Source organism: Phoenix dactylifera, chromosome 17 (assembly GCF_051530095.1).
Source record: "Phoenix dactylifera cultivar Ajwa chromosome 17, Ajwa_hap1_PhDact_Kaust_v1.1, whole genome shotgun sequence".
NCBI classification, from domain to species: Eukaryota; Viridiplantae; Streptophyta; class Magnoliopsida; order Arecales; family Arecaceae; genus Phoenix; species Phoenix dactylifera.
Window position 1 is genome coordinate 19,528,897 of NC_143206.1, and position 133,738 is coordinate 19,662,634.

The 133,738-nt window shown below is 42.6% G+C and overlaps 8 protein-coding genes and 1 pseudogene across 21 annotated transcripts; 5 read left to right on the plus strand and 4 right to left on the minus strand.

The window, feature by feature from the left end:
- Positions 1-1,700: 1,700 nt before the first annotated feature.
- LOC103716752 (AT-hook motif nuclear-localized protein 15 pseudogene) lies at positions 1,701-4,009 on the minus strand (annotated as a pseudogene). 2 transcript variants are annotated; one of them, XR_015974424.2, is made up of 2 exons: positions 3,444-4,009; positions 1,701-3,298 (listed from the first exon to the last, which is right to left on the minus strand). The product of XR_015974424.2 is annotated as an AT-hook motif nuclear-localized protein 15 pseudogene, transcript variant X1 (transcript). The 2 variants fall into 2 exon arrangements; XR_015974425.2 differs by having other exon boundaries at positions 1,701-3,312.
- Positions 4,010-25,426: 21,417 nt separating this feature from the next.
- On the plus strand, positions 25,427-30,613 carry LOC103716753 (Tetratricopeptide repeat (TPR)-like superfamily protein). 3 transcript variants are annotated; one of them, XM_008804893.6, is made up of 8 exons: positions 25,432-25,697; positions 25,775-25,912; positions 26,045-26,140; positions 26,280-26,352; positions 26,924-26,985; positions 27,613-27,694; positions 30,178-30,238; positions 30,345-30,613. In XM_008804893.6, exons 1-8 carry the CDS (start codon positions 25,554-25,556, stop codon positions 30,394-30,396), a joined length of 708 nt encoding a protein of 235 aa, XP_008803115.3. In that variant the 5' UTR covers positions 25,432-25,553; the 3' UTR covers positions 30,397-30,613. The 3 variants fall into 3 exon arrangements, with proteins under 3 accessions (XP_026664128.3, XP_026664129.3, XP_008803115.3); XM_026808327.4 differs by lacking the exons at positions 30,178-30,238; positions 30,345-30,613 and adding an exon at positions 27,770-27,979 and having other exon boundaries at positions 25,427-25,697; XM_026808328.4 differs by lacking the exons at positions 30,178-30,238; positions 30,345-30,613 and adding an exon at positions 27,814-27,979 and having other exon boundaries at positions 25,428-25,697.
- A 1,557-nt stretch (positions 30,614-32,170) lies between these two features.
- On the minus strand, positions 32,171-35,711 carry LOC103716754 (uncharacterized). Of its 3 annotated transcripts, XM_008804895.5 has the most exons (5): positions 35,097-35,711; positions 34,894-34,965; positions 33,959-34,784; positions 32,889-33,446; positions 32,171-32,518 (listed from the first exon to the last, which is right to left on the minus strand). In XM_008804895.5, exons 3-5 carry the CDS (start codon positions 34,748-34,750, stop codon positions 32,414-32,416), a joined length of 1,455 nt encoding a protein of 484 aa, XP_008803117.3. In that variant the 5' UTR covers positions 34,751-34,784; positions 34,894-34,965; positions 35,097-35,711; the 3' UTR covers positions 32,171-32,413. The 3 variants fall into 3 exon arrangements, with proteins under 3 accessions (XP_008803117.3, XP_038989052.3, XP_089784301.1); XM_039133124.3 differs by having other exon boundaries at positions 33,959-34,965; XM_089928175.1 differs by having other exon boundaries at positions 34,894-35,711.
- Positions 35,712-67,560: 31,849 nt separating this feature from the next.
- On the plus strand, positions 67,561-69,401 carry LOC103716755 (putative protein phosphatase 2C 24). The gene is made up of 4 exons (XM_008804896.6): positions 67,561-68,124; positions 68,212-68,541; positions 68,633-68,738; positions 68,848-69,401. The coding sequence occupies exons 1-4, from the start codon at positions 67,690-67,692 to the stop codon at positions 69,138-69,140; spliced, it is 1,164 nt and encodes a 387-aa protein (XP_008803118.3). The 5' UTR covers positions 67,561-67,689; the 3' UTR covers positions 69,141-69,401.
- Positions 69,402-71,836: 2,435 nt separating this feature from the next.
- LOC103716756 (very-long-chain aldehyde decarbonylase GL1-8) lies at positions 71,837-82,186 on the minus strand. Of its 2 annotated transcripts, XM_088713168.2 has the most exons (8): positions 81,986-82,186; positions 80,490-80,695; positions 79,189-79,326; positions 74,274-74,419; positions 73,874-73,993; positions 73,594-73,806; positions 73,420-73,500; positions 71,837-72,170 (listed from the first exon to the last, which is right to left on the minus strand). In XM_088713168.2, exons 2-8 carry the CDS (start codon positions 80,520-80,522, stop codon positions 72,119-72,121), a joined length of 783 nt encoding a protein of 260 aa, XP_088569294.1. In that variant the 5' UTR covers positions 80,523-80,695; positions 81,986-82,186; the 3' UTR covers positions 71,837-72,118. The 2 variants fall into 2 exon arrangements, with proteins under 2 accessions (XP_088569294.1, XP_008803120.3); XM_008804898.6 differs by lacking the exon at positions 80,490-80,695.
- A 5,371-nt stretch (positions 82,187-87,557) lies between these two features.
- On the minus strand, positions 87,558-97,463 carry LOC103716757 (putative methyltransferase PMT11). Its single transcript, XM_008804900.5, has 9 exons — positions 96,342-97,463; positions 94,524-94,673; positions 94,163-94,433; positions 93,725-93,835; positions 92,320-92,479; positions 91,060-91,317; positions 89,247-89,369; positions 88,550-88,627; positions 87,558-88,223 (listed from the first exon to the last, which is right to left on the minus strand). Exons 1-9 carry the CDS (start codon positions 97,023-97,025, stop codon positions 88,016-88,018), a joined length of 2,043 nt encoding a protein of 680 aa, XP_008803122.2. The 5' UTR covers positions 97,026-97,463; the 3' UTR covers positions 87,558-88,015.
- Positions 97,464-99,417: 1,954 nt separating this feature from the next.
- Positions 99,418-108,310, plus strand: LOC148699690 (BTB/POZ and MATH domain-containing protein 3-like). Of its 2 annotated transcripts, none has more exons than XM_088713892.2 (4): positions 99,418-100,243; positions 103,262-103,610; positions 104,987-105,263; positions 107,972-108,310. In XM_088713892.2, exons 1-4 carry the CDS (start codon positions 99,816-99,818, stop codon positions 108,169-108,171), a joined length of 1,254 nt encoding a protein of 417 aa, XP_088570018.1. In that variant the 5' UTR covers positions 99,418-99,815; the 3' UTR covers positions 108,172-108,310. The 2 variants fall into 2 exon arrangements, with proteins under 2 accessions (XP_088570018.1, XP_088570019.1); XM_088713893.2 differs by having other exon boundaries at positions 99,441-100,243; positions 107,983-108,310.
- Positions 108,311-108,464: 154 nt separating this feature from the next.
- Positions 108,465-117,557, plus strand: LOC103716759 (uncharacterized). 6 transcript variants are annotated; one of them, XM_088713898.2, is made up of 6 exons: positions 108,465-109,649; positions 110,142-110,230; positions 110,357-116,411; positions 116,852-117,001; positions 117,077-117,119; positions 117,197-117,557. In XM_088713898.2, the coding sequence occupies exons 3-6, from the start codon at positions 116,363-116,365 to the stop codon at positions 117,300-117,302; spliced, it is 348 nt and encodes a 115-aa protein (XP_088570024.1). In that variant the 5' UTR covers positions 108,465-109,649; positions 110,142-110,230; positions 110,357-116,362; the 3' UTR covers positions 117,303-117,557. The 6 variants fall into 6 exon arrangements, with proteins under 6 accessions (XP_088570024.1, XP_088570020.1, XP_088570023.1 ...); XM_088713894.2 differs by having other exon boundaries at positions 115,607-115,670; positions 115,821-117,119; XM_088713897.2 differs by having other exon boundaries at positions 115,607-115,670; positions 115,826-117,119.
- An 8,336-nt stretch (positions 117,558-125,893) lies between these two features.
- On the plus strand, positions 125,894-129,368 carry LOC103716779 (wall-associated receptor kinase-like 20). Its single transcript, XM_008804935.6, has 3 exons — positions 125,894-126,790; positions 126,883-126,948; positions 128,074-129,368. The coding sequence occupies exons 1-3, from the start codon at positions 125,992-125,994 to the stop codon at positions 129,135-129,137; spliced, it is 1,929 nt and encodes a 642-aa protein (XP_008803157.4). The 5' UTR covers positions 125,894-125,991; the 3' UTR covers positions 129,138-129,368.
- Positions 129,369-133,738: the final 4,370 nt, after the last annotated feature.

Below are 133,738 nucleotides of genomic sequence, written 5' to 3' on the forward strand. Positions count from 1 at the left end.
AAAATCATATATATAACACTTTTTTTTTAGTACACTACGATTATTTCTCTTTAATCCTGTGCCTAATTGAAACTAACATTCTACTAATCATCACTCTCTTTTTAATAGGACTTGGGACTCCTCTTCTAACCCGCCTCCAATTTCTATATATTGGAAATTTTATGTTGATATAGATATAATGTTTGTGTTTATATACGCAATGTTCAAGTTTTTTAGTATAACGTTAGTGGTCCAAGAAAATTTTGAAATATATTCGTATCAGGGATTAGTGGTCAACAAACCTATAAAAATTATATAATATATATAAATAAATCTACCTCCTTCTATAAGCTTAAGTTTTTAGAAAAAGTGGTGATTTCAACGTGGTATCAGAACGGAGGTCCTGAGTTCGAATCCTGTCTCGGCATTCTTTAACCCTATTATTAAAAATTTCACATATTGGGCTCACCAATTAAAGAAAAGTCCGGCTCATATGTGGAAAAAAAGTGTAAGAAAATATAAAATATATAAATAAATATATCTCATCCAATAATCTTTAAGCTTTTAGGAAAAGTGGTGATTTCAACAAGACCCATAATCCATGGATCATGGACTCCTAGTTTGGTTATCCATAGATATCCCCAAACTCCTTGAGTCTTCCAACTGAGTTCTCTTTGATCATACATACTTATTTTTTAATTTCACCACATCACTCTATACTATATGATACACATCAAAGACAGTCACCATGTTCTTATTAGTGAATAACGAGTCTTCTAACTTCTCTCTTTTAGCAGAGTGGGTCTACTCTGCTCCTTTCTATCATAGAGTTGATCGGTGATCTCTTTCTTACTATCCAAAAATTGTTCTCTCCAATAAACGCAGGTTGATTGAAAAAAACCAAGTCACACGTTGAGTTCCCTACTAATACAAAAGAAACATCATATTTTGATTGGACTATAAGATCAATTTATAGCCTGCACCAATTTCCATACATTGGAATTATTTGCTTCCTAAATTGAAGGAGTATATTAATGCTTTTTGGTAATATATCAATAACATTTATGATAATAGAAATACATTTTATTTTACCATGGAATCATATATTGACGGCACTACAAGATTGTATTATCTACACTGATCATATAAGTTGCACGCAAAAAGGAATTGTAGAACTTTTTGTCCAAAAAAACATAATTCCAGTATTAGCATATATATATATATATATGTGTGTGTGTAGATCTTATCGTATTAGCATATGTGTGTGTGTGTGTGTGTGTGTGTGTGTGTGTGTGTATCCATAAGATAAGGATAATTTGACAGGATATAAGATTCTATTATTCACAGGATTTGATTATTATAAACTAAACTTATCTATTAGTACTATAAGATTGCATGATCTGCAATGACTCTCCTATATATATATATATATATATAAGCACAATTGGCCTCCCCATGGTATGCCTATAATAAGACCTATGAAAACAAAGAACATAACATAAATGGGTTTACTCAAAAAATATAAGGGGAATATCTTCCAAGAGATGGGGGAAACATATCATTTTCTTGAGAAGGGCGAGAAATTCTATTAAAACTGTCTTCTAGTTCTACAGCTGATATCACACAGCATAATACCTAAATATCAAATAAATAACATAATTATATGGTAACCAAACACGAGATAAACGAAGGTGAGCAGGGGAAAAGAGGGAAAAAAAACATTCTTTTAAACTGTCCTCCAATTTTACCAAAATAATACTGTCCTTTAATTCTACAACTAGGATCACAAAGCTAAGTTTTAAAAAACATGCAATGACATAAAAAGAACATGGACCAGAACAAGGAAAACATTTCTAATTAAAGCTAGAGAGGGAGCTAGGGAGCATAAATGCTTTTTTTTTAATTTTTCGTTTCTTTTGATGAGGAAAATGGTATGGGGAAGAGGAACTTAGTAGGATGACGGAGGACGAGAAGCCGAAGAAGCCCAAGCGCCGAATACGTCATGCGGCAGCTGACCGCTAGGCAGTAGATTTGGCGGCAAATTATAGAGCGGCGGCAACGAGCTTGGGTCCACTCCCATCCCCCCATGCGACTGCTGCAACGACGAACCACCGTTAGCCCTCGGGCTTTGCTGCAGCGACACCCCCTCCGACCCCGGGGGGGCCGCCGCCGCCTCGGGCTCCTCGTCCCCCAAGGGCAGCCGCTCGTAGATGGCATTGGCGAACGTCGCCGCGATCACCATTACCGGCCCCGACGCGACCAGCTCCCCGACCACACTCCCTCCGACCATCTGCCCCTGCCTGCCAGCGAGGTATACGGTCAGACCCGAGGCCCCCGGCAGGGAGGGCGCTGGGAGGAACGCCCCCGAGAGGGAGAGGATCTCGAAGCGGCCGTGGAGGGTGACGATGGCCCCCGGGGGGGCTGCGGGTTGGCGGAGGGTCACGTTGGTCACGACGCCGCTGCCGCTGAGGATGGACATCCCGCGCTGACGACGGCGCGCGAAGACGGCGATGGCGTCCATGATGTCGGTCCCGCTGGCGATCTCGAGGACGTGGGAGCGGAGCGCGTTGGGGCTCTCCCTAGTGATGATAACAGGGGGCTTGGGCTTGTTCTTGGACCCAGGGGGGCGTCCGCGGGGGCGGCGGCCGGAGCCGGCATCGACGACTTCAAGGCCGGTGGCGGACAAGTGGTCGTCGGCATTGGTGACGGCTCGGCTGTCGTCTCCGTCGTTGTTGCTGGCGCTGCTGTTGGGGGTGGCGGGGAGGTTGGGTAGTCGGTCTTGCTGCTGCTGCTCGCGGCGGTGAGGGCTGAGGTGTGAGCTGTTGGGGTTGCGGAGATGGAGGGAAGGGGGGCCGGCGGCCGAGGAGGTGACCACCGGGTCGACCTCTCCCATGCCCACGCTCCCGGACCACCACCGGTTTGCCAGCTCGTCGTCTCCCGAAATTTGCACACAAGACAAGATAGGGAATTCTTTCTCTGCTATTTCTTTCTTTTCTTCTAAAAAATCATCCTTGTGCAAAAAACTGTTGCATGGATTCCAGTTATAAGCATATTATTACTATTAATATTATTAATCGGATCCTCTTTTTGCTTTCTTTCTTTCTTCTTGCTCCTGCCGATTTTAAATCTACCGGCTAGACCTTCTTCCCGAATCTTCTACCCTCTTCCTTCATTTGCTGCTACTGTTCGGTTCAGTTCCCGTGAAGATATCCCGGCTAGAATAACCAAAGCCTAGCCCTACTCCAAGGCCTAGCTACCCGGCTTCCTCTTTCTTGCACGAATCCGGTTTTTCGTGAAATATCTTCCAACCAAATGCAAACTGTAGGAAGAGTCCTTCGATATAAAGAAGGGCAAAAGAAAAGAAAGAGAGAGAGAGAGAGAGAGAGAGAGAGAGAGAGAGAGAGGAGCAAGGTTAAGAAAGTCACCACCTTTAAAGTGGCAAGAATAGAATAGAATAAAAGCACCTGCAAGTAAGTCGTCGTCTGTTTCACATGGATGGAAGTCTTGAGAATTCCTTTGAGCAGCGAAGTAGGTGGGCTTTCGCTGGCAAATAAACCCACCGGGCTGCCTTCGTCTCGCCACTTTCTGACACCACGGAATACGGCCGATCTGAGTACTGGAATGTCCCTAGCGCCCAGGACGCCGTGCTTACCCAAGCAATCCTACCATCCGTCCATCAGGAGGAGAAATGAAATTAAATGACCTCTCTCTTCCCACTCTCGTTCCCTCCACCTTCCGACGCGCCCTTTAGATGATTGTTTGAAGACCATTTCTCAGGGAGATGGAGATAAGAGATAGAGATAGAGATAGAGAGGGCTGGGTCCGGGCCGTCGTGGAGGTGCTGCGGTGGCGTGGGGTAACGTGCGCATGAGAAAGTGGTGCGAAGTGGGAGGACGTCACCGTCTCGAGTCCCGACACAGTGGCGAAGGCCAGCATCCGGAACGGGAATCAATCAACGGGTCCGCCCGCCTTCGCCCAGTCTTACATGATCTTCCACCCACCACTCCACCCGCCGATGCATGCGTTTAACGACAGCCAAAGTTGTTGGGAATTTTGCATGCCATCTTTCCTTTGAACACAAGCTCCACGGTTAAGGACCAGGTTCCATATATATATATATATATATATATATATATATATATTTCAATTTTATTGGAGGCATCAAGCATAGTTAGAAGAATTATGAGCTGGTTACTTTCAGTTACACGACTTAATTAAATGTATCTTTAGCGAGAACTATAGACGAGAAAGCGCACGAGTACGTTATATATAGCTTGATAAAAGTTGGGTCCAACTGGGATTATAATAATATGTCGAGTGTGATGTTGCGCTGCTTCACACCAACAAAATTGTGGCACCATCTTAGACCAAGACAATTGTAGCCCATCATACCTAAATAACATATTCGTACGTGACATGTAATAAAATAATATAAGGGTCAGAGCGTACTGTAGCTTATTGGTACCATCGCTTTCCTATCGGGAGGAGGTTTCACATTTAGTTCTCCAGACAAGTTTCCAGTGTAATTTCTTTTCATTTCATAGAATGATTGGTGCCATTGTCGCTGCACTTTTCTTTAAATAAAAAGGAAAGAAATTCAATAGAAAAGTCAAAATGCGTGCACTTAATTAAACTTCTTTCATCTCCCCATCCTCCACTCTTGTCCTTGTATCTGTGTATTCTATAATCCCCCGCGGCAAAATGACATAATGATAAATAGTGTGCTTGTTACGGTTGACTTTATCTTTAATTTTCATCCTCTTTTATGAGTTCCGACCAAGTATTTGTCAATATAATGCTATATATATATATATATATATATATATATATATATATATATATATATATATATATATATATATATATATATATATATATATATATATATATATATACACACACACACACATCAAGTAAATTTAACTTGTTGCCACCAAATTCGGACTAAGATGGAAGTGCAGCCGAACGACCTTGAGATCAGTTAGAGACGAGCAAAGCAGGCTGATTGAGGAATCAGGCACTGGTCTCCACCACTGGATGGCCTGCAAGAAGTCTACTTGTCGAAGGACCCTTCAATACTTAAGTCAGAATAACGAGTCACAATGTGAAAGAGAGATCTCAGCAGAGGGCGATCTTTATGAGTGATAGTGAGTTCTTATTAGGCGCGTAACTCAAGTCTCATGGGTTGCCCCTTTATATAGAAGAGCCAGTCTTGTCATTGCTTGGGCCGATGTGATATGCAATGATGTCAGATAGCGGCCGGTGGTATGGCCGCGGTATCGGAGTCAGTCCGTGTGGGCAGAGTGTGACGTAGGTCTCACGCAGGACGTGAGGCAGCCATGACTGCGACTGCCAGGGCCGTCGGTTGTTAGGGATATCAGCCTTAGTCGACGTGTGCTAATAGTTTCCCTCAGCTGGCAACATCTTGGTTGGAGCTAAAGTCGTTAACCTCAGTCCATGTTTGAGGTCAGGAGGTCGGTTTGGCTAAGATCAAGGTGTCCCATATTTTTTTCATCACTTGCCCTCTACTTTTGAGGTCGAACTATATTCTGGTTTGGGCGATCGAAATCGAGTAGGTACCTCAATTGAGAGTGAGACCTTCATCAAGAAAGTTAAGCGCGTCGATCGGTTTTTTTCGAAGTGTCTCCGAATTCAGGCCATCTCGAAACATCATCATTACGGGGCGACTCCAATATGCCATTAATGCAGTGATTCGACGAATCCCCCCATCGCACCCTAGAGGACCCGTGGCTCAATTTGTTCGGGCAAGGAGATCGATGCTTCAATCGAGGTCGTCCGCTCCTTTATAAGGGCGTTTCTAACCTTCATGCTCTACCTTTTGCTCCATTTGCTCTTTTACCCGAGTGCCCAAATGTCTAAGCCCCTAAGTGGTGTTGTGGAGAAGTCCTCCATTTCTGGCTCCGATTTTCTTTGTGCTTCTCTGTTCCCAGCGGGTTTTCATTCCTTGGTTGTTGGGCCCTCCTCTTACTTTCTTTTTCTTTGCCTCTTCGTCCTTCTTTATCTTCTTCTTGTTCTTTTGCCTTTTCATCCTACTTTGTCTTTCTTATTATGAACAAGCACAAGGCTGATGCCTCGGAAGGGAAATGGTTATTGGGCTACTTTTTTCTGGCTCGACACTCGTTAACTCCGGCTGAGCCCGAGGTCCAATCGGGCTTTGATCGCGAGGTGTTCGTCCTCACAGAAGAGGAGATGGACCTTGCCCAAGCCTAGCACTTTGTTTCCCTTGAGTTTGTCTTCAAGCTCGCCAATCCAAATGACTGGGTTACCCAATCTCCTCCTAACCGGCTTGGCCTGTATGAGGAGACTCTAAAGACCAGGCTAAGATTACCTCTTCATCCTTTCTTTGTTCAGCTGATGAGGACCTACAACCTTGTCCAAACCCAATTGGGTTGGAACTCCTGGCGGGTTCTTGATAGTTTTCTATCGTTTTGTTTTCTTTGGGGCTTACAGGCCTTGATTTTCCTCTTCTGAAGGTGTTTTACTCTAAAGAAGCACCCTTAGGACAGTGGCTGGTGGTACTTTTCTCCTCGAAAAGATTGCCAGCTAAACCAATATGCTTCCTTTTCCACCCATGGATGGAAAGGGAGGTTCTTCTTTATCCACTCTGAGTAGCCGTGGGGGTTCGAGACAACATGTAGGGCACCCCGGACCGACTGGAGTCGGCCCCCAAAGTTATCTGGTGATGATCAAAGGGCCATGGATAGGCTTCTAAAATCTCGATCCAAGGCGCCTGCCTTGCCGGAGCTGCTATTTAAGGAAAGTTTAATTAACGTCTGTCTGCGCATGGCCAACCCTCTGGGTAAGCTCCTCTTGAACTCTCCCTTTATGACCTTGTTGTATTCCTTCTTGACTTCGCCTTTGGTTTCGCAGTTCTCACTGGCATGAAATTTGATCCTTCGTAGGTTCATGAGAGGAGGGTGAAGAAGAGGTCGGCAGTGATCAAAGGGGATGAGGCTCCTCGGAAGGAAAGGCAGAATGGGAAGTCTTCTTTGGTTGTTGCCGTCGAAACCGCTATGGAGGTTGGGGCCCCTTAGAAGAAAAGGCTGATGGAGGAATCTTCCTCAGCCGCCTCCGATGAAGCCACCATCGAGGTTCCCCCCGAGGCTCTAATTCCCAAGGTCTGTGGCCTGGCTCGATCTAGTCCGAGCTTGTCCACCTGCCAGGAGCACCCTCCTGCCTTGGGTCGCGCTCCTAGGTTTTACTCTTTGCGGTGGTCTGTCCGGGAGTCAGCTCAGCTCGGGCAAGCCTCGAGGTGGCGATGGAGTTGGTCGAGGCCATGCAGCTTCCAGCCAACACGAAGACCATATACTCTGCTGGCCTCAATGAGTTTATCAACGATGCCTACACTAAGGTCATTCAGGTAGGTTATTGACCCGCAAACTTTCATATGGTTTTTTACTTTGGTTACTGATTCTTATTTTCCTTTCCAACATACCCATGTGGTCAGCGAGACGCTGCGGTTGATTGAGAAGTTCACGAAGCATATTTTGACACTTGAGGGGCAATAGAAAGTTGTCGTAGAGAAGGCCCAGCTGGCCAAGGCAAAGACCATGGCGGCCAAGGCGAAGGCCAAGTCGGCCGAGGATGATCTAGGTTGGTGGAAGCCTACACCTCGGCCACGTGGACCGAGGAGGAGGTGAAGGAGGCCTTGCTGTCCGCAACTAGAAAATCCCTCAAAGCCGCCAATTTGAGAGTGGCAGATCTTTTTGCAAAACTGGCCTAGGCCGAGTAGAGGGCCCGAGAGGCTGAATAGCAAGCCAACAAGGCGAACCGATGAGTCGCCGAGGCCAATGAGCGGGCCCTTCGTGCCAACATGAGGGTCACGAAAGTAGTTGAAGAGTATCGCTCTTTAGAGGAGTTGCGAGAGGAGGCCTCGGTCATGGTGGAAGTGGCAGTACTTCTAGCAACTCTGAGTCATTAAGCCCTTCATCGGATGCAGAGGGCGCAGGTTGCCTCGACCCTCAATCTCCATGAGGATTTGGGCCCTCGGGGCGTTGAGAGGGATATATCTCTCAAACTTTCGAGGAGGGCTCTTGGGTCATTGCAGGCCCCTCTCGTGTTGAGGTGAGATACGCCTCGACTCTCTTCGCTTCCTGCATCCCCTCTTGCTTCCTTGGGGGGTCTCCTACTGGTTGACTCACGGCGGAAGGTCATGACTTCCTCAACGTGGGCATATTTGTTAGCCCACGCCATCATTTTGGCAAAGTCGTCGGGGAATCACTTTCCTAGGGAGAAAAGGAAGCTCGATGGCTGCAGGCCATACTTCATTGCAGACATTGCTACTGACTGGTCTAGGTAGCGGACCTCTAACATCACTGCGTTGAAGCGGGTGACATATTTCCTAAGAGATTCCTCTCCCCTTGCTCGATGTCGAGTTGTGCATCCGAGCTGCGACGACGTCTTCAGTTGGAGACGAAGCGTGCTACGAAGATGTAGGCGAGCTACCGGACAGAGTGGATGGATTTAGGCTGAAGCTTGGAGAACAAGAACCTAGCCGCGTTGCAAAAGGTCCCAGGAAATGCCTTGCAAAAAATGGCGTCGGTGGTTTCGTACGGCATTATGAGATCCTTGAAGCTCTTAAGGTGATCCAAGAGGTTCGAGGTGCCATCATATGGTTCTACTTGCGGCATCTTGAACTGATGTAGGATTGGTTCTTCCATGGTCTCTCAGAAAAAGGGAGCTTCGAGGAGAAGTTCAGATTGTTGCTCGCCTTTGGAGCATGTCCTTTGAGGGTTTGAATTTGTCCGCCCATTTTCTTGATTCTCCTATCGAGGTCAACTTCCTGCTGGGGAGGGAGCTCCATGAGGCGAATAGATGAGAGGCTCTGAACGAAATCCTCGCTATAATGAGGACTTGGAGTGTATTGTTTTCCATTTTGGCTAGGAGCAATCCACCGAATGTGTCGACTCTGACGAGATCGTTCCCGATCTTGGGAGTAGTGGCTGACCATGCGAATGCGGTGCATCAGTGAGTGAGAGTGGGGGCTGGGTTGGCCAAATTCCGGCCAAGCCTTCTTTGGTCGCGCCATTGCTTATTGCAGGTCCTACACCGCCGTGGTTAATGATTGCACCTGTTGAGTGAGTAGGTCGAACTACTCCTTGTTTCCAGGAGTTTGGGGCTCTGCAATGACCCTCGAGAAGTTGGAACGCGACGTTGCGAAGCAGGCGATGCACCGCGGGTTTCTCGCTATCTTATGCTGGTTGTCTCTTCCTCCAATTGAAGTTGATGTAGTTGAGGGTTTGGCCCTTCTTCTAGTGCCAATCAGTCGTAGTCGAATCTAGATCGAGGTGGGAGTGCAGCTCAGACGACCCTGAGATCAGTTGGAGGCCGGCTGAGCGGGCCGGTTTAGGCGTTAGACACTAGTCTCCTCCACTAGGTGGGCTGCAAGAAGTTTACTTACCGGAGAATTTCCGGCGGAGAACCCTCCGATGCCTAAGTCAGAATAACGAGGCAACAGTATGGAAGGGAGAGATCTTAGTAGAGGATAGTCTTCGTAGGTGATAGTGAGTGTTTATTATATGTATACCTCAAGTCCTCCGGGTTGCTTCCTTTATATAGGGGAGCCAGTCTTGTTGTTACCTAAGTCGACGTGACGTGCAATGATATCGGCAATGGCTGGTTGTACGGCCGCGACGCGGTGATTAGTCCGCATGGGCAGAGTGCGATGCATGTCTGATATGGGATGTGGGGCTATGACGACTGCAAATTGCTAGGGCTGACGATTGTTTGGATTGTCAGCTCTCGTCGATCCGTGCTGATGATTCTGATCGGTTGAAGATGCAACGGTTAGAGCTAAAGTCGTTTATCTTGATTTATGTTTAAGATCAAGAGGGTTGGTCTAGCTTGAAGTTGAGGTGTCATGTATTTTTTCCAATAGAATTTGGATCATGCGAATGTATTTTATTGGCTTATAAATATTGGCCGTCGGGCTGTATTGTGTTATAAATGGTATTCCATTGGGTTACGCACGTCTAGCAGTATTCTATGATATTTTGACTTGATTAAAATCTGATCCAAACCATACGCGATTTTGAAATGCTCATGAAATTGAAGGGATTGTACAGAAAACTATTTGGGCGATATCTCTAGTGTCATTAACTCAACATTGACAGGTCCCTATTGGAGGTTGTACCCCTTCACGAATCGAGCCGTGCCGGGGCAGCACCCAGTTCCGGAAGGAGGAAGCTGTACCGACCCCACCCTACGTGTCGGAAGCGCAGCTGGTACCTAACCTTGAATTGGCCCTCTCATGAGTTGACAGCTTGATTTGATGTGAAGGCACTTGGCTTTACGGTTGGTTGGCCCAGAGATCGTCCTGGCCATCGAACTGCCACAGGAACCTCAGGCCCTGGATCGCGTTTTAGGTGGCGCGTGGCATCCATGGGCGAGAGGACATGACTGTGCCCTGCACCGGTTCCAATCTCGGTACTTGTGGCTTTAGAGTGGTCCGGTGGCAAGTACTCAAAAAAAAAAAAAAAAGCCCATCGCTTCACATGGGTTTCGGAAGAAGCAGCGAGGCACAGTAAATGATATAAATTAATTAAAGCTGCACCACCAAAGCATTGAGCCAGATCTTAATTAGATGCCTGGGGTGGCATCCATCATCCCCCCACCCAGTCCAACCCAAAAAAAAAAAAAATCTAAAAAAATATTTTTATTATTTTTTAGTAGCTGACCATGCGTCGACTATAATACTTGTAATTAGATTTGATTAGACTTAAACTTATAGTCTGATAAAAACTTAAATGGAGAGAGAGTATGTGAGGGCTAGGCATATGAGAGGGCTAGGTGTATGTTTAATTTTATATCGATTATTTGCTAAAAAATTTTAAATATTTATATAGAATTAAAAAATTTTAAAAAATATTTTTTCAATAAATTTTTTACCGAGTTCTTAGATTATGATAATTATTGCACAGCCATCTATGGCCATTCTATAGATGCGGCGGCGTAGATTTTTTTAGAGCACGTGGCACCATGAAGCAATGTAGCGTATGCCAAGCACTCCAAAACCGTATCATGGATTTCTTTCCTTAACCCGGGTCAAGGGGCTTGCAGCTGCAGGAATACAGCCGGATTTGCAAGCTTGGACGTTTTAACTTGTACCAATCAGTACTGGTGAAAAAGAAAGAAAAAGAAAAGATCGTCTCCAGCCTTTCCCCCTATGATGACTATTTTCTGAGTCAATAGTCATTTATTTGTGCATCGTGTTGCACTCGCTAATGCATTAAATATATAAGCTTATAAACAAAGTATTAAGTTGTCAGATTTGCATTAAAATGGGAAGCAGGATATGATTCAGCAATAAATTGTCAGTTTATTTTAATTAAAACATAATGCTTTTCAGCAATAAATTTGTGATCTAAGTGATATAAATTTGAAATATGAAAATGATCTTACTGCATGAGAGGTTAAGATTGTGCATAGCCGATCCCCCCTCCTATGAAACATTCTTTTTATTTACTTTTATATGTGGCATATGAAAGGCTTCAAATCTGATATGCAAGTTGATACTGCCATTTTTTGCATGATAAATCTTCCATACTTTCTTGTATGTACATCACATGTGCCAAACAAATATAGTCGAATGTGGAACCACAATCATAGCTAGCTTAATTAGTTTTTTTTTTCTTTTTTCTTGCAGAGTAGTAGTTCTGAGCTCCTGCACTAGGCTTCTCCCATCACATTATGCTATGCTGCCTGGTGTGAGCTTAGAAAAGCTGTACAAGGCATTCATGGTTGCCTCATAAACCAATATATGCAGAAGAATCTCAGAACCAGCAGCAACCACACTAAATTTGGTAGGCACAAGATGGCGATCGCGTCCGGCTGCAATGTTCCCATGCAGACTGGGAACATTGCCTTATAAAGGGTATTGCCTGTCTGAAGGGACGGCAGGCCTTGGGTTTCGGTGTGGCTCCACATGCAGACTGGGAGAAATTCCCGAGGCGATGAATGGGGGACAGACGGATCGGATCAACAGCACGCCCACTCCACCGGCTTATAAAGACTAAATTCTATGCACCTCCCCTGTTTGCTTCTTTTTATTATTTGCTTCTCCGGAGTTTGATTGAAGACACACCTACCTCTAAAGTTGAGGCACCCATTGGCACAAATTATAGAACAAAAATCATATAGGGCGGCACCAGAGAAAGAAATATGGAACGGGTTTTCTATTTTGCTATATGTCCTTAGTGCCCATCTTAAAGAAGAAACTAAAAAATCAGAAACTTTTTCTACTAATAGAGTCGTCAATTCCATGTTTGGAATAAAAACCAAAGGAAAAAAAATAACGTGTGGCATCCTCTCTCTTCCTTATCAAACCTCTCCATCGGCCTTTTTCCTCATCAAGCCATCTCACCTATTCACAAAGTCTTCCTTCTTCTTTTTAAGTCACTTTTTCCTCCTCTAAATCTCTCTCACTTTTTCAAGATCTTTGCACTTAAAAGTTTAAAAAATCTAAGAAATGAGATGTATATATTTTCTTACATTGAATAAAGCTAAAATATTATGTACTATTTATTGGTACTGATAATACCATATTTTAAAAATTGTGTACCGATTTATCTATACATATGTATTGGCTTACTAGATGACTAACTTACTTGACGCATATCACTTGGTAATATAGTATGTACTAATAAAAAGTATATTTTGAAAACTGTATATCGATTTATTTGGAGGTGTATCTTGGATCACTGCAGGATGTATATCAAAAAAGCTTGCAATATGTATTAGAAAGTCGATGAGTGTGTATCACCTGTCCTAGGGGTGGCAAAATATGATCCGACCCGTGTTCGACCCGCCATAAACAGGTTTGGGTTTGGCCTAAACAGGTTCGGGTCGTAAACAGGTCGACTCGTTTAACCTGTTTATTAATTGGGTCGGATACGGGTTTTAGATGTCTGACCCGTTTAAACCGTTTAACCCGTTTAACTGTTGGGCAGGTTAAACAGGTCTAAACAGGTTAAACGGGTTAAACAGGTTAAATAGGTCTAAACAGGTTAAACGGGTCTAAACAGGTCTAAACAGGTCGGGTTGGGCAGGTTAAACAAGTTGGGTTGGACAGATTAAACAGGTTAAACTGGTCAGGTTGGGCAAACAGGTTAAACAGGTCGGGTCGGGTTGGGTAAACAGGTTACCTGTTTATTAAATAGGTTAAACGGGTCGGGTCGGGTTACCTGTTTAATAAACAGGTCAGGTTCAGGTTTGCAATTCCTGACCCGTTTAATAAACAGGTCGGGTTCAGATTTATAGTTTTCTGACCCGACCTGTATTTGATCCGACCTGTTTATGCCTGACCCGACCCGATTGCCATCCCTACCTGTCCATGTAGTGTGTATTGGTAAATATAATATTCTGAAAACTATGTATCAATTTTTTTGGAGGCATGTATTAGGTTGTTAAATGACTAATTTATTAAATGTGTATCATTTAGTCGTATACTATATACTGATGAACATCATGTTCTAGAAACCATATATTGATTCATCTAGAAGTATATATCGGCTTGCAAGATGACAATTTGCTTGATGTGTATCACTTGATATAGTGTGTACTGCTAAAAATATTTTCTAAAAATGAGGAAGAAAGGGAATAGTCCACATGAGTTTCTTCTTCTTTTTTGGCTTTTTTAATTATGAGACGAACGATTCCATTAATAGGAAAAGTTCTTGACTTTTGATTTTTTTTTTTTTATAAAACAGTCACTAGGAGAAAATGCGGCAAAATCATAAGCCTGCACTAAATCTTCCTCTGGTCCCCGCTCCATATGATTTTTGTTCCCATTTACAAAAGAGGTTAGGAACTTTTCAAAATGTGCTAATAGGTAGCTCGTTTGAAAAGCTTGCATAAAAAAAAAATGTGACAAAGCTTATAGAGCGGCAACGGAGTTGACAATTTCTAGGGGACATTAGTGGAACGATAAACTCGGTGGGTGCCATCCAAAGGGAGTTATGACCGATACAACAAGCTGCGTTACATGCATACATAGAACGCCTCTCACGAACCTAACCACACCAATGGCTATAAATGGCTATATAAAGCCCACTAGGACTCAGGCAAAGTTCTAATTTATCAATGATTTAATCGGAGAGAAGAAAAAATTCTCTTAATCTATTTAATTTGAATCTCTCATTTGAGCACAAAAATAAAATTTAGCAAAAAAAATCTCTCAAAAGAAATTTAGACAAAAATAAAACAATTGGCGAAAATACAATTTAGGTCGCTTTTTCTTTCATCGATGATCAAAAAACTAAGGTATATGCCTTTATTTATAATGACGAGATACGTCTTGGACAATTTAGATCGCATTCCTCTTATAATTTAAATAGGATCAGTTTTTCAAAAACAAATATAACTAGTAGAAATACATATAAAAAAATTAAAATCCTGTAAAAAGTAGATCTTGACTTTTGTATCTGTCACGCCCCGAATTTGGATCATGACACGGCCGTGCTATTGCGAACCCTTGCCCACAATAACACGCAGCCACTTTAAAACTTTAAATCAATTACGAACAATTTCTTTCTTGAATGTTATCAAATGTTTTATCAATAAAAGATTGATTACAAAGCATCTAAAAATAGCAACATTTAATGTGTCATTTTCTTTTCTCCATAACCCTGAAGCATATCACGCTCCTCGTTCCTAGTATCTCCTATTCATTTGTAAGAACATAAATAAATGGGTATGAGCTATAAAGCTCAGTAAGTAACCATGCATAATCTTATCTGATCAATCATAATATTTTCTCATACTAGTGCATTAATTTAAGTAACTAACAGTTGTAACAAAGTAAGCATTTCATATAACAAACCAGTCATATAAACTATGCATGTCCATTTATGCAACTTCATAAACATGGCTATGCATCATAAAACTTTTGTCATTATCCCATGCTTTGAAATCCGTGCTCATCATTATTCGTGCTTTGAAATCCGTGCTCATCATTATTCGTGCTTTGAAATCCGTGCTCATCATTATTCGTGCTTTGAAATCCGTACTCATCATAATTCATGCTTTGAAATCCGTACTCATCATTATTCATGCTTTGAAATCCATACTCATCATTATTCATCCTTTGAAATTCGTGCTCTCAGATGATAGTGCAGCTATGGTCACTATTATTACCCGTGATAGGGCCATAATCTTTACCAACTATTATTCCCCATTGGCAGGGTCTAAGCCAAGCTACTATAACCCGCTGGCGAGGGCCGTATGCCGAGCTACTGTAACCCGCTGGCGAGGGCCATAATCTTTGCCAACTATTGTTCCCCGTTGGCAGGGTCTAAACCAAGCTACTATAACCCGCTGGCGAGGGTCGTATGCCGAGCTACTGTAACCCGCTGGCGAGGGCCATAATCTTTGCCAACTATTGTTCCCCGTTGGCAGGGTCTAAACCAAGCTACTATAACTCGTTGGCGAGGGCCGTATGCCGAGCTACTGTAACCCGCTGGCGAGGGCCGTATGCCGAGCTACTGTAACCCGCTGGCGAGGGCCGTATGCCGAGCTACTGTAACCCGCTGGCGAGGGCCGTATTCTTTGCCAACTATTGTTCCCCGTTGGCAGGGTCTAAACCAAGCTACTATAACCCGCTGGCGAGGACCGTACATAGCGATCTGAGAGTTCTTAAAAACATATCATGCTTTTCATAAATCTTTTCTCATCGGTACATTGGAAAGTGAGTAATGGCATCATGCTGAATAAAATTCATGATCATGCTGAAAACTTTATTTTTCTTTCCATGTATCTTTCTACCTCATCATAATAATGTGTAAATAATATAATAATCATTATGGATGCTATTTATCCAAAATCATGCAATCATTTGCTAACACATGTTGGATCCTAATTTTGTGAAAATATAAATAATCATAAACAATTTCATAATCAAATAGTCACAAGTATTTGATAAAACATAAGATTATATCCGGGTTACTTATATTTTCCACAATTCATATACACAATTCCAATTCTATAAATAATACTTTTTCACCATATAAAACGTGATACATGATCCATAATAAGATTAAGACATGTTACTTACTTTAATTTGCCCACCAAATGCCAATTTTTCAATACCTATCAAGATCATTAAATTACATGTCACTGACATATTTAATTTCTATTTATTTATAATCTTAAAGTCATTTACAACCCATCCATAGGACTCAATTTCATTTTCGGGTCCATAGCCTAATTTAATTTTTGGTTCAGGCCCATGGCCCAATTTAATTTCTGGTTTTGGTCTAATCTACTTCCTGGTTCGGATTTGATTAAATTCTTGATTCAGGTCTGGTTCACCTTCTGGTTCGGGTTTGACCCAATTGCTCTCTGGTTCAGGTCAGGGCCCATTTGCATTCAGGCCCAAAGTTTAATTGGTTTTTGGATCAGGCCCGTGGCCTGATTCAATTACTGGGCCCATTTGTATTCAGGCCCAGAAACACAATTAGTTAATTTATAATTAATCCTTATCAGTTCTAATTAATTTAAAAGGGAGCCTAGTCTCAAACTATATTCAATTTAGTCCCTATATTAAAATTTGAGCTCTTCAAGCCTAGTTAGTTTTAGTTTTAAGAACACTAGGCTTGAATCAGAGCCCAGCCCGGCTTCAGGCTTCTAAAGCCAAGTTTATTTGAAGCCCACTCCGGAATCAGGCCCATTTCGGAATCAGGCCCATTTCGGCCCACAGCCATTTTTTTTCTTTTCTTTTTCTTTTTTTTTCTTTTTCTTTTCTTTCTTCTCCACTCTTCCCGAATCTTCCTTTCCGAAGCTTCTTCTTTTCTTCTTCCATTTCCACCGCGATCTCCTCCCCCTCTTCTTGTCCTCTCCTCCCACGAGGCAAGGAGGCTCGGGAGGGACGAGCAACGGCCGACGGTGTCCGGCGCCCGGCCTGCGGCGCCCACGGTCGCGCCCGCAGCTGTGCCTGCGGTCGTGCCCGTGGCCGCATTGGCGTCCCGCATCCCACGGCCGACGACCCGCGGCAGAGGTCGGCGCCCGCGGATCGACCACCGGTAAGTATTTCTATTTTATTTTATTTTTCTTCTTCTTCCTCTCTTCTTCTTTTTCTTCCTCCCCTTCTTTCTTCTTCCGTGGAGGGGAGATCGAACCCGAAGAGGCCCGACTCACAGCCGATGGCGCTCTCCGGCCGGTCAGTGGCACCGGCCGCCCTTGCGGCCGCGCCCGCAGCTGCAAGTGGTGCTCGCGGCCGACGGTCTGCGGCCACCGTGACCTGTGGCCGATGCTGTTCGCGGCCGCCCCGGCCGACGCCCGTTTTTTTTTCTTTTTTTTTATTTCTCTAATTTTCTTTTTGTTCTAATCATTTATCCGGACAGGTCGGAATATGAGATGGAAAGGATAGAGTGATCAGAAGATTCACCTAGCTCCGGGAAGGGCCTGTGAGCGACGATGTCGAGCTGGGGTGCCTCCTCCTCCGGCGCCGCCGCTCTCAATCCAATTCCTTGTAGCAGGAGAAAGAGGGTAAGAGGCAGTGAAGGATGGTCGATGGAATCTCACAGAGGAGCCATGGCATTTATAGCCTCATCGGAAGGTAGGGGGAGGGAGAACGGCCACTGTTGAGTGGTTATAACCGCCTCAACAGCCACCGACTACGATCCAAGTTGGCCCGTCTGGGCCCAATAATTACAGTATCAAAAGTAAATCCTGCCGCTCTGCCAAATTCTTTCTACATTGAGAGATACACTTTTAGTAGAAGATTTTTTGATGGGTGGGATAGATCATACACTTCTAGTATGAACACAACCAATAAAATTAGAAAATAAGAAATAGTTTGGGGGAAAGCTGAAGATCCAACCCAATCAAATGCTGCTCCGTTCGACTCCCCGTAGATATGAGCTATTCGGAATAATATATAATCCCTTATCAAATTGAAGATGTCCTGCAACAGCGTATTCCCATAACCCTCCTACTTATCATAAAAATCATCATCAGTAGAAAAATTATGAACTCTATTAATATTCCCATATGCTCTGATTTATTTATTTTTGGATCTATATATCCATTTGTTTTTTTTTTGGTACAAATACATCTAGTTGTGTATAACATTGCTAATTTATTTAAAATATTTCTTTCTAAATAGTGAGAAGATCCAGTGGGGTTGTTGTCGTCATTATATATCACTAATAAAAAAGCCACAACATTAATATGACAGTTACTGTTTGGTATATAATTATAACGGTCATTATGACAGTATATCTGTTTTCTCGAGCGATGGTTTAGATAAAGTTAGTGGTTATAAAAAAAAGGTTTCATCGTATTTGATATCGGGTTATATTGCTGATCATGTGCAACCTATTTTGTGGACGAATATTTATATATTTTATTTTTAAATACTCATAAATATATATATATATATATATATATATATATATATATATATATATATATATATATATATATATATATATATATATATATATATATATATATTTTGGTGAAAAATAGGAGGGGAGGGGGAGGGACCAGCCCACCTGCGTAGCAGCTCCATTACTGAGCCCCCCTTCCACTAGGGAATGTTCGATACAGGTCGCAGATTTCGCGTGCCTTCCCCGACCCGTGGGCTCACCCCACTGGGTTCACCGCCTCACGTGTGGGTACGTCACCCCAGTGCCACCTTGGTACAAGTGGAAGGAAAGCATAACCGCCAACAAGCCAGCCGAGCGTGGGGCATCCGGTCCCCTAATTTAATCGACGCCCGTGCGTTTCGAACCCGGACAACTTGGGCGGAATTATCGCCCCCTTACCACCAGGCTACTACCTTGGTGGCAGTACTCGTAAATATATTTACTTTAGATTAATTTAATGCATTCGGTTGATATAAAAAAAAATTAAACTAATAAGCATTAGCGATTGCGAGGAGAAGGAAGGGGACATTTGGGAGTTGATGTGATGCCATGCAATTCTATATTCCCTTTGGTATGCCGATGCACAGCGCCTGTAGCTTGATCTAGCTCTAGAGATTGGTGTGCAAGTGTTCAGACCTAGCTAGTTCTGGATCCAATAAAAAAAATCCAGAAAGAAGCAGCATGAGTTGGATCTTGTTTCACGGGGAATAAAGGAGCGAAGAGTGCAAACAGTGCACCTGCACAAGGCACATGTTACGTATATCGAGGAAGCAGTACTCGATGCTCCCATATAATAATAGATGATCAAATGGTGCAATGAGCATCATATGATCATATGGTGAGATGAGTAGCACACTTATTTCCCTTGATATATCCTCAGCAGGCTTCTGTTCTCATCTTACTAGACAAACAAATTTCTAGTTACATATATGCTTCTTCATTTAAACGAATAAATTTCGTGCTTACGTTATCACATCTAACTATGCATGCCTGCATGGTAATCAAGCAGCTAAGTCACCAGATGAACTAATATTGATGGGAGTGTCTGACCAATTAAGAGATCACAACCAAGATGCTGTTCCATAATCCATACATGACAGGCTTTGGATGCATGTGCTGCCTTGTGAGAAGAGCATGTTATAACACAACCATCTATTAAAAGAGGCGGATCACGCGTGCACTGCACGTAACCAGCAGAGGAAGAGAGTACTGCTAACGGCGATTTCAGCCGGAAAAAGGGATAGGGCTCCTCTATGAGAGTAAGCCCTCATCCTCCAAAGCCTCCATGGAGAGCAATATCTCTTCTTTCTCTTCTGTTGAGCTCGCGGTTCCGTCACTGTGTTCGCCGAAAATTGGGACCACCTAAGGAGATACCACACTGGCCTTCTTCCCTTTTTCTTGCTCTTCTTCCCACAATTCAGAATCACAGCCGTCGGCTAAGAAATCGGCTAAAAATCGACCAAAAAAAGAATCCCTATTTGCTCTGTTTCACCTTTTTTTTCCTTTGTCGGCCACCGACACCATCATTACTTGATGCCAAGGCCATGGATGAGTCGCCCGGCCTCCCTACTTTCCTCTATGGTGGAGCCATGGGCGCTAGCGAGCGCCCAATGGCCAAAAATGAGGAAATATCTTGATTCCCTTGTTTTTTCTGATTTTTTTTCTTTAATTTTTCATCAGCCAGCCACCGCTGCCGATCGTCCACCATCCCTGGACGCCATCGAAGTTGCCTCTCATGACCCCCGACGATCTCCACGTTCTCTCTCTAGATTTTCTCTCCAGTTTTTCTTTTTATTTCTCTCTCTTCTCCTTATTTCGCTCTTTAAACAAACCTATGATCTTAGTACAGTATTCCATCTATCTTCTCCTTGGATCCGAGATGACTTCGCAAGGAGGACCTGAATCACCCTAGTGCCCAGGCAGCCTGTTGGACCAGCCACCCCGACTCTGTAGAACGTTCCTAAACCCACTGATGATGAATGTTGTGGAATGATTTTGACTCTGATCGAGTTCATACCCTATGATTCATTATTCGGATCGCCTAGGCTAGACCTACCTAGAACCGTCGAACGCCATCATCCGGCTTATAGTCTATATTCTTTATTATTTTAATTCCATTCAAGTCATTATATAAAAATTAATTTTGTTTTTAATATTTTTAAATAGATTTAGCCGATTCGTCTAGTGAAATTTGACGATCTAAGGCAGAAGAAGTAGATCTTACGTTTCTTATTATTTTTCAAAATTATCATATTTTCCATGCATAATATTTGCCTGTGAAAATATCATATTTTACTTTAAATTATGAATCAATATATGTGTTATGAAAATTATATTTTATTATGAAATCAATTTCATGAGTATTTTTAAATGAAAATACCATGATTATGTAACACGAATCTTGTTATTAGTATTTTTCTAACAATTTATATGTATATTTTAAGAAAAAGATACAAGTTTTCTAAAGGCTCTCTGGATAACTATGAAATGCTTAATTTTTGTGATATCTATTATTTTTTTTAAATGATGCATTGACATGAAGAAATTTATGCTTGATCCAACAAGATAATGTAAAATTTACTTTCTAAGCTGTGTCACTCACATATTTTTATTTTTTTTTCTTTTTTTAGACGAATAAAGTCAGTAGGAATAAAGGATGGTCAAGCTTAGAGTTCACACTAGCAAACTTAGCGATCTTGTAGCGAAACTTTAGTTCTTCAGTTGATCATGAATTTGTAGCTTGGTAATTTTTTAAATTTTGAAAATTACGAGTTTGGTATTTATACTCGGAACCAATATTGGTTGCATTTAATGGATAATAAAATTAATTTTTTATTTATTATATTTTGTTTAAGATGAAGTTGGAAGCTAAATGTAATTATTGGTTTTATGTTATCATGGGTTGTACCTCGGTAGATGTATTATATCTTGAATTTTAGACGTGCCACATCCCCCTCATCCCTCAATGGAATGGCAACCATTTCTCAAGTTCTACTTTATGTTTCAGGCAATCTCAGGCACCATTAGAGCAGAATGGTTAAACCGTTCTATCCATATAATTGCAGAACCAGTCAAAAACTGCATCAAACAAATATTGTTCTTATTTCCTCGGCGTTCATTTAGGACCACCTCAGAAAAAAAATAGTTCTTAGATATTTCCTAGGTGTTCCATGATTGTCTAATCATTAACCACAACAGAAACGTAAAAAAACTCAGAATTAAATCAATCGTTATTTTCTTTCATACATGTTAGGCAATCAAGTTGGTTCACCTTCTATGCAAACATCATAGCTGTCATTTTATCTTCTTGAAAAAACTCTTTCCTGAAGCTCTTCTTTTCTTGCATCTGATGACTTTATTCTACTGCTTTTGAGGAGCAAAGTGCCATGGACAGTGGTTAAAAGAACCATAGGCTTTGTTTCCTTGAGCAACGGGGAGACTCGGTGTTTCACATCACGGTCACCCAACTTTTATTGATGAAATGGCGTGTTTGGTTGGAACGGAACGCACAGATTTTTCTTCAAAAGATTGGCTCAATCTGTTCGACACTTCACAAGGCTCTAAATTCCTTTATGCTTCAGGATAATCTCTACGGTGGAAAAGCCAAAGAGTTCTTCTTAGAGTCATTCGAATTCTCAGACCTCTACTGTGGATCCAGAAGCGATAAACTATCCCATTTTATTCCAGTATGGCAGAGGATATTGGAACTTTAGCACTCTACGTGGCAAATTCATAATCTGTTGTATATTCTTTAACTCTGTATCCTTGCAGATAATTTCTCAACAATAAATCTCCTTCCTCCCTGTCCAGTCAAAAAGAAAACCTTTTATTGATGAAAAAGAAAATTTTCATAAAAGGATTGAAGAAACAAGAACATTAGAATGTACAGGAAAGAACAGAACCATAGGCTTCGTAATTATGACCTTTCGACCGTTTCATACACATCAATACCGGTTCTCCACAGTTCAGATTAGTTGCTAATGCGATACTCTGTAGAAAAGAAAAAAAAAAATCGCAGCATGGCTGCACAGCAGTTCTTTAACGGGAACTCAGTTTTGGCTGGCTAAGCATTCAAAAGAAATCAGAATAGCCCCTCAAAGAATCGATATCCATATCATTCAAATGATTGTAGAGATATGAAAATGGCTTCATCATTGCTGATTGGATCTCCCAGATCTTAGCAAACTCTGGAACATTGACCAAGTTCCAGCAGCCTCACGAAGCTCATATATGTTAGCAATTAGTCGGACAGAAATCTGCACAAATCACCATAAAGGAAGCGAAACTCATGTGCATTGGATGATCCTCTGCAATTCACCTACCATCTCTTGCAATATAACTGGCTTACGCATTACGCCATGCATTCCATCCTGAAGGCACCGCTCCTTGGTATTCTTGTCAGTTTTAGGAGAGAGCGCAAAAATCAGTGGCCAGTTTTCTGTGCATATTTTTTTGATGCAAGACGGAAGTTCATGTCCGTCTTCTTCAAAAATTTGCATGTCATTAGTAACAGGTGGAATTGGTTACGTTGGAAGTACGTACAGCATCCCTAAGCAGTGGTAAGTAACATTAGAATCCTCATTCCTTTGAATGGGCACCTGGTAACCTCAGGATCCATATATCTTGGTCGAACAAATCCTTCTCCTGACTGCCGATGTTGCAACCTGATTAGCAATTTCATATTTTTTCTGAAGACTTTCTGATGTGTTGGAAACTGAAATCCTCCCATGCATGTCCTGCACATATGAATCGAGGTCAATATTTTATCATAAACCTTATGTTGAAAGGAGCAATTTATTGTTTTCTAAGCATTTGAAGTATTGACATAAAGGAATGCATGATTTTAATCGTTCCAGTAAGACATTCCCCTCTTATGTCTGAATGACATATCATTTATGCCGTATAGTTTGCATTTACATGTGAAAATGTAGGATGATTAAAAGCAAGAGGCATATTCTGAACTTTTTCCGAGATGGGACAAATAGATCCAAGGTCCCTATTTATCAATCATCGGAAAGCAGGGTGCCCTTTGTTTCATGCTAAAGCCAGGAGTACAAGAGTCTACGAGGCTGTGCATTTTTGTGATCAAGAAAACCGGAAAAGAGACTCCTGCATGGATCCCATGTTGTAACAACTGTTTTCCATGGATTAAGAGTTCCAAGGCTGGTGCACCTCAGACCATCTTTCATCCCAGTAGCATGATTCTCTACATGAATTGCTTTTAGGGTGCTCTCCGTTTTACCTCATGAAATGGCCTGGAGGCTGGAAAAATATGTACAAGCATTGTTAAGACTTAAAAGAGTCTTGATGCAAAGTCCAGTGTTGTTAATGAGCGCGTAGTATAAATGTCAAGATGCGCATGATGCATGTATCGAGGGCGACCACATGGTACAGTTGTTTGTATGCAGGAAATATAGGAACAGAAGTTTGCAAGATATGGCTTTTCGAGATTCCAAGGCAGGTGCACCTCAGACCATCTTTCATCCCAGTAGCATGATTCTCTACATAAATTGCTTTTAGGGTGCTCTCCTTTTTACCTCATGAAATGGCCTGGAGGCTGGAAAAATATGTACAAGCATTGTTAAGACTTAAAAGAGTCTTGATGCAAAGTCCAGTGTTGTTAATGAGCGCGTAGTATAAATGTCAAGATGCGCATGGTGCATGACCACATGGTACAGTTGTTTGTATGCAGGAAATATAGGAACAGAAGTTTGCAAGATATGGCTTTTCGAGAAGGGGGTTGAACAAAGTCTAGGTAGCATGAGGCTCAACACTCAGAGGCAGAAAAAGAGATATATTGTGGTTTCTTCTAGGCCCTAGAGTGTAATATAGGTGACTGAAATCCTGATAAGTGAAGGGTTAATGTTTTGAAAATGAATGATTTAATCTATCATCTACGATTAAGGGTGCAAAAGGATCTCTTTATCCCCGTCGGTAAGTAGTATCCTATCGGCAACACATCCTTAATTGGGCTGGACAACTTGTATGATCATATTGATTGTGTGGTAACTTGTTTTTCCTAGTGGTTTTACATTCTTCATGAGTTAATGGTAGTTCCAAGGTGATGATGGGTTTTCAAATTACCTGAAAGGACAAAAACATGAACGTTCTATATTCAGAATGTCATAAGATTCCAACATTGGAGAAATCATTATACAGTTCAGGTTTGAACCGATTTCAAACTTAAAATAAAGTAACATAATTATAAAAACAAAGCACTCATGCCCGATGTCCAGGGCATACTTAACCTAATTGCTTCTAGTCGACCCAAATGCCCTAATTCTGTTATAGTAGATAGGCTCCTCCACTGGACATAAAGAAACAAGAAGGGCAAAGAAGATAAGCAAGAAGAATGTTCTAGGAGATTGAAAGACAACCTTCCTCCTAGAAGCCTCTTTCTTGTCTTGCTTGGCTGAAGAGTTTGTAGCCATACAAGTATCGGAGAAGCGATATCTGTGTGGTGGTAGCTTCAGGGGTTTGGTGGCAGCAGCAAAGACAAATCTTAATGGCGGTGGTGGGCATGTCTTAGGATTTGGAGCTAGTGGTAGTGGATGTGCTGGTGGTGGTGGTGGTGGTGTATGAGGGGTTCAAGTGTTTTGGAGGAGGTGGTGGTGGAGGGAAATGGAAGGCAATAACACTAGCCGGAAGAGGAGGAAAAGAAGAGGAAAAAAAAGTTTAGAGCAATCTTTTCTTCGTCTGCCCGTTTCACGCCACATCATCATCCATTAGACGTTCCCTGGTAGCATGTGATCATTTCCTTCATGGCTGTCAAACCATAGTAATAGCTAAAAAAATAGTTATAATATTTTAAAAATTGAATGATCTGATTGTAACTAATTGAAATTCAGAATAATTATAAAATTAATTATCCATTGATGGTTTCAACGAAGATCATGCTTAGATTTCTTCGACTCCACGATGACGGGAATTGCACGAAGATTTCCGCATGCGACCGAGGACAACGTTAAGCATCCAATAATTCGCATGGACGCGGTCCTCTGGTTACCTCTTGGAGTTGTGGTGACGTCCCTGATGCGGCATGATCATCATACGCGATCGCGTTCACGGGTTCTCCCGATGGGACGCTTTTCCATTCCGGGATCCGGATAAGGCCGCGAAAGCGACGATCGTTCTAGCGAAAGAAATAGCGAGGTTGAAACGTGGGAGAGAGACGGCCGCATCCTCCACATGCCAATGGCCGCTCTCATCCCGCTTCCGCCCATCTTTACTCCCACCACCAAGCATTGCCGCCTCTCCGCTGCTCCCCGCCTTGGCTCAAAATCGCAGCTTCCTTCCGACCATTATGTGCTCTCGCCGCCTGGACGCCCCTCCGTAACTAAATTTCGTCATCTCTCCTCTCCTCTTCTCGTTATCTTCTCCCCTCTTTGATATTTTCGCAAACATGACAGGGGCATGAGAAGAACCCTCCGCTGCCCGTCCACCCCCTACCGCTACCGCCGGTGCTTGGAGAAGGCCTGGGCAAAGCGAGCGCCGTTGCTCTCCTGGCTGCCTCCCTCTTCTTGGCCGACCCTGCTGTCGCTTTTAAGGTTCTCCTCTCCTCTGCTCCGATTCTTTCATCACCTCCTAAGCTCCGCTGCCGTACACCCCCTGCCTCATTTAGAGAGTGATTTTCTGGAACAATTTCATCTTCTTTTGGGGTATATTTTTGGAATCGGAAGGGAGGAGGCCCGTACGGAGCTGAAGTGACAAGGGGGCAGGATCTCGCCGGCAAAGATTTCAGCGGCAAGAACCTCGTCAAGCAAGATTTTAAAACGGTGCTCGAAAAAGATACCTTTTTTATTTCATTTTAAAATCTCTTCTTGACTTTACAGTTCCAATTGTTCCTTGGCATTTTTAGAGGATTGATAGCTATAGAACTACTGATTTTCTAATTTTGTTATTTCTTCAATGTAGTCTGTCCTGCGGCAGGCTAATTTCAGAGGCGCTAAGCTTATTGGTGCAAGCTTCTTCGATGCCGATCTAACAGGTTGGTTCTTCCTCTTCTCATATAATTAAGAGAGTATCAGACGCAAGAACACATATGGTTGTGATGTATTTAGATAAAAACTATGTAGAATTTGAAGTTCTTTTGTAAGCTGCTGCTACCACAGGGTTTGGATTTGAAATAAGAGTCGGAATTTAATGAAACAGTTGTTTTATATCATAAATAGAATCTCAACTTGTTACCTGCAAATGTGTTTGTTCTTTCCATTATTTGTTGTCATTGATCATTGATTTTATAAATAGGATGTTTGTAGCATAAAGAACCAGCCAGACACTTGCAGAATGCACCATACTGTTGTATAGGGACAGGTTGAATTTAGGTGGGATTTGATATTTTTGGTGCGTATGAGAAATATGAACAAGAAGTCATCATTTGTGTTGACACCAGCTACAACCTACCGTTGGCTTTGCTAAAGTAGTACTCCTAGGGTAAGGACAGGTGGCATAGCGCGGCCTTCACTGATGTGAGTGACTGGGCGCGTGTTATATGCCCAAGTGTATGAAGTTTGTATTTTGCTGAGCATTCAGACATCACGTTGAAGCCACATTTTCAGGTGCTGATCTATCTGATGCCGATCTCAGAGGTGCGGACTTCTCCTTGGCGAATATAACAAAGGTACCTTTTCCTTTATTTGGTGATTGTAACAAGGATACTTTTTTGTACAAAACCTATATATCTCATCACAAGAAAATTGTAATTCATTCTTTCAAACCTCTTTCATTAGTATACAAGCACTATTATATTGAATTCTAAAAATGAATTTGCTTGGGAAGTCGTAAAAAGCCAAAGAATTTTATTGCACGTTGAGTCATACTATTTTTATAAAATCTAGATTTATAAAAAATATGTAAAAACTTTGAAACAGAAAAGTCCTGTCAATCATTATTTGTTCAAAGTTTTGATTGAAACAGAGCAATTATGCAACTAATGGGCTTTGAGTATGAGTCATACAATGCATGCCGTGATATGCTAACTGAGAGCCTGACTTTGCCGTCACTACAATTGTAAGATTGACAAAAATATATAATAACTTCCACTTCATATAATTGAAACTATTCAATATGTCCGTTCACAGAAATTTATTTATTGAGATCAGACTGAGTTGATACCTATTGCCGCTGAAGTAAACAATTTTAACATTATAAGATCTAGTGAAAGGCAACCTATGGCAAAAGTTTGACTGCAACAATAAAAGCATCCACATTTTTTGTGCTATTGACTTTCTTGCATGATACTTTTCAGGCAAATCTCAGCAATGCAAACCTTGAAGGTGCACTTGCTACAGGCAACACATCTTTCAAGGGATCTGTCATATATGGTGCAGGTATTTTGAACATTGAAAGAATTTTACCTTTTCGATCTTCATGACATCAACCATGTCTTTTATGTTGGTTTCCAGGCCTTTTGTTAAAGCATTTATGAAACGAAATTTTCCATCTGCAGATGATGTTTCCTGAATCACTCAATTATGGAATTACATTAAATACCTTATGTTGTTTGACTTTTTCTCTGGTGGCTGTTGCCATTTCTGACCATATCTTTTATGAAACTTCAGCAGCATGTGGAATATATTTAATCATATTTTTACATGTCATTATGTGTTTTAGTTTTTCTTGGTGTAATTTTCAACATCAATGATGTTTCAGAGTTGATCCATACAAAATAACCCAAGGGGTTTAAGTATTTTATTTTATTTCTGTATACTTTAAGAAATGAATGGCTTTATAATACTAATTATAAAGCCAAAGTGCAACAAAGAGGCGAATTTGTAGCATTACTTTTAACCCTAAAAATTGGAATGTACATTGTATAGACGAGACAAGGAAATTGTTTATTAGATGTACGAAGCCAAGAAAAAGCAAGGCTTGTAAAGAAAAAAAAAACTCCAAAAGTAACTCAGATTGAATATCAGACATCCCCAAGGCATGCTTATGCTCAGACTCATTACACAAATGGCAAAGTGCCCTATCAAAATTTATCGAGTAACAAATATTAGTAATTGTCTTATCCAAGCTTTTGTTCTCCTGTGGGTGGTTTTTTAATCACACAATTTGCATGCTTGAGTCCCTTTATATTTTAGTGGTTACTTTGTTCTTTGTTTCCCATTCCATGTTCATTTGTATATGAAAGATAAGTTGATACACTGCCATCTTCTGTGGATATAATGATATATATGTGCACATGTACCCCCATCCTCCTGTGCATGTGTATGTGCATCCATGTCTTTATGAAAATTTTATTTGTTATTTTATCGGTCTTTGGTGCCAACTCCTAGTTTCTGCAACCATTTCATGTAAAGGCTCTTTCTATTTCTCGTTAATCTGATTTCTAAAGCGCAGTTTTTTTAGCTTAAAAATACATATTCAAATAAGATGTATTCATTGCAAAAACCCTAAGCAGAATCAACTCCCTGGCACTTTGATTTTGTTAATCGTCGAGAAATTACTATGAGAGAATTTGAGAAGCTGATAAAACATACAAAAAGGCACAATATATCTGTCATTGTTAGGTGGAAGAACAGTTCCACTCCTCCTTTTAATTTTTAGTTGTTTATCAATGTCTTACTCAATGCAACAAAAGTCATGAAAAGCCATCCAACCACCTAGAGTACCTAAATCACTTAATTACTAGACCTCCTTGTACCGAAACTAAACCAGTCATGAAATATTCGTAGTATGAATATTAAGACAGTCCTTGTTTGGAGGAATTGTTGATAGATCCTGATGTTAACTAGACACGTTGTTATCTAGTCAATTTATAATCTGCAATGGGAGAAGACTTATCTACTTGAATTTCCATGCTGAAACATAGTTTCAACATCAGAGCCCCTTTTTGAGTATTCTATTCATAACGCGGATAGCTGTGATCTATATTGGCGAGACAGGATTGCTTGGTCACAGCTTACATGAATGGCAGAGGAAAGCAGGAAGCCACATGGACTATCACATGACAGTTGACATTGATTTTAAGAATATCAACTACATTCTATGTTGGAATCCCTTGCTCGCCTATAAGATAAAGTTTTTTTTTTTTTTTGCTTTTATTTTTTTTGCGGATATTGATTCTAACCAGCTGTTTATCATAGCAAGGGGGAAAAACAGTTCAGGTTGAGAAAAAGAAAATATGGAGGATGCTTCAATTTGATTCATGGACAAAAACCTGGAAACTGAGTGTTATCTCCTTCATGATCTACATTCACATTCTCAAATCAAATATTGTGGTTTTCTTTTTCCTCTTAGAACCTTGCTCCTGCTCCGATCAAAATTAGGAATTTGGTGATTACAGGCATTCCTTTCCTGTATGTCCGGTATAAGATTGTTGTATAGCCCTGGTGTCTTGAATTAGTTGACGTTATCTTACTGATATGCAACACTATTTGGTTCCTGATTTGACTTCTTCTGGATGTCCGTCCTCCCTTGAATTAAAATTCTCTACCTATGATCCTGTTCAGGCTTGTTTGCCACACCCTGAACCAGAATCCCTTTTTTGGCTAGAAGGCTGACAGCAGGTTGCAGCCCAACCTGGTCAGTTGGCTGCATATCATCCACCTTCATCTAGCTTGAAATTAGTAGAAGCAAAAGAACGTATAGCTGCTATTTTTCCTTGAACATTTGGTGGGAGACACTTGTCTTTTTTGGTTCGTGCTCCTATTTTTCATATTTAACTGAAACCCTTCTGTCCCAGCTAGTTGCTTGTGATCATAATGTATTTTAGATAACAAATTAGGAACATGTAACTGTGACATTCAATCTTAGACTGTAATCTAAAGTTAGTGAAGCTTACTTTCGATTATCCTTTTGTTTTCAGATTTTACTGATGTTCCACTGAGAGATGACCAACGGGAATACCTTTGCAAAGTTGCAGATGGGTAAAACTCTGTACTGCATTTTTGTAATCAGTGATTTGCATGCATCTTGGAAATAATTTCAATTCCATTCCTGAGAACTTAAAAAAATAATGTATTCTGTACTCAGGGTGAACCCAACGACTGGAAATGCGACAAGGGAGACATTACTTTGCAATTGATGCTTAGTGGAAATATATTGAGGCAAAGCCCCAAGGATCGGTGCATCATTAATTGTTTTAATTTCTTCACAAGCTTAAACAGTTTGATTACCATCAATGAGGATGTTCCTACTCAAACGGCTATATATGATGTATGACTGTATATGCAAAAAAAAAAAAAACTGGTGGTTGTAAAAGAACATTGCACATTTTTGAAAATCAGTAATCATTCTGCTAAGGACTTGTTGCGAGACTTCTTCATAGAAAAATAGTCGAAAACGGAGCAGTTGATCGGCAGGTCGGATTTGGCAAAATCCATAACCAAATTAAACTATAATATTACGAGTAATCGATAAATATATCTTGGCACATACAATAGTTATTAATGATATTATTACAATATAAGAATATTGCTATAATAATATTGTATCTACTGTGGTAAACATGTCCCGGCACAGAGAATGGGACATGTTTGCCGAAGAAAGGCAAAAAAGGAGAGGATGGAGCACGCGGAAAAAGTGGATGCGGAGGTATAAAAAAAAAAAAAAAAAAAAAAAAAGTGGGCGCGGTGCCATCTGCCACCCTATGTACCTTTGGAGGAAAAGTGTCTGCCACGTTGTTTAACATGGGTAATTAGTAGCTGATAGTACCTGCCAACTAGGTACATGGAAATCAGGCGTTATCGAAGATTTCGTGCCAGGTGTTATTCAATTACCACCGGATATTCCTCTTGTTTTAATTACCTGGTCATTTTGTTTGGAGTATCTCTTCCGATTACCTCTTAATTTATATTGATCAATCTAAACTGTGTGATTAGTGGATCTCAAACAAGTTGTGATTCGTGACATGTTATTAGCCTGTTTTGAGAAAATGACATGTTATTAGTTACACAGCAAGTAGTTGAACTAATTTATCTGCCGACTTGTAATTCTCCGGAATTTAGATCTTTCTCTGACTTTGTTGGAAATATTCACCCAGGGTATATGTGGGCTATATTTCCATCTGCTATACAGCAAAAGAAATATATATATTTATATATCTGAGCCCAACTGTTTTGGCAAGCGGAAATCAATGGCCTCGAGTTATTCTCTCTTATTAGAAGATGTAGAGGCTGCATAGCTAAATTGATGCCATGACTCAAGGTTTCCAAATTTGGGCTTATTGCTTTCAACTCCGCCATCATCGGAATGATTGAAGACGTTTTGTTCTATCTGCGCGGGAAAAGTTAGACTTCATTGCGTTATCTTTGACAGTTGAGTCGGGCAAAATGAATTCAAACCGTTTGTGTTTCAATCTCTCCTTCTCCCTAGCTAGGCTTTCCTTGTAACTTTATCCTTAGTACTTCCTCAGAGAAGGATGCATTACATGCCTATATTACTTGCGAAGATACAAACGAATTGCATGCCCATCCTTCGTCCATCACTACACGCATGCAATTAATTGTGGTTTAAGCGCTGTACGAGCAACTTTGGACGCAGGCTTGGGAATGGGGACCTATTTGCTTCAATTCTGCGACCACTTTTGCCCCCATGAGCTGCGGTCCTGGAAGAGGAGCAGATAAGGGTTGGTCGGACACAATTGCAGGGGACCCGAATAGATGCTTGGCAGTGTAAGGATGCATGCCGCCACCACCTGCACATGTTGCCACCTCGCGCCACCTGGTTGAGCAAAACAAAGTTATTTGTGGGATCTGGAACTTCCCCCCGCTATAATAAAAAGTGTTCGACGGAATCCCACCACCCTAGCAAACATTTTGGTAGTAAACGATATTCTTCACATTTTTTTGTTGATGGAATTACCTAACGCTGCTTAAATATGAAGATTATCATACATATAGTAAAGGATGAGAGTAGTGACAGATCAGATTGGTCAAAAATATATCCTCCACCCTTGTATTATACATTTGCCATCCTCTCCCACGCCCAGAGAGACGACAATGGAACAGCTCTCTGTCTCTCTTATTTCCACCTCACTAGCTAAAATTAGACGTAGCTCCTCTCGTTATAACAACTGGTCGCTGGGATCCCAAGAAAAAGATCTACGGCGGCGATGTGATCTCCCCTGGGTCGCAGTACCTTATGCGAACCTCCATCACCCTCCCCTTCCCGGTCCATCGCGTTCGGCAGCACTGCCTCCGTGGAGCCTGACGCAAAAAAGAAGGAAAAACATGGTCAGCCAGCGTCATTCGTCAATTACAAAACAGCAATCCGGCATGAGAATTTTTAAACATTCCGTTACTTCCACCCGTAAGCCAAATGGGGCCGGTATTAATCCATTGTGAAACGTCAACAAGGTACCGTGTCACCGGACCATATCTAATTGTGGATCCAGTGCTACCCTCCAACTTCCGTGTCGTCCTTCGGGTGGACCGACTGAGTCCCTTAGCCAACAAAAAGATCACGTCCTCCACGAGACGCATCCGGCATCTCTCGTCAGATCGCGAAGCATTCTATATCTTTCTGACGCTCTCTTTTCATCTTTACGAAACGGACAGATGCGAGAAGGACACGTACCCGTCTCCATGCGGCGGGGTCCATCCTGGGGGCGAGGACCCTAACAGCCTCCACCTGCAATGCGGCATCGAAGCCGGGTCGGTCGCACCGCCTACCCGACTCGGACTCGTTCCTGGAGTACTCGGTCATCGTAGCAGCGGTCGCCTCCGAGTCCTGAACCCGGTCCAGAAAAAACATGAGAGGCTGCTCGCAGGGGTCCGGTTTGAGGGGCCGGGTGTTAAAGGTGAAGGGCCCGTTGCTGAAGCTTCTCCAGGTGCGGAAAGTCTGGAGCGGGACTTCCAGGTCCTTTGGGGCCAGCACCCGGGGGTACAACTGGACCGCGTAGCCCCAGGACACGGACACCGACCAGTTGTAGGCCGGGCCCGACTCGTAGCAGAAGCACTGCTGAATAGTCCTGGCCGGGTCGAACCGGGACACGTCCACCAGGGACCGGAGCGCCTCGATCTGGGTGCGGCCGCGCGGGGATATGGGCTTCAGGTAATCGAGGTGGTGCAATGATACCAGCGGTGCCACTGGGTGCGCCGCGAGCAACCCGTACGCGTCGCCTCGGATGTCCACCTGCACATCAAAGCACACCACAAATATAAGTTACGTATATGTAACGTATGGTATTGGTTTTTTCTTGTGTTTTTTTCTGATACGTCGCAAGTAATTGTGCTGGGGAACGAGGCAAGGCCACCTGCACAGAAGGACATAAAACTAGGACGTGCCACGTGGCAGAAAAGTCAAAAAAGTGTAGACATGAGAACACGGAATTCGTGCAGGGTACACAGACAATGGTCATTGGACTTGGAATGTGGGACAAACCGCCCAAGCGACATGGAGATTGCCATGCGGCGATAGCTGGAAGTTTGCTGCCGACTTGTTAAACCGATCCTCTATATACGAAGAAAATGTTACGGCCTTTGAATTCTTGAAAGCACAGGCCCAGTTTACCTAAACCCAAGAAATAATAATTCGTACCGCGTAATGCTATCAATCCGCTTCATCTCCGCCGTGGGATACAACTAAGAATAACGGGATTTTTGTAAAAACAAAAGGAAAAAAGGGAAAAGAAAGGGAAACTTTACCTGGTGGAAACCGGGTTCACGGGTCAGGGGGACGCCGAGTTCGGAGAGGCAGGACTGGACGCGCTGGTCGCTGCCGTAGAAGTAGTTGTAGCGGTCGAGGCAACCGTCGATGACGCGGGCGAGCGCCGCCGCGGCCGGGCGGCTGAGGGCGAACCCGCCTCCGCCGAAAGCCATGCCGTATGAGTGCATCACGTCCTGCTCCACGCTCTCCGACGACGCCCCGACGTACCGCATCTCCTGGTGATCGTACTTCCCCAGCACCGCCACCAGGTTCTCCGGGAAGAACACCGTGTCGTCGTCCCCCATCACCAGCCACCGCACCCACTCCTCCTCCTCCTTCCCAAGCGCCCAATACGCCTCCGCCACGATCCGCGCCATCCGGGCCGGCGCCGCCCGTGCCCCGAACCGCGACGCGTTCGCCGACACCCGGTACGGCGGGCACGTGCCCGGCCACGCCTGTCCCTCCGGCGGCTCCTCGTCCAGCCACACGTGGCCCCGCATCTCCCCGGGCCGCCACCACAGCTCCGTGTACCTCCGCCGCCGCTGCCACGTCCGTGCCGAACCCCCGATGCCAAACACGATGTGGGAGAGATTCGTCGGGGCGTGACCGCCGGAGAAGCGGAGACTGGCCTGGGCGCAATCAGGGCCGCTCCACCAGAATTGCCGGGAGGATACGGCGTAGTAGGAGACCAAGACGAAGGAGAGGACGACGAGGGAGGTCTTAATCCGACGCCACCGGTACTCGCCGCCGTCGGCCGCCGGAAAGATGTAAGCTTTCCATCTCTGTAGCATCTCCTCCTCTCTTCTTGGAATCCGAACGCACCAACTGAATTAGGGGCGAAAAGAAATAAATAATAGGAGAATGGGGGAAGCCCCCGACAGTCTAATAATCTAATATTGGGAAGAAGAACGAAAAAGGGGAAATCTTTCCCGACCTCCGATCTCGCCAGAATCCTGCCTTTTCTACCGTAACTGGTTCCTCTTCACTCTTATTGGACCAAAAATACCTATAAAACAAATATAAATTCAGAGGTGATGTCTCATGTCCCTCTTCCGGGACTTCACGTTTCAGGCCAATTTTATGGGAAGATAGGTCTTTATTTATTTTTTTAATAAAAAAAAGGGGAAGAAGAAGAACCTCTTTTGGTCTGAAGGACTAATGCAACTAAAACTTTGAAGGATTAAATAACTGCTCGTATCGGTATCAAACGAGTCGATGCGAAAAGTCGTGACCACCTTCTTGTATCACAGAGAAGGGGAGGAGAAAATGGTATTTCATTCAAGACTTCCATGACATTTCCGTGAACCGGTTGAAACGGCTTGAAACAGTACGGGAATGCCCTCTTGATTTTGCTCCAAACTCAAATCTGCCCTCATAGCCCGATTACCGGCTATCCCGGAAAAAATGCTACAGTAGCTTTATGATCGACAACAGAGTCCAACCTGCTTGATGATATTCTGCAGCTTACATCTCATTTGCAGTACTTCAGAGTTGAACGTATCTTCGAAGAAGCCAATTCTCCTGCAGATTGGTTGGCTGGTTGCACATATGTTCTTGTTTTTCATGAACATTGATGTCTCCCGTCCGAGTTGGTGAGACTGGTTCACCTAGATTCTATGGATTATAGCTACCTCCAAAGTTCTTGGTTTCGTTAATTTTGACTTCTCTATATTTCCCCTTTTTGTGTCATGTTTGAAAAAAAACAAAACAACAAAGGCTAACTGACATTGGAACTCTGTTGATTGGGATGTCATTAATTCCTTATGCATCCTGTATAGGATGTGGCCTACGGAGCGCAATGTGAGTCGTTAATAACTTGTAGGCACCTATTGCTGCTAGATTCCAGGTTGGAGTCGATCTCCACCTAAGGTGTGCTGAGGTTTGTTGGAACCGAAGCACGCATAGGTTGGCAGGAATCGAGGTGTGTTGAGATTAATAAAAACCAAGGAGGAAGGCGGAATTTCACTTGCCGAAAGATTTCCGGCGGAAGATCCTCCGATGCTTAAATCAGAGATCTAGAGCAACAGTGGAAGAGAGAGAGTTTATGTAGAGAAGTATAGTCTTGATTATCTGAGGGTCTCCTTGTCATTTCTATATATAAGATAAGAACGGTGTTCATTATTTGATCTATCGAACAGTGCCATAATCGCACGACAATGACTAATCATCCATTGACCGCATGGCAATGGCTATCCACGATCGTCAAGTAGCAATAACCGCGTTGATGGTGTCTTTGCTCTTGTAATTGTTTTCAGGACCATAATCACAACCCATTTGATGCCCATTGGCGTTACTCCTAGGCAAGACCAATCAGAATGGCACATCGGCCAATGCTGAGGTCAATAACTTTGGTTAAGCCCGAGATCAAAGAGGTTGGGATTATTCGAGGTCGGAATGATCAATATTCTCTCCATCAACACCTACAAAAGCCACTTTAAAAAATATGGAGATAAAAATTTTTACTCTTACTTTTTTCTAAAAATAATAAAATTTATCTAAAAAAATAGAAATCAAATAACCAAATATATTTTCTGCATTGGATTCTATATTTCTGTTTAAAAGAAAAAATAGAAAAAAAAACAAAACTGGATCTTAGCATTTGTTTGGATAGCTTTGAGAATATTCTGCAGGAATTCTCTAGTAAAGGTCTGGAAGGTTCCAGCCCATGGGTCTCTTGGTCAGCAAAATAACAATACGGTGATCTATTTTTTATTCTTACCAGATTGTTACTGCTGATGTTAGGTTAATATGGTTCATGCTCAGAAGACTTTCCAATCTATAGAGACATCAGGCCCGCCCCCTTGACTCCTTTCTCTATGCTTCCGGCTTTTCCTTCTCTCCAGCTCCAGCACTCTCTTATCCCCCCAGATCTGGCAGATCGTTCCCAAATAAAGATTCTCCCTTTCTACTAAAAGATTAGTAAAAATATAATACTTTACCAAAAAAGCAAAAAACGAAAACAAAATATATATTAAAATATATCTTTTAATATTAAATATTATGCACTCATATATGTTGTCTCCTAGAATGGTCCGTCCTAGGCACTGCGATGAGAAGCGCGACGATGCTGGAGAACTCAGCTATGGGCTGCTCCAGTCGGGATCAGAGAGGGTGAGCAATCCCTACCGGGGTTCTTGTTAGGTGGATAGAATCCGATATGAAATAGTACAAATGAAGAAATCCTTTGTTCGAAGCGTATCAGACAGAGGACTCTCTGATGCCTAAGTCAAGATGGTGCTTCAGGAACAAAAGAAGGTTCTCTCGGAGTCTGTTAGGGCGTCTTGTGTGTATTCACCTTATAGGTTTCTCTTTTTTATTGATTGAGTGGAGAAGATTATGTGTCACCGAAGAATTAGGGCTCGTGGGTCGACCAAAAATGACTAATTTAGGTACAACCTAGATATCAAGCATGAATGTCTTACACATGGATGACGTCTCATCTATCACATCAGTAGAATTTTAGTGATCATTGAGGTTCCTAATTAGGATGCGGCTAACCGTAAGGAACTTACACTATACGAGTTCGGCCGTACAATATTGGCCCGCCAAGTGGCTGCTTCTTATCAGCTGCGTGTTAGTATCATTGCGAATTTTGATTGGTTGGTTCTTCCGGTTAATTTGACGATGCATCAATATATAAACAGAGACAAGAATGTAATTAGAATCTAATAATCATTGTGACAAGAGATCTGAAAATTTTATCTTCAACCGGACGGTTAGGACTTACTTCAGGACACACAAGGGACCGTACATGCGTGGGTGCAGGAAAAAAAAAAAAGGCCGCTGGTTCCGGCGAGGGTTGCCAAGTTACATGTGTGGTTAGGTGGGTGGGAACAAAGGCGCGGGAATCACTTTAACCACGTGAATGGAGTGTGACTTGGCCCTAGTGTTTTTTTTTTTTTTTTTTTTGATAGGAAATGACTTGGCGCTGGTTAGATAGATTCAGCCGAATTGATGTTGTCCGCAAACAGCTTATACAGTACACGGATGAGCTAATCTCTAATGTTTTGATCTAATGATTGAAATATAATTTAGCAGATTAATCAGTCTAAGATGTATTTTCCTTTGCATAAAATATGTTAATGTGTGACAAAAACTAAGATAATATGTAAATATTTATTATTTATGTTTTATGAGCTCAGATTTTTGATCAAAGTTTACTTATATATTAAGCTCACTTCTTTAACAGAGCCGAGCGCTGAGTTAGGCAATTTAGCAAGAGCCCCCTAACAATGGTAAAAATATTCAGATCAAACAATCTTCTTGGACTAAATTTTCAACATAATGAGTTTTTCGAAATCATCCATCCAATCATGCATAGCTTTCGACAGTGCAAAACATGCACTTGGGAGAATCGAGCTCTCTCGTCGTTGGTTAAAAGAGAGGAAACAATGACATTATGGCATTGTTTTTTGTGTGTAAATGGTGGGTAGCATCCACCTACATCAATGTGTTGGTTTGACGCATGGGCATTGCTAAGACATGCCGTATGCTTGCCTGTTACAGTAGCATTTAAGAGGATGTGATTCAACTACCCTTCTTCCACCGATCCATAAATCCTGCACCCACCGATCCCCCGGCAACAATGGTGGATAAGGTACGAGAGGTGGAGTTGGAATGAACCCAACCAATTCAGTGCAAGCTGGAAGAATGAAGCTTGACAAACGTATCCAGGGCATTAGACGTTTATGTGGCACTACTTTAGATGAAACTAATAACCACTAAAAAAAGCTAGCATGTTTGTAAACATCTTTGTGAAGTGAATTACATGTAGATAATGCTCCATACTCGCATCATTTCTAAACGTAATTGGATGGCCAACTCAGTTGTTCGCTAGGTCACTTCCATGTGAGCCAAAGTGGTTCAAGAATTCGGAGGGTTCACATTCCAAAGATCTTGTAGTCCCAAGATTTTTGGTATTATTAGAAATCATATATTCTAAATGAACTCTGGCGCCCTGAGAAACTCTTGTGGTCCATCTCTCTCTCTCTCTCTCTCTCTCTCTCTCTCTCTCTCTCTGCCTCCCTCCCTGCCCAAAACGTTAATGCCTATGAAATGGACCTATTCCATCTGAACCCGGCAGTGCATCATTATCTCCTACGACATCATTCTTGGAACTTTGAGCCTGTTCATTCTTGTTTTCCTTCACAAACCACTTCCATGGTATTATCAACGCCTCATAATATCATAAGCTTCTGAAATCTGAAGATAGTTGGGCTGCCCATTTATTTTAAGCGAGACTAATTTGGTGGGCCGGAACCATACAAGTATTCATTCATTTATGAGACCACTGGCCTAGCTAGCATTGGAGCCCATTATATAACCCATGATTTTTCTGAAGAACATTTTTGTTTTTCTTGTTTTTGGGTACATCGACAGCTTATATTAGTCTCACATAAGCATTGCCATTAGAGTCAAAAAAACAAAATACTCCAATAGGTGTTGTCGCAGTCTTAGTCACAATTAGAAATCATGGAAGATTTGTCTTTTTTTTTTTGAAGACGTAGGCAGCGACGAGGATGCGAGCCAGATAAGATAAGATAACCCACAGCATTCTCCCCAGGAAAACATGCCCGACCTCGGATTCTTGGAGCAGTTGGTAGCCAAAATCGGACCGGGTCAAGCCCGGACTACGCTGACCTACCTATATGACAGCCCTACCTATATGGTCAATGTTATCCTTGATCTCTCCATATAAAACAAGCCATCGGATAGACTTCCAAGAAGCAGATTAATTCAACTTTCCCGTTGAATGCCTGGATGGCCCTGCATGGGATTAAATGATTGGAGAATGTCTACCTCGTGTATCTCCTTCTCAATAGTTTTGACCCAAGAAAGAATTATTAAGACAGATGAGCTACATGATTACGCTAACACAGCACCTAGTTTATTCTTGTTTGCCGGCATATTGCTTGGGGGAGAAGGGAAACTACTTGTATGATCTGCAGGCACCTACTTGGAAAAGGACGACCATTTTATGGGGACGATGGTCATGGTAGTTGTAGGGACGGAGGTGGACGCAGGGCAGATTCTTGGTAGTGAGAAGACAATAATTGTTTTTAATTCCCTTTTCAAATTCTATAAAACCCTATCATAGTCGGCAAATGTAGAAACAGAAAATTTAGGAAATGTGTGCTTGTTGCAGCAATTTAGGAGTTTCAAATGTTCTAAAGGTGGCATGCATATGCTCATTAGATTGAACATGCACACGTACACTAGATGTCTCCCATACCATCCTTGCAGTGCTCTTATATGTTCTTCAACATACATGCACCAATTAGTACTGTTTACTAAATTTTCCAGCTATAATAGGAGGGGGTCTAAGAACAATGGTTCAAACTGTAGTTTAAAAACTACATAAGAGAAGCTAATGAAATGGGCTATAGAGCTTATGTGCTCATCTTGACTATGAGATGTCGGATAACAAGACTCGTTTGTGCCGTCAACATTTTCATGGCCTTAGAAAGAGTATGCGAGACCCGTGACAGCCAAGTTCAAGGCGGTAGATCGATCAGATTAAATTTTGCACGAGCAGTTAGTCTGAATTTTGAAATCAAGTGGCTTAGATCGAAAAGGAACTAAACATGATTAAGCTTTAGTGGGTTATATCACCGGTCTAACTAGGGAATAAGCCAGGGTAAGATATTGCATTTGCTGTGGCCGCTGCTAAATCTTTAACATCCACGCATATGTTGGTCTCAGTAAATATGTATATATGATGATGGAAGTATTAGTTTAAATATTAGCTTTAACTGAGACATGTCATGTATCTTGGACCATGTAAGTTCTGAATGCCATGAACATATATAGGATGACACCACCATGTCACAACTCAAAATCTCACCCAAATTGGCTAGCCGGGATGTATTACTTGGGGTTCCTTGATCCTATATAAGCATCCAAAATCTACCCAGTGAGTAACCGATGTGGGACTAAACACATGCCTACACAGGTTCTCACATACTCTTCTGTTTAAGTCCTGACGTCCTTGTCGGGTTAAAAGTTCAAATTCATTCAAATTTAATCACAAGTATCACGATCGACCCATGGTCAGCCCCAATGGATCCGTGTTGCAGTGTCCTTTATTCCACATAGGTTATGGGCTGGATCTGCTTCGATACCATTTGTCATAACGTAGGATCTCACCTAAAATGGTTAGCCGAAAGACATTATTTGGGTTTCTTGATCCTATATAAGTACTCAAGATCTATCCAGTGAATAACCGATGTGAGATTAAATACTCACCTACACGGATCCTCGCACACCACTAAGCTGATACAAAATTATAAATTAGTTCTTCAGTGGTTTATTTTGTTCCGCATAACTAATTAATGATGTAGAAGCTCATGTGAGCAGTCATGAATGATTCATTACAGGGTTTTGTGATTAAAAGAGAACTAATCATCTAATCTTTGCAAATCTTTTTATGATTCATGGCCAAATATCCTCGGATCTCGACTTTCCATCCCATCGATGGCAATGAACTTTTTCCACACAAACAAACTCATTCAGGGTTCCCCACACATGCCAGAATTGGGTGCTGATGGGACGAATCAGGCACTGCAATGTCGAAATCATTAATGGAACTCTTAGCTGAACATTTGCGCATAATAATTGGCATGTCATTTAGACGTACAGAAGGAAGACATCCGGCATACATGGACCATATTGGATGACATGAAAAATTTGTTGACATGCGTATGTCTGCATATCATGTCAATGCCAGGACCTCTTTAGCATTTTCTGTTCCTAACCATCATGGTACTGATAACACATGCATGTTGGCAAGCAAGCGCTACAACTGTCGAAAAACGGTGCAAACCTTCAGTACAATTGCCGACTAAAAGATATATACTTCCTTTCTTGCAAAACCATTTTTTCTAGGATCCGATCGAGGAGAGAGATGCAATATGTTGCTATATATGGGCTTGAGCATCATGAAGATTGTGTGTACTACATGCATGCATGGGATAAGGAGGGAGGGAGGGAGGGAGGGAGGGAGGGGGAGAGAGAGAATCTAAAACATGCATGATCTGAACTCTTAATTTAGCGGATATATTAAGGACTGGTCCAGTTGTATACTTGTATGTAGTCCAAAGCAGCAGATAAACAATGAAAAAAATGATGGGTACACTTGATTCCATATACTGCTCACATACTTTAATTAAACCTTTCACTATGTTAGTATAACGTGCCACAGCATCTCCAGAGCTCCCTAAACAAGGCGGCCCTTCTCCACACATAACTCTAGGGCATAAGTCCTTATTCCCTTTGCTGAATTCTATAGCACCTCTCCTCCACAAACGACACCCTCCTACCCATGTGCCCCGCTACCACTGCTTTGAACACCTCACTCAAGAGACTCAGACTCTGTACTTCCCTACATCTCTAGCTGTTCATCACTGACCAAATTTGTCACAAAGCCAACATCCCAACGCAAGACAAGACAAAGCCTTTCCTCGATCTCCTTAATGATCCTCTTTTACAAGGATTCGGTAATCTGTAGAATTCGAGGCAACCAATATCTCCTCTACTTTTTTAACAAAAGCCTCTTACACCATGAGAGCAACTTCCACCTTTGGAACCCTTCCAACAAAGCCTCCATCTATAGACCTTTCTCACAATTACAGCCGCTCCAATAGCAAGAAATTGTTGGGTATGTTCTTAAATTCTCCTGCAACCCATCATAAAATCTTCTGCATGCCACCTATTAAGTCAAACTGGACGTTTCCCTCGAGCATTTAAGCATATCCAGATACCATAGCCATTTTAGTGCGCTGCATGTCTTCAAGCATTAAGCCTGTCTTTGGCATGGCGAGCAAGGGCTAGATTAGGGTTTGGGTTTAGGTCTGGATCTAGGGGCTTTAATCGGTGCAAGAGATGAAAGAAAAGGAGTATAGAGAGCGGTTGGGGTTATTCCTCTTCGTATCATGAATTGGTGATGGGCTAATACTATAATGTGATGATTCCGTGGGGTGGGTAGGTTTGGGGCCTTGGAAAAGGAAAAATAACCGGGTGCAAACAGGAGGAATTTATGGAGAAGAGAGATGTGTCTCATGCCGTAAAACTGCAGAAAAAAGGGAATCCATGTACTGATGCATCAGGTCACATCCGTCTTAAAACAGACTCACATGCATGTTGTTTAGTTCTACTGCTGGAATGTCGGTCAGCGAGCTCAGTTGGACGAGGGAGAGAAAAAAGACAACCGCATTCACCGCTTCCCATGCACTTCAAATTAGTTTCATCCCTTCATGCATCAAATTCTCTCCCTCCCTCCCTCCCTCCCTTGCTCGCACCTTCGGCGCCCACCTCCCCTCCCAAAAAAACGAGGGTTGAGAGTTTTTTGCTCCTTGTCAGGGGCCTAGATCAAGAAATAATATTCAGACACAATTTCTAACGAGCCATCCACTTTGTTCTCCCCTAGTGCAGAAGGATAATAGATTCTTCTCTATGTAAAATCAGCCTGGGAAAGGATATATATAATATCAGTTTTTAGGTATTAAAGTTCACAGCTTGTTCTTTATTTGTCCTTAATGTAAAAAAGAAGAAAAAATTATTTTCTTTGAGGAACTTCTTAGTGTAAAAAGATATGAATCTACTAGTAAAAGAAAAGAAAAAAAAGATGACTGAATCAGTGAACAGAAGCAAGGGTAGCTAAAACACTCACCATGCATGTTGATTTGGAGTCTAGATATATAGGAGATCACCAATTAGAGGAGAAAATATGAGCATATGCTTGTAGTGATGCAGATGGAAACTTACCTTATTGTAGCTAGTGATGCAGTGAGCTCTTTCACCTATCCAAAAGTTGGATTATCCAAAAACTAACTGCAGAAACATCGATACAAGTAATATTGCATGGAGATTTTAATATTTCCATATGCTACTCATATAAACGATGAATGTCATATTGAACATCTGCACATGATTCTATCTTATTTTATCATTAAGCATGCGGATGAAAATAAACAAGATACTAGTTTTATGATGATTAGAAGCTGTGATCAGGTGCAAGATCACCTATTTTCTTTGAAACAATCTACGAAAGAAGACTATATATTATCATAATAAAAATGCAAGCAACTCTTTTTTGTAGAAAGTAAAATTTCATTCCAATATTCGGCACATCGATATGGTTACAATTTTTGACCAAATAGAAACTTTAAAATTCAAGCATTCACTCTGAAGATGGAAAAGGGCCTTTCACTGAAGATGAGAGGGAAACAGAGGAAGATGAAGATTAAAAACTAAGGAGGAGACGATTGGGATGAACATAAAGGGAAGAAGTATGTTCATTTAAGCACAAGGGATATGCAATTTTACTTAACTTCAGGGGGGTCTTCCGAGCCTAAGCTCCAGATCTAATTCTTCAACAGGTCGGGGGCTAAATTTCAGTGTCTCGGATTTGACTTGTTGCGGGTCAGCTGAATATGGTTTCACAAATAAGGGAGAGGCTGGATCGGTCCTCCGTTTCTTTATGCCGATGGCTTCATCCTCATCATGTGGATCTCTTCGTGCCCGACAACCTAATTCTCTTAACCTCAAACTTTCTCGTCGAAGCTTTAATTCTGGGATGGTAAATAGTCGGAGAGTACTAGTTGATGAATTTTTGGGGCGTCCGGTGGTAGAGAAAAGGGATTCCTTCAGGTCATCTCGAACAACGCATGCAGAATAGGAAGGAGAGTTTGAGGTGTGCTCACTCAATTTTTCTTGGGTGGAAGCTGCTGAAATCTTAGGGGAGAGAGATGATTCTGGAACACCACAATTAGGGTTAGGTTTAGGGTTAGAGTTGTATACCAGAGATCCAGTCTGGGGTGGATATTGTGTGCCCATTGGTGGCATACGAGGAGTAAGATGATGATGCTGACTATTCTCAAGGGGTTCGCTGGAAGGGCTTGAAGATTGTTTGAGCCTTGCTCGATCCCTCCGATGCACGTTCATGTGACCGCCCAAAGCTTGAGCAGATCGGAATTCTCGTCTACAAAAGCTGCATGTGTAGGATCTCGGAGGCCATATGCAGCCACCTAAGTGGCCTGCAGAGTCTTCTGCAAAGGCTTGCTCTTCCCACGACTTGCTGTAAGAAGAGCTCACAGAGATGAGAGGGATCTGGGAGCTGAGAGCCCTATCGCCCAGTTTCCTTCTACTCCACATCCAATACCTTTTTGGCTCCATGGCACTGTGCATGGATGAAGAAAATTTGAGCAAGAGTCTAAAACTTGGATGCTGCCGCTAGGGATCTTTCGGATAGGACTTTGAGGAATGGTGGAGACAGATGGAGGAAAGCATCTGCATCCAGTTTAGAGACATAGAAAGGATCTATAGACAAGAGAAACTCTCAGCCGAAAAAGTCTTTTGAAGGAAGTTTTGGGTGCTTGCTTTTGTGAAGCTACTTCTGCTTTTTAGCTGTAGGGTGTGCTTTCCACCCTAATGGAACAATGACTTAGCAGGATTTTCTCAGAAAGTAATAAAGATTCAAATAAAAATCATATTTACTTCTGAAAGGTAATTCAGTAATAGTTAAAAGTTTAACTCAGACAAGAAACAACAACTCATCATGATCAGCCTCATCTGACACGAAATAGTTTGCAGCAGTAATCTGTCTAAACACGAAACAGCTTCAAGTAATTAAGCAGGGCCTACTCCTAAACAACCACCCTTCTAAAAGGTCTCTCGCACTCAAACAGCAGTCTGGTTTCACTAGGACACCTAGAATCAAATCAAGATTTGGTGCATTGATTTCAAGCGTTTATTCAGTGTTGATAATTATCAAAACTATTAGATGCACATTCAGAAACTATCTGAAAAGACTTCTTTAAGAACCCACATATATCTATATTTAAATCATGGCCATCTGACCATGAATAAGTAGTTCATGATAATACTTCCTATTTTACCTGGCCTCGATGACCAGAAATAGACGTTGCACGGTCGCCAATAAAGAGTTGGCTGCACCAATCTCCTTATTATAATCGGGGGGGCTGGGATGCGCATGGACAGGATCAGAAGGTAGTCAGTGCTGCTGGATTAATTTTATGTGAAATTAAGTAAAAATAATATAAACGACAACCGTCGTCTATCCACTGTCCCATTTGTCCAATAATATTACAGGATTCCTACAAACATTCAATCATTATGTTTTATTCAAACAACATGTTTCAATAAACAAGTCATAATGGGCTTCTCGTCCTTCATTTGTAGTTAGTTCCGAGCGCCAGTGTTTGGAATACCTGAGTCATATATTCAACATTAGGTCAATATAATTAGTAATTAAATCATATTAGGGAAAAAAAAACTCAATCTAGTAGTATGATCCCTTCTTCCTTCCCAATAAATATTCTTTTATTCTGTGATTTAAATATTAATATTTTCAAAAGTTGGTAGGCATAGTTATTTCTTTTCTTCGCTTTTTCTTAATATGAGTAGGCATGATTAATTCATCGGAAGTTTTTTGATCAAAAGTTCAGTCATGTTATACGACAAATGGGACATGCTTTATGATATGGAAAATTTGATGGTCATCCGATCTAAGCTCGCAGAAACATTTATTGTTGAAATAAATTTCTTCATTTTCCTCGGAGCCAAGATAAGAACCCGCTGACCTAGATTTACGAAGACTCCTGAGAGTAGTTAAGACAGGGTGGTATCTTGTGTACTGTCACTCCCAAATCTCTCACCAATCAATTCCAGAGGATTAGACGATGAAGTAGGGATGACAACACTACCCCAATACGAACGTTCTTCTTGTTCTTCTTCAATAGAAGTACTCAAATGCTTTGTCTGTCAGGAAAAGGGGATGCGATGCTGTCCTAGGCTTTTGTCACAGGTTCCACCTCAATTATCTTTATCCACCACCTATCTTGAAAGAGAGAAAAGATTCATCTCTTCAACATATTTCCTGGTTTCCCACAATGAAGAAGACTAAAGACAAATAAATGTTTAAGAGGCGCGAAGAGATATAGATATAATATATAAGACTGGTAACTTGGGCATAACGTCTCAATATTTTCTGGTTGACACATGACACTGAAACACTGAATGAAATATAACACTGACTTAGCTGGATTGGCGAAAAACGAAAATCTACCGTGCAATGTGTACCTATTCGAAAACATGCTCCTTGAATTCAACCAGACCTTTTTGTTGGCCTATATGTTTTCACTTATCTCGTGTGTTGGGAGATTCTTCGTGATCTTAAAATAATCTCAATGAAAACCAAGGTATTGAAAGTTAGGTAATATAGTATCAATTTGTAGATTGTTTGCTTTTGAGGGAGTAGGTGGTGCTGTAGTCCCACACATCAAATCAAAAGAATGGGACAGAAGGAGAGCCATAGAACTACGACTTTTAATATTCGCCGGTGTTGGTTGTTATTATCTAGTCTTCTAAGCCAGATGGACTGGAACTCAGTACAGTTCACTGAATTAGTGCTTATGTTAGATGAGAGCTGCGGGATATGAGCAGTTGTCGCATTTTTTTTTTATATTTTTCTGAGCCTTCTTCGTGTACGAGTTCCTGGATTTTCCAATATTTAACTAGTCATTTGTCAAATATTTTAGATTCAATAATGTGACATGATGGTTTTGTATCATGGGAGATTAATTGTGCGACAAGTTATTGTCGAAAGGCTCCATGGTAATACGTGCAAAAAAGTGTTGATAACGTGACTGTGGAGTCTCCTTTAAAAACTTCAAATATTTTTGGCATTATTTGGTCTCTTCCCTTAGTTTGCAAACTTGAAAAGTTTTGGTTGATGAATGCAAACAAAGCCTGCATGTGGATTTTTTTTTTTTTTTTGATGACAACGGTGGCTGAGAGGAGCAATAAGCTATACTTAAAGAATTAACCTCTGTTATTTCTCACTAAAAAAAAGGAGGAAGTGTTAACCTCTGTAGTGTAAAACTCTTTTCTCATCATCATCCACTACATACAATGAGGAAAATCCAAGAAAAATACACTAGGTTCTTGCATTGTGACCCAAATGTAGAGCTAGCCAGAAAAGGAGAGGCTTTTTCTTAGCCAGTAAGCAGTACATGGGTTTGTGAATTATGATCTATTCTTCATCTCACCAGCGAAATAACCTGTGACCACAAGTAACCATAGTCAACTTCTATCTGAATGATTTGGCTTATTTACGTTATTTTTTTTTTTAATGACAACTTCCACCACCTTCAGTTATGTGGGTAGATTTTTTATATTAAACTAGATATTTCAATGATTAGGTTATTACTTTTGTTAGTTCTATAGATTTCCATTATTCCGAAATCCAATTTAGAAGGTATAATTAATTGCAGTGTAGCTGGTATGGATATTAGCTGATTACGAATTTATCAGAAAAATGAAAAACTTCATTTTTATGCAACTAAAAGAACTAAAAATTAACCTACCTGTAGAATACAGCAGAACCTTTTTACCTGTCCACTCAATCTAGTTCTGGAGATTTCAGATCTTTTTTCTCTTACTCATATTGACCATGATCACTGAAACCAAGAAACTAGGTGGTTTAAAATGAATATGTAGATTGTGCTGGAGAAGATAACTTAGCAGTGCTCAGATTAATATAAACTGAGCAGGATTTGTACTACTTCTTGTAGAATTGGGCTCATGGGGTTTATGATGATTGTGCTGGAGAACATAAGTGCGCAATCCTCAGTAATATAAGCAGGACTTGTACTTTTCTTCTTATTCTTCTTCTTCTCGGGACTGGGTTCATTGTGGTTAAGAGAAGTAAAAGAGGTCAACTTCTTTATTTGATTTTTCCTTCTTTGTTTTCACCAGAAAGATTTTTCCTTCTTTTTTTGAAATTAAGGTGAGCAAACCACCCACCTCCATTTTATGAACCTAGTACATCAAAGTAAGCAGAATGGTTATTGTTATATTAATATGTTTCTAGTATCAATGCTTCTAGCAGTTTGCCATTTTGTTCTTCCATTCTTGTCACATGCCCATGTATTGATGCAAGCTTGCCGGTCTGTTAACATCTTTAGGCTGTTCTCTGGTTTTTCTATTGGAGATTGACAGCAATTTTCTAATAGTTGAGTTAATTTTATATGAACTCATTTGCAAATGGCAAGCCGTTGTCTTTCCAAACCCCATAACTAACCAAATGCGGTGAATATTTATGCATCACTCATGCATTTTATATGATTTTTACTCAGGATATGATTGTTTGAGTTAGCTGACAATATGAAAGAGGACAAATTTATACAAGGACTCAAAGTAGTTTCATATTATATTGATGTTTCTATATCAAACAGTTGTGTATCATCTCATGGTGTTTAGATCACGAGGGACTACATGGAATAAATCCTTCACATTTAAGAACAATAAGTAGATCTAATCATAGTGAAATAATAAGCAATGAGGAGTTGCGGGCAGAACTTGCCATACGTAGGGGGGTATTGATCACCATCTGGTTGGTTGCCAACCGCCGGCACACCCTCGAGCTACTCCATCTCCTACGATGCCAATGGTATTTATATATATAACAAGCTATGATCATGCACGTTTTCTAAAACAGTCCCCTATATATCATCGAAACTCATTTAGGTCTCTAACTTGATTCAAAATATATCTTTTTTTATGAATCAAATCGTAGAAATCAAGTAATGACTTCTCACATTTCTTTCAACTATAGACTTTATCACTAAAAGTAGTTCAATTAATAGAGAATCCATTTTTCATAGTTTAAGCAGCACTGAATATGTTGGGATCAGTACTGGTGGCAGCTAGGAGAGTATAACTCGAACAAATTAAATGAAGAGCACGAGCTCTGTGCATTCACATGCATCAACCTAACAAACTTGGGCCCCACCGTACCAGTGTCGTTCTCCTTTTCTTGTTCCCCTTTCTGTGGGTCAAAAAGCTCCATAGCTCCAATCAACAAGGCAATCTTACTTCCGGTATATCAGTTCTCTAAGAATATTGTTGATGCATATATACTTGGGTTTATTTTCCTCGATCACTTGACGCAAACGAAAACTTGTTATCACGTGAAGGTTTCGCACAGCAGGGATTCCCCCACCCCCCAAACCAAAACCCCTCCACAAAAAAACAAGCTGCTGATGCCATTGGCCACTTGGTTGTGATTGGGACTGAAACGATAGCAGCTGCTTCCCAGTTTATTCTTGATGAATTATATCGACTGCTCGAGGAAGGCATTTCACCGGCCATCTTATATATATGTCACTAGGAAAGGTCTTTCTCATTCGGAGGATAGGCTGTGCTGTGTGGAAACATTTGGATAACAACAAGAAAACCAACTTTTAATATTGAAAGTATCTTTTGATTTGATTTGCAGCAAGATTCTCAAATAATAATCATGATCGCATTAACGAAGTTTCTAAGAACTTAATGCAATTTAATACAAGTGGCCGAGTATGGCAAAGAAAATTATAATCTAATATTGAATTCCATATTCGAGAATGCGTGTTTACAGAACTTCCAATGGCTCTTTTACACAATCTCGTTACAAGTCCTAATTGTCAATGACAACAGCAGCAACTGCATGGTCTGCCCCTAGTTAAGTACTAAAAATATCACTTCTTTCACTTGTAAGCGCTTGCTTGCGATGGAGTTCAAGGGAAAATAAGATCAAAACTTCTTAAAGCTTGGCATAAAGATGCTCGGGAAAAAGAGAGATCCAAGGAGAGATAGGGCTAAAAATAGATCAGATGCTGGTATATACATTATATATATATATATATATATATATATATATATATATATATATATATATATATATGCATATTTTTTTAACAAATACGTACATAGGAGTACTAAACAGATATAAAAATTAATATCCATATTGCTCTAAGCAGATATGGATACAAACCGAATATTAAGTAATGTTCATATTTATTCTGAACAAATATGGATGCAAGTTGGACATTAGTTATATCCATATTTTTCTAGCCAAATATAGATATAAGTCGAATATTATTATGATACAAATTATATTTTAGTAGAATTCAATAATGAAAAGGGAACAAAATCTAGTATCATCACATACGATACCCATGTAACTAAGGATCTAAGGCATAGTAATTAAATCTGCTTTGATCAAGGATCCAAGTCAGTGGTCATATTGTATTTTCATTAGAAATATTAGATTATTTAAAATAAAAAATATGATATAAAAATATGAAATTTTTTGCATCAAATGCCATAATTATTTTTGATTACAGCATAAATAAAAATAATCATGAATTATCTATTTTTGGAGATCTTGTAAAAACTCATATATAAATACAAGAGCACATAGAAAGTGTTAATATTTTTCAAATACTTCAACAATAAATTTTTCAAAATATTATAAAAAAATAAATATATTCATTTATATTTATATGAAAAAAGAAAAGGATTTAATTTTTATAAAAATATTGATTAAAAATAAAGGTTACAACATACATCGTATGATTATTTAATGATTTAAGTATACATGAGTAAGTAATATATTCTTATCTATAAAATAGATAAGAATATCGCAGCTTAGTGGTTGAGCGTTGTGAAAGGTCGTTGGTTTAAATTCCGGATTTTGTAATTTATTGATAAATGGATTTGAATTTGAAAATTTTTAAAATTTGATTTCGGATCCAAATTCAATAAGATTTATAAGTAGATAACTGAATTTTTACCCGAATCTCAACAGAGAATCTCTTTTCTGAATCTTTATGTAGATTTGATGGATCCAATCTGAATCGGATGCCAAAATGGATACGGTGAAATTTTACATAACCCGTTTTCAGCTTTAAGGATCGGAGAGAACTCGGAAAACCTAATTTTGATTTGTAGGCTCAGTCTAAAAAGAAGAGTACGGTACCTTGACGTGGCTGTTTCCAGAGGCTCTAATATTTCCCACCATTAGATTTTGCCCAAAATTGCTGGGGTTCAATGTCTCACTCGCATTCCCTAGGTCTCAGTTCATTGAAGCCGTAATTTGATTCCATGCCAAAGGTGTCGGTTTTGTCAAACTTGGGGGGCCTCCCAGAACCGAGTGTTTTTGATGGGCAAGGAAAGCCGCATGCCAGGGATTGATTTGTTCTCTCGGCTGCCAGATTCTAAGCACATGATGTCTAAATGGAATACATACATACATACATATATATGTATGTGTGACACTCTTTTCTTGCATCGGTATTGCCATGTAAAGTACAATGCTGTCTTTCATCTTTGTGTCAAAAAATCTCGGGAGCAACGAATCAGTTAACCAAGAATCCGTCATGTGAATGGGCAAAAGATATATATAGCATCCAAGTCAATCTGTAATTCTTCTTCTTCTTCTTCTTCTTCTTTTTCCTTTGATGGTGACGGAGCAAGTTTTCTAGTTTGTTTTCTCATATTAGCTCTGAAGGTTAATGACAAGAAAACCATGGAGAAGTTGCGCGCCGGGAGAGGTGTCATCTGTGGTGGCATTCTTTTGACTGCCTGCTGCTTTGCACGTCATCGGACAAGTTTGTCTCCATGGATGGAGGAATCACGAGAGTCTATCCAAATTCTCTTGGATGAGGACAGACTCCTTGTTCTCAGTTCCCAAGTAAACTTCAAAGCCGACCTCCGAACTAGTGGAGGAAGAACGCCGAATCCGAGGTAAGCCTGGTCCGTCGACCAACTGCTCGCAGAAGCTTCAACCTCACTTATGGCGGAAAAAAAAGGAAAGAGAACGAGAGGAAGGAAGAAGAAACGAAAAGAAATGAAGGAGAAGAAAGAAGAAGGAAGAGAGTAATTCCTCATCTACTGGAAGGTGGAAAAAAACTCGGAACTCCCGTTTCAGAGTTTATGCATGGATTGGCACGTATCGATGAACTACTGCTTGTAGTCGTGTAGACGGATGGGCAGATCCTCATAAATACTTGACGAGTAGCAGTCCAAAGGACCCATATTAATCTGGTGTGGGCTCGGATCCATAATCATACAGCCATGGACGGCCTTGATCTCGTGACCGCCCATACAGTGTTGGGCCTGAGCTTAAGAGGCCTATGGATTGAATGTTTCCAGATCTTCTACGTTGAAAGCCCAAGCTGACCCCTTTTTATCTTTCCTTCTTTTTTTTCCCTCTGCGTTATCAAGCTTTTGCAAATAATGGACAGCAGAACATCCTTTGCAAATAACTTTTCAGCGTATTTTCTAGGAAACCAAACATTGCTTAACGTTGCAGTTGCATAGAAATTTTAAAATATTCTGGGGATCCCGGAATTTTCGGCATCAAGCGTTATAGAGAATTCTACTCTAAAATTTTATAAAGTGAGCTGATTAGACAGACTAGAATTTGGTCGGCTAGATTTCAAATTGGATCTGGTTAGTTCTAACTAAACAATGGAAACTCGACAGAATGATCCAAGCAATTGAATATGATCTACTCTTTTAAAACTATTTAGACGACAAAAATCATGCAATATAAAATATATAGATCGGTAGACAAAACATTCATTGTATTGTATTATTCTAATTATTCATTTTTTATCACCCAATAATGCATGGATTATGGATCTTCAAATCATATAATTTTTAATTTATAAGCAGTTTTGAAGTAATAGATCACATACAAAGATTTGTGTTCCTATTATGACTAACTAGATCCGACTCGAATCAAATCTAGTCCACATCAAAGTTAATTAGAGCAAGTGCGCCTAAACCATCTTCACCTAAGCATTGAGAAAAAAATAAAATCAATAAGCCATTTATTTCGGAGTTACTTTTGAATGATTTGAAATAAATCATTTTATTTATCTTTACTTTATTTTATTGTGCCGAATATTTGTTGTGCTTCAAAATTTGGTTGAAAAAAGATGGAGAGACGTAAAGAGGACTCTAGAAAACTATTTGATCATGATACTAAGATATTTTGATCTCCAAGTTGATGCTCTTAATCCACTAAACCTAAATCAAAATAAAGCTGCATTTGCAATGCTCCTAGTTATGGCCTAGGAATATTTTGACTATCTACGAGACGTTCAACACCCCCATCTTATTTAAGAAATCTACAGCTGTTACTTTCTCCTCTCTTGACCACAATCATCACATTCGTTCCAACATACAAACATCAGATATAATCTGGTACTAGTATTGTTGCTGGTGGTCCAAACCGAGAACGATTGACACGACGGTGTGAACGGGGTTCCGTCTGAGTTGCCTTGGTTGGTGTTGGTTGCGCTCCACCTTCCACCGGGAGACCTGCAAACAAGCCTCGCACCACCACTGGGGTAGTGGGGGCCCTCCGACGATCAAGTCAGAGGAGATTGGAGGAGGAGGAAGGATGATAATCGCAAATAAGAGAATGCTCTGGGAGATGTTGCTTACCCCCCCCCCTTCTCCCCCCAACCGCGTATATACCTGGCTGGGGGGTCTCTCAGGGGGGTTTGTCATCGTGGGGCACGATGGAGTGGCCACTGACATGGCCGTTACAGGGCGTCGTGGAGCAGCGCCGGGTACGGCCATGACAGGGCGTAGTGGAGTTCTGTTTTGTACGGCTGATACAGGAGATCGTGGAGCAGCATCGGATACAGCAGTTGCAGGGAGTAGTGGCGCAGGAGGCCGCGGCGTGCCTCTGGGGAATAGCCTGTCATTGTCGAAAGATATCCGACTCGGGGTCGGAGTGCTGGATCAGGGGGCAGCCGACTCGGGGTCGGGCTGCGGAGCCGAAGATATCCGACTCGGGGTCGGAGTGCTGGATCAGGGGGCAGCCGACTCGGGGTCGGGCTGCGGAGCCGAAGATATCCGACTCGGGGTCGGAGTGCTGGATCAGGGGGCAGCCGACTCGGGGTCGGGCTGCGGAGCCGAAGATATCCGACTCGGGGTCGGAGTGCTGGATCAGGGGGCAGCCGTGGTCTTCCTGGGCGCGCGTGCCGGTCCCGTGGGGCATGGTGGCTAAGTTCCCCCGTAACAGTAGCCCCCCACTCCCGAGCCTGGAACCAGAAGGGGAACGGGTGAAGGGAGTGATGCTTCGAGATTGCCACCATCCCTCAGAAAGGCGCGCGCTCTTTGAGTTTCCCGCCTTCTTTATGGCGTATGGCGGTTGTCGCTGATCTGGCAGGCTGAGGATTTCGGCGGACATCCTTCCTTAATGGTGTCGATTCGCCTTTGGGGCGCGAGCGATCCTTCGGCAGCCAGGCGTCTTCTGGCGTCATCGAGGCGTCACCCGCCTTTCCGCCTATTTAACCGGGGGCCCTCCCCCGTCCGTCTTCCTCTTTACAGATATTTTCGAGTTTCTCTTTTGCGCTGCCGTTGTTGCCGTTCTTCCTTCTCTTCCGGTGAGTTACCCCATTCTTCTACTTAGGGCTCTCCATACTTTCTCCTTTTTTACCAGTGCACTCCAGTCGTTCCGGTCTTTCCCCCCTTCTTGTCCCCGTCCGGACCGTAGGATTGGCCATTAGGAATGGGCGAAGTGAGAGCAGACCACATTAAGTCGGAGCTGGTCGCCGAAGACTTAGACAAACTCGTGGCTCGGTACCACCTTCCCGAGGCCCGCAACGTCACCCTCCCGGGGCCTGAGGAGAGGATGTCCCATCCTCCTCCAGGGAAGATCGCCATTAATGAGGGCATTCTCCAGGCCGGGTTCCGCTTTCCCCCTTCGGACTTAGTCGTGCAGGTGCTCCGGGGTTTAAAAGTGGCGCCGACGCAACTGGTGCCGAACTCGTGGCGTGCCCTGACGGTCTTCCAGGTTCTCTGCCGTATGCATGAGATTCCCGCCACCCTGAATGTTTTTTGGGAGCTCTACAGCCTGAGCGGGCACCCCCAGGACAAAGGGTGGTGGTGCTTTGCAGCGCGGCGAGGGTGCGGCCTCGTCAAGGAGGCTCCTACCTCCATTCACGGCTGGAAGGAGCGCTTCTTTTTTGTTGATGCAGATCCCTCTTGGGAAATCAGGGCGACCTGGGAGACACCGATGAAGTCTCCGATCGGCCTATCGAGACTGTCAAGGGAGGAATCCGATGGCTTGGCCGCCTTGAAGGGGTTGGTTGCCGAGGGCCAGCTCCCCCCGGTGGCCCGCCTTATTTCCGAGGATACTTTGGTGAATGTCGGTCTGAGCTCGGTCCCCACCGACCGTGAGTCCGCCACCGATTCTTTCTTGACTTCTTTCCCTTCTTTCGTCCCGTTCTTTCCTTTGGTTTCTCCGCCTCCGACTATCCCGTCCTTTTTGCAGAGATCGACGACGTCATGCGGTCGGTGAAGGCAAAGGCTATTAGTAGGACGTCCCTACTGGAAGCAGTCCAGAGGAGGAAACGAGCTCCTCCGAGCGGGGCCCCACCGGCGAAGAAGTCCCGCAAGGAGGTGCCTCCGACGCCGACCGGCGAGTCCGGGCCCGCCGATCAGGGAGACGCCGTGGGCACGGACCGGCAGCTGACGCTGTATCAGCCTTCCGGTGGTAAGATTGCCGCTATTCCGGAGGTATCATCCGAGCCTGCTCGAGACGAATGGGTCGGACGTGATCGGTCCCCGGCCCGGCCTTCGACTCAGTCGGCTCCTGATGACTCAAGGAGGGACGCGCCGAGGCCTCGGCCGAGCGGGACCCTATCAATTCCTGGGGTGTCCCCCGCCCCGAGCACAATCAGCAGGACTCTTCTCCAGGCGACGGATAAGGGTAAGGCTGTAGAACCACCATCCGGCTCCGGGGAGAAATCGGGGTCGGCCTTCACTACCGACGGCGCCCGAAATCTCATCGAAACAGTGCTGCTGGAGAAGGACCGTCGGCGGGTCCGGGAGTTGGAGGTCTCTGACGTTGGGGCTGCTAGCTGCGTCTGTCTCATGTCGGTGAGTGTTCTTCTGGCCGCTTTTCACCATTTATCGGCTCTGTTGTTCTCCGCCTGACGCCCTCATTTTTTCTATTTCTTAGCTCGCCCAGTACATGGTCCGTCTGGAGGAGTGCTACAAGGAACAGGCGGGGCTTCTGGCGAAGGCCGAGGACCGGCTGAAAGCAGTGGAAGAGGGAGGCCCGGCTGCGGCGGGCAGGACGACCGGGGACCTCGAGGCGAGGCTCCGGGAGGCCGAAGAGCGGGCACTCAACTTCGCCGCCCTTGAGAAGCAACTGTTGGAGGCTCAGGAGCAACTCAAGGTTGCCTCGGGCCTCGAAAGCGGGATCAAAAAGGCGGAGGAACGAGCCGAAAAGCTGTCCCGGAAGGTCGCGGACTATCGAGAGAGGTGGGAGAAAGCCCAGCGGTCTGCCGATAACGCCCGCAACCGAACCCGGTCTTTTGAGGCGAAACTGGGTGAATTGGAGTCGGCCTTGGAGAAGTTCCGCGCGAACGACCAAGAGCTTCGTTCGCGCCTGGAGGAAGCTGAGGCCGCTCGCACTGCTGCCGAGGCGAAGCACAAGGAGGCTCAGGCCAATCTGCTGAGGGTCTCCTCCGAGGCTGACGACCGGATTGTGGCGAAGGTCTTGGAGGCTAAAGCTCAGATTACGGAGCGAGCGGAGGCGGCGCTGGCCGAGAAGAGTGCGGAGATCGGGAGTCAGGCGGTGCAGGCTTATCGTCAGTCCGCCGAGTTCACCCGTGACATGTCGGAGGCGGTACGGGCCTATCGTCAGTCTGACGAGTTCATCCGTGACGCGTCGGACGCGGGGTCCGAATCCTTCATCTTAGGCTTCGAGGAAGGCCTCGCAAGGGTGTCGGCTAAGTACCCCGAAGTTGACCTGAGTGGGATCTCCCTTCTCGACTCCTCTCCGGCGCCATTGCCTGCTGATTCTCCAACCGCCTCCCTATTCCCTGCGGATGAGCCCGACGCTCCCGACCCGGGGGTCCCTCCAAGCTGACCTTCTGTACCTTTCGTTGTTTTTTTTTTTTTTTTTTTTTTTTTTGTCGGCATTTTGCCAAATTGTATGGGCCTCGGCCCTGAGACAATGAAAATTAATGCAAGTTGAATGTTTTTTCATCCCGCTTTCATCCTTCCTCTTTTTAGCTCTTGGTTGCGTTTTGCCGACTTCTGATTCCCGAAGTTCTTCCGGCGCTAAGCCGGGCATCCGAGGGTTAGGCCTCAGGAAATTCTTCCGGCGCTAAGCCAGGCATCCGAGGGTTAGGCCTCAGGAAGCTCTTCCGGCGCTAAGCCAGGCATCCGAGGGTTATGCCTCAGGAAACTCTTCCGGCGGTAAGCCAGGCATCCGAGGGTTAGGCCTCAGAAAATTCTTCCGGCGCTAAGCCAGGCATCCGAGGGTTAGGCCTCAGGAAATTCCACTCGTTGGTCGACCAAGGCTGGCGCAAGCCAAGGCGACCGGTCGGGGCTTCAGGCTAGTCTGCTCCCGGGATGGTCATCGGGTTAGCCTGGCATCCGAGGGCCGAGCCTCGGGACATTCCACTCGTTGGTCGGCCAAGGCTGGCGCAAGCCGAGGCGACCGGTCGGGGCTTCAGGCTAGTCTGCTCCCGGGATGGTCATCGGGTTAGCCTGGCATCCGAGGGCCGAGCCTCGGGACATTTCACTCGTTGGTCGGCCAAGGCTGGCGCAAGCCGAGGCGACCGGTCGGGGCTTCAGGCTAGTCTGCTCCCGGGATGTTCATCGGGTTAGCCTGGCATCCGAGGGCCGAGCCTCGGGACATTCCACTCGTTGGTCGGCCAAGGCTGGCGCAAGCCGAGGCGACCGGTCGGGGCTTCCGGCTTGTCTGCTCCCGGGATGTTCATCGGGCTAGCCAGGCATCTGAGGGTTGTCAAGCCTCAGGGGATTCCGCTCGTTGGTCGGCCAGGGTTGGCGCAAGCCGAGGCGACCGGTCGGGGCTTCTGGCTAGTCTGCTCCCGGGATGTTCATCGGGTTAGCCAGGCATCCGAGGATTGTCAAGCCTCAGGGGATTCCGCTCGTTGGTCGGCCAGGGCTGGCGCAAGCCGAGGCGACCGGTCGGGGCTTCTGGCTAGTCTGCTCCCGGGATGTTCATCGGGTTAGCCAGGCATCCGAGGGCCGAGCCTCGGGAAATTCCACTCGTTGGTCGGCCAAGGCTAGCGCAAGCCGAGGCCACCGGTCGGGGCTTCTGGCTAGTCTGCTCCCGGGATGATCATCGGGCTAGCCAGGCATCTGAGGGTTGTCAAGCCTCAGGGAATTCCGCTCGCTGGTCGTGCGCCTGTCGCTTGCTGCCCGACGGGATTTCTCCGTGGTCAGCTGCGATCGTGTTTCTCCTCTTTTCCAAGCGTTGCCTGGGGAACACCAGAAGAGCATTAAACGCTAATTAGTGCGTTACCTGGGGAATCAGATCGCCAGTTGCTGCTTGTGGGGAGTGTCAGTTAAGCGGCCGCGATACGCGCGTTCTTCGAGGCGGATGCGGCCTGGACGCGAGCGGGGATAGGTTGACCTAGGGGTACATGCCACCCGGCGTGTCCTGCACAAAGAATGGGATTAAGGAGAACGACGCTTAGGAAATCGCGGAGAGATACGCCTCGGGAGCTGGAACGGCTCCGGATCCAATGCGTCTGCATTTATTGGAGCCACCCGCATCGGAACGACCAGGGGGCCGCAGTTTGGCTATAAATACAGGTGTAGGTACGACGGAGTTTGCCAAGCCGGAGCTGTTCAGGTTGCCATGGATCGTGGACCTCCTCCTTGGCATATGACTGAGAGACTCCTGTCGAAGGAAAGGGGAGGCGCTCCCCTTGCGACTTCAGCCAACTAGCCGTTTCATCTGGGATCAACAAGGAGGGTCTCCCCGACGGAACTCCGCTCTAGGCGTTTCATCCGGGATCACATCTCCCCTCCTTGAAGTTCAGCCTCCCGATTGAGCTCTGCACCAGACGCTCAATCCGGGACCGCGCCTCCATATGCTCTTCCCCCTTGTATCCCTTCTCTTTCCTACCACTGGGGAGGATCGGAATATCCTTTGGAGGCGGCGTTCCCCTGGGGGCAGCGGGGGCTTCTTCTGCGGCGGCTCTTTGTCTTCTTCGTGAGGCGTGGATGGCGCCTCCGGTTAGAAGCACCCACTTCCGGTGGGATTGCAGCCGCTTTGGGTTGAGGGTTTGGGATCCTCGATCCTCAACTCCACGGAGTCCCCACCTCTTCTTTGCTTTCTTTACTCCCTAATTCCCCTTTGGGAATTCCTTGTAATCACACGAGCACGCCATTGTAACCAGAAATTATTGAAATAAAAAGTGTTATACATTTTCTTGATCTGTCTTTCCAGCTTCTTCTTTCTACTGGTAATATACCCGCAGGTTAGCAGAGTTCCAGCTCCTCGGAATTTCTCGACCATCTAGGGCCTCTAGCTGGTAGGAGCCAGGTCGGTTTATCCAGCGAACCCTATACGGGCCTTCCCAATTCGGCGCTAGCTTCCCACCTTCCGTAGGTTGAGATGCTCTAGCTCGCCTTAGCACCAGATCTCCGATTCTGAAAAGCTTCGGTCGGACTTTGGAGTTGTAATATCGGGCCACCCTCCGCTGATACATTGTCATCCGAACCTGCGCCATTTCCCTTGCTTCTTCCAAGAGATCCAGGTTCCCTCGGAGTTGCTCCGAGTTGGCCTCGGATCGGTGTGCGGCCACCCGAGGTGAGGGGAGTCCGAGCTCTACGGGGACAACGGCTTCCGTGCCATAGGTTAGGCTGAAAGGCGTTTCCCCGGTAGGAGTCCGATGCGTGGTCCGATACGCCCAAAGGACATTCTCGAGTTCCTCGACCCAAGCTTGCCCCGTCCGCCCGATCCGCGCTTTGATATCTTGGAGGATTGTCCGATTTGTGACCTCGGCCTCACCGTTGGTTTGGGGATGCGACACGGACGTGAACCGATGCTCGATCCCAAACTCCTCGCAGAAGTCCCGGAAATGCTTGTTATCGAACTGTCGACCGTTATCCGAGATGAGGACCCGAGGTACCCCAAATCGGACAATGATGTTCTTCTTTACGAACTTCCGGACTTGCGCCTCCGTGATAGTGGCCAGTGGCTCTGCCTCCACCCACTTGGTGAAGTAGTCGATGGCGACAACCAAAAATTTCCGCTGGGCCGAAGCGATTTAAGCCCTTCTGAGTGATCTCTTTCGGCAAGGAGAATTTCTACCATGGGGAATGGTCCGAGGATATCCATTCCCCACTGTGCGAAGGGCCAGGGCGCGGTGATTGGCGCCAAGGAAACAGAGGGGACTCTCTGGACGTTGGCGTGGCGCTGGCAGGCGTCACATTTCCGCACGTGATCCTTCGAGTCCTCCAACAAGGTCGGCCAATAGTAGCCTTGCCTCATGATCTTATGCGCCAAGGACCTAGCCCCCAAGTGCGATCCGCAGATGCCTTCGTGGACTTCGCTGAGGGCGTAGGCCGCTTCCGAGGGGCGGAGGCACCTTAAGAGGGGGGCGGTAAACGAGGTCCGATACAGCCTCCTTCATAAAGTACGTAGTGGGCGGACTTCATAACAAGTCGCCGAGCTTGGTCTTCGTCTTCAGGGAGGATCCCTTCGGCGAGGTAGGCTACAAGCGGGTCCATCCAAGACGTCTCTGGATCGATCGCCATCACCGCTCCAGCCCCGCCGATGCTCGGGGCGTCTAGGGTCTCCAAGTATATCGCCCTTGACAAGTTGTGTGCGTCTGCGCCCACCAAGCGGGACAGCCTGTCGGCCCTGGCATTTTCGCTTCTTGGGACCTGCTGAATGTCAACATTGCCGAGGTCTGGAATGAGTGCTTGCACCTTCCGGACATAGCTCTGCATGATCGGGCTTCGTGCCTCGAACTCCCCTCGGACCTGCCCGACCACCAGCTGGGAGTCGGTGAAGATCTTCAGACGCCGGATGCCGAGCTCCTTGGCGAGTTTGAGTCCCGTGACTAGGGCCTCGTACTCCGCCTCATTGTTAGTCACTGGAAATCCGAACCTCAAGGCATACTCGGCTATCACTCCATCGGGACTGGTAAGGACCAGCCCAGCTCCTCCACCTTCAGGGTTCGACGACCCATCAATGTGGAGCGTCCAGATCGGGAGGTCGAGGCTGGGTGTTTCCGGCGGCCTAGGTTCCGCCTCCCGCACAGTGCACTCAGCGAGGAAGTCCGCGAGCACCTGGGCCTTGATGGCGGGTCGGGGCTGGTAGCGAATGTCGAACTCTCCAAGTTCTACCGCCCACTTCACCAGCCGTCCAGCATTCTCAGGATTGCTGAGGATCTGCCGCAGTGGTTGATCGGTCAAAAGGGTGACAGAATGAGCCTGGAAATAGGGGCGAAGCCTCCTGGTTGCAGTCAGCAGCGCGAAGGCGATCTTTTCAGCCCTCGTGTACCGCGTCTCGGCATCCCGGAGGACTCGGCTGATGTAGTACACAGGCTTCTGAAGCTTTGCCTCTTCCCGAACCAATACTGCGCTGACTGCGGTTGGGGAAACCGCCAGATAAAGGTAGAGCATCTCCCCCTCTTGCGGCTTGGACAGCAGGAGAGGAGATGCCAAGTACTCCTTGAGCTGGTCGAACGCCACTTGACATTCAGCCGTCCAGAGGAAGTCTTTCGGGTGCTTCAACACCTTGAAGAACGGTTGGCAGCGTTCAGCCGATTTTGCCACAAATCGTCCGAGCGCGGCGACCCTTCCAGCGAGCTCCTGAACCTCCTTCACTTTGGTCGGAGGGGACATATCTTGGATGGCCTGGATTTTGTCCGGGTTGGCCTCGATCCCCCGCTGGTTGACAATGAAGCCGAGGAACCTCCCGGCCGAAGCACCAAAGGCGCACTTCGCTGGGTTTAGCTTCATACGAAACTTCCGCAAGGTGGCGAAAGTCTCCTCCAGATCCGTAATGTGCTGATCCGCATGGCGGCTCTTTACCAGCATATCGTCCACATACACCTCCATGTTCCGGCCGATCTGCTCCTTGAAGATTTTGTTGACGAGGCGCTGGTAAGTAGCGCCAGCATTCTTCAAACCGAAGGGCATTACCTTGTAACAGTACAGCCCCCGGTCTGTTATAAAGGCCGTTTTCTCCTCGTCCTGCGGAGCCATCATTATTTGGTTGTAGCCGGAGAAGGCGTCCATGAAAGATAGCAGCTGATATCCGGAAGTCGCGTCGACTAGTTGATCTATTCGTGGAAGCGGGAAGCTATCCTTGGGGCACGCCTTGTTCAGGTCGGTGTAGTCGACGCACATCCTCCACTTCCCGCTCGCCTTCCGGACAAGTACAACGTTTGCCAGCCACTCAGGGTAACTCACCTCCCTTATGAAGCCTGCTTCCAAGAGTTTGTCTACCTCCTGGTCGACCACCCGGATCCGATCCGGGGCACAGTGTCTCTTCTTCTGCTTTACGGGTCGGTGGGTCGGGTCGACGTTGAGGGCGTGAGAAATGACCTCCGGGTCGATCCCAGGTACATCGGCCGCCGACCAGGCAAATACATCAGCATTGGCTTGGAGGAATTCCACTAGCCGGAGCCGAGCTTCCGAGTCGAGATTGGCACCGACCCGGACCGTACGATCTGGGCGACCCTCTTCAAGGGGAACTTCGATTACACCCTCGGCCGGCTCCCCGTGCCGCAAAGCCACCTCGTCTCTGGCGTCAAGGGACTCGACGCTTAGGGCCTCCGCGGGCTTCTTTCCTTTGAGAGTTGCTAGGAAACATTGTCGTGCGGTCGGTTGGTCACCTCGGACCTCTCCAATCCCGGCCGCCGTGGGGAACCGCATGAGCAAATGGTATGTAGAGACTACCGCGCGAAGGGCGTTCAGTCCGGGTCGTCCGAGGATTGCGTTGTAGGCCGAGGGAACACGGACGACCAAGAACCCGAGCCGCACCGTGGCTTCTGCTGGTGCGACGCCCGCAGTCACAGGCAACTCAACGACACATTCGGCCGAGATAGCGTCTCCAGTGAATCCTATGAGGGGGGTGGATGTTTTGTGCAACAGTTGTCGGGACAAGCTCATCTTTTGGAAGGCCTCGTAAAACAAAATATCAGCTGAGCTTCCACTATCCACAAGAACACGCCTTACATCATAGTTCGCCATAGTGAGGGAGATCACCATGGCATCATCATGGGGGGTCTGAACCCCCTTTACATCTTCATCACAAAAAGTGATTACATTTCCGACCCGCTGCCTCTTCGCGACGGCCACCCCTGATGCTTCCGCCGAGCCCTCTGCGTTCCTCACGGGCCGAGAGCAGCCCCCAGTGATGGTGTGGATCACGCCCGCGACGGGCCGATTCTGCTTCCGAGGCTCCTGAGGGGCCGGGCCGGCCGGACGCGGGTCTGCAGGGGGACGTCGGTCGTTTACATATCGGCCGAGACGCCCTCGGCAGATGAGAGCCTCGATCTCGTCCCGAAGCTGGAAGCAGTCTTCGGTGTCGTGGCCGTGGTCCCGGTGGTACTCACAGTACGCCCGAGAGGGCCTCCTCCCAGGGATCTTCTTCATCTGCCTCGGGACCGGGAGGTCCTCTCGCCCCTTGACCTCCATAAGGATCTGGGCCCGGGGAGCCAGGAGTGGGGTGTAACGGTCGAAGCGTCGGTGCGGAGAACGAGGGCGTGGGGCGCCGTGGTTCCTCGCTGGTGATGGGCTTCTGCGCCGACGCTGAGGCGTCGGGCTTCTCCTCCGGGATGCCTCTTTTCGCCTTTTCTTCCCGAGCTTTAGAGGGGTCTCGGCGGCCTCCTTGCTCCGGTGGGCGGCCGCCTCCTCGGCGTCCGCATACTGGTTCGCCCGAGACAGCAACTCCGGGAAGCTCCGTGGCAGGCGTTTGTCCAGGGAGAAGGTGAGTCTGCCCTTCCGGAAGCCACGCTTCAGGGCTGAGAGAGCCACCTCCTGGCTCAGGTTCCGAACCTCCAGTGTAGCCTTGTTGAAGCGGGTGAGATAATCCCGCAAGCTTTCTCCCTCGTTCTGCCGGACATCGAAGAGGGAGTCGGAGACCAGCCGTCGCCGGCTACTGACGGCGAAATGGCTGATGAAGAGGCGGGTGAATTGGTCGAAGGACTGGATGGAGTTAGCCTCCAGGCCGGCGAACCATGCCCTTGCCGGGCCACGGAGGGTTGCCGGGAAGGCCTTGCAGAGGAGAGGATCCGATGCTCCATGGAGGAGCATAAGAGTCCTGAAACTCTCCACGTGGTCCCGCAGGTCCGCCGCCCCGTCGTAGGGTTCGATCGCCGGCATTTTGAACCCCGGCGGGTTTGGGGTCCGCAGGATCCTCGAGGCAAGCGCCGGCTGGGAGGAGATCTCCAAGTCAGCGAAGGGATCTTCGGAGTGGCCCTTCAGGACCTGGAGTTGTCTGTGGAGGTCGTCCACCCGCCGGTCCAGGGAGCGCGACCGGTGGGTGGGAGATAAGGAGCGGCGCGAGGGGGACTGGTTGGAGTGCGGACTCCTTGAGGACTGGGGTGTCTGGGAACGCGCCCGGGTCCGCCTCTCGTACCCCGCGCAGCTCCGGTGAGAAGGTCCTGGCAGAACGGACCGCACTCGAGAATCCTCCTCACGCCGGCGCTCCTCTCCATGAGAGAGGAAGGAGCGCGGGTGGTGAGGGACAGGCGAGCGTTCGGGGAGCAGCGGCTCCTGAGCCCGCTGCGGCACCCGAGAGATCACACCCTGCAGATTCTGCACTGCCTCTGTGAGGGTGCGAACCTGCTGGGCTAGCTGGTCGAACTGAGCAGCTTCGACCGTCTGAATGGGAGGTGGGGCGGTGGAGTGCTGCTGAGAACGTGTTGGGGACGCAGCAGCCTCCCGGCCGGAAGCGCGAGAGGTTCTGCGACCAGAAGCATTGGAAGCTCCACGACCACCTCGCCGTGCCATTACGATCGTTCTGAGATTCGGGGCCCTTCCTCTAGCGCCAACTGTTGCTGGTGGTCCAAACCGAGAACGATTGACACGACGGTGTGAACGGGGTTCCGTCTGAGTTGCCTTGGTTGGTGTTGGTTGCGCTCCACCTTCCACCGGGAGACCTGCAAACAAGCCTCGCACCACCACTGGGGTAGTGGGGGCCCTCCGACGATCAAGTCAGAGGAGATTGGAGGAGGAGGAAGGATGATAATCGCAAATAAGAGAATGCTCTGGGAGATGTTGCTTACCCCCCCCTTCTCCCCCCAACCGCGTATATACCTGGCTGGGGGGTCTCTCAGGGGGGTTTGTCATCGTGGGGCACGATGGAGTGGCCACTGACATGGCCGTTACAGGGCGTCGTGGAGCAGCGCCGGGTACGGCCATGACAGGGCGTAGTGGAGTTCCGTTTTGTACGGCTGATACAGGAGATCGTGGAGCAGCATCGGATACAGCCGTTGCAGGGAGTAGTGGCGCAGGAGGCCGCGGCGTGCCTCTGGGGAATAGCCTGTCATTGTCGAAAGATATCCGACTCGGGGTCGGAGTGCTGGATCAGGGGGCAGCCGACTCGGGGTCGGGCTGCGGAGCCGAAGATATCCGACTCGGGGTCGGAGTGCTGGATCAGGGGGCAGCCGACTCGGGGTCGGGCTGCGGAGCCGAAGATATCCGACTCGGGGTCGGAGTGCTGGATCAGGGGGCAGCCGTGGTCTTCCTGGGCGCGCGTGCCGGTCCCGTGGGGCATGGTGGCTAAGTTCCCCCGTAACAAGTATAACATTAGATTTTAAAGTAACATAGCTATCAATTAGCGATCCGTTCTTCAGTTTGCCACCTCATGCGGCATGAGCCGAGAATGTGAACAATTACGATTTGTTCGCCTTGCTTGCCATCGTGCCAGGCCAGAGACCGCAGCCGGATGGCACGGCTACCTGCGGTCTCGTTACCAAATGTCGATGGCCAAAGAAGGCCCGACGCGTGGACGGTTACCGAAGATACGCAGCTCCACGTTCCGGCTTCCCGAACCCATCTGGCGTGGGAGGCCAGCTGTCACCTCCTCGTGCCACGGCCCTCCGCTCTCTCCATCCCAATTCCCAAACCTCGTTGCGGGCCCCGCACGTTTCTTCTCCTTGAGACATCCCACATGGCCGTGCGGCCCATCCGGCCAGCTTGCGGCCCCAACCCGATACGTGTCACGATCGCGGCACAAACGTCTCGTCCTCGCTTCGCTTTCCCGTCAAGTTTGCATAGGAAAGAAGCAGGGCCCCACGGGCATCCGTCGACCTTGCGGTCCGTGGAAAACGATTTAAATATACCGGCAGGTCCACCAGCGCGGTCCGATCAGATGATTTGTGCGAGGCTGGACGACACCTGATTTCTTCTTTCTCCTTTCTTCTTCTTCTTCGTAGGAATTATGAATAGCCCCAACTTTTTGATAATCGGGGTCTACGAACTCTCCATCTCCTTAACGTGGCGCCCAGGGAGATGACGAAAATGACGGGGAGGAGTATGCTTAACAAAAGAAAGCGCTAAAATTTCGCAGGAGAAGAAAGGCGTTACGGCAGGACGGGCATCTGTCCACCACCCCCCCGGGAACGTGGCCTTCTGATACGAGTCGACTACACGCCAGCAACGAACACGTGTCGTCGGCACAGCAATTGACCGGCTGCCTCGGAAGAGTCAGCAACGTCGTCTGAGATCCTACACGTGTCGATATCCAGAGAGGAAAAAAGAAAAAGAAATATCCGAAAAAAGAAATAATATCGACGGACCACATGCGTGTCAAAAAAAGGAGGACCTGACAGCTGCGTTTGTCGCCCTTCCTTATCAGGACGATCCACGCGTAACGACTCTTAGAGGACAGTCGAAGATGGACGGCCTAGATGAGTCCGGAGTACGACGTCACACCAACCGGGCCTGTCGAGCGGGCTGCCCGTGACGGTGACGGGTAGCTGCCCGAGAGGGCGCTTTCTGTTGCACCGACCATGGGGCGCTGGAATTTATCCCCCTCCCCACCCCCCCCCCACCCCCCGCGGTCGGAGGCGGGGACGAGGGCGGTGAAAATATCCGTGTCCGTTCCTTAGGGTTTCAAGGGTTCTATTTGGACATGGCGGGAATTTGTTTCGAGGCGGAGGCTTCGGCCCCGGCCGCCTCTTGCGAGCCCAGCCCGCGCACGGCGAGGCGGCGGAGGTTGGATATCCGGCGGTTCAGATTCATCACCGGCGCGGAGTCGTCGAGGGCGCTGAACGAGGAGTTCAAGCGGAAGAGGCGGAGGTTGGCCTGCTCCGTCTCCCCTCCGGAGGTGCTGCAGAAGGGTTTCGGCAGCGAAGAGGAAGGCGCGGGTCCGGGACTTCCGGGGGCGAGCTCGTTGGAATCGGGGCCCTCCGATCGGTGCCCGAGGTACGGGGTGACCTCCGTATGCGGCCGGAGGAAGGACATGGAGGACGCCGTCTCTGTCCGGCCGGATTTCCTCCGGCTCTTTAGCGGGACTCCGAAGAGACACCATTTCTTCGGTGTCTTCGACGGCCATGGATGCTCGCATGTAAAATTATAGTCTCTTTTCTCTTATTCTCGCTTTCCCTCTCCTCGTGTCCGTGTCCCTGACCGTTGCCTAATTTGCTATCGTTAGGTGGCCGTATCGTGTAAGGACCTGATGCACGGGTTGGTGGCGGAGGAGGTGGAGAGGGTGAGATCGGGTCCACCGCCACCGGCCGAGGAGTGGAGGGAGGTGATGGAGCGGAGCTTCTCGCGGATGGACGCGGCGGTGGTGAGGTGGGGCGGTGCGCCGCAGAACGCCAGCTGCCGGTGCGAGATGCAGACGCCCAAGTGCGAACACGTGGGCTCCACCGCGGTGGTAGCAGTGGTGGGCCCCGACCATATCGTTGTCGCTAACTGCGGCGACTCGCGGGCCGTTCTCAGCCGGAACGGCGTCCCCATCCCCCTCTCCTCCGACCACAAGGTAGGCTCTCGTCTGTTTCCCCTCAAATACTTTTCCGGCCGTTCGGATGAGATCTTGCGTTGAGTGGTGTCATGAATGGACGGTTTGGCAGCCGGACAGGCCGGACGAGCTGGAGCGGATCCAGGCGGCGGGGGGGCGGGTGATCTACTGGGACGGGGCGAGGGTTCTCGGGGTGCTGGCCATGTCCCGAGCCATCGGTGAGTGGCCGCTATCTTTCTTGTTTGTTTTTGGTTCGTGCTGCATGCTGCCTCCGCTCGCTCAGTTACTAACTTTTTTTCGATTTTGGTATATAAAATAAATGAACAGGGGATGGTTATCTGAAGCCATATGTGATATCGGATCCGGAGGTGACGGTGACTGAGAGGGAGGAGGGGGACGAGTGCCTGATACTGGCCAGCGACGGGCTGTGGGACGTGGTCACCAACAAGATGGCGTGCGACATCGCTCGGATGTGCCTCAGCGCAGCACCGGCGGAGGGGGGGAGCGGGTCGGACAAAGCCTGCTCCGACGCCGCAATGCTGCTGACCAAGCTGGCGCTGGCGAGGCAGAGCGCCGACAACGTCAGCGTGGTCATCATCGATCTCAGGCGGAAGAGGTGACGGCTTGGGCCTAAAAAAGTTTAGGTTGAAACGGCTTCAAAAAGGAGTGTCATTGTTCGAACTTCGTTTTTCTTTTTCTTTTTTCTTCTTTCTTCTTTTTTTGGATATTAGTATCGCCATGGGGATGGAGGGGGGGGTTGGAAAAAAAGGTCCTGATGAATTGAGAGATAAAGAAAGACGGATATGAAAATTTCTTTTTTCTGCCCAAGTTTGATAAGATAATTAATGTCCAAATGCAAGAAGCCATAGTTTTCTATTCCATCCCTATTCTTTTCCCCCTTCAAGATGAACGTATGAGCATACGATATTCTGTTTTCGATACGGGAAGGTTCGGAGACTTGGAAGGCATATCTAGTCGATTTGGAGCTGCTTATCGTTGTACGCCACGGATCGTTTGTATCAGGAGCCTGAGGAACTGCTGCGATGTTTGAAATGGAAAAAAATGTTTTGGAAAGGAAAGGGAAAAAAATGTTCTGCGATGTTGTCGTCCGTGCTAGGTGAGTTGTCCCCAGATTCGTCTCATGAAAGACAGTATGAACAGCACATGGATCTGCTCCACATGCGGTTAGAGACTGTAGTCATAGTTTTAGAAAATATGATTTAAGAAGCCAACCGTTATTATAAGTGAATGTCCACAGCAGGGAAGGGATCAGGCTATGGCCATAGCATCTGCCTAAAATCGAATCTAACCACCAGGTTGCCTCTAATGAACGGTACTATGAGAACTGGTGGCACCTTTCCTTTCTTCCAGAAAAAGCCCGACCAATTACGAGTTCCGAGGGGATCACCATCCAGTCCGGCATCCATCGCTTGGCTAGGCCTACCCTGTTGCTAATTGGGCTAAAATACCCTCAACCAAAGCAGCTGGTCGCTAGGATTCTGATACAATCCGCCTAACGGCTTCTTGCGAGCCAGCGCATTAGCCTTTGCCTGTCAGCCTTTTTTAAGTGTACCAAGACGCGGCCTAACCTGCCTAACCTTACCTGGCTACCGACTGTTGGCGTGTCTGTAATCGTGCTTCAGAAATACGCAAAACGCGGCGAGATTTTGACCCATTTCAGCAGGACTGAACTAAACAGATTGATATGCAGCAGGGTTGGCCACCCAGCCAACACTTACTGAGTTACACCAAGGGAAAATGCTAAAGCTATGCTGCACCCCACGACCCCATCATAACTGATTACTTTTAAGTTTAATTTCATGTGCTGGAAAAGCTGCCGAGGGACCCTGTACTCACCCTCGTTCTGATGCCAACTCATCTTTCCCTCCCACTAATAAACTCAGAATGCTGTACCCTTGAAGCACTCCTCGTAACAATCTCCTAACTAGGACTGCAAATGGGTCGGATCGATTCATGACCCAACCCAACCCCATTTAGACCCAACCAGATCCAAATTTTAGAACCCGCGGCGCCGGATCAAATTCTAAATTTGAGCCTGTTCTATTTTTCGGGTCGGATCTGGGTCAACCCAATCTCAACCCGACCCGAACCTTTTTTTGGAGGTCAATTTAGATCTTTTACCCAAAGACCCAATCTAACCCGACCCAAATCCGAATTACCCATTTAGACCCAAACACCCCTCTGCCCCCCTCGGTCCACCCCATCCATTGCCTCCTCTCCCGAGTGATGATGTACTCTTTCTCCTTCACCAAACCCTAAACTATCTCCAGATATCTCTCGAATTCTCGACTCTGAGAGGCAACAGCGGTCATCAGATCCAAGATTGTTGCTGCTCTCCTCATGGTTGTGCTCGTCGTCATCTTCCTCGCCGACAGAGCCATTGCGGCGGACACTCCTGCCCCGAGCAGCACCTCCACCGCTGGTCCCGTCGCTCTTTCCCTCGCCATCGCTGTCGTCGCCTCATCCATTGCGCTTCTCCTCGAATCTTTCCGCCACTGAGATCTCCACTGATGCTGGGTCAGATCCGTAAATCTCTGCAGCTCGGCAGCTTTTCCGATTTGAGTTTTGTGATAGACGGTGCCTTTCTTAGTCTAGATACTTCATATATGTGGTTATTTAGAGATTTTGGTTGGTTTTTTTCTCCTAGCATTGTTCGAGTCACTTCTCCCTAGACGTCTTTTGTGGTTCTTTGTGGTTAGATCTGAACCTTAAGGTAATAAGGATGTAATAAGGATGCATACGTCTAGGATTCGTTCTCTCTGAGAGATTTTGTAGATTACTTCTACTACATGGATCTATATTATTTGGTGTTCTTTTTGTCCACCTTAGCTTTGATTCTTGATGGATTTGGTATTTGTAACGAATGATCTGGTACTTTAATGCTGCATTATTGATATGCATAATCCGGATCCGACCCAGATCCAAATTTTGAGTCGGATCTGGATTATACATGGATTCAATCCAATCCGAATAACCTCTTGAGTCAAAAATTGTAGCTCTGGATCCCACCTGGTCTTCAATTGAGTCAAATCTGGATTAGAATCTGAACAAAAAGCCAGATTGAATTGGGGTCGCTCAAGACTCGACCCATTTGCATCCCTACCCTCAACTGAAACTGTTCCGTATATCCTCCGGAATGAGAGCTCAGCTTTAAGCAAAAAAAATGAGAGCTCAGCCACCTGAGCTCCCTTTCTACCAGCCTGAATGCCTTTGCGACACCTTCAACAAAATGGCAGATGACCAAGTGGTACTGTAAGTAACCAAAAAAAATGCTCACACCTCCAATGAGCCTGGATTGTCCAAATGCACATGTTACCAAGACTCACTAATCAAGAAAAAAGCTGCTGCAGCCCTTCATCAGTACACTAGAAACTACATTCCGACAAGGTGCCAAAGAGAGATGAGAGCCCTTAAAATAGTTCCTCATAAGTTTTGATACTCGTTCATAACACAATTTTGACACTTATCCTTGCACCACCGGACACTAAAAGAGGACACCACATCAAACTTATTGAGATGCTTTAATACCAGTTCAGGATATCTAAATATAACTCGCTACTTAATATTATTTTCCTTCTCACTCCTCAAGTGCTTTTAGCTTCCGATAACCTTTATCAGTGCCAAATAACCTGATAGTGGTGGAAAGTTCGATTGGTTAGAAGATCGTTCTACAAGTCATACAACAACAATATTGATATATGGCAGTTTTGAAAAGCATATCTGAGATGCTAACTTCTGAAGTCCAAATGCAATGGATTAGTCTTGGGAAACAAAAACAACCAGAGGGAAAGACGTTGGTTTTCATAAAACATGCCCATGGTCTCAGAACCATGTTCTCTCAATATACAAATTGTACAAGCAAGATTTGTGACTTACACTCTATTAAAGGTGACTGATTTAATTAGCCAAATAAACTAAACCAGCAAATTTTTGCATGTCAATTAGGAATGCCATGTTCTTTTTGTCTCTAGCATCCGGAAAGAATATATTAATAGATGAACCTACGAAGGTGGCACAAAGATATACATAAAGAAAAGAAAGTTCATGTTTATAGATTGTTCTAGCGTGCCACCTGCAAAGGTGGCACAAAGATATATAATTATTTAATCAGCCAAATCCATGAAAAACCAACTGGCAAATTTTTGCATGTGCCAATTAGGAATGCCATGTTTTTTTACCCTGAAATCTGGAAAGAATATATTCCAACAGATGAACCTGCAAAGGTGGAACCTAGATATTCATGAAGAAGAGAAATTTATGTTTTTAGAATGTTCTAGTGCTCTCAATTGAATTAATTTGCTTTCTGAAAACAATTTTGTTAAAGCTAGATTCTGGTGCCTTTTCATTTTCCTGCTGGGATCTAGCAGTCACAAAAAACCATAACCATCAGATCTTGTCCTAACTATTTTGGCAGGATTGGCGACTTTAAAACTCTCTTGAATTACACCAGAAGTGGTGACCACAAGGCTGCATCCTTGAAGAGAAATAAGGCATGGGACATGCACCAAACCAAAGGCCAACGTAGGAACCAATCATGATGCAATTTGATGACCAAGGAATCTGTTAACTCTATCACCAAGGATATAGCAAGGTGTACTTCTAGAGAATGTTGCATGTGAAGTTTCGCTGATCCAATTGTCTGTGTATTATGTCCATTGTTTGTTAGCCTCTGTTGTTGTTTACAAATAACTATATGTACCATATAATGAGATTTTAAGTGTACATGTTGATTGATAGTGATTGAAGGCAGGTCCTATTGTCATTTAATTAGCCTCTAAAAATATGAAAATTAGATGGTGCAACAGCTGTCATGACTATGACAATGCAAATTGCTATCTAACTGATTCATAGTATACATGCACAACAATATACACTCACCAGTCCATGTAGATGAAAGTTGATGAGTAATTTCCAGACTTGGTGTAGAGCACACGATGATGGTAGTCATGAAATTCCGCACTATAACATCAACCAACCAGGTGTCAGGAGATGAACACCACAACTCAGAAAGGCTTCAACTGGGAGATCAAAACGGAAAAGGTTGTAACTCACCCTCCATATAATGGCAAGAATTTGGCAGGGCTCCATGGGAAGTGGTATCCACTATGAGCCTCAACTGTCTCCAGGACTCTCAATATCACCCATAACCACAGAGTGAGCATATGCGGACCAGTGAGAGCAGGACCAATAATGGTTGCAAAGCCAAGAAATAATATTTCAGCAGGATGGGCATATTCAGAAGTTAATCCAAATGGAGTAGCATATCTGCATAATACGTACATATAAGGAGAGTAGTAATGAACGAACAAACTGTAGAAGTAATGCTACGTACTCATGATGAATACTGTGGACATGCTTGTATAGCCATTTTGTGTGCAGCACTCTATGTCCCCAGTAGAACACAAAGTCCTCCAGGATAAAGTAGAAAAGTATTTGAGATAGAATAACACTCCTGCAAAACAGAACCATGGATCCACATAAATAACATGAACCTTTGCTGAAGTCAACAAGCAACTCCCATCTATTTGGATTGTACTTAATATTTTTTTTTTCCTCATGCCTTTCAAGCCATATAATGGAGACATCACAAGCTTTTTCAAATGTTTTCAGGTGCACAGCAAAGTGTGGTTTTTGATTCCACTAAAAATTGCATGGACATTCGTGCAAAGATGAAGCTTGCTTGGGAGCATAATTGATTCTAGAGCATCATAACAGAGGAAACCTGTTAATACCAGGGTGGCAATGGAAGACTGCTTCTCAGGCCCATGTATCTGAAGGCAGGATAAGAAACGATCATAACTGGCAAGTTCACACAGACATGATAGAGGATTAGGCGCATGACACATTTTCCCTGCGCATCTGGAGTGTTACTCTTTTTCTGCAAAGATAAATAGTTTGGTCATTGAAATATCAAACCAAAAAGAAGTCGTAGGAAAGGTGTACATGGTGCATGCTAAAAAATTCATGTCAGATCAGCTAATACAAGGACAACTACAAATTGATTCCCTAAAACAACACCAGAAAATGTACAAGCAAAGATTCTGGTACACATCAAGAAAAGTTACAAAATGTCGATGGAAGTATGCCGAGTCACTTGTTGACTGCTATAAGGTTCAAAAGACTCCAGCTAAATGCACAATTTTCAGGCCATGGACTGCTAGATGAATTAAGAGATGGATTTCATAACTGAGCAGTTAAAAGCAGATTCAACATCTTATTAGCAGTCCTATTTAACATCAACATGGTTAAATAAAGTTTTCTTATCAGTCGGAACATGTAGCTTACCAACTTGTTCAAAGCCAAGCATAAATGCTCATACATTTTTGATCCAAGAGGATCACCAGACCTGTTGTGGACCACTCTGGCCACTTCACACAGGTCTGGACAGGGTTTGGAGGCAAGCTCTGCTAGATCCAAACAAATTTGCATATCAAAACTTTCGGGGCTATAACTTTCCAATAACACATCTAATTGAGGTGCTCTTTTCTAAAAAAATGGCTTTAAATTTACAAGGATGCACCAACCCCTGGGTTCATTGCACCTAGGTAACATTAGGTTTTGAAAATATATAGGCCTTGAAACAGGCCAATCAAAGTAAAAGTTTTCTTTTTGGATAAAACTTCGACCATGCATATCTTCAGAAAGATTTTAGCTTTTTTTCAAGATTATTTCTACTAGCTTGCTGTTTAGGAAAAACTGCGACCTCTTCTAACTGGAACATAAATATGATCCAGATTCTATAAGGGCAGATCTTGCTAGTGTAAATGGAGGATCTATGTAATAGTTTTAATCATCTTTAATGAAAGAAGAGGGTTTAAAACCTGCTTTTGAAAATTCTAGTATTCTCTCTTATTTTTACAAAGGGATTTGAGTTGAGCAGATTGAGGGGGAAAAAAATCTTCTTTCTCCCTGATTGGATTACATTTCATGGTAGAATACAAGAATAATAGTCTTAGCACAACTGCTATGCAAATTGAAGGACAAGAGATTGTCCATACAAGTTGGTTTTGGACAGTAAATTAATCCAAAAACATGCTTTGATTGCTATGATAAAAACAGGTTATTACAATATAAATAGCATCCTTTTTATCTAAACACAAAAAAATAGGTGGCAAATGTGATGGAGCTGAAAACAGACCTTGAAACATTAAAAAAATTGAACACCCAATCTCAGGGTCAAAGAGCGAAATGGTATCTTGCTATTTGTTACTCCAGTTGATGATTGGAGTTCAAAGAAGGTACAAAAGCTTGCAGTGGGGCATACAAAATGATGCGTGGCAATCTTTCGATGACATGAAAGAATGGATAACACTAAGAGCTCATTTGGTTCGCGGGAAAAGAAGGGAGGAAAGTGTGGTCAACGGAAAAGTAATAAGATGCCTCTTGTTTGGTTGAAGTTTTCAAATGAGAGAGATGGAAAAGTTGTACTCCCATATGAATATAGTTCCCACATTTCATGGAAAAGTCTTTCCCATGAGAAACATGGAAAAGTTACTTTTCCATGAGGCGGGAATCACTCTATCTTTATTTTTTTCTAAAAAGACTCTTCAGCATTAAAGAGGCATTAAAGACCTAACTTTTATTAAGGGTATAATAGGAATTACACATAACTTTCCCAGAAAAGTGGATGGTCAACCAAATATAAACACTCTAAAAATCTGTCACTTTTCCATGTTAAACCAAACATGCCAAAAGTACATTCCCAGGCATTTTCTTCCCAGGAATCATATTCCTAGGGGAAAAAATGCTTCCCGCGAACCAAACGAGCCCTAAGAGTAAGGTGCATAATATAGTGAAGACAACCCATCAGCCTATACGAGGTTAGGTATTAGTGGAGATCATCATTTTTATGGGATAAAACTTCAAATGGAGTTAAATCATGGTTTCAGCAAGAGTCATATAGAATACACATGTACTACAGTAGAATCAAATTTATATTATACCAAATCAGATACCATTAAGGAGAAAGTGCAATCTTTGGAGACATACAAAATTGCAATTATGTTAAAGATTCTTCTTCAGGAGGCAATAGAGTCATCACCACCAATCATCAACAATTAGTAGATCTGTGGTACCAAATGACAAGTGTCGTGCAAAGAGGTACAAAGGAGACAGCCTGTGGAAGCATTATTAAGGAGGAAATTTATATAATATCCTGCCCAGTAAAGACATTTAATCAAATGTTTGATAGCCTCTTTGATGTTCTTTCTTCAGTTCCCATTCTAGTATCTGCCATTCTCTTTCTGCTTCAGTCTGCATATATGTCAGACTTCCCCCTTTGATGCATTACCTATAATTTTTGGTTAAAAAGTATTGCCAAAGAATTTGTAGCAATCAGGAAAAAAGTGGAAGAATGGGAAAAGAATAAATATGAACAATAATTTATAATTTAGAAATGAGAGAAGGGTGACTTAGATGAGTTGGACATCTATAACGTAACCCAAGGTGTGCACCAGCATCGTGTGATTTCATACATGTAGAAGGAATGAAAAAAGGTAGAGGACCGAAAATCACATAGGATGAAGTAGTACCGGCCCAACCCTTAAGCGACCCAGGCGGTTGCCTAAGGCCCTGGCCCAAAGAAAGGCCCCGGCAAGCGAGCGAGAAAGAGAGAGAGAGAGGGAAAATCTCAAAATAGAAAGAAGGTCGGAGAGGGCAGCGGAGGAGGCCTGAGAGTTATCACAGCAAGAAGAGGGAGACGACGTGGAGGAGGGTTTGCTCGCAACTCGCCCCATGACGATATGCCACCCCCAGCGGCACCGCCCTCCGCAACGGTGCCGCCTCCATCTCCTCCTCCCCCTCCTCCTCCTTCTAGAAGACCGCCCCCTCTTCTCAGCCGATTCTGGTGTCCTCTCTCTCGATCTCCCACCCGATCGGTTATCCCCATCGGGGCTTGGCTTCCGATTTCGTGATTTCTTGCTTTCTTGATCCAGGTAATGCTTCGTTGAAGAAGAGGGTAGAGGATGTGATGCCGATCGCCGCCGAGCACGAGCGGGATGAGATTGAGTTCGAGTTCGAGCTCGAGGTAGGTTTTATCATGTCTTGCTTTCTTGTGCTCCCCTTCTTGCTTGCTTGATTGCTTCATGAGAGATAATCGCGATCTTGCCCACTTCTTATTTCATTTTGCTGGATTCAGGGAAGGAAGATTTTCGATATGGAGGCTCCAGTCGGTCCGTTCGGCACCAAGGTCAATGGCTCTGATTTATTCTGAAATTTGCTTCAGATTTTGAAAGTCCTGAGATTCTGATATTGTCATTTTCTATTTCGTTGGTGTTCTATTATTGTTATTATTGTTATTATTCTTGTTATTGTTAAATTATAATTAGATCTAGTCGATGATAGATAGTAAATATAGATCTTTCTATTTTATATTCTTGTAATATTGTGTGACAAAAAGACATGTTATAGACCTAAACGATGGATAATGTGGAGACATACAGATCCATCAAATAAAATTGATAGCAGAAAAATGTCATAAACTTTAAAACTTCTCTTGGTGCTCCCAGGAGAGTACCAGAGCCTAGCGGTAGGCTTCCCTGGGTGGAGTTTGGGTCTCACATGAGAGCCTAGCGGAGAAGTTTTTCAAAATTAAAGTTGATAAAATCTTATTTGCGGTCAACTATGTCATAAGAAATATTAAATGAATTAGCTATATTATCAATTGAAAATAATATTTTAATGAATCTAGAGTACAAAAGTTTAATTAGTAATTTTGCATCTCAAAAAGCTAGACGAATTATTTTTAAATAAATTTTTAAAATAATTTGCACTTATTAAAAAAATTTTCATCATTTTTTTTAAAAAAAAAAAAGACCTCTCTTAGTGAGTTCGCCTTAGGCCCCCAAATGCATTGGGCCGCCCCTGCCCCAACTAGTTTGGGATTACGGCTTAGTTGAGTTGAGTTTAATAGTTTGTAATTTGAGAAGCCAAATTCAGAGCAAGGGTCTATCTACATAAAGACCATTGTCATCAACCACATACAAAGTCATCATACTCTTCAGGTCTCAAAGCCAAATAGTTTGCATTTCATCAAAAAGACATGAGTTTTATGATAGATTTTAGATAATAGTTGAAAATAATTCCTAGTCTAGATATACAAGTAGAAAGAAGTGGCGTATCTCATTGACTCTAGCATGAAGGACACTATAAATAGGATGCAATATAATGACAAATAAGAATCTAATGGCCTATAAGGAAACAAGAGGGGAACTGATGACATTCAAGAAACCAACTTGTACTTACTAAAAGAAGATCCAGTGCATCAATTACATTTATTCCATTTTCCAGAAATGAAGAAGAAGGAGATGCATCAGAATCTGATCAAGGGGTTTCCCCTCCTTGCCAAGAATCTAGAACTTATCACCAGTGCCAATTCCAAGAAGTATAAGTCGAAGTCAAGTTGCAATATACTGAAACTTAGAACACAGCTAGCCGCACATATAAAACAAAGCTAAGCAAACAAGAAAAAGCTCGTAATTCAATTTGTATTTCGGACAAATAGTCACAAGGAAATAATTATCTTCTTGGATGGAACAATAACATCATAAAGATTTAGCTATTGCAGCATTCCAGTGCATGAACAGGGAAGAGATATTAAACATTACAGTTCAAAAGTAAATAACATAAGCTGGGAAATTCTAAGCAAACCTGAATTTTGTATTGGTTGAAAAGACCTGCCCTCTCAAAGCATAAAGATGGAAGCCCAGAAAGGAAGAAAACACTTTCATGTACTATGAAAGTACCCAGGGTAGCCAATTGAAATTCACTGAAATGAGTGATCAGATACTGCAGAACCAAAAATTAGGAACAATTAGAAACTATCCATGTGGATAACAGTTGGCATCCAGTCAAGAAGTTGTAACAAGAAACTCAGGCAAACACCAAGAGTCTTTATAACTTTGCTGGAAACATGTGGATCTACTGCCAATAGTTGAGAGTTCAGCATGCAAGCTACTGTATGCAGAAAAGAAGTGCATCTTGTGAGTTGATCCAAAGTCTACTTGTCCAACATATTCATGTCTTGAAAGCACTTAAATAAATAGCAATAGGAAAATAAGTGCAAGTGCAGATTATAAATAAGTAGAAACAAGGAGATCAGGTTGTTGTCATTCGAGCCAGGTAGACCCATTACTGAATTGTAAACACAAATACCTTAGACAATGTGCATAACAATTGCTTACATAACATGAATGGGTCAGAGGGTAACAATGCTGTCAATGTGCTATCGAGAAATTTGATATGCGACAACGTTGTTGATGACAATTGCATGGCTATCACAGGCACTTGCTTAGGTTCCTAGGTCCAATGAAGAGTGGTGCTTGCACCATAGGTGTTTTTGGGGCCATGGAACTTAGGGAAGTACATAGACTAGGCTCAATGGACCAAACTGATCCCCTGGATCTTTCTTGCTAAACAGAAACTTTTGCAGGACATTTTTTTTTTGATATTAACAACAATTTAGAATTATTTTTAACATAACATTAGTAAACATATTTTAAAATTTTAGCATACATATTGGTTGAAATTGTATTTCAAATTTAATGACAAAAATGGTAAATAAGTATTAGAATTAAATTTATTACAAGTATTTCCAACGGTCATGGAAGCCATTGGGAACAATATACAACACTTTTAATATAAGTAACAATATTTAGAAGCACCATGTTATGATTTTTTGAAATACAAATCAGCCTTACATATTTATCAATATCAGCATTAATATAAGCAACATTTTTTCTTTTATTTATATGGACAAAAAATATGACCATGTTTTTTCTTAGCATATACATGCAAAATTCTCATGTATAATGTATTGCTCTATATGCCATAGGCTGAGCTACAGGGCAGAAAGCAGGGCCCTTTATTAAAGATAATCAAGAACCAAAAAACCTTCATTTCAAAAAAGGAAAAAAGAATCACCCGGAGGCTTTAAAACAAAAAAGCCTCACCTTCCAATAGCTAAAACCCACGCACTTAAGCATGTCCTTATTCCAAAGCAGTTCACGCAAAACCGCAGTCCCTGAAAGGCATCATAATTGGGAGGGACATGTCCCTTTATTTGGGAATTGAGCTAGGCAAGCACCTCGGGACAAAAGAGCAATCACTTGAGGACCAACACGACACCTACAGTCTGAAAGACCACGTATTCTAACAGCTGTGACCCATAAAAGGTAGCAAGTTAGATCAAATGTACAAAGCACACTTGAGGCAATATGAAGAGTCTTCACGAGCTCTCAATCTTTGTGATACTAAATGAAAGATGACATTGTTTAAATATTATTGATAGTTTGACACTGTAAAACTGAGAATCTCATTTTTCATGGGATCTTCATCATTGTTTTCATGAGATTGTGAAACCTTTGGGAGCACAAGTTGGGTGTGCAGAAAAGTTTCAACTTAAATCAAACAAAGAATTGTTCTTAAATTATATGTCAAGGGACAGACTATTTCTAATGTCTTCTTATAGATCTGAGATTAGGTAAATGGGATAGTTGTGCAGAATCAAAAAGGGGGGAAAAAAAGAAATTCCTACACATGAATTTTTTAAAAAAATGCAGTTCTTGACCGAGAAGGAAACAAGGATGTTTTAGTGCTAATCTTGTTCAATCAACAATTATGGCTTAGCTCTAATGGTAGTGCATGTGACTCCTTCGTAAACGAAGCCATCTAAACATCATCAACATGTTTTTCGATATATGCAATCTCACCACTTACTTGACTCTTCAAGTGGCACAGGAAGACAGTATTAATGGATTAGTTGATTTTACTAGAGTTACGAACAAGCATGATCACATCACACCCACTATGAACAGATGTAATGTTACAATATGAGAATCGAGACTTCAGAAGGTGCCAAATCAGTAATCAGTGATCAAACGTAGTAGTAATACAGCCTTCGTTCAGAAATTTCTAGAAATACATGAAAATATGGACCCAGAAATGATCGAATACTATCACGCAACCCATGCAGCTTCTATAATCGATGAGGACCGCGATCTTTTTTTTAAATCTTCGCCACTGTTAGAGCAGTAAAAACACTGACTCTGTTACCCGATTTGCCTCTTTCCCTCCAGGCAACAAGCCTCCGATTCCTCTTCTAGCACCACGCCCTCTAATAAAACCATCTAACGCAAACAAGAGTCCGAGATGAGCATCAAGAATCGCTCAAAACCGGATCAAAAACATCTCCAAAATCCTAGTAATGATCCAATAAAAGTCAAATCAAAACCCACGACCATCCAAGAAAGCCCAAGATCGACCCCTTCAAGAAAACACAAAAAATCAAGAGCAGATCAGAGGAGATTTTTAAGCAAAAAGCGAGACGAGAAGCAGAATCACAGATCCGATCGCAGGCGCAGCACAGAAACACAGATACTAGGGTTTAGAGACGGCGCTTCAAAGAATGTGGCATGAAAAGAGAGCGACATGAGCATAGAGATGGTACCGTCCAGCCGGCTTCGAGAAGAGACGCCATGGCCATGGTGGATGAGGGGAGGGGAGCGGCGACGGGAGAGCAAGATTTACTAGGGAGAGGAGGAGGAGGAGGAGGAGGAGAGGAAGGCGGTGGAGAGGAGAGTGGGAGAGAGAGAGTGTCCGCTCGGAGCGCGGACAGAGACCACGCGGGCGGAGTGACAGACTGTCGTCCATGTGGTGAGGGGAAGCCGTCCGTATATGGAGAAGAGGAATCCTCGTGAGGCGGGCTTTTGCAAGCGAAATCAGACTTGCCCTGGCCCCGCAATTCGATCCTTCTCCACGTCACGCAAGATGCCGCCCTCCTGCCCGCCCCCCAAATAAAACCCATTTTTTTATAACAGGAAGAGAAAATTACTGCACCCAATAAGGGCACACCCCCTAAATCCGCTACAATGTATCGAGCTAAAGCACAAGGCAAGTCCTAGATTCGCTGAGAGGCTTTCTAATTATGCTAAGGCCCATTTGAAGGAATTATTAACGGCAAATTTTTAGAAATAGAGCTTTTATACAAAACTATTTACTATTTGGTAATTATATTTATAAAGTGTTATACCACTTTAACATGCATTTGGTAAACAGACTGAGAAAATATTTTTGGTATGACAAAATGATTATAAAAAATATTACATAGTATTATATAATAGAGCATAATAAAATATAATATATATTAATACATAAATATATAATATAATATAATATTATTGTAATATAATAAAATATTATTATAATATAGTAATATAATATTGTATGCTATAGCATAATAATTTAATATAATATTAAATTACTTAACACAATATATCAATGTATTATGATATAATGTAATATAATATTATATTTGTAGTATAATACAATAATAAAGATATAAAATATTATAATTATTACCATAAATTAATTTTCTATAATATAACAAATTTTCTAGCTATGTGATAAAATTGGTTAAACAATTATTAAAGAAACATTTTGTATAATTGTTATATTTTATGACGGGCATTTGGGTCAAAAAAAAAGCTTTTCAACCGGACCTAAAAATATTTTTTCGGAAAGCTCCAAAATAGAGCTTCTTGCAAAAAGCTGAATGTGCTTTTTAACCCTTCAAAAGCTCTCCCAAACGGAGCCTAAATGGTCTGTCATATGATTTGCTTCCTTGAACACATGCGCAACAAAATATTAAGTTTTTAGAAATTTATACTTGCTATATTCAAAAACGATAATAAACAAGTCAAGTCGAGCTTAGATTTGAATCAAGCTCGAGCAGCTTAACTCATTTGCACCTCCTATCCTAAACAATTGAGTGGACCTTGGAGGTTGGCGACGTGGATGGAGTGGAAAGTGGCAAATCTTTAGGTATAATACTCACTCATCTTCTGCTTTACTAAGTCCAAGAGTGCAATGGAGCCAAGCTAAGTCGAGTAGCTAGACACTCAAGCTCGACTCGATTCAAAATATTTGGGCTTGAAACTTGACTCAAGATTGATTGAACCTTAATATCCAATCTCAAACTTGAATCAATAAAAAAAAAAGCAATACTTGAAATCGACTCGGCTCGATTCGACTATTGACGGAGCTATGCTCAAGCTGGAATTCGAGCCTTAGTCATAATTAATATAGTTAAAACAAAATATAACAAAATATTATTTTTTTAATATAAAATTAATAATATATTAGAAAATAAAAAAATATAATATTATTAAAATGTATATATATATTCGACCAAACTTGCGAACCTTCTAATCAAGTATTTTACTATTCGAGCTTGGTAATAGTCCAGTCGAGTCGAGCTCAAGTAGCTTGCGAGCTACTCGGCTCATTTGCACCCACTATCTTGGACTACTAAATGGATTCTGGAGGTTGGTGGCATGCATGGAGTGGAAGTGCGCAAGTCAACCCCGTGTGGCAAGAGCATGTGGTAATTTTTCACCGAATGTGCTTTATTTATTTTTTCCCTTAAAAAAAAGATAGATGACAATTGAAAGTTGTGAATCCCTCTACATATAAATTGCAACGGAAAATCTAAAATAAAAGTACAAAATTGTATAAAAATAGCAATAATTTATTGGAATATTTTGAACTCATGCAAGCATTTCTAAATTATATGAGAAATGCAGATAGAAACCAAAATTTTGAGATGCTCGTCTGTTGCATGTTCCCTAAAATGATGAGCCTCAAGAGGAGGGAAGAATTCTCACCAATGTACTGCAAATGCAAGCTCCAGCGTAGACTGATCAGCACTCCACAACTCATTTTTGAGACAAAAATGACAAGAAGCAGGAGAAGAAAGAAAGGGGAAAAAAAAAAGGTTTCTTGCTGTGATGGTTTTTCGAAAAACTTCTCCCATCCTATGGTCGATGATATTAGGGAGCAAAGGAAAATCTTCATCAGATAGCAATGTCATATGTATAGACAATTGGATGGTACAAAAATCTGTCAAGAGGAGATGGGGGAGATTAGTTATTTATGGCTCATGCTATTACTATTCCACAATGTAATATGAGGCATAATTTCTCGAATGGTTTGCTTATGGATCGGCATCGTAACGTATTCATGCTGTAAGGGTTGACCGTCGCTGGAAAAACAAAGAATTTCAGCGCAGCATCGAGGCCAGTTCGCACGTGAGAAACGCGACAGTACGCGAGCTCGCCTACCGTCACCAACTCGGGCTGGAGCTGCAGGGAACGTATCTTTTGTGTTTTGTCGTTTCAATGGCTCGATCTTTCTTGGAGCCAGTTATTTACCGGTGGTGTTACCGCCGGTCACGTCGACGTTTAGATACCACACCAAACCCCGGACACCACCGCCGGCCGCATCGAGAGTCGAGAGAAATGTTGCCGGTGATCCTAATCGATCACATGATATCACGTGCTCATGTCCAAAAGGTGGGCCCATGGGTGCTTCGCTTAAGTTCCGAATTCAGTGCGCGACAGTTTTTATCAGTTTCTGCGGCCGGTCACATGCAAACGCAAACAAAAATGGAGACAAGATTCTGGACGGGCTTCCACACCCCACGTGAGCAAGATTGCAGGACATGCACGTATTCGATTCATGCTATACACGTGGAAAATAAAATACTGCAGCTGTGCTGGTTTTTATTATTTAACTTTTGGGATGGCCATCAGAGAAGCCAAATTTGGATATGATTAATTACACCGTAATTTTTTTTTTTCTTTGTCAGCTTGCCCGGTTCCCTCTCTAAATGAGATCAAGCACCGTTGGGACTGTCAATTGTAGGGATAATTTTAGAGATATTTGCTTAGAGATTGCACCGGACAAAGATCGGTACATCTGCCTTAGCGGGAAAAAAAAAGAAGAAGTTACATCTTAATTTATGCGTTGGCCATCAAGAATTATGCTAGTTTCAACCTGCTGCTACGTGATATTCGCAGACTCTTAGATAAAAATGGTCTCTTATAAGGTTGATGACCTGTGAGAAGAATGCGGTCGCTTGACTGCCCGTAGTTATAGGTTGTTAAGCAAATAAATTAAGCAGCAACCGGAAATTATCAATGTAGTCTCCTCCATAGTAGTTGGAACTCGAAAGAAAGCTGCGTCGACACCGTCATTATGCATACAGTCACTAGAAGAGGGAGCACACGTTGAAAGGTCACGAGGGCTGTCCAAACCCGGCCCCAGCAGTCTGATGCCAGGCTTGAGCCTAACCCGAGTTTGAACTTGTTTTCCTTGAATTTCCAAAGCTCTGAGCCTGAAAATTCAAGTACTAAAACTTGAACCGAGTCACGTCAGCTCTTCAGCTGGTCTGACCCATTCTACAGAACCAAGCAACTAATAGATTTCAGGCTTATTACTAAGCCACCTTTTCTGCTGAGACAGAAAAATTTGGTCTACTAACACGTCAACGTATAGATATAATGTAAAAGCTTCACTATAAAAAAAATAAAGATTACAAAATACAAAATTACTTTATAAACTCTTGTCCTCAATGCATCTGGTCTCTAGAATACAGAATAGAGTAAATTAATTTAGACTCGAGCTGGTATTTCTACAGTAATCAGATTAGGCTAATATATAACTAGTGTCCTGAGTCCATGTGCATTTGAACTAGTATCCTAAGTAGACCAACTAGAATTGATGCGGACTCGATTTTATAAAATTTGTAAACTTAAGACATACATGAGATTTCCCATAAATGGATCACAGGCCAACCAAAAGAGTACTCGCAGTGTTGATGGAAGCAAGGCAGCTCACAACTCCAATAAAGCAGATTTGGAGCCCATAGTCCCGGTGAATTGCCTCACATAGTCTTCAACCTGATCCAAAAGAGAGAGCGAGAGATTGATATATTTCGTCATGCGAGTCCTCCAGTGGAAAGTTAATGCATCGCTGAGAGTACAAAAGAGGCACGATCATGATGGAGAATGAATCTTTGCCAAAGAGAATTCAACGTGAACACTTGCTAGAAGAGGGCGTAAGATCCTGATGGGATAAAACCAACAACGGAGTGGGTGAGAGATGCTCACAATTAAATCTAACGGTTCCTAATGCTTCTTGAAAAAAAATTATTCATACTTTATAATATTTAATATAAGATTTAAGATTTAAATAGGGAACACCTACCCCCCTGGGGGAGCGCGTCGATCCCTCCTCCGGTTTCGCTTCTTGGCTCCAGTATCATGATATCATATAATTCATTCTACTTTAATGGACTTAAATAACTCTACTTTTCATATATTCATAAGGTCCCAGAGCATTCCTTAGTTTTTGTACGCCATTGTTTACTAATTTCCTTAACGTGACCTCAGAACTATGTGACCTATGAGCTGTGCGAATAGTGACAAAGGTCCTTCGCCGCATTGATCGTTTAATTACTTCGTCTTTAAGATGATGAGCAACTAGCAATCTCTGTTAAGAACGTGTCGGTACCTCGGATCTCTGAAGAAAATTAATCAGAACCTTATCTTAAGAACATTGTGTATCAAAATGTTCATTACGGAAACTTGTTAGCAGATCCATTTATTCAAAAAGATATTTTGAATTGCAAAACTGAAATTATGCCTATAATTAGATTCTTCAAGACAGAAAATTTATATATATTAGCAGTCCATTTAATTCATGGAGTAGCCAGCAATGTATAGGGATCTTGAATTGCAAAAGAAAAAGATCAGTTGCTGGTTAGTTTCAGGCTTTGGGCTCATCCAGTAACGACCAGGGAAGAAGGTGGAAAAAGGAAAAACTCATCAGGGGCAACTCCAAATGAAAAAACAAAAAAATTATAAATATTTTGAAAACTTTCAAAATAAGGTTATAAATTCACCAGAGTAAGATGGTACCAATTTATTAAAAATACCGATGCACCATCCAGTACCGAGTTTTACATCCTTGCTTTAAATAATTATCTTTCATGTTTTGTAAGTGAGCAATCTAAATTTTACTAATCAGGTTAGGCGGTGTTTGATCAGCTGGAAATCACCTTGTCCACAAGCTTCCGAGTCATTCCTGATTCAACCCTGATATCCTCCACAAATACACATTTGATCACACTATGTAACTTTGAAATAGAAGCCTCCATACCCACAAAACATGCACTCTTATGATAAAAAAGTTTATAGCAACATATATTGAGATTTTAAATTAATGGAACGACGAATATGCTGTTGATAAAGGACATCATAATTAAACATACTCATCAAAGAATTGCTAATGAACAGTTCTTTGGTTGAGAAAATCACTCAAAAAAGTTCACTCGGGTGTACTGCACCAATCGCTTTGATAAAAATGGCACATTTCACAATACCAATTCAAAGGAAGGAATGACAATACACACCAGCTGAATGATATTTATGAGGCAATTTTGATTGTAACACTGCTAGAACATGCAATGCCACTCCCCTGAAGTCAAGAACAAGCACAGCATTGCACCAATCAAGCACCCTCATCCATATAATTATCCTCGCCAAGTCTTCAATCTGGATCCAGAGAGTGAGTGAGAGAGAGAGAGCAAGAGTGAAGTATATTTCTTTCTGAAGACAACAGGGATAACTTTATAAACTTAGGAATGCAACATTGGTTTATCGCATAACAATTCCTTCCTGCTAGCATATGGGCCTTCGGCTGTGTCACGCAGGCTGGTCCTCCACCCCATGGCCTCTGTGATTTCTTGAATCTCATCCATAATAAATTTTGAATCACGAATGTAAGCACGCCCACCAGGTCTTAATATGCGATCCATCTCCAGTAAGATGCTTGAGATGTTGCACCTGACAATAGGAGAGATTAGTATAGGCAGTTGCTACAATGGAATAAGCCTACCTGCTTCCAAATCCCGTCTACCATGACTGATCTAGACCATTTGGTTTTCTAACATGTTAGAAGGCCCATAGAAAGCCCTTAATAGGACGGTCACCAACCAACGGTCACCACATTTTCCAAATAGAATAAATGTAAGAGGTTCTTTTACCCCAATATTTTGGTGTGGGTAGAAACAGACAGAAAGCAACTGTGTAGAAAGACAAATAAAATTGACATGGAAATAAATATGAAATTGTGCAAATTAAAACTGCTTGCTGCAAAAAATTCTTGGTACCTTTTCTGCTCTCTGGAGAACAGACCAAAAGCATGCAGTAGATCGTAAGTTCTTGGATATGTATCAAACGGTTCACACCTGCAGAAGAAAATACAACTCAAGTTTACAATAATAAGAAATTCAAATAAACTGGCTCGAAAGCCTAACATAAACAAATTAAATATATGACTAGTATAAGTCAATGCTCTGAATATCAATTATAAATCTGATGTTAAGTCCAACAGTGGAAGGTAATTTGATTAAAATGTACAAAATGTACAGTGAAGAAAAGTAACCCCATTTCAAGAACCATACGAACCTAAAAACACATCAAGTAATAATTTACTATAGGTTAGGTTCCATGCTGTGAAATAGTACTACGTATTTTTAACAAAAAAGATCAGTAAGATTCAAGGCCTGCAAAACCTAGGTAGACAAACCAATGCAGCTGTTTATGATATCAATCTAATATCTGAAGGCAAAGCTTATGCAGATTTTTTCGGTTGAGAGACCAGTTAGTTGACATATTTGATCAAAGCTAGTATATTTCAGCTTTTCAGATGAATTAAATACACATATATAGATGCAAATCATATATAAAATGGTGAAGAAAGAAAATTGTCTAAAGTTTCCCATGTTTAGAATTCAAAACTGAAATATCATAGCAAGTCATTTTCATCTGTTAAATGATAGAGATAACAAGGTGGATAGACCATACCAGTCATGGATCACCCCTATAAGTCCACGATCATATATTACAGGCAATGTGTTGGGTCCACTAACTGGGACAACATTCATTACCCAGCAATCAATTTGACTGTTAATTAATGCAGCCGCAAACCTGCCACAAGATGGTGATTCATGATCATACAACAAAGGAATACCAGCTCAGCAGCATGATGCAGCAGGGGGAGCATAAGCGAAGAATTGATTAGTCTTTTTATTTCTAGTCAGTAAATCCAGAACAAGAGTAGTCATGAAGCAGAAATAAAACAGCATATTAAAAAGAATAGGTCAAAGCAAGAGAAAGGATGATATGAGGAAAAAGGACATTTTACATCCAAAGTAATATAAAAGGCAAAAGTTTTAACAGAAAAAGGATCTGCCTAGGTCACGCTTCAACAAAATGATCCACTACCATCACTTTGCTATTTACTATAGGCGATGAGACAACAACTGCGATACCAAAAGATCATTGCCCTGTTACTATCTACACACTCCACATAGCTTCTGTTGTAGAGATCCATATTAGATTTTAAGTGAATTGATTTCTCCACTATGATTAGACCAACTAGTTTCCTTAATCATCATGTCATCTAATGAAATATTTCTAACTGTGCAAACAAATGGTTTTCAATATATGATTAGGAATATGAGCAAGGTCCCAAACGCAGTAGGCAGTACTTCATCGAACCCACCTGAGAACATTGTTTCCACTTTTGCTACAGCTTCCTAGTGCTTCTATGCCGTCTTTATAGGATTATCAAGTACTTTTCATCATTAAGAGCAGACTAGAATTAGTCTAATTGTATAAAATGTACAGCTCATTATTCTATAAATATTTGGAATTTGCAGATTAGTTGTCTTCAATATTATTTAATATCTGGTAATTAGATAAGTATAATATACTGAAGTTTTGAAAGCTTTCCCACACCACACCCACCCCTAACTCATTAAACTAAGGGCCCAAATAAACAATCAAATCAACCACTGAGAATCGATCTTTTTCTACCAGTACTCAAGTTCAATTCAAACCAGTCAGCATTAAAAGTCAAATCACACTACCATATGACAAACAAACTAGAGATATTTAATCCAAAAAGGCATCAGCCTTCATTAGAAATATTATATTTACTATTACTATTACAGGATCTTCTAAAAATTCAGCCAATATACTGGCTGAAAAACTGAGATACTTTAGAACACCATGTTAAGCACAGTGTGACAAGTACCTCTAGGTCCTGATCCTCTGTTTTTTTTTTTTTTTTGCCTACTAAGACTTTGATCAATAAAACTATCAATAATCTCAGCCTAATTTTAAGGGGGAAAGATCAGCAGAGAAAAAAACTCCATTTACTCAACTGTTAAGTGAATAAAGCTTACTCACACTGTTCATGGACCAAGTTTATCTACTCTATATAAGCCCTATCTTTTTGGTAGTCTACAGAAGTACTATCTGAATAATATATTTGATCACTGCTCCCAAAGTTTTGTTCTAAGTTGCTTTATTTTGGTCAATATATCACTAGTTATCCAATTATAACACAGTTTGCACATGCAAATTATTGATGTATTTCTCTAGCATCAAAACTACAAGAATGCACCTTTCATAATGATAATGGTACATTAATCAAGTTAAATTATAATATTTTCTATATTTGAAAGTTTTACTCCTTTTTTAAATGTTTGAATTGTTGTATAAATGTTTCTAAATCAAGTTTCACAACAGTTGCTTGGAGCATCTTAAGATACCATATGTCAAGTATCATATTAACACTTCAAAATGGAAGTGCGAAAGGGAAAAAGTTTACCCTCCAAATCCAGCTCTCATGTCCATCACATTTCGCAAATTCATTTTTTTCCAACGAAAAATCCGGATATAGCCTGAAATGATGTCATTCCAGTATTTTGTCTCTGCCATGAAGAGCTCATTTTTTGCTATATAAGCATCCATTTCTACACCTTGAAGCATTTGTGGTGGCTCATTCAAGCGAGCAGGCCAGGCTGTAATATTTGCTCCATATTCACTCTCAGGAAGTTGGCTAATGCATGCTTTCAGATCAACATACCTGCAGAAAGAGCTACTTACAGAACACAGAAAAAGAAATTGAAAAGTAAATTGAATAAAAATACATTCAGAAAGCATCATGCAGTGCATTTTTGGTGAACTGAAGCAACAAAATTTCTTTCTAAATAAAAGGACCTTGTTATTCAGTTATCATTTTAGATCTTCTTTAAAACTAATAATTTCCAGAGGTCTATAAGAGTTGCTGTACCTAAAAAAGTATCAAGAACGCATAGTTTGCTACACCAAAAGATTTAAGGCTGTAATCGGAGGTTTCAGTTTAATTTCATGTTTTATTTTTCTTGTTAATTAAAAAAGAATTTGAGTTTTAAGGAAGAGGTATTCAGTTGTAAGGAAGAGAAACCCAAGGGGGGAAGGTTGAAATGGAATGGATTGTGAATTTGACTTCTTCTTTTTTAAAGAATAAATAATGGTGAGAGTGCCAGCATCTAAGCTCAGATCGAATCTCTCCCGGGGCATGCTCTGAGGAGAGGAGTGTAGATTGGGGACCCAAGTCCAGCTGGCCTGTGCTTTTCAAAATTAATAAAATAAATCTCCAATTGCATGATCTAGGCATTACGTGAATTTTCAGAACATAGCAGACTTCAATTTGGATAAAGTTATAACCGGCAAAAACATGAATATTGCAAAATATCATGAATTGCATTGAAATGTAGAAGAGCCATCACCAACCTTCCCTTTTATTACCAAAAGTTCATTATTACATCCCACATATATGCTACAATCCGAGTTGACTAATGGGGATAACAATAATCTTTTAAGGTGTTACATTTTAGTTAGTAAAGTAACTAGCGGCAACAGGATACAGAATAAGCTTTACAGGGTGATATATGTACGGTGGCAAAGAAGGTAGGGACACCCAGAAAGAAGCTTCTACAACTCCTATTATTTGTTTAAAGTTCATATATCAAACAAGAAAGAGCATCAACTATAAAACAATTCTGGATCATTCCTACAACACTGAGCATAAAGGACTTGAAGATACCAAACATTATTTGGGTCATCCTCTGCATTGCATAGTGGAGGTTGGATGTCAGAACTGCGACTTATATGGCAAGAATTGTTTAAAGGCTTTTGCCATATGGCAATATACCCCTCCTTCTTCACAAGTTCCCAACAAATACGAGCAGTAAGGTTCTCCATCTCTATACATATAAATCACATGTCAGATCCACATACAGAGAAACAATAAAGAAGCTTCATCAAAGCACTCATAGATATAAGTAGACAAAGAAAACTATTCATTCTAAAGATAGATACATTGAAACCTTATATTTCTGATAAACTAGGAGTTGGAAAGTTTACAAGGAAAGTTATTGATTCTGAATATAGATATGCCAAAACCTTACCCATATGTGGATAAAATAGAGAGGGAAAGGCATTATTTATGGAGTTTTCTTCTACAACGGGACAAAGAATCAAAATTGATGTTTCAGTATCACAAAGATATCTATGGAATCTTGGTTATTTTCTTATTCAGCTCAACATGCGGAAACCCACTCTGCATAGGCGTACCTATCCTCAATTTTTCCTGTTATTGACAGGATTAATGAGAAGAAGATTTCTGTGCAGCCAACAAAAATAGATGGATCTATTTGCTGAAACAAAAAATTAGAGGAACACTTCATCTACCATTTCATCATCTTATGCAGTAGGGTTTAAGTCGAGAAAACACGAGTTACAATAAATGAATAATATTGGGTGAAAATTGCCTATGTTAATAAAAGAGTTGTTAGTACACTGAAAAATCACAGGGTTACTGAAAAACCACAGGATAGGACATCGAAGGAGAATAAGAACTAACAACTGGATATTACTTAGATGATCTCAAATTGAATGTTCATACATCAAACATACACAGAGCCATGGCATTTGCACGAGAAAATAGTAGTTACTTTAAAATGGGGATCAAATAGAGGATAGGGGGGAGAATTGAACTTGTTTATGTTATTCAAATGAAAGTGTCGGGGTAGATGACAGTCTCTTATGCAGTAGATAGTCAAATAAACAATGAACAAGAAACATTAGGTACTAAACACCCCCAAAGTTAATGGCTAAAAATAAGAATACACTAAATGCATTATTGAAACTATGCATCATTGGTGAATGCTGCATATATCAAACTCCATCTATCCAATTTATAATAAAAAAGCAGTTAAAAGAGTTAGAATCTGCTGTACATAAAACTTAAATATGGTCATATTGTCAAGTGACTATGATAAAGATCGATATGAACTCATAACAAGAGATGATATGGCTTACAAACATAGATATGTTTGCTGTGTTCAAAAACTTGGCAAATGCTGCATGTTATCCATGTATAAGTACCAATTACATCGCAAAACTGTAAACATACTCTTTTTTAAAATGACAATTTTGAAGGAAGATACCTTTCCATGCCTCCTGTTGGCTCTCTTCATGTTTATAAACTGGTTGTGCAGCCCAAACAAAATATCCTCCAGCTCTGAGCATTCTGTTAACCTCGAGGAGCAAAATTCCATCTTCACCAAAAGTTGAAAATTTATTAGCACAATGAAGCCAAGCAAATATTAGCAATCACACTCTTTAGAATTATACATTTATTTATTTTTTTTCAGAAAAGCAGGTACAAATTTCTAAACTCAACAACACAAGAAATGCCTAACATATTGTGGACCTTGGCAAAGAATATACATCAATCTCAGCAAGTTTGGAGGTAACAAAGATATATATCCATACAGAGAAGTAGGATATCTGAAGAACAGAATACAGTACCAGCACTGCCAGCTTGTATCTTTATGAATACACGTAACAATTTTAAGAGTAATATAAATGGAAGAATGACATACCATCACGGGTCCAATTTATTCGACATCTTGAACAATGAATCAAGTCAAATGCCTGGCTTGGATATAGTAACCGTCGTGTTGCAAAAGCTGCTATCATGGCTGGCACACCACGTTCAAGAGCAAACTGAATCTGATTTTCATGAATGTCTTTTGGAGCAATGGACAAGGTGATGACATTACGTGACAATAGAAAAGCACCAAAACTTGCCACACCACACCCAACATCCAGGGCAACTCTTGTATGAGTACCAAATGCAATATCTGGAACCATCTGCATGTTATGCGAGGAAGAAGAAATACTGCAGTCATATACACAAGATGAATATAAGTTAGAAACAAGACAATTTGGAAATTATGTAACCTTGGAGATCTGATCCAAGTATTGATTTGCTCCATGTATAAACTGGGTTCCACCACCTGGAAATTTAAATTTGTCATTAATCCTTGAGATCCAGTTTTGCCCTCCTTTATCTTCCACTAAGCGTGCATGTGGTACATTGCTATACCATACCTGAGATAATATTTTAAAATTTTAAAAAACAATTTGTCAAGAGAAAAAGAATAGTATGTCAGAGTAAAAACCTTCAGATAACAGCAAAATCTTCCAAAAGTAAATTGGATCAGTAATGTGGACAGCAGGATCTATCTTATGAGGAAAGAGACAAAAGACCACCGATTCTTACATGCAGCTTTGTGATTGTCTTAATGTCTCTTTGATTTGAAGGTTGGGCTTCGAGTTTCAGCTATCCACTATTATTTTTTGGGGTAAAAGTTTTGCATTTCCATTTACCACTTTCAAAGCTACTTAGGCATCAAAAAAGCAGAAAATTGTTTGAACTAATTGACATAGCTTGTTCAAGGGTACTCTAAAGCAAAAGAGATTCAGAGACATTTAAAAACTTGAGATATAGAGATTTTAAAATTTTGTGACTCTCATCATATTCATGAAACAAAGTTTGTTTTTCCTTTAGCAAATTGCACGACTGTCTTGATAAAAAGCTTTAGTTGGCAGCAATAAAATGCAACATTAATAATTTTGATAGTATGGTGTAAGAGATGTTTAAGCCAGAAGAATTAGGGAAGACAATATTTAAGCAAAAGAAGTTGTCAAATTGAGCATAATGACTTTTTCATATTTCTTTTACCTAGCATTTTAATGAAGACTTCAGTGAATGGACTATATAGTTTCCTTCTATATACAGTTTTCCATCGTTCTACAGACTTTGTAAATTCCATCTTCTTGGTTCACTTGCTAATTTTGGATCTTATACTCCCAAAAGACAATTTAGGTTCCAGAAGAAACTGTTACTCAAATGAGGACTTTGAGAAAAAAAAACATTGCAGATGGCATTTGTCTTCAATAAAACCAAACTTTAGAATTTGTAATGCAGTGTTACCAGCTCCTCCTATTATCTGGTGCTAAGGTATAAACCAGATTCTTCAATTTCTCTCTCCTCATTTGCATTATGCTACGGATGGCAGAAATGATTTTGTGAATGTTAGAGAACTTCATCACATGACTGAATAATTTAAACAAAAAAAAAATCTACTTATCTAACAACTTAGGTCCTGTGTCCTATGCTGTAATCGTCATATGCAACAGATCTGTCTACCTTGAATTTATACATGAGCGCCACATTACCAGAGTATAGCATATGTACAAAGTTCTGTCAGTTGCATTCCATTCTGGAGGCCTCATCAGAAGAACACACATATACTCAGAGACCTTTGCATATGAAATAGGTTAATGTGCAATTTGGATTTTGGAGGCACTGTAGTCAAACATGTTAACACATGAAAGTTAAATAAAATCTGTTTCTTAGGCAATTGAGGTTGGTTCTCGTAAAAATTGTGTGCAAAGAAAGAAGTATATAAGTGGACAACAAAGAAAAGGGGGAAGCAGAAGAACACTCGAAGAATGATGACCAAATTAACTTATAGTGTGAGAATAGGAATCATAAATTGTACATTAAATTAAACAAACTTGTCCTGCATGATTTGTTGTCAATTTAGCTTACAACTTTTAGATTTTAAGTGCTCTTCATTCAGGCAATTAGAAACTGTACTAGTTGCTTAAACTTCTTCAACCCAATCAGTCGAAATTAATCCAACAAAATAAGTGTGTTTCGCCGATTGGAGTTACAGAATATCTCGGCGTTTTCAATAATGAAACAAATACCTCATCTCTGCTTCTAGGCCACGGAATTGGGGTCTTGTAATCCTTCGGTGCAGGAACCAGACAGTCCAACCCTTTCCCTTGTGCTGGGCAGTGCCGCTCAAACTTCTGCCCTCTCTCAGTCGATTGGAGCTTCTTGATCTCCTCCTCATCGTCCAAGCAAGGAATATACTCCCTCATGCTTTCTGGACAGAGGTGAAACTTGTTAATCTTAACCCTAGCCCGCCCGCCCACCTCCCCATTCCCAATCCCCGCATCGCTCCCCGCTCCAACATCGTTATCCACCAGATCCGGGTCGAGCAGCCCCACGTCGAAGTCCTCCCTCATCATCCCATCCTCGTCCACGATCCCGACCCTCGCCGGCGGGGGCGGGGGCGAGGGAGGAGGAGGGGAACGGGAGGGAAGCGCCTCCGGCTGCTCGTCCTGCAGCGGCGGGGCTCCAGCGGCGTCGGGAGTGGTGGCGTTGGAGAGGAGGGCGGAGACGTCGAGGGTGACGTTGGCGTTGGGGGAGACGGTGACGGAAGGGGAGGAGGAGGGGAGGGAGTGGGTGTAGAAGACGAGCTGGGGGTAGCCGTCGGACCAATGCCGGCCGAGGTAGAAGGAGACGACGGCGGTGAGGGCGAGGACGGTGATCCTCACGAAGAGCGCCGTGCGGAAGACCTCTCCCAGCTCACGGAGGTCCTTCATGCTTCTACTCTCAACACAGCTCTCTCTCGCTCTCGCTCTCTGTTTGTGTTTGCGGAGAGGGGATGTAGGGATTTTATATCGACATCGAAGAGAGGGACGGCGCCGCTCTCACTTCTCGTCCTGCGAGGCAGCGAGGTCAAAAGCTACATGGTTGTAGATTTTGGGATCGCGTTCGGCGGTTTGAGGTGATGTGAGGTGGCTGCCCGGTGATTGACGGGCCGTTGGGGCGTGAACGTCTTGCCGCTAACCGGCTTGGTTCGCGTGGCTTGTACGATGATCCCCACGCGGACGCCTGGTGCCGTCCCACCCGGCGTTGGATGGGAGAATTCTACTCTCGGTCCCGTTTATCCCGGTTGGATTGGATCATGCGCTGACTCAGCTTTTACTTGTGGAATGTTTAACAAATAAGCGATTTTTTGAGTTTGGTGATGATTTCTTGGAGAAGCTTAACATGAAGGCAAGAACTTTCAATATAGAGTGGTTTAGGTGGTCCCACTTGTTCTTCCTAATTCTGTGGATCGAGGTTGAGAACATGCGGCGTCATTGTCATGTGCGTGCAAGCAGCAGAGGAGATTTAGGATAATTAACTGAATTTTATATAGATATTTAAAGATGGATTTAGAATAATTAACTTGATCTTGGAGAGCTTCTTAGATGTCTCGAAGCAAGAGGTTGGAATGCACTGCGAAATCTAATGGGTGGGCTTGTCCCTCTCATAACAGTCAATGAATCTCCCATGATCCATATTTTAACAACTCAAGAGAGTGAAGTATGTGGCTGTGAAACCTTCCCATGTTGCTCTTGGTTCAATGTTAGCACACGGCCCCAACTGTCTGATTATGAAACTCTTGAATGGAAGTTGATTTCATCCCTTCGAGTGATTCAAGAGGGTCCCAGGCAATCATATGGAGAGTGCGAAAAATTGAATCCTTGTTTGGAAGTAAAATTGGCATTGTTCTCCCACTCATTATCAGTTGATCTGCCTGTAATATTATTATCAATAACCTCAAGAACTCGTGCTCAAAATTCTTAGAAAAGAAAGTATTTTTGATGGTTGTATAAGATAAAGTTAGCGAAGGTAACTTACAAAGTTCCCTAGGAAAACCTTAACAGAGTTCTAAGATTGTTTGTGTTTGCAGAGAATAAGTATGATTGAGCGGTCAGTTCGTTGTTGGAGATAAAAAGTAGGGGTGCAAATGGATCGGGTCAGGTCCTGAGTAATCCCGATCCAATCCGATTTTTTGTTCGGGTTTTAATTTTGGATCTAGATCCGATCCGGTTAAAAATCGGATCGGATTGGATTGGGTCCGAGTCGGATCCGGGTCCGGTTCGGATTCGAATCCGGGTCCGGTTCGGGTTCGAAATCGGACTTACTTTTTTTTTGTGTTTTTGGAAAAGAATTTGGGCAAATCTAATTTGGTCATATCATAATTATGAGGTGCTGGGTGACCCATGACTTGAAAGACTTGCAATTGACCTCTAGTCGGAACAGATGACCCTTGACTTACTAACTAAGTCGGTCTACAAGCCAAATTTCATATCACACTATTTTTTGTCCATATGACTGATTGGACGGAACTTGGTGTCTCGCAGCTCCCCTCTCACGAGGACAAAAAAAATCCCAGACCTTCTTCCAAAATCCAATTCCATTGCAGAAAACTGGCACATGACCCATATTCAGTTCAGTGTTCCCTCACTTCCTCCCTGCAAAAGTTTAAAAAAACAGAAACAAAAAAACCGAAGGAAAAAAAAAAAAAGCCAGCTAGGTATCAATAGACCGAGAGAGGATCCTGGCGGACCAATAGTGCTACGACCCACATAAAAAAAAGAAAATTTTTTTGCTTTTTCCCCCTCTCTCTCTTTTTCTCGTCAGGTCCATTCAGGTCGGATCGGGTCCGTTTGGTAAATCCAGATCCGATCCAGAAAATGATTCAGATCCAATTTTAGGATCTGATCCGGACCCGCGGGTCCTAAAATTCGGATCGGATCGAGTCTACGCGGGTCGGGCCAGGTCGGGTCTCGGATCGATCCGACTTATTTGCAGCCATAATAAAAAGGGGAAAGAATGCAAAATCATGTAACCAGCTATCAATAATATTATTGTCTTTAGGCTCTAACAATTTCGTTGTACATACTTTGACTGAGTGGAAGTCGCTTAAAATTCTATTAATAAATAATAATAAAATGTTTTGCATTTATGTAAGAAAATATTTATATCAGATTTTAAAAAGGCAGGAGAGATAGAAAGTGATGGGTAATCGCATAGAACTGTCTATGCGGCTGGTCCGTACATTACCGTACCGGGTCTCAGAGAAACAAGATTTATGAGCTGGGAAGTCAGATTCATTAGAGATACTATACAACCACATTCGATGTATAGTACCCACACCTCCTTCGTAACGTCTATAAATGCCGCGTCCCTTCCCTTTACCCTTGCGACTTCTTTCTTCTCTCTCTCTTTCCGGCTCTCCCTCTATCCCAACCCGTTATCCTTTTTCTGAAATCCTTTCGACAACCTCTGCGATTTCCGGCCGACGCCCTGCTTCCCGTTCAAAGAACAGTAACAGCCTCCACTCCCATACGCCTCGAAGCCCATCGCCTTCGCAGAAGTCTACCTCTCTCATCCCCTCGACGATCAAGAATTGGGGGTAGGGTTAGGGTTAGGGTTCCTCCGCTTCTTGGAGCCCCGAACCGATCCCGGAGGAATTTCAGGATATCCGTTCTCTTCGATTCCACATTCGTGGGGTATCGGCGGTCGTAGTTCTGGAAGCGGTCCAAGAATCCGATGAGATGGCGAAGCCCGAAGGGGATCAGGGGGGGCTCAATCACAACCGTGCCCCCGCCGACCGGCTCCATCGCCCCAGCGTCTCGCAGTCCAAGTCGGTGTGCGAGACAGTGAATGGATCGCACCGGTACACAGTGAAGGGATACTCCCTGGTGAAGGGGATGGGCTTCGGGAAGTACATAACCAGCGACACCTTCAGCGTCGGCGGTTACCAGTGGGCGGTCTACTTCTATCCTGATGGCAAGAACCCTGAGGACAACTCCCTCTACGTGTCGGTGTTCATCGCCCTTGCAAGCGAGGGCACCGATGTGAGGGCGCTGTTCGAGCTCACCCTGCTCGACCAGAGCGGCAGGGGGAAGCACAAGGTGCATAGCCACTTCGATCGGGCGCTGGAGGGGGGGCCCTACACTCTCAAATATCGGGGGAGCATGTGGTACGTTTCTTGCTTGCCAGCACAAAGTTTGGTTCTTGCCATGCTTTCTTGTTTCTTCCCCTTTCACATTCTTGTTATGGACTTCTCTTTTTAGTTTATTTTTCTTATCGGTGGGTTGGATTCGGTTGAATTGGAGAACTGGATATGCTTCTAGCTATCTATTTTTTATTTCCTATCATGTTTTCATGTGTCACTATGATATGATTTTTTTGCAAGAATCCATCTGAAATTGTTCGTGCTGGAAGACTTACGGATAACGCTTCTTGACTGGATGCGTTTAACGTGAGCAATGGGCATAGATGCCACCGACCGTTAAAGAAGAGGATAGTACAAATTTGAGTGCTTGATATTCTTAATGATGTTTTGACTGTTATTTTCTAATTTATGTTCTACTAAGTTCAGCATCTGTCAGCATGGGTTCTTGGAGCAATAACCGTGGACCTATGTCATTTTAGGCTGTCAGAGATATGAGTAGGTATATACAGTGTAGGAGATTTTGAATGATATTCTCTGATTTCATTGTAACAGATGCTCTTACGTAATTACTTAACAAGATCCACTAACTTTAATTATTTTATAGAAATTCAGTGACGTTGAAAAAGGGAATTTTTAGCAGCAAAGACAGCAAAGATACTTACAAATATAAGTGGAGCACTGAAAATTTCTGAAATAACAGCCCAGCAATAGGGGTGTCTGCAGGAGAGTGATGGGCTACAGATTAAAACCTGATGAGACACGAGACATCAGAGTGATGGAGATAGCATTGGTTTCTCTGATGTACAAGTTGGTCTTGTACTTCTTCGTTGTTATATATTGTAGTTTGATAAGGATATGATTGGGTAATCATGTAGTAGCTAGTCAGATTAGAGGTTCAAGTCATTTATGGGATTTATCTCTGTTTTATTTTTAAGTTTACTAGTACCCAAGCATGTACAAATGCAGATTTTAGAAATGAGAAATATTAATGATTCAAATGAGTTTGGCAGGGTACAGTTTGAAAAAAAAAAAAACAACTTAATATGTCTACATGTTAGTGTGTACATACATACTCAAAATAGTGAATGACGTCTAAAATAAGGAACATATACTATCAATTTAAAATTAAACTATATGAAACTAATCATCAAAAGAAAAGATCAAAAAGCATGATTATATTAGTTGAAAAAGGAAAATGAGAACTACAAAAGAAAGATAAAGATTGAGATAAAAAGGACAAGATTGAATATAGGATACTAGAAAAAGAAAATGAAAACACTACAGAAATAACTCACATTTCCTATTGAACATGCACAAATGCAAGTAAAACATTTGAATTTTAATAGTGGTAAGGTTATATTATCTATAAATATAAAAATGGGTATTGTAATAAAGGACTAATTTGAGAAAATAAGTAGATAGTAGAAAACTGTAAAAATTAAGAAGTATCAGATACGTTGCCTTGAGCAAAACCATCTACTTCTTAATTAGTGGTACAATTACTCTTCTTCTTCTTCATGAAATGATGTTATTTTCTGTTTAACGCATTATTTAAAATGCATTATTTATTGAAGATAATTATGATATTCAAAAAATGATACTAAATTATGCCAATAACCTGATAACCAGGGGCTAGTAGATAGTTGGTCTTTTTTTAATAAATTTATGCTCATGATTATATTAGTTGAAAAAGGAAAATGAGAACTACAAAAGAAAGATAAAGATTGAGATAAAAAGGACAAGATTGAATATAGGATACTAGAAAAAGAAAATGAAAACACTACAGAAATAACTCACATTTCCTATTGAACATGCACAAATGCAAGTAAAACATTTGAATTTTAATAGTGGTAAGGTTATATTATCTATAAATATAAAAATGGGTATTGTAATAAAGGACTAATTTGAGAAAATAAGTAGATAGTAGAAAACTGTAAAAATTAAGAAGTATCAGATACGTTGCCTTGAGCAAAACCATCTACTTCTTAATTAGTGGTACAATTACTCTTCTTCTTCTTCATGAAATGATGTTATTTTCTGTTTAACGCATTATTTAAAATGCATTATTTATTGAAGATAATTATGATATTCAAAAAATGATACTAAATTATGCCAATAACCTGATAACCAGGGGCTAGTAGATAGTTGGTCTTTTTTTAATAAATTTATGCTAAGTTTTATCTTTGAATTATGTACCTTTCTATCATTTTCATTTATATTTATGCTCTTATTTTTGTTTCTGTTAGTCATGCTTGGAGGGGTGTGAACTTAGAAGGATACTTGCAGGTAACTGATAATAATTATATGGCCAAAAAATATTCTTATCTCTTTAAATTTTATATAAAGTTGATACAGTACGAGCTCGCGTTGAGTTACGAGCTAGTAAGAAAACTATAAAGGAGAAAATTGTGTTGCCATCAGGGCTACAAATTGGCCTGGTGTTTAAGTAAGCTTTTGCAGCTTGGACCAGGAAGAAGATGGGGTTGATTGTTAGTTTAAAGTATCCTAGAACGCAATATTGTGCAAGATTTCCTCATTTTTGTGATAATTCCCTCAATTATTTGAAGGAACTAACACTATGGACTATATTCTGCTTTCATGCCTCATCAATTTAGCAGCCTGTATACTACAAAACATGCTGTCGAAAACATATATGCTGTGACCACTCTATCACCATATTGTCTGAAGAAATAAATAGCATACCTTGCTTTCGTAACTCGAGGAATGATTTAGCAACTTTATTACTAAAAAACATGCTGTCAAAAACATGTCATCATGTGAGACTAATCCGCGGCCCTATTCCTGCAGTGTCGCCTATTAACCAAAGGTGTTCTTGTGGGTAAAATTTGGTGTCAATCTTGTATCAGTCCTGACCTGGTTGGGATTTTGTCAATATGGGTTCTGTTTTGTATTATTTATGTTGGTTTTCTAGTTTGTGCACTGAACCTTTATTTCTTCTGTCTATAAATTTGTTGTCTGTTCAATATCTTTTCTTTGTTTAATGCTGAGTTTTACAGATTTATTATGGCTATTTGCTGTTAGGGGTTACAAGCGTTTTTACAGAAGGACAGCATTGGAAACATCACATTACCTTAAGGATGATTGTCTAGTCATGCATTGCACAGTGGGTGTTGTTAGAAATCGCATTGAAACAGCAAGGCAATTTTCTATTCCTGTGCCACCACCGGACATGGGTAAGTGTCTTAAGGAGCTGTTGGAATCTGGCATGGGCTCTGACATTGTTTTCGAGGTTGGTGATGAGACATTCAAAGCTCATAAGAAGATTCTTGCTGCTCGCTCGCCTGTATTTAATGCCCAATTCTTTGGGCTAATTGGGGATCCAAAGATGGATAGAGTGGTTGTGGAAGATGTTGAACCTCCTGTTTTCAAGGTAATGTTCATGCAGCTTTTGATTTTACCATTTATATTTGTGCATGTATAAATATATTATATGACAGTAAGTTTGGCCTGTTTGCTAAAGGAAGATTATTTTTACTCATTTTTACTGTATGGAAAATATATCTGCTAAGTTTTGTAAGATACATCTAAAATTCTTTCTTTCTCCAAGCCGAGTCATGATTTGGATGTATTTTATTATCTGAAGATTGTGTGAAATGTCATGTTATGTTTAATAATCTTTGTGGATTCTTAAGTACCCATAACCATCATCCCACATATTTTAGGCTAACCCTTCTTCACCATTGGTTTCTATTAGGTTCAACATCCTTTGCAATTTAGATTATTTGAAATCCTCCTCACAATTTCTGGCCAGGTATTCTTGTGTTTTTTCTTGGATTATCGACTCTTCCAAACTTAGAATGACAGAATGCCCCTCTCTTTCCCGAGGTGATAATATTAGAATATATTATTGTAGTTTTTACTTAACGATTTTTTTTCAGATTGTCGCCTTCTGGTAGGTGATATAGTTAGTTCAAATTTGCTAAAGTGTCTCTAGACATCCTGGATCTATAACAATAAATTATTGTTATATTATCTCATTCTCATTTTTTTTTAATTTTCAAAATTTGAGCGGACCATAGGAGTTTAGATGATATTAGAATATATTATTGTAGTTTTTATTAATGATTTTTCTCAGGTTGTGGCCTTTTGGTTGGTGATATAGCTCGTTTAAATGTGCTAAAATGTCTCCGGACTACTGGATCTGTGAAAATAAATTATTGTTGTATCATGCCATTCTCATTTTTTTGCTATCTTTTGATCATCAGTTTCATCGTCAATGCCTGGAGTTTCATTGCAGCACGGACACGCCTAATCATAATTCTATCTTCTTTGAGATTTGATAATATGTTAATTAGAGTTTGAACGAAAGTGCTGATCTGATCTAAAAATCTATTTGCAGTTTGGTATAATGGAGCCTTTGCCAGTCTTTAGTGCATGTGCTTTTCTTTGTATCATCATAGTGAGCTCTCATAACAAACATTTCAAACAAATACTCCTCTGCTACAATGTATTATCTGAACGATGACAATGAAGATGATCAAGCATCTTCTTTTGTTTGACCTATCTTCTTTTTCTTCGAAATAGAACATATATTCTAATCTATTGGAAATTGTCCGAATTATTATGGAAAACATATAAAATTAGTTACTCATAACATAATTTGGAGCTTATTAAAAAAATAATGGCCTTAACAGAAGATTTTAGCTGCACGCACACATGTCCTCATGTGCATATATATAGCTAGCAGGCACGCCAGGAGATGTGTATACTAATTCCTCTTGTGACAAGTTACTTTGTTTGCTGCAGGCCATGCTTCTATTCATATACTCAGATGGATTTCCAGATGTTCATGAACTGACTGGATCAGTTTCTCTGTGCACATCCACAATACTGGTGCAGCATCTATTGGCAGCAGCTGATAGATATGGTCTAGATCGGTTGAGGAAGTTATGTGAATCAAAGTTGTGTGAAGAACTGACTGCTGATACTGTAGCAGCGACTCTGGCCCTTGCAGAGCAACACCAGTGTTCTCACTTAAAATCCGTCTGCCTAAAATTTACAGCTGCTCGAGAGAACTTGGGAGGTCAGTTTTATCATCTCTAGGTTGGGTGTATTTTTTTCCAGTTTGCAATGATTCTAGCGCTGCACCCCCCCCCCCCCCCCCCCCCCCCCCCCCCCCCTGCGCCTGAAAAAGAAAATGCGTATAATTGTCTAAGAGTATAGGTTTATTTTTATTATCTTCACACACACCTATCACATCGAGCAATTTTGTAACATGCCCTGGATGTCTGCACTTAATTTGTTTATGAAATCTGTGAAAGAATTTTAAGATTTCTGGTGACAATAATTGTTTTGCCATTGGAAATACTTAAGTTGTATTTGTATTTCTATCACATTGGCATGGGCATGGAACAAGTTTTAATTTTGGGAAACTGTTTTATTGGATAGATGGATCTATGTTGGTGCAATAGGATTAGAAAATGCATCGTGGAATGTTCATCCATATTACTCGGGGTTGTAGTTTATTGGATTAGTCTTAGGACCTCAAGTGAACAAGGAGTACTTTAGAATGCTGGAAAATGTTTCCAAGTGAAGATCACTAGGAAGTTAACTAAAAGATCAAGTAGTTTGAAAATGGTTAGGTGAAGGATCCAATTTAGATGGGAAAGGTAGTTAACCACTCCTGGTGGAGGGTATAGGCCTCTTGGTTAGTTTATGTCTTATGAAAAAGCAAAAAACACAAGAACTGGTAGATTATAAATGTCAGTTAAAGGTGAATCAGGAAGATATCGAATTACATTTTGGGAAATGATATTAAAAATTTATTATACTGCCCTTTTTTGTTGGTTTTCATGAAAATTCAAGATATATCAGATGCCAATCTCACATGGATAATCTATGTGCTGATTTTATCTGTTATCATTGTTGAAGTCTATCTTGTGAGTAAAGTCTGGCATGTGCTCCTCTTTTGTTCAAAGAATGTGCCTAGCAAATCACCATAGGAAACCAACCGTTCAGTCGTCATGTTTATTCTCTTCAAATTGCAGCAAGTAGGGATACTAGTGGAACATAAAGAAGGCCTGTTTAGAAATTATGCGGACAGAGTTCGATAAAGTTGGATTAATTGAAGAGGTGATTATGTTTTCCGTCTATTAGGGATCACATCTATACTCTACTACCACTCCATCAGTTAATTATGATGAGCACCCATTTTATACCAAAAGGAAATGAAGAAGGGAAGGTAAAAAGAAAAAAGAGGAAATCCAACAATATGTATTCTACTTTTCACATGCTCATGTAGCAATCAATCTTTGCAAACAGTGTCATAATTTGATTCAGAAGACCAACTAGAACATTTTGACGATGACTTTTTTTTTTATAATATATATATGTGTTTGTGTGATCATTAGCATGATTGAATGTGATTTTGCAGCTACATAGATTGCATCTCTGTATGAACTGCATCTGTGCTGGCCTCTTATTTCTTTAAATGGTGTATTGAGTGATACATGATGTAATGCATGACAAGGTTAAATGATACTACATTCTTGTATGATCATATGATGTTTCTGCTGTTCTGCATATATGCCAGTAGGTTTTAGCCTTCCGAGTGGGTTGCTAGTGTTTGTATGGAGTTACTCTCAGTTACTAGATTCTTGAGCTTCTCAGCATATTGGACTAAAGGTCTAAAAGAATCTTTTTGACTTGTATCACGTGTTGTTTCAAATAATTGAGTTATCAGAGGTATGATATTTATAATTATAACATTTGCTATGGTTTTGTGCTCGTAAGAAGTCTGATGATTTGGATCTATATTGGGGAAGACCATTTGAGCCATTAGGTGATTTCTTATATACTATTAGGTTATATAACAGCTGATCCTAAGTGGCTGTAGTTATAAGCTGTGGAATAATTTATAGTGAGGCAACAAAAGAAAATAACTAGCGAGGGTGCTGATGGTAAGCTTGGAATATTTCCAGAAGTCTGAAGGTAATCAGTGAATTCCTCTGTCAAACTTGCCTGCAGAGAGCTGGTAGGGTCATTTCCTCATTGGGGCAGATTTGTCAAAGATAAGGATCCTTCAGCAGAAAAATCCGTATTTTAAGTAGTAATGGTCAGGAGTTTTGCAATTAAGAAGCACGTTAGGTTCATGCGGAGGAAGCTGCTGAATGGAATGATCCTGTTGGCCTGTTGCCTTTCACATTAGTGTTATATAAAGCCCCTAACTGAATAAGTTCTTTAGCATATGGTGCTTTTCTGGAATATAGTTGGCAGCGATGATTTTAGAATTAACTAACTGGACAGTAATGAACTGAGTACTTTCTTATCTTGGATACTTCTTTATTGAGCAATGAATTTGCTTTGGTGTACCGAAACTATTATTTTACATGCTTGTGTAATTTGACAAACAACGAAATGCAGAATACTTTATTCCTCAATCGGGTGCAATGCATCAAATTTTGTCTCCCTGTGATTCTCTTGTAGTTGCAGTTTGACCCTGACAATGAGCTGGTTTGTATTTTCAAGCAGATTTATCTAACCCTTTGTGCAACAGTTTCATTGTGAACTTCCATGATGGAAATATGGCAGTATTTTGGCTTGTCAAGGTCCTGTGGTGATAAAAGTTGATGCTGAAAATGTTTTGGTGCTTTAGTTAAGGCTTTAGATGCAATCCCTCGTTGAGCTACATGATATACCAATTCTCCTGTATTAAATCCTGCTCGAAATGGAGGATTGAATTGCGTCCTTGAGTTTCTCATATTCCATAGTTTGTCGATTATCTTGTTGCAGTTGTTATGCAGACTGAAGGATTTAACTACTTGGAGGAGACGTGCCCCTCGCTACTTTCAGACCTGTTGGCAACTGTCGCTGAGGCAGATGATGAGCCCAGTCTGATCTGCCGGAAGAGGAGCAGCAGCAGCAACATAGGGCTTAATTTAGCTGACAGTGTTGATCTGAACGGGGGAAGGCGCACGCGGAGGCAGATGTAACTTGCAACTGATTATAACCCTGTCCATAGTCTTGTAAATCTTGCTGCCTTTTGCACCACAAGACTCATGTGACTGTTCTGATATGTACATTTGTGTGACGCAGCATTCCTGATTAAATTTGATTTGGATTTTAGTGACATATCAATAATTAGCCTATCATAATTAATCGACATATATGTTGGTGAATCAAGCAAAACTTTTTGAGTATCTTAGTTATGAGGGTTTTTGAGCCAAGGTTGTTAGTGAACTGACCAAAATTGTGCTGATGTGTGTACCTTATGACTCGTATGACCAGGTTCCATGTAGTCAGCGGCCTACCCTACCAAAAACTTCTCTGCAGGTACGGAGCCTGGAGACCTACCCGATCCTGTTGCAGACGCAGCTGAAGGTGTCATTGATGTGTTGGTGCATGAATGCAGAGATGTGGACTTGTCGTTGCAGCAATTCAGAGGTGGATCGGAATGGTTGCTTGTTTGAGTTCCTGCCGTATACATGCTTACAGATTGTTGGTGGCGAACTTGGCATGTCTTGTCTTCCATCAAGGCCGCATGGACAACTTATAGCTAGTGTTCTGCAGCAACTTATACTGGGTTTGTGCTAGTAGAGCTGATCTTGAAACGGATATTAACTAATTGCCTCTAGTGGTTCTTTCCCCCAGCGGGGAAACGAAGTTGCTTGAGCTCAGCAGCTAGCTAGCGGAGACCTTGAGGCCATGCCAAGACAGCCAGATGAGGTGGAGATTTTCCGGAGGTGTTGTTGATGCTTGAAAGAAGCACAAAGCTTGAAGTCGGTGGAGAGCACTGCTTCCGGCGGTTAGTCAGCTCCGGAATTCCAAGCAGTGCCGATTCTATTAATACAATCCTTCGATTGAGTGGGCGGTGATGGCCCCTTTCGACATGAGGAGTGGCAAGCTTCTTCCAACCTACCAAACGACTAGTGAAAACAGCATAAAGATCCCGTTTTCAAGTCACATTCCGATCGCTGTCGTTCTCAACGGGAGGGTTTTCCACGCTCGATCCTACATGGTACCAGTTTCCAATTTTCGGAAATTCACGCATATTCCCACTCCGCCGGGCCGATAACTTCCCTTCGACGGGTTATCGTGGCCCATCTTTCTCTGGTGCACGACGTTGTAGGAAAGTCCTGGTCAGGAACGCTCGGGCCACCACGTGGGATCAGACGTGTCCGCCGTACCTCGGGAAATGATACGGCCCAGGGCTCACAGCCGCCCTAAGGAGGGAGAGGAAGAGATTGACGGAGTTCACTTGAAACGGGCGGTGGGTAAGGAGGGAGAGGAAGAGATAAGTGGAGAAGAAAAGGAGAAAGAGGAAATGGAGGAAGACGGGAAGGAGAGAGAAGGTGGTGTTGATGTGGGGTTCCTCCCTGGTTTGTGGCCGACTGGATGCCGGAACCCCTGGACGGACATGAATGGAGGAACGTCTGCGGCACTGGATGTGGTTTTGCCATGGCCGTCTCCGGTACTCCTCCCCTCCCGCATCCCTCTTCTCTCCCTTAATCTTGATCTGTAGGCACTTATCATCTCTGAGACTCGTGGTTGCTCCTCTTTTTTTTTCCCTCTCTCTCTTTTTAAATTTTATTTTGGCATTTCTAGAAATTTATAGCTGGCCTGGATTGCTGTTTGTTCTCGCTTGAATCCCTTAATTACTCGGAGGAGGGAAGGATAAATAATTTATGCTCTTGATATTTTTTCCGGATATTAATTTTTTCATTAGTATGTGATTTGAAATAAGATTACTACAAGCAAAATTAACATTATGCCGGTTAAGACCTTGTTGAATACTTTACCTTTTGGATCTACGAATTTGCTAAATATGTTATTAAAAAAAATTATCAAGAAGAGCTGATGACTTTTTTGATAATTTTATAAAGCACAATCCGTAGAAATCTGCAGAAAGAGGGTTAATGGCCTGTAATTGAAACTAATGGTTAAAAATTATTTGTATATGCAGACACGGATGGTTGGCATAAGCCTTCTTGGTTACAGTGATGTTGAGTCCTTCGATCCTTTGATGCCGTTTTGCTGGAGTCTTTTATACTGGTAATATTGGAAGGCAATGACATTGATAGTTTCTTTTTTAAAATATTTATTTAAGAAACATGATGTCAATTTTAAAATATTGTTCAATGTCATTATAATTACTGCCTCTCTTTCACAATTTTCAAGGAGAAAAACACAAGCCACATTCACCTGTTGGCCGATATAATTTGGCAAATTTGTTATGGAGAGTCCCAAGTCACAGATTTCAATAATGAATAGCAATATGACATCTGTTTATGTCAGCTGAGGTGGTGATGAGAGCTCAAAGAATAGGAGATTATCTTCAGCTAAAGCGGGATTTGAATACGCAAATATCAGGTGATGAATTTCTTTCAGCACCCCCATGTCTAGTAACTCTTAGCACAGGAGTTAGGATTGCTATGGTAGCTGCAGTGGATGTTATATGATAGCATTGTCAGGTTATTTCACTTCTTTGATGTTTTAGTAATGTGGGGTTGTGCATTCCTTGCCAAAATTTTCAGTGTTCTGCTAGTTCTATCTTCCATCATTATGGAGGGTAGAAAATACTGATGCATTCTAGGTTTTTCTGAAGCTTCAGATGTTGGTGAGGTGTGGGGGTGGGACATGGAGGGGAAGGGCAATTGGGTTTAGGTTTCTCATCTCCGTACAATCTCTACTCCTCATCCTATACATTTCATTGAATCAACTGCTTGTTGTGAGGATTGGCCATCGGCATCTTCGAAATGGATTTAAATTCGGAAGGTCAGGTTTGTGAAGTCGCAGGAAGCCATGTGAAAGCCATTGTTTGTGGAGGTTGTCGTAGCACCATAGTCACAGATCGGTATCTGACGGCCTGACTCTTGTATAGCTTTTGATTGTTTCAGAATAGACCATAACATGGACATTTATTTTATTACATTTTAGCTTTACAAAACATTTTTCTAACTTTTCTAGTTAATTCCAAGTCATATCATTAAACAAGTACTATGTCTATGTCCTCAGGTTTTTTTCTTTTTCTTTTTTTTTTTTCCCTTAATGGTGGTGGTGAGACAATACCAAACAATTTATAGCAATTGGAATCCTATTTGAGTAAGTAATGCCATTGATTATAGAACTATATATCCTGATTATGCGTGCTTGTCTGTCTGTGAAGGTGGGTGTTTATTTCCCTTTATTTGTTTTCTCTCTGTGTGTGTGTGTTGGGGGGGGGGGGCACAGGAGGGGTTGGTTATTATGTGAACGTGTGTTTTCCAATCATGTGGCTGAACTTTACATTAGGTGGATAGGTAGATATGAGTCACTGTTAAGGACCAAATCAGAATCAATAGCCATGGAATTTACAGAGTGATTATCTTCACTGCCCTGGACCAGTTGTACAAAACTATGGAAGGATAGATCAGGGCATGTGCGGTATTTGATATGGATAAGTTGACATATGTTTTCAAAGCAGTGTTTTTTAAGTATTATGCAATTGTTTCTTGCAAGTGGCTTCAGGTAAACATTATGAGATGACAGTACAACTGACTAAGAAATATCACAAAGTCCAGCAGAAAGTGGGCAAGAACATTTTATGAATGCAAGAAGGATGAAATTGTTGATGTTGGATAAAGCCAAGGATAATGTGGTTATAACTGGATAAGAAAGTTTTGACTTTTGTACTATTGTAGAATATAGTGGGCACCTGAGTAAAAATGTAACTTCATGAACATTCAAGACTGGAAAAGAAGTCGATAAGGAGGTGATTTGGATGTGTATATAAAGGGTAAAAAGTTGGAGACAGAGAGTTGAGAAAACCTGTTGCTAAAGTTGTGATGAAGTATTTGATATAGAGGATCAAGTCCTTGAGAGGGCAAGTTGACAAAGAACACTCACACTGGCTTTGATCTAATGGAATAAAGCTGTTTATGATAAGATTGATGGTCATAAAGTGCTGTCTGTTGGGTGATGGTTACAGGAAATGCTTCGCCAGAGATGTCCCTGAGCGGGCTCTCATATTCTAGTTCACCTTTTCCCAGCACTTTTTCCCGACAGTTGACCTTTTCCTGTTTTCAACTATCCAGTCTGACAAATTTCCAAGGTCCAACAAGGACTTTCATAGATAGCAAAATGTGCAAATTTGGTTACAATCTATCAACTATCATAAATGCAGTCAATATGTTGCTTTACGATCTTCCAACTTTTTCCCCTGTTCTTAATTATTATACTTGCATTTAGGTTGAGTGACATTCTTTATACTGCAGGTATGTATGATGATTGTATATCTATTTGCAGATACTGGCACACTGCTTACTTTTGGTTGGGGACTTTATGGGCATGATAGTAGAACCATATCTCATCCATTTGCAAGCTATACTAATAATGTCGAAAATTCTCCATTGTCATTCTTTCTTTTAATAGTTGATTGGATTGTGACAAGGACTATACCATGCTTAAGTTTCTAAAATATGAGTTTATTTATAGTCATCAAGGTTTTAAATATTGTTGCGATGGTGGGGCGTCCCATTAGCCGGGGTGCCGGGACGGTGATAGGACAAGTTGGGAAATGGATTGGAATGGGATGGAACATCCACTTTTCTGAATGTGGTACCGTGATGTCTCGTTTTATAGAAAAAACAAGAGTACAAGACAGTCACATCTCACGGCATTTAAAACCTTGATAGTCATTAAAATCATTTATCAGGATCTACTTGTGCGTGCAAACATACTAATTCCAGAGCATCATCTGATTCAGTTTTTGCTAAATGTGATAGTTATCTTGCATTCTCTTAGGGTATTGCCAATATGATTTGGTTTTATGATCATGTTAGTTGCTTACCCTTGTTCATGTATAAAGGCAGAAGCTGCTAGTTTTCTATTATGTTTTTTCACATGCTTGACTGGAGAGGGAATATGTCGAATTTAATAGTGAGCAGTAAGGTTTGATTGCATAGCCGTTTCCTTGACAGTTTCATGATGCAGCCTTGGATAAGGGAAATTTCTTAACTAACAATGGAAATAAAATGTAAAAAAGAAAAACTCAGGTAAGCTGTATGAATGTGCAACTTTCCTAAAATAGTTTCTGGCAAGAAAATGACTCTTTCAGGTAAGCTAAAATCTGTTTGTTGACCCCACATCTGCTGATAGTGTATTAAAAGCCGATGCACCTTTCCCCAACTTGTGAGAGTACATAGTGGGGCTGGGAGCTGCTTCTTCTTGTTAGCCTCAAGGGGAATGCCATTCAGAAGATGCAGATCTCAACTATATCAGCTATCTGCCAATACTGGTAATTCTTAGGACTTCTGTCTGATGTTAATTGCTAGCTAATTTTTTTCCATGGATATTTGGTGCTGGCATGCCGCATTTTGATTTGTTGTAGAATAACCTGAGTAGGTTATCAGAGTAGCATATATATATATATATATATATATATAGAGAGAGAGAGAGAGAGAGAGAGAGAGAGAGAGAGAGATCAGGCCATAGGCTAAAGGTGGACTTCGCAAAAGGAAAGTTTCCCCAACCAGGGATTAGGGGTGGCAATCGGGTCGGGTCAGACATAAATGGGTCGGGTTAGATGCAGGTCGGGTCAAAAAATCATAAACCTGAACCCGACCTGTTTATTAAACAGGTCAGAAAATTACAACCTGAATCTGACCTGTTTATTAAACGGGTAACCGGACCCGACCCGTTTAACCCGTTTAATAAATAGGTATTCTATTTGCTCAACCCGTCCTGATGCCCAAGAAGAGTTAGAAACTAATAAGAGCAAGTTCTGTTAACCTGAAAACCATCAAAAAAACCCAAACAAACAAAAAAAAAAACAAGTTCTGATGCCCAAAGAAACTAATAAGACGCAAAAATTCAGGATAAGAAAGAGAAAACATAGATCTAATTCTATATACTCCAATCATGCTGTCACCCAGCACCTAAATCTTATGTTGCCATGGAACATCACTGACATCATGTACATCGAGTTCGATCCCCAAAAGAGAGTAGCAGCGAGGGAAGAGGTTTTCAGACGGGGGGACAGCTTACCGGCACCAGAGTTTTGGGGGCCGTTCTTGGCAGCTTCGTTGGGGGAATCGTGGACGATGGGCTTGCCGAGCATGAGAGGGCGGTCCTTGGCCTCCTCCACCTTGGCCCCATCCTTGTTGTCGGTGGTGCTGAGATTGATGCAGGAGCAGCGCTCCAGGTAGGCAAAGAATGCCGAGGAGACGCTCCCCCCCACCCAATTCGCCATGCGATCCAGCTTCTCGCACGAGAGAAAGACGGAAGTTTCCATTGGCAGGGAGGGAAAATTTGAGGATTCTGGGCGGAGCGAGAAGAACCCTAGGAGAAAGAAAGGGAAATAGAGACACACCAAAGGGAGGCATCCAAGAGTAGGAACAGGATCACGGGCGAGAACTCGAAAGAGCGGGGGCCGTCCTGTAAATTTTAGCTTGCAATCCATGGGGCATGGCCGCGTGGGCGATGGGATTAGGACGGGCGGACCGCGGACGGCGAATCGGTGATTCACTGTAGACTCGGAGCTTGGGCCGTTGGGCAGGGCTTTTTTTGGGCTTGGGCTGATCCTAAACAGGTTAAACGGGTTAAACGGGTCAGACATTTAAAATCTGTATTCGACCCAATTAATAAATAGGTTAAACGGGTCAACCTGTTTACGACCCGAACCTTTTTAGGCTAAACCCAAACCTGTTTATGGCGGGTCGAACACGGGTCGGGTTGGCGGGTCGGATCATATTTTGCCACCCCTATCAGGGATGCTAAACAAAAACCCATATGCTCATTGCTTGCCCCAGCAACCAGTCCATTCATCGTGCCACAGTGGCAACACAACCATGCCTTGCAACAACTACATTGCATCCACCCACACAAACAAGGCTCTTGTTGAATGTATTGATATCATGGTAACTACACTCCATCTCTGATGAGAATAAAAACCGTTGGCATGTTAGGTAGAATGTTTATCTTCATAATCAAGGATAAAATTTAGTTACGTGAATCACGGACTTTAATCTCCAATAAAATATATCCTGGGGTGTAGAGACGATCCGTGGGCATCCAAATGAATCACAATGCCCTCTATGGGGAATACAGAAGCAATTGGGTATGAGATAAATCATTGGAAACATGCTCATCAATAGTTTATTGCTTAAAACTGTTTCATTCTGTTTTTGTAATGGATTTCTTATTGTGCTCCACAAAATTCAGTTAGTTTGGTTTAAGATAAGATTACTGTGGACATTACTAGCCCTATAGTTTATTATTTTTAAGTTTATAAAATCTTTGTAGATATCATTTACTTATAATGCACAGTTGCACACTAAAGGAACTAATAGCTTTGATACATTTTTCTATTATATTCTCATAACATGCCTAATTCCATGTATGTTCTTTGAACTTGTTCCATTTTGTTCCAAAATGTTAAATTCTCTCCAGGATTAATATGTGTAGTCATGGTAGAAAAGATGGAGAAAGAGCAAAGTGTAATGTTGAAGATGAGGTACACTGCAATATGGGAAACTGTTTTTAATTTCTCTTTCCATTCTGCAGTGGATTTATATTGCAATGCCCAGAAAATGGACTCAATTGACTCACTGTTGCTTTTGTCTCATTTTCTGCCTTCCCCTCTGATTTTGTTATTCTGGTCCAGTGCAGGCAAGGAAGTACAGATGATGAGCTGAATCCAGGATGCATGTCAACTATTTTGGGTGTCAAGATACAAGGGATTGCTGCTGGGTTTATGGCACAGTATCTGCACATCTGTTGATGTTGTGTATACTCTTTTGGTGGGAATCAGTTTGGACAACTGGGGACAGGTTCTGATCAGGCTGAGCTGCCGAGGTATAATCTTTGTGAGAACTCCGACTGGAACTGATTCGTTATTCTTCTTCAGTGTGTGGTGAGTGAGATAGAAAAGCTTTGGCTGCCAATCGGTTAATGCAACAAGGCCTGAACCCCCCAGCTTGTTTCCAAACTCCAATATGAAAATTCAAATTCATGAGTGACATAAATATGGTTGCCAGATGCTGAGCCTGATCATCCTTATTTTCAGTATCTGAGACCCTTGTTTTGGGAAAACATGAATGTTATTCTACCTTTCTTTTGAGCGAAGATATTAATGCAACCATTCTTGAAATGCTCCTGTATGCACTCGTCCCAAGCCACTGGATGCTTCATGTTTAGAAAACAAGAATGATCACAGGTAAACCTTGCACAGCACGCCATAGTGCAATGATCACAGGTAAACCTTGTACCATCTTATCGTTGTCCATGTGGATAATCCCTGGGAATTCCTAGTTACATTCAGTTATCCACCACTTTTTATTCATTGCCGTATGTATTAAATATATAAATTTGTATTCTCTAAATAAAATCTTGTCAGCCGCTGGAGTTGTAGTGCTGGTTTAGTATGATTAAGTTATATGATTAATTAATAAATAACGTTATCTATTCCCAACACAATACAGAATTTTCATAGCTTTATTTGGCCTTCTATGTTATTGTTGAGGTTCTGATTTTTGATTATTTGGTGGTGCATCCCTGAAAAATCTAGACCTGGGTAAGGTAGGTCTCTCTCTCTCTCTCTCTCTCTCTCTCTCTCTCACATTCATGCATGCGCGCCCACAAAAAGCAGCTGTAATACTCTTAGCTCTCATTATTGGCATTTTCATTCTGTTACAGTTACTACTATTAGTATTCCAGTGGTCAGAGCAGAAGCCATAACTCTCCAGCATTTTGTATTTGGTATCACAGCGGTTACTGCTGGTGGTGTTTCTGCCGTCAGCGTTGCAGCAGCAGCAGCATCAAAGGGGCAGCCAGTCAACACAGCTGGTGCCATTCTGACCATCATAATATTCTTGGAACCTTTAGCCAAAAACCTAAGCGACTTGGTTTCCATTGTTGCAGAGGATGGGAGGTGTTTTGCTGGGGTTGGAACAAGTAGGACCAGGTAGCATGTTGGTTATCACAATCATCTGTATCCCCTTACCAGCCTTCAGAGATTTAAATGTTTCTTTTTGGGCACAGCTTGGCCTGGGAGATGCAATTGACAGAAACCTATCTTGTCCGGTACCGGCTGAGACATACCACCCTACTCGTGTATCCTGTGGCTGGTGGCATACGATGGTGCTAGCTGAATCTCATACTTGTCTGATTCTCTCAAGGATTTGTTTCCTTCATAGATTTTGTTAGGAGTTTGTAGATTTCACCCAGAACAATACATTTATCTGCTGCTCAGTATATGCATTTGCCCATGCATGTAGTCACTCTTTTCGGGGTATCAGAATGCTCTGCAGTGTGTACTTGGTTTTTTTCCCTTTTGTACGTCCTAGTATATTCATTAAAATATTTATACTTGAATCATTTAAGAATCGAGAATTCAGCACAATATGGTTGTATTCCAAGCACCTGCATTGTTTCATCTCTACGAGCTAATGAGGTTTAGAGTCTACACTAAAGTTCAACTCCACTTTTGTCATTATCTTTTTGATTAACGAACTTGACTCCACTCAGAGAAGGATATTTGGAGATGAGGAGTGAAAAACGTAGCTCTCAAGAGTTCGCTCCCCTGCCCTCAATGTTTTTTAGAAGTTAAAAATTCACTAAATGAGAGTTTTGTTTCTCTAGGAAGAGTACGGTCGGTTCTGTTCCGGCCACTCGCACTGTTTCATTTCTACTATTATAAAATAAACTCTAGGATTTGGACAACGACATGGATTTCGGTTTTTCTGTTTTTTTTTTTAAAGAAATTTGATTTCTCATCAGGAAGAAAATCTTTGACATCTTTGATGATGTTTTTTTTTTTTTTGATGAAAAGGGTTGGGAGGACCCACCCTATATTTTTCCAAGAAAAAAAAGTACAAAATAGGAAAGAGCATAAAAGAAAATAATTCTTCAATTTCCATCCAATATATGAGATGAAATTTAAAATTTAAATTTTAAATTTTAAATTTTTTTCTATATAATAATAAATACCATTCAAAATTTTAAAATTTAAAATTTAAAATTTAGATAATTATCCGTCTTGCTGTAGATCATTTTTAATGATGTGAAGAGAGAACATGCGCCCTCTCAAAAAAACAGCGCTTATGCTTCTAAACTTTTGCATCACCCAAATTTTTCTTGATCAAGATCCTCATAATATCTCTTGCCAACCATCTTCTCCCATGGATCTTATATGTGTGAGTCCACGCGGGTAAGCGGAAGAGGCAAGCCTGGCTCTATCCGAGCACAACCTCTCAAACGCACAATCTATGGCATTGTACCAATCTAGGGCATTGTACTTGTCTTAACGATTGCTTTTAACTTTCCTTCGAAAACATGCATCTAAATGATTTGCCTTAACAACTCCCTATTAACTTTCCTTACAAAAAATCCAACCCCGGTTTTGTCCGCAAAACGGTTCGCCTCTTTCCTTGACCAATATTGTGGAACAAGCTGGTTCAAAATGATCTCAAAACGTCCAGGCGGTCATAACCCTTCTCTCGGGTCCCAGTTTTGGTCCCGAAACGTATGATGAAATGACGTAAATGACTTCCCCGACGTCCTCCACGCTGCGGTATTCAGGCCATGGTATTTGCATTTCCCACGTTCTCTTCTTTCCAACGGTCAGAGAAATTAAAATGGTCTCCCCCGATGGGCGTGACCGACCAAAGTTTTGGAAGGACGCCTGCTTCATCTCGAGAAAGGTACATGATGCCTTCTCGTTTATATTAATCGTATTTCTATAAGTCGGGAGCTCTTAATGAATGATTAGCTGTCTGCACTTTATGTTCATTTAGAAATTATATATACAAACTTTAGAAGCGATAGAATGATAATATGTAATAGCCCAGATTTGTGCTCCTGCAGCAGCAATTCCTGACACAATGCAGTGCCACCTTTTCTGAATTATTCAAAATTGTTATAATTTCTAAACCAGTTAATTCCGCGGTTCAATTCATGAAATTCCTGTATTTTACTCTCCAAAGTCATCTAACACGGCCGAACTTATAAGAATTTTCAACCAAATCGAGCATGCACAAATCAAAATCCTTCTGTACCTTAGTGGTGATGGGGGCGCCAGTGAAAACTGTATGCAGGCCCCATTTAAGTATGGAATTATAAGGAGAGAAAAATCTACCAAGCCCATACATACAACATCATTTTCACTGGATTTGGTGAGATGTCTCAGGTGGATGGCGACTCCCCCGTGTGGATATTAAGCCTTTCCCGTTGGCTCCTTCTCCCAACACCAAGTAAATTTTGCGTCCAAGTCGCCCTTCGTGCCCAATTGCGTAGCTTCCCGCAAGGAGCTGGATTCCACCCAGCTCCACGTCAGACCTTCCCTCTTTTTAAAGCAGTCCCTCTCTCCCTCTTCCCCCACCCCGCCTGGCCTCTCTCATCCTCAACAACCCCCTCCCCCCCACCCAAGCAAAGCGAGAACCAGAAGGAACTCTTTTCTTCCCAGAAGAATTCAGCTCTTTCCCTCATAATGGAAGGCCTCATTCCATTTATCTACAAGGCCATAATCCAGCACAGGAACGGCGAGCAAGCTCCACTGAGGAATTCATGGCTGGATGAGTCGCCTTCAGCTCACTATATGCGTCTACCGAGTGGTGACTCCGGTAGCTTCCGGTCCTCGGAGATCCAATTCATCGCTTCGTCGGCAACCTCCACACCTGCCACCTCTGTGCAGCAGTCTCTTCTCCGGCGCTCCACCTCCCGCCGGCGAGCCTAACGATCATGAAGGTGATCAAGCGGAAGGGCGGGGTTGCTGATTGGCTTCATAATTCTCTTACTAGATATGGTACCGATTTTATGATTGTGGTTTTAATGATTTGTGAATGGCAAATATGGGGACTCTTAATTTTTCCTTCTTTTTTTTTCGTTCAATAAGTGAAGGGCCGCCGAAGGCACCCTGCTATCTGTCCTGGCAACTGTGATTAGTGTTGGGGAAGGTAGATAAGCAAATGTGGATTTATGTAAAAATAGTCTTCGTGTGCTGTATGAGGATTTTATTGTGAATATAGAAAGTGCATGCTTCGTGGTTTTACTTTTCAATTCTTTCAGAGAGAGGTGATAATATGATCGCCAATAGTTTCAGCTTGATGAGCAACAAGTTATTGTCATTTTCAATTGACGAGAATTATTGCTAGCTTTACAAATAGTTTCTGATCCCATTTAATGTGTGGGTGGAGGAAGACGGTAATGGCTACATCAGCAGAGATAAGTATGACACATCAAATGCAAAGCAGAGCCCTTGAATTTTTGCGAATTAGTACATGTCATGTTAATGTTACCAGAAATCTCCGGGTGGCTATTTGCCTCCCTTACCATCAGAAGAAATCTAGAGCCCTTACTGTAATTATATAGAAATTATGTAGTTCCTTCTTCTCATCAAATTCAAAATCTTACGATCTTGCTTTCATGGGATGATGGTCCTCTCGAGTCCTTTATTCAGTAAACTTCATTCGAGTCGAAGATTTTGACATCAAAATCCTGGCCTTCGGATGAGAGCATGAGATACAGCTGCTAGTGTCCTTTCCGTCTCCTATCATTCGGTTAATCCAGGCACTCTGCGTCTCTCGACCACTTAATGGTGCGGACTATGCAATATGGAACCGTGCCATGTTGATGGCCTTAAGTACATACCGTACCCCCCAAAAAAAAATCCAGCTTCGTTGATGGTTCCATTCCATCCCTAAGCCGCCAAGTAGGGATCCAGATTCCAGATTATGAACCGTGGATACGGGGTGATAACAAGGTTTCTTCATGGATTCTTAGCTGTCTACCCAAGGAGCTTACGGGAGGTGCCATATATGCTGTATCCGCTCATGAGATTTGGGATGATCTCAGGGAGCTCTTTTCACCGAAAAAAGTGAAAAAGATAAAGAAATCCTCGTATCCTTCGTGTTAGCCACCAACCGGACTCATTCACTGATCTCTTTTCCACATGGAGGATATATGCAGCAGTTTCCTAAAGTCCTCATGCTTAATCTCTGCATGCAGTGTACTGAGCTACTTGGAAAGATAAGAATTCAAGAGTTTTCTTGAACACAAGTCACAAGCTATAGGTCTGGCCTACAGCCGACCTGATAGATTGGGTCTAGAGAATAATTTCCACCGTTACCTCCACAATATATATCCACTTGTTTTGGTCTTCTCCATGATTGGTCTCTGATATGCAACCAGATAGACTTGCGTGGATTTTTGAGGTTTTGTTTGAAAAGCAAACTTCTGCTCTTATCTCTAATGGCGGACTAATGATACCAGACTCTTGATTGCAATTTCTCATGGAACACAACGACTCGTTTGCTGTTGCACGAGGCCAAATATTCTTGCTGATGGATCCAGTTCCTTGAGCTAATCGAGCATTTTCTCTTATTCTCCAAGAGCAAAGACAGCATGAAGTCACTGCACTTAATCCGACAATTCTAAATGCGGTGGCACCTTCGACAAAGTCTTCTAATCATGATGACTAAAAGACTTCCAATAAGAGGAGACAAGATTCTCAGCGAGAACACCGTGGACAAGTGCTACAACTTGCATAGGTACCCTCCGGGTCGTCACCTTCACGAGGGAGGAAGGAGGTTCTAGCTTCTTTCATTAACCAATTAAGCCTCCTCAGGTGACAACTAGCCACACCTTCAAATCCTTCATCTTTTTCTCTTGCTGCCGATCAATTTAAGCAAAAAACGATCATCAATGGCCCATCAAAGAGGCACCTTAATTACAAGCTTCAATGTCGAATACTGCCATCTTAGTTGTTGCCCTTAATGCCTACTCACCTACATCTACTCCATGGATCATTGACACCGGGTTCACCGATCATATGGTTAATTACATCTGCATATTATTGACCAGAATAATATCCAACGAACTCACTTCAGTTACTTTGCCAGATGGTAGTTTAGCATGCGCTACTACTTTATCTCCCTTCTTGACACTTCATAATGTTCTACGTGTGCTTTCTAAGTTCGATCTGATGTCTACCGGCAAGCTTACCTGCGATTCTCGTCGTTCCATATCTCGGATTTTTATTTTATCCAGGGTCGGGACTCGAAGATGATGATTGGAGTGGGTAAAGTGTGTGCTGGTCTTCACCATTTTACCATCCCTGATGCATCTCCAAAGTAATTTCCTTTGCCTCGTCTTTGTTCGAGATATGGCATCGTTGCTGGGGTTGCCCTTCTCGCTCTCGGTTCGAGCTCTTTGACTTGACTTGCAGCTGATGCACAAGTTGGGGCAACCATTGCGAGAGCGGAAAACCTCGAGTGGCTGACCGCAAATATTTTTTTATCATTATACTTATTTTTCTTTTTTAAAAAAATATTATTTACTGATTAATCGAAACCGATCACAGCAGATGTAGCAGATCGACCAATAGAAACTCACTACAAAGCCGTAAGCCGACCAATAAAACTTTATCACGTAGATAACTCTAGAGGCACGTGGAAAGTCTTTTGAATTCCAAACTCTTCTTCTAGTTAGCGATCATGAATGGTTCCCATGACTGCACGACGAACTAGCGATATACACGGACGAAATGCATGAGGGTGATCTTTGGGACATACATGATTTGTTACAAAAAACGGAAGATGTGCGTGCCTGGTTTCCTCGACCATGAAAGCTAGCCCTCGTTTATATAAACCACTCTCAAGATCTTCCAAGCAAGTATTCCCGAGCTCTTGAAGTGCGCCTATGTTTTGTTTATTCCCTCATGCTGCTGCTCTGTCGCTCCGACAACATCTCCATTGTTCCCTAGAAGTTGATTCCAGCTTAGATATAGGAAGATCCCCACCGAACTTTTCAACAAGAGAATTTCGTTTGTCTACAATATTTCAGGTCAGAGTGCAGCATTGGAGCCACCATCCGAGCATCCTCTTCTCCTCGGAGACGTGCAACAACTCTCAAGCCGACGTCTCCGACTCAAACAGCAAACCCACCAACCTTTCTAGTGACCTTGATAGCTCGGTGCCTAGTTTAGGCTAGAATTATTTTTTTTTTTGATACTAAGAAGGTAAATGTCATCCAAGACTTTATTAAAAGAATTAGTAATTACAGAAAGGATGAGTTATAGAAAGTAGAGAGTCTGTCAGATCAGAACTGTAGGTATTAGTTCTAACTAAATAAACCTATGAGAAAGCAAAGAAGATAGTAATCTGTTAGCTGTGTATAACCCAGAACAGAAACAAAAAAAAAAAAAGAGAATTGTGTCATATTTTGAAGAGCAGACCAACTCCAAAACATCTTTTGTTCCATCAAGTTTTTGTTGAGGAACATCCTAGAGTTATGCATTACCTTGCAAAACCCTTTTTTTTCTGTCGAGTTTTTGTTGAGGAACATTCTAGAGGCCAGATTTTAGCGGCAACATATACCTTTTGAGGTAATGTAATTTTAATGAAGGATATGACTGGATTCATGTAAAATATGATGGCCCTTCAGTGTGCAGTAGGTTCTGGTTATATCAAATCGGCTTAATTTTCATAAGCAATGTCTGATTTGCAGTTCAAGTGTCTAATTTGTTTCTTCTTGCAATGTTTCAAGGCGGGCGTATAGATGTTGCCGGGGCTGATTGGGATCTTGTTCTGATGCAATTCTATTGGATAGACGTTCCGATTTTTCGACTCGGAAATTCCAATGTCCCCTGTAATCACAGAGAGATGCATGCTGTTGACGAACAGCGATACGGGCAGGAGTCAAGAATGCTATTTGTAAAAGAGCAGACTTGCGATCGCAATCTTAGATTCGTAATACTTCAGCGCTGAATACCGGACGTAAGATCGGACCTTGTTCTGGGTAAGCTTGCCGTGAGGAAGAACGCCTCGGTTTGCAGGACCTCCCCGGTCAACTAATTGGTCTTATCCGCAGCAGTCCACCCGTGGAAACAAGGGACTTGGGGGATCCTACCGTCGACTCCAATATCGTGAGTGATGTCGATGGCCATCCTGCTCGGAAGCTTCTGAGATGGTTGTTGACTTTGACTTTTTGACCCTTCCTGCTGTATCCAAGCCTCCATAAAAGGCTGCAGGCATATAAATGGCGTCCTCGTAAATGAACCGCTGGCTGCCACCTTCGTCGCTCCAATTTCTATGACAAGAAGAATTATAGCAAAATTATAGCGAGCACCCCACCTTCGTCGTCCCCTCTCATCAAGCTAGATAGATCCGGGCTTCGGTTAAAAATATCATCGAAATGAAGGAGCAATTCGATCATTTCCCATAAGCTATGTGCAAGTGAAAGCACCTTTCGACATTCTTTTTGTCCATTACAGCGACTGCGATGTCTCGTTGTCTCCTTCTCATTGATGAACTCAACGTCGAGCACATATGATCACCAAGATATGGGCTTGGGAAGCAATTGGAGCTTGGTTAAATTTTTCAAAACTTAATCTCTCTGTCCTGTTGTTCCGTTATAGTCGCTTCCATTGAAGGAAAAGATGAGATTGACGAACAGCGGTGCTTGAGATATATGTAGTGCAAAAGATGAAAGGCCCTATGATTGTGGAATAAGTTGGTGTAGTCTACGTTCTTGGTGCGAAGGGAATCTGCAGGAGAACTTGAGGAGGGAGAAGTCGACACCAAAGTCAGTAAAATACGCTAGTCAAACTCCAACCTCCAATCCAAAATACAAATAAATCCAAAAGATCACCGCCATATCGCGGAGTACCAGCAACAAATACTTAGGGCGCACTCCCTCGTACCATAGTTTTGATCTTTAAATGATCAGCATCAAACCTTCTCGTTTCCAGAACAACCGCAAAGTTTGAATGAAAAGTCCTTTTTTTTTCTTTTTGTGAAAAATAGATTTTTTTTTTTATACCAATCTCGAAAAAATATATCTTATATAAATTAGAAAATAAAATATAAAATAATTTAGAAAAAAATATCCAGCATAGAGTTCACAAAATAGTGTCCACATGGTTAGCCGTATAACTAGCCATCCGACAACTAAGGGCTCATTTGGTTCGTGGGAAAAGAAGGGGGGAAAGTGTGGTCAACGGAAAAGTAATGAGATGCCTCTTGTTTGGTTGGAGTTTTCAAAAGAGAGAGAAGGGAAAGTTGTATTTCCATGGGAATATGATTCCCACATTTCATGGAAAAGTTGTATTTTCATGGAAATATGATTCCCATATTTCATGGGAAAGTCTTTCTCATAAGAAACATGGAAAATTTACTTTTTCCATGAGGCAGGAATCACTCCATTTTTATTTTTTTTTAAAAAATCCCTTCAATATTAAATAAGCATTAAAGAGACATTAAAAATTTAATTTTTATTAAGGATATAATAAGAATTATATATAACTTTTCTAAGAAAGTAGATGGCCAACTAAATATAAATACTTTGTAAATTTGTTATTTTTTTATGGTCAACTAAACATACCAAAAGTACTTTCCTAAATATGCTTTTTTTAAAAATTTATTTTTCAAAAATTATTTTTTTTAAAAAAAAAAATTTCTCACGGACCATACGAGCCCTAAATATTTTCAGCTGGTACCTGAGCAACCCTCACAATTTCCCTATTTTGACATAGAACCCTAAATCCGGACCTGATGGGGCCCCCTTGGTACTTACACATGGTACCTTGTCTTCCAATAAGAGAAAGTCGTCGAGCTTATTAGGTAAAGCAACTGACATCCCAATTACTATTGCATTAAATTTGCAACAAGTAAAAGGAAAAAAATAAAAAATAAATCTCTCCCATCCATTCAGCTGTTCGCACATTAAAAACCCTTCCACCCATCAATCCATTTCAAGTTCTCAAGTCCACTCTTCTCCCCTTCCTCCTCCTCCTGTGTCTCCGCCCCCAATTCTCCCAACCGTCTAACCCCAACCCACAAATGGCGAAACCCCTCCTCCTTCCCACTTTGCTCCTCTTCCTGGTGTACTCCTCTTGTTTGGCCGGCGCCAAGGTGTGCCCCTCGTGCGGCTCCACCGCCGTGCCGTACCCTCTGAGCACGGCGGAGGGCTGCGGGGACCCCCTGTACAAGATCCGATGCGACAATACGACGCGTTCCCTCTTCTTCGACGCCCTCAACGGCTCCTCCTACCCCATCACGTCCATCCACCCCTCCATCCAGCGCCTCGTCATCCGCCCTGCCCCCTTCGCCTCCGCCTCTGCCTGCGTCACCACGGACCTCCACTCCCAGGGCATCATGCTCAACAGCTCCCTCCCCTTCAACGTCTCCAGCAGCAACACCATCATGCTCCTCAACTGCACCTCCCGCCTCCTCCTCTCCCCCCTCAACTGCTCCTCCAACAGCCTCTGCCACATCTACGTCAACGCCACCGCCGACGCCGCCGCCTGCCGCCCCATCTCCATCTGCTGCACCTTCGTCGCCGGCGGCTCCTCCACCTCCTACGCCGTCCGGGCCTCCGGCGTCGGGTGCAGCGCCTACCGCAGCTTCGTCAATCTCGACGCCGCCGGGACGCCGGTGGCGCGGTGGGGGGACAGCTCCGGGGTGGAGCTTCTGTGGTCGTCGCCCCGGGAGCCGATCTGCCGGTCCCAGGCCGACTGCGAGGCCGGCGTCAACGCCACGTGCAGGGCGGATCCGGCGTCGGGCGGGACGGTCAACCGGTGCTTCTGCAATTCGGAGGCTGCTTTGACTTGGGACCCCATCAGCGGCACCTGTGCCGAGAGTGAGTTTGACCGTCATCCGTTTCTTTCTTCTCCGGATTACTCGCTATATTAATCTCCTCCGTGACTCTTCGTCGTTCCCTTTCCCATGTAGATGTTACGGATTCCTGTGAGAGTACGGGAGGATGCGGTGGAACAAACCATGGGCCTCTGATTGCCGGTGAGCTTCTTCTTCTTCTTTTTTTTATCAATTTTAGATTGTGCTAATGCTATTATGATTGGTTATTTTATTTTTAAAATGAATCGTGAATTGGTATCGGATCAAGATATTTGTTTCTTGCAAAATGATACCTTTTTTCTTCAAATAGTCATGGTCGATATATATATTCATCACCTACCTCCTTATGCTGAAATTAGTATAGTTCTCTGCCGTTTATATGGGTATATCAAACACCTGATAGCACCCAGCTGCAGCCCGTTTCTGCTCAATGAAAGTAGAATAGTTGGAAAGACGACAAAGCAGGAGAGCGGACCATTTCAAGGGGTCTGATATCTTAATATAAGCTTTTAAATTCAACAAGATTTTGACATGGATCAAAATTACTGTAGTACCTCCGTCTTGGTTCTTATAACTCGGTAAGACGGTATTGGTGGACCGGTAGTGGAAGTAATATTCTAACACTACAAAGTGGACCTGAACCGTACCTTTTTTTCTTCTTTTTTTTGCGCGCGCGCATAATTGTTTGCAGAGGATGGCTTCAACTTTGGCTCTTTTTACCATCTAGATGCGTAGATCAATATTACCTTCTCGAGAATTCTTTAAAGATCAAATCGTTCTTCAGTTGCATGTTTGGTGTACGGTTGTGATCAAGCTCCCTGGGAGTTCAAATAATATTCATCTGACCTCCTTGGTGTAGCCTATGATTTTTCTTTTTGCAAGTTGGAAAATTAAAAAAATACAGTGTAAATATATCTGCAGTAATCAGAAAACAAAAAATTCAAGGAGAAAGACATGTAGAAGAATCCTAAAAATAAGATCTAGTACGGCGAACCAGATAACCTATTATTCAATCTTCAGCACTGTTAGCTTTTTTAGAAAACAACGCATGCATTATCTGTTAATAGTTTTGTAAGAGTGGATGAAGTCAAAAAGCCATCTAATAACTGGCAAAAAAATCTTAATCTAAATAAATATGAGAAATACTTGATCTCTAGGTAGCATAAATTAGCGCTGCCGCTAGTTACAGGGATAGGACTGGAGACAATTAGGTCGCACCTGTTTGTGGGAAGAGGGGGGAGGCTGTTGCTAGCGTCTCAAACTCACTGAAGTTGGTTCCCGAAACAGGGCTGGTGTCGGGTCTGGGCGCGGCACTGCTCGTGGGCACGGCGGGCTTCCTCTTCTACCGGCGGCAGCGGCGCATCCGCGAGGCCCGAGAGCGCCTGGCCAAGGAGCGGGAGGAGCTCCTGAACACCAACAATACGAGCGGCCGCTCCGCCAAGTACTTCACCGGGAAAGAGATCAAGAAGGCCACTGCCAACTTCTCCCGCGAGAACCTCCTCGGCATCGGCGGCTACGGCGAGGTCTACAAGGGCGTCCTCGAGGACGGCACCCCGCTGGCCGTCAAGTGCGCCAAGCTCGGCAACACCAAGTCCACCGACCAGGTCCTTAACGAGGTCCGCATCCTGTCCCAGGTCAACCACCGCAGCCTTGTCCGCCTCCTCGGCTGCTGCGTTGACCTCGATCAGCCCCTCATGGTCTACGAGTTCATTCCAAACGGAACTCTCTCCGACCACCTCCACGGCCTCCGCCCGCCGCTCCCCTGGCGCTGCCGCCTCTCCATTGCCCGCCAGACTGCCGAGGGCCTCGCCTACCTGCACTCCTCCGCCGTGCCCCCCATCTACCACCGCGACGTCAAGTCCAGCAACATCCTCCTCGACGAGAAGCTCAACGGGAAGGTCTCGGACTTCGGGCTCTCCCGTCTGGCCGAGTCCGACCTCAGCCACATCTCCACCTGCGCCCAGGGCACCCTCGGCTACCTCGACCCCGAGTACTACCGCAACTACCAGCTGACCGACAAGAGCGATGTGTACAGCTTCGGAGTGGTCCTGCTGGAGCTGCTGACGTCGCAGAAGGCGATCGACTTCAACAGGGGACCCGATGATGTGAACCTGGCTGTGTACGTGCAGAACAGGGTGGAGGAGGAGAGGCTGATGGAGGTGGTGGACGGCTCGCTCAAGGAGGGCGCCACCCAGGTGGAGCTGGACACCATGAAGGCCCTGGGTTTCCTCGCCCTGGGTTGCTTGGAGGAGAGGAGGCAGAACCGGCCGTCCATGAAGGAGGTGACTGAGGAGATCGAGTATATTATGAGCATCGAGGCCGGTGGCGTGGAGCAGCAGCACAGTGCCTAGGAGGAGGGCATGACTAGAAATAGTAAATACCTCTATCCGGGTTCGACGATGGTTCGACGATGCCATGGTATGGCGTCGCACCTGCATGTTACTCTGCACCCACCCCTCTACGAGTCTACAGGGAAGAGAAACTAGTTATTATTATGCTGTGAATATTTTGCTTCGCTGTGGCTGTGGATGCCACAATGTTTTCGTACTTATAATGTCAGCAGGATATGTTTTCCAGAATCATTCTCAGAGTTCTGTGCCTTTGGAATTTTTGTCACAGCTGCGGGAGAAAGTACTGTATGCTCCACTAATCTTTCCAACGACTCTTGATGCTAAAACCACCATGTTCCCACTAAAACTAATCCTTCAACATATATCATGACCGGTCCGATCCACTAGCAATATTTCCATCCATGTTTCGAGGCCTTTTCATTCCCACATCAGCCCCTCTCCAAGCACATTCAGGGAAACACGACATGTTCTCAGAAAAAAAAAATACCGCTGTCCCAAATAACAGAGGTGGAACCTTGCATGGCCAGAGAGCAACCTCACGTCATGGGCTCAAGGTTTAGATAGAGATTGAATTCTCTGGATTTGAAGATTGTATGGAAAATATGATTTATAAAGGAATTTTGCGACCTTCCTTCAGGTATCTTTTCCATTATGCAGTTGTATATAGTGGCTTGTTAGACCTCTCTTTCTTTTTTCAGCGCATGCCTTACTGTACATATCGAATTATACTGTTTCTGTGAGCAGAGTAGCAGAAGAAATGAAATATTGTTTATTAGCTATTCTATTCTTAGAAAAGCGCAACTGGAAAATAAAGGTCAGGCTTGCGAGAATGTGAGATTCGGTAAATCCTAAGATTGAAAATCAGCTGATAAGTGTTGATTGCATCCTGATTGCATCCTGATTGATGAAAAGGTTATCATGGCTCTTCCATAATCTACGATCGTTTTTTCTACACACACACACACACACACACACACACACACATTGTTCTTCCAATGTACTTCTTTTATGAAGAGGACATCAATTTTTCAAAATTTCAAGGTAATGATTCCTTTAATTTCAAGGTAACCAAAATTTTTCATGAAGGTGGCTCTTAGCTGGGTGATTTGCATCAAAGTTTGCCGGACCTTCTTCATCTCAAATCCCAAAACAAGTTCAGTTCAAACTTTTACGAGAAAGTCCTATAAAAACATCATCAACCGCAACCCAGTAATATAGGCGCGGTTTGGAATCTTCTTGATAAAAGGTGGAAGAGCATATTAGATGATGAGATCATGTTTGAGGCTTGGTTATGATTTGCAGGTTAGCTGGGCCAGAATTTAACAAACTTACTGGGCCTTCAAATGTTTCCTAATCATAGCCCTTTTTCGGGATACATTTGAGCTTCGTGACAAGCATCACAATCTTTATGAACCGCTCGCTCTGAAAAATACCAGGATCAAGTAGGACCGGCGCGACGGGTGAGCTTCCCTCTCTTGAGCAAGTGTCATCCCTCACAAATGTATCACGAGATTGGATAGGAGAGATTGCTATAGTTCCATATTAACTAATAAAAGAGATGCCATAGAGGTTTATTAGTCTGGGACCCGCCGACCACAAGCTTGGCAATGAATGCACCTGTGATTCTGTGAATGGAACTTCCATTTGGAGGAAACAGAAAGCAGCAATGAGAATATGACAACAATTTGGTGCTGCTAAGACATCTTTCCAAGACGTTGTCATGTAAACAATGAGAATAGCCATGTACTCATTTCCAAGACGTCTTATGGGACAAAAGTAAAGGTAACCTGGTGAGGATCTCTCAACTGGCTATGTGTAAGGCCCGCATGGACCATTTACCGCGCCGAGCATCGCAGCCAAGAAAACGGAGCAAAAATAAGCGCTCACTGCCGGCCGGGATGGTTCAACACCGAGAGACCGAGTGGTCAACGGAACCAATAGGCTAGCTTCAGCTAGAACTTTTTATGGTCAAGAAAGGCGGACTGGAGTTGTATCTTTGGTGCCAAAGAATGATTGACGTCCTCTTGCGATGTTAATAATTTGATCGCGCCTCACACAGATCTTAAAACTAAACTGAACTACATTCATTCATTTGCTTGCACAGCTCTGTTAGTGACAATTGCAATGGTGGATACGTGCGAAGGAAGATGACTCCTTCTTTCATGCAAGAGATGCGGTTCTTTTATTTTTCATGTGAAAGGACTCACCTTCCTTCGTATGAATCCACCATTGAACTGTACAGTGGTCGCTTCGAGATCTATCCTGGTAGATGAATGAAGGTTTGGGAATGCCTTGCGATCTACGCAAGACGCAATCCAACGATTGATATTATGAAAAAAACAAAAGATCAATCATAATTTTTCACTTACTCCTCAATTCTTTATCTGTAATTGTGCAACTTTGATGTATTCCTTATTGACTTGCAGATCGTGCATGAACATAGCGAACACCACCATGAAGATGAAGATCCTGATGAAGGTGATAAAAAACCACATCAGATAGTTGCACCTGAGTACAAGCGTCTAATAGTAATTGCTGCCAAAAAAAGAAAGGGAGAGCGAGCTGATGCATTTAAAATTGATCCTGATAAAGTAACTGGTCTTAGCTTAAGTGAGCTAGTGTTTGAAAAAGCTGTAATTTCTCATGGAACTGAAATTGTCTAGTACCTTTAGAAAAGAACATAATACTTTTAGGTGATATTTCATATCTGCCCTCTTTTCTATTGGTGTGAGCATGCATAAGCCTTCGGTTGCACACCTTCCATTTAAGTCAAATAGTTGAGAAGTGAAGAGATTGCAGGTTATCTTAAATAATACGCATCTCGCTTTTTTTTTTTATTCTCATGAACTAAATTTTGCCTGATAAATTTCTGCATGTAAAATACGTTGGAGCACAAATTCCCGAGCTGCACAAATCTTTTTTGTAGGTTTACTCAAAAGAACCTATTGAGGATTTATCCAAAGGGTACACGTTTTACCTCCTCTAATTACGGCCCATTACTCGGTTCGATGCATGGAGCTCAGATGGTTGCATTATATATGCAGGTATTAATTCTCCTTTAGCAATCCAAATTTTCTTTCTTTAGGAAAAAAACAACTACTTCATGATAACCATTTCTTTATACTCATAGATAGGCTTTATTCATGTCTGTTCTCAGGAGATTCATTATACGATAAGTATGAAATGATATAACTTGGGCTGGAGATGGTACTCCTATATGGTGTTTATAATGGGATGGCCAGATTTTGCTTGAGAGGAGGAACTTTTGTACATACCATGGCAATTTTTCGGGAAATATAATTGAAATCTTTTTGGATCTCACCACCACTTTCATGCAAACATCGATTTCTTCAATGCATTGAAGAACTGGGATTAGTTAGGACAATAGCCATCTTTCCTGAATTCTGTTGATGATTGCAAAACCAAAGCAAGGATTTTGAAAATTCTCAAGGTTACTTTAAAATAAGTTTACTTTTATGAGCTTATGTTAGAACTCCTCGGATATATGGACCAAAGTATGGCGACTATTTATGCTGATTAGATGCTTCTATTAGCTATTGTGAGCTTTTCATATAGATGGGTATACTGAAACCTAGAAGACTGAAATATATTTCATTGCCGAATGATAGACTTATTTTTGGCTTTTCAATCACCCATTGCAAAATGGATCGCGATCATGAATTTTTTGTCTATACATATTTATAGATATTCTTTGAGTTTGCTGGAAGCCTATAACATGGAGAGCTATTGACCAAATAAATACAGTTGAGATGAACCCATTTATTTGCCTTACTTGTTGAATTTTCTTTTCTGAGTCTGTGATCTGAATCTTACTGGGGTTGTTACCTTGTTGATCTCTCACATTTAAAAATATTATTTATGATCTCTTAGCTTGACACATCAGGGAAGGACTTGGTCCATATTGTTTGAATTATGAGGGAGAGAAGTAGAAATTCTTAAAAACATTTTATTACATGAAGTAGATATCTGGAAGGAAAAAAGAATTCTGTGTCAACAGGACAACTGTGATACTCTACATGGCACAGAACATATAAGCTATGAAAGTGGAACAATAAAAAATGAAACACACTTAACCAGTTCTGAACCAGATCAGCTAATGTGCATGCTATTATTCTTTTTCCCAAGAAAATATGTCAGAATATTTCTCATAAAACTCCTTAACTTGGAACATCTCTTCCAAATGTTAGTTTGTCCAAACTTTTTGATGTAATGACAAGTTGATTCATTTCCCATGTGTATTGATAGAGTGTAGAGCCTGCATGAAAACCAGTCCTAGTTGTTCTCCACTGTGCCTCAGAATCAAGTCCAAATTATTCATATCTACACCTGTTTATGGTTAACTTTGGCAGACTCGGCTTCCATTTGAAGGTCTAAGGCAAGCATTGTTTCTGAATTATTAACTATAGGTCGAGCTTCAATTGTATTCATTTTTGGACTTCTTGACATAAACACAAACTTTTGGACTTCTTTACTTCAAATTGAAACTTTATTCTTCATATTGAACTATGTATCTTGTATCATGTATCATGTATCATGTATCATGGACCATATATCATATAACATATACTATTTTTTTTATA

Bases quoted from the DNA above. Each gene is read 5' to 3' on its own strand.
- LOC103716753 (XM_008804893.6), top strand. From the start codon at position 25,554: ATGCCAATGGCCGCTCTCATCCCGCTTCCGCCCATCTTTACTCCCACC. The intron at 25,913-26,044 runs GTTCTCCTCTCC...TGGAATCGGAAG, and splicing joins ACCCTGCTGTCGCTTTTAAG to GGAGGAGGCCCGTACGGAGC. The intron at 26,141-26,279 runs GTGCTCGAAAAA...TCTTCAATGTAG, and splicing joins TCAAGCAAGATTTTAAAACG to TCTGTCCTGCGGCAGGCTAA.
- LOC103716754 (XM_008804895.5), bottom strand. From the start codon at position 34,750: ATGCTACAGAGATGGAAAGCTTACATCTTTCCGGCGGCCGACGGCGGC. The intron at 33,447-33,958 runs GTAAAGTTTCCC...TTTGATGTGCAG, and splicing joins GTGAACCCGGTTTCCACCAG to GTGGACATCCGAGGCGACGC. The intron at 32,519-32,888 runs GTACGTGTCCTT...TTTTTGCGTCAG, and splicing joins ACCCCGCCGCATGGAGACGG to GCTCCACGGAGGCAGTGCTG.
- LOC103716755 (XM_008804896.6), top strand. From the start codon at position 67,690: ATGGCGGGAATTTGTTTCGAGGCGGAGGCTTCGGCCCCGGCCGCCTCT. The intron at 68,125-68,211 runs GTAAAATTATAG...TGCTATCGTTAG, and splicing joins ACGGCCATGGATGCTCGCAT to GTGGCCGTATCGTGTAAGGA. The intron at 68,739-68,847 runs GTGAGTGGCCGC...ATAAATGAACAG, and splicing joins GGCCATGTCCCGAGCCATCG to GGGATGGTTATCTGAAGCCA.
- LOC103716756 (XM_008804898.6), bottom strand. From the start codon at position 82,021: ATGGCCATGGCGTCTCTTCTCGAAGCCGGCTGGACG. The intron at 74,420-79,188 runs GTTTGCTTAGAA...TTATCTTTGCAG, and splicing joins TCAACCAATACAAAATTCAG to AAAAAGAGTAACACTCCAGA. The intron at 72,171-73,419 runs GTGAGTGTATAT...CACCACTATCAG, and splicing joins ACTTTCATCTACATGGACTG to GTTATTTGGCACTGATAAAG.
- LOC103716757 (XM_008804900.5), bottom strand. From the start codon at position 97,025: ATGAAGGACCTCCGTGAGCTGGGAGAGGTCTTCCGCACGGCGCTCTTC. The intron at 94,674-96,341 runs GTATTTGTTTCA...ATATTATCTCAG, and splicing joins GGCCTAGAAGCAGAGATGAG to GTATGGTATAGCAATGTACC. The intron at 93,836-94,162 runs GTATGTCATTCT...CTTTTGGTGAAG, and splicing joins AATAAATTGGACCCGTGATG to ATGGAATTTTGCTCCTCGAG.
- LOC148699690 (XM_088713892.2), top strand. From the start codon at position 99,816: ATGGCGAAGCCCGAAGGGGATCAGGGGGGGCTCAATCACAACCGTGCC. The intron at 103,611-104,986 runs GTAATGTTCATG...TGTTTGCTGCAG, and splicing joins TTGAACCTCCTGTTTTCAAG to GCCATGCTTCTATTCATATA. The intron at 105,264-107,971 runs GTCAGTTTTATC...ATCTTGTTGCAG, and splicing joins TGCTCGAGAGAACTTGGGAG to TTGTTATGCAGACTGAAGGA.
- LOC103716759 (XM_088713894.2), top strand. From the start codon at position 109,374: ATGATACGGCCCAGGGCTCACAGCCGCCCTAAGGAGGGAGAGGAAGAG. The intron at 110,231-115,606 runs GTAATATTGGAA...AATTCTCTCCAG, and splicing joins TGCTGGAGTCTTTTATACTG to GATTAATATGTGTAGTCATG. The intron at 115,671-115,820 runs GTACACTGCAAT...ATTCTGGTCCAG, and splicing joins AGTGTAATGTTGAAGATGAG to TGCAGGCAAGGAAGTACAGA.
- LOC103716779 (XM_008804935.6), top strand. From the start codon at position 125,992: ATGGCGAAACCCCTCCTCCTTCCCACTTTGCTCCTCTTCCTGGTGTAC. The intron at 126,791-126,882 runs GTGAGTTTGACC...TTTCCCATGTAG, and splicing joins CAGCGGCACCTGTGCCGAGA to ATGTTACGGATTCCTGTGAG. The intron at 126,949-128,073 runs GTGAGCTTCTTC...TTCCCGAAACAG, and splicing joins CCATGGGCCTCTGATTGCCG to GGCTGGTGTCGGGTCTGGGC.